General features: G+C 37.8%; 2 protein-coding genes and 1 long non-coding RNA gene across 3 annotated transcripts; 2 read left to right on the top strand and 1 right to left on the bottom strand.

The window, feature by feature from the left end:
• Positions 1-31437: 31437 nt before the first annotated feature.
• On the bottom strand, positions 31438-39868 carry TDRD15 (tudor domain containing 15). The gene is made up of 2 exons (XM_039721685.1): positions 39821-39868; positions 31438-37868 (listed from the first exon to the last, which is right to left on the bottom strand). Exon 2 carries the CDS (start codon positions 37861-37863, stop codon positions 32104-32106), a length of 5760 nt encoding a protein of 1919 aa, XP_039577619.1. The 5' UTR covers positions 37864-37868; positions 39821-39868; the 3' UTR covers positions 31438-32103.
• Positions 39869-41038: 1170 nt separating this feature from the next.
• Positions 41039-43849, top strand: LOC120508266. Its single transcript, XR_005628962.1, has 3 exons — positions 41039-41610; positions 42360-42460; positions 43340-43849. It is a non-coding gene; the product is annotated as an uncharacterized LOC120508266 (long non-coding RNA).
• A 34728-nt stretch (positions 43850-78577) lies between these two features.
• On the top strand, positions 78578-114804 carry APOB (apolipoprotein B). The gene is given in 30 exon segments (XM_039721595.1): positions 78578-78731; positions 80056-80094; positions 82720-82835; positions 83661-83806; positions 84826-84979; positions 85163-85318; positions 86243-86367; positions 86568-86653; positions 87382-87601; positions 88385-88612; positions 88782-88899; positions 89107-89253; positions 90686-90897; positions 91236-91473; positions 92015-92191; positions 92482-92673; positions 93428-93595; positions 94776-94987; positions 95359-95541; positions 95759-95880; positions 96445-96655; positions 97893-98068; positions 98193-98380; positions 98648-98793; positions 100585-100961; positions 101703-109283; positions 109735-109849; positions 110706-110889; positions 111944-113554; positions 113556-114804. Coding segments are annotated over 30 exon segments (13896 nt in total). The 5' UTR covers positions 78578-78673; the 3' UTR covers positions 113766-114804.
• The last annotated feature ends 29375 nt before the right edge of the window (positions 114805-144179 follow it).

Genomic DNA, 144179 nt, shown 5'->3' with positions numbered 1-144179 from the left:
GCACTGACACTTCTTATCATACCTCTAAGAAATGGTATAACTGTGTCTCTTAAACACATTTCTTAACACCAGGATGCTTGAAATTTATACTTTGGATAACAACAATGTACTACAGTGAATGCATAAATCAATATGCACTGATCCTCACTTGAAAATTTAGGCTCTAATTCAGGAAGAAAATTTGCGTCATATTCTTCTGTTTAAGAAAGCATTTAAATATTGTCTTCTATGAGGATGGAATTCCTAATGCACTTATAATGTTAGAGTGTGCCACTGCATCCCATCCTTATGGGTTTTTTCTTTCTTTGTCCCTTTTCCTTGCCATCTGCCTTTCAGTGTTAATTACATTTATCTGTCTAAAATTTTGCCACATGCTGCATTTTTTATTGAGCCAAATGATACAGTGCACATGCATTTTACTGGCGAATTTATGGCTAGAGGGCCCTCTCTCTTTTTTTTTTTTTTCTCCTTTATGGAGAGGAACAGTTCTAGCTTTAATGCTTTGGCACATGAGCTTTAATAGCATCCATGCATCTGCTCCTGAGCTCCTCACTGAAGCTCCCTGTGTACAGTCCAAGATGGAAGCTATAACACAAAGAGAACATTTCTCACCACTCCATTTTCACACTTGCTTCTCAATCCTCTTCCTGACTGCTGATCACATAGTTCTAAAACCTGACAGTTAAGTGAAGATGCACAAAAGGCTTCTCCATCAACAAAAAGGCTCAAGCTTTCAAACAGTGAGATGAAGCTCAGATACCCGACACTGTCCCACCCAAAATTCATGTCTGCATTAGGAGGCTTTGCCTTTCCTGCTGTTGAGTTTCTGGGCTCTGCATGTGTGAAATTATTTCTTCATGCTACTCTACTTCCAACCTTTAAATGCCAACATTATAAATATGGAGGGAAAATAGGAACAGGCTTAGTCAAACAATTATGGGCAAATAATTTTCTTTTTCCATTAAAATCTGAATTACATTATTCGAAGGTTTATTTGGGGGTTTATTATTTTTGTGATTGTTGCTTAATTTGTAGCTGGTAGATCCAAAATGCTTTGCCAAATTGGATGCAATTTGTGCACTAGATAAAAAGGGAGTGTACAGTTTTAAGAATATTCCTTAAATGTATAGACCAATCCAATAATAAGCTTTAAGGACTAAAGCCATTAAGATTTTGTAATGTCAACCTTTTTTTTTTTTTTTTTTTAAAGCCATTAAGATTTTGTAATTTCAACCTTTTTTTTTTTTTTTTTTGCAAACTATTATATACTTCTGTTTGAATTTAATCACTTGCTAAGCAGCTAAATAATTATTTCAAGCTAATGAGAATTAGTTTTGAAGTTGTTAGTATTAATAAGAAATCACCATATCCGTATTAGTGCTGCATAGTACTAAATATTTGATACCTCAGTTCACATTACTGCTTGGAGGATACTAACAGCAAACAAAATTATTAGTTTCATTTTGTCAGATAAAGCACAAGTTTTTATGGTTTTTAAAAGCAAGTATTTTCAAACGAAAATAAAACTGTACATCATTATGACAACAAAAAATACCCAAACCAAACCATTCTCCAGATTTGGAAACACAATGCTGTATACTTGTTTTAAGCCCTTAAGAGAAGGAAGGACAAAATCATAAGAATTCAGTGGCAATCTGGAGCACTCAACACTTCCTAGGTGATTTTCAGCTCTGTTTAGGCACAAGCCCTAGAGAAATTGCTTCTTTCTTCCACACAAGATCTGCCCTATTCTCTTCCAAGCAAAGGAATGCATTTTTGCACCTTTCAGGATTGAGCTCATGGTTCCTGTTCATTGGAATTTTAAATCACATTCTATTTTGTTGTTTTTGCGAAGTATTTGGTGTGGTCAAACAGCTTTTCCATTAAGCTAACAAGAGGGATTAGATGGCACTTTCAGGCTGCCAACAATTCCACAAACCCTAGCATCTAAAAATTCTGGGAAATACGAGCATGAATGTTTCTGGTCCAAACAGTGTTACAAGGACAGCACAGAAACAAACAGTGAGCTAAGTTCTCCTCTGTTTATAAATCACCAAAATTCTCACTGCAAAAGAAATCTGCTGATTTACACCAGGTGAGAATATCTGTAGAATGAATTTAATTACCTTTTGATAACATAATAATTTTTCTTTTAATGTTCTATGACAATGATAAACATGGCCTCATCTCTTTCTATGCAATCTGCAGAAGTTTATCCCTCAACATCAATGACTCTCAATATACAGCCTAATGATATTAATAACTTTTTTCCTTGTGATCCAGACAACATGCCTGGGAGTAGTAATCTTGCAGTTTTGGTAACTTTCTGAGGTTCAGCTTATTCACCTCTGTGTTTCTCACGTTATGAATGTACCATGCTAACTGTCTGGCAGTCCTAGACAAGCTTCTCAGTGCAGAATTTTCCAGGCAGTGTAGTTTTTACTTCTTTTTCAGTTTAGTTGTGGTTGCAGGCTCACTCTGGCCAGCAGCTGAGCACCCACAGCCACATGCTCGTTCCCCCGCAGCGGGATGTGGGAGAGAATCACAAGGGTAAAAGTGAGAAAACTTGTGGGTTGAGATAAACACAGTTCAATGGGAAAAGTTAAAAATAAAGGCAAAAAGAAGCAAAGAAAAACAAAATCCAGGAAAAAAAAAGCTGTGCTAAAACCCCAATCTCCCTCCTCCAGCAGACCAATGCCAGCCAGTCCCCATGTTATAGCAGCCCTGACAAAATTCCCCCACTCTGCTTTTACTGCTGAGCATGATGTCATATGGTGTTTGGTCAGCTGGGGTCAGTTTTCCTGTGTCTCCTCCCATCTTATTGTGCACCCTCAGTTTCCTCACTGGGGGAGCAGAATCAGAAGCAGAAAATGCCTTGATGCTGTTCACTAATAACTAAAACTGTGTTATCAGCACTGCTTTCCTCAGAAATCAAAAACACAGCACCATACAAGCTATGATGAGGAAAATTAACTCAATCATCTAAAAACAGTAGTGAGCATGGTTTTCTCTACTTTCCCTGAAGAACTATTTCATGGTCTATTCAAACTCTTTGTAACGATGTTTTCCTTTGTTGTACTCTTCCACCTGTAATTCTATTGCCTTTTGAAAAAAAAAAATTATTTAAATTCTGAATGTCTTTCCAACATTCAGTCTACCACCCCTACTCCCACATAACCTAAATTTTATGTAGTTGGCACTTTTATCTGCAGTCACACTTCCTGTGGCCCTACAACTATTTTGTTTCTTTTGACAGAAACATTTTCTACTTTGATATTCTTGGTGAATATGAACTTGTCATTACACCTCACCTGGTCATGTTTTCTACAGCACTCTCAGCTACCCAGTCATTTTACACCTCCATGTTTCTACGGGTAGGCACTGTGTGATTTATCTAAGAGAAACTCTGTCTCCTGCCTTTCTAGCATAGGACACTATGGCTCTGCAATATTTATGAACTAACCCATGAGAATCCTCTCCATGCCCACACTAAAAACGCTCCCTTGCTCTCCAACATATTTAAACTGCCAGCAAGGAATGCTGCATGGCACAAGTTCACTCCTAGACCATGGCTAGGAGTTGCCTGGAAGAGCACTGGTTAGCTCAGGCCAGAGGCATGCAAGAATCCTTGTCCCATAAATCAGCACAACCAGCCAAATTACAATACCTGGTCCCCTGACTTTGATTTGTTCAAGCACTTGGACGTATCACTGGCCGGGGGCTGTGTACAAATCACAAACGGGACAGGACTCCTAGGAACACGTCTTGAGCTGTTTATTTTCCAGGATCAGTCTCATTACATTGTTATGACAATGGGAAGATGCCATCAGCTCACATCCCAGGCAGCAGACCAAGAACTTAATGTTACAACTTACTTTAAAAGTTTTTTGACCAATCACACAAAGCAAAAGCATATTGACAGTAGTTCCATCCAATCACTATAAGCACACGTACCTTCAGTTAAAACAATGCTTGCTTATTTTGAATACAATACCTGCTTGTAAGCCTTAAAACACAATGCACAGAGCTCCATTATTAAGCTTACTTATAAACTTCCTAATATCTTGCTAGATATCCTTTTCTGCAGCTTAGGGAGTTATTCTAGACAATACACAGATTATTGTTCTATTTGTCCTTACTCTTCTACTTCATACATAATTTTTCTGCTGACCAATCTTATGGCTACTGCTTAGCTCTAATCACAGTTCTGCTGTCTCTGAGGCCTGCCTTTTGCAGCTTTCCCCAAACCCTCTGAGTTTAAGGATTCCCAGTGGACAGATTAACCATAAATCCCAGAGTTCAAAATTATTTCTTCAGACACCTTCAGAAAAGGTGTCTCCTCATTTCTGCTTTCAGAGGTCTCAAAAATTACAGGCTTTCACAAAGGAAAAAAGTGTATCAGGAAATGTTTATTCACACAAGATGTACCTGAACAAGGAATAGTGCTCATGGAAATCAGAGTTAGCAGGCATTGGTTTTCTTCACACAAAATTAGAGATCATATTTAGAATCACATTACCAGACTAAGGACTGGAAAGAAGATTTTTTTAGAAAACTTTTGCAATACACATGACACTAAACTCCCCAAATTCTGTTTAAAAGAAAACAATTTAAATCACCTGTGTTCCTCAGACCATGGTGAACTCAAGTCTATACTTAAAAAATGTCTCTCAAAATCACCCAGTTATGATCAAAAGAGTTACTATATTAGATTAAGACAATGGTCTCTGCGGTTCAATAAACAGATGCCAGCAAAGACTAGCTTAAAAAATATACAAGAATACACAAAACAAAGCAATCTTGATATACTTTCTCTTTTGAAATAGTGTAACCTCCTTGGGCTATGCTTGGAAATGCATCTTCTGATCACTTCAATCACTGGTATAAGAATGCTCTCATCCATTTCCCTGACCTGTCTGTGTCTGAAGCAAAATTTTAGGAGTTTTCTAAAACTAAATAAAGAAAATTAAATGTTTAAGGAAAAAAAAAAATTTTAAAAAACAACAACAACAACAACAACAAAAAAAAACAACAAACAAACAAAAAAAACCCAGAAAACACATCCCAGTGAAAAATATTTCTCTAGAAACATATTTGAGTACATTTACATTTTTTAGTTATTTAAAAGTATTGCTTTTTAATCAGAAATAAAACATTTTCTTTTATTTTGAATAGTAGTATTTCATTCTGTCCTTACTATAATTTCTAGAGTTTTATTTCTCATTCATTGTTTTAAAAGGAAAACACAGATATTAACAAAATAATATCTTTGGGGGAAAAAAAAACTTATTTATTTCTATTTGATAAAAGGAATGGAAAGTTGTCTATTCCTATCTCTTAGTGCTTTTCCTGTATCATTAGGTTTCTTTACAATTATCTGAGACGTGTCCTGCTTGGTAAATTTTTAGAGACTTTGTGCATTATGGGCTCACTGTGGGGTTTTTTATGGGAATGGACTGCTATTTAGGGAAAATAAATGTTTAAGAGAGCAGGGAATCTTTGCAGAAGAAGAACTATTAAAGGGAACTAAAATTTCAGTACAGTTCTGAGAAAAGTTTTGCCTGAATAAAGATTTAATGTTTCAACCAATTTTAAACAGGAACATGGGACTGGAAGGGATCACCCGAGCTATTGAGCGCAGCTGATGAAATGGAGTGTTGCTATCAATGCCCTACAGCACTATTGTTATTTAGCATTTATTAAATAAAGATTTACCGTGACTCAGGTTCAACCTTCTCTGTCTACCTGCCCTCAGATTAACTCATTTTGTGTAAACTCAGACAAAGCACATGAACTGAGAAAGCCAAGCACATCCCACAGTGGGGAAGAGTGGGTTAAAATTAGTATCTGCCAGCCTGAGCTGTTGCAGTCTCTTGAATATGCAAAGGCTCCAGAAAAACTGGAGGTGGATATTTCTGGTTTTGCACAACAATCAGGGGAAGGCAACTCTCCCCACACAAACCTCACTAGTCATCTCTGGATCAGCAGGGAAAAATCCACCCACTTCCTGCAAGCAGCCTCCCTATCAGAAAGAGGTCATTGATATAAAAAGTGATCAAGATATAGTCTCGTGTCAGAGGCATGAAACGTCCAAGGACTTGTTCACCTACAGCAACCTTAAACTCCCTTATTTTAATATGCAATCCCCCTCCAAACATCAGCTTAAATCTTAGCTTACCAGACACCATGTTAAAACAATTTTGATTCCTTCTCCAGCTGGCTCTTTGGAATATCATCCCAGTAATTCACCCTTTTTCTTTTTTTTTTTTTTACCCTACACTTCATGAAGACCAACCTTAATTTTTTTTAATTTCAGAACCTTTTTTCTGTTTGATATTTGTTCTCCAAAAGTATCTGTAGAAAGTTATCCCCTCTGAAACTCAGTTGGTAAGGTTAAAAAGTCAAACTCTTTTATTCTGTCAACTAAGTTTAAATAACGTTTTTAGAATGGAAAACACCTGAAGCCAAGTAAATTCCTCGGCAGCTCATAGTCATCTTCCATCTAATGAATGATCTTTTTTCTTTTCCAATTTAGAAATCCTCTATATATATAAAAAAAAAATACTGTTGAGTATTTTGGGTGCCAAGTATTGTAATTTGAAACTCTCAAGTTTCATCTCATGCTTTTCATTTCAGCAGCCCGAGTCATCTGACACATCCTGCCTTCTTTTAATGGATGATTCCCTCCCCAGCCCGCTGTTTCAGCCCTACATCCAGCTTTATGATCAATTCTGAATTTCAGAATCCCATATTTAATTCTCTATATTTAATCAATAAATCAATTAAACAGGATCTGTCACAGACTGATCACTTCAGGACACTAACAGTGGCCTTCTTTGTCCCAGTATCCCCTTCTGCACATTCTCCCCTTCTAACAGCTTTTCAATCCACCCTACATTTGCTTAATTGCCATCATCTCCACCTGCAGAACCAAATAAACTGATCACACCAAAAAACCCTTTGTTAACAGGTGATGCTATATAAAGCCTATATTTTCCTTAAAAATACCTTTTAATACTTTGACTAGTAGCAGGATTGATTTCAAGCATAGTCTCGGGAGGCAGCTGCCAAGGCAGCTTTGGTGCCTGCTTTCTTGTCCCTGCTTTCTCTTGCTTCTGCTTCCCTGACACCTTTTCTGACTGGGAGCAGGAGCTGAGAGAAGGGAGAAGAAAACTGTGTCACTTCCAGCTCTTTCCTTCACTGTCTGACCAGCTGCTGCTCTCAATCCCAGTTGATGGCTCGAGGTAGAGGAAAGAACACAGGAGAATGAGAAGATTGGGACCAGGGTGAAACCTGAGAGGGTTCCAGTGTGGACACTGGTGCAGATCCTTCTCCTGACATGATGAAAAGAACAAGAAGGTGATTTTAGAGGTGGTGAAAGGAGGACTGTTGTTTGCTGTTATAGACTGAAGAATGAGGAACTGAGCCAGAAGAAAAACATCCTATGAAGGAAGGAAGGAAGGAAGGAAGGAAGGGCCTTTCTATGGAGTGAAGGCTCTCTGGCTCTCTGGAAGACACCAGAGATTTGGCTGGCAGGGTAGGGACAGGGGAAAAGCTCCTCAGACCAGTCTCTCCCATTTGCCATTACTTCACCAGAACTTTTTAAAGCTCCTTCAAGCCTGTTATTGCTCACTCTTTCCTCCCAAAATCCTTCTTTGCTCCATGACAAAACTGAAATGTCACCCCAGAAGAATAAGAAATAAATAAATGTCTCTGATTCTCACCCATGCAGTGGCAAAATTTCATCTAAGAAGCCCTGAGTTGGCCCTGAGAAGAAGCAACAGAGGTTGGGGGGGAGGAGATATTTTTTAAAAATTGTTACTGTTTTTCATACTGTCTAATACTGTCTAATAATACAATCCTTAAAGTCCATTAAAAAACCTTGCTGCTGGACTTGGCATTTCCTGTACTAGAATTCTTCAGTCTAGAAAGCAGATTATCTGGATTTTTTCACACTCAGCAATCTAATCTTCATTTCATAGAGCTCTGTTGTGCTCCTTCTGCTTTGCTTAGAGCTACTGAGTGCAGAGCAGTTACAATGACTGATTTATATCAGAGACCATGTACAATGTGCAAAACAAAGGGTTAACATCCTAATCTTCTTGCATTCACACAGAAATACCCCAGTGGAGCCAGACACTGAGATAATGAAATTATAGCTCAACAGGAAGATCCTGAGAAAGGATTGTAATGGTTTTAATAAACAAGAATTGCCAAAGTTGGGGAGAGAGGCTTTCTGGAGGCTTAATTAATCAAAACAGCTGGGGAACACCTAAGCAACCATGATAAATAGTGCAAATAATTGTTCTTTATGTGAGCACTTTACCAAGCCAGGATGCAACTTCCTAATTTAGCTGTGGAATGATATAGAGAGTGCAGAATGTAGAAAATGTCCATAGGTTCATAAAATCACAGGCATGTTTTAAATATTTTTTTAATTATTACTCTGTTGGTTGGCTAGGAAATGTGGTTAGGAAAGCAGAGCCCATAATCTGAACGGAGATGTCTGTTGTACCATTTTCCTGTGAGGGACTGTACAGTAAGAAATTGTATCTGGAGGTTGCACCAAGGCACTTCATAAAAGCTGGGACAGAATCTCAGATGGCATCTTTTCTTTCAAGTTTAATAATTTTTGATTGTTCTATCCTGCAGGAGGAAAGAGTCACTCAGACAAATACCTGGTTCAGAGCAGCATTTCTCACGTGTACCCATGTGCTCTCCATGAGAAATGCATCACTCTAACCACACTTTTTATGACATCCTGGCATCAGCAGAACCAGCTGTCGAGGCTAATGGAAGTACACAATCTTCCTGATGATTTCTGGAATAATCCAAAGGAGAAGATGATGACAATTACCTTTGAGACACCTGCCTCTAAAATAGCACATGCTCATTTTAAACAGCCTGTAATCTCACCTTGACTGACTGCCAGGCTTCATTTGGATCCTTCATGTTTAATATATTATTTAGATTGCATGGGTTTAGTCCTGAAAGGAAGCAATTTAGATTAAAATTAGCAATAGAGTGTGGAATTATACTGACAGTCAGTGGAAATTAAGACAGTTGTTTCAGAAATATCACTCTGTGCTCTACATGTGCCTCTATGCTACTAAAAATGTTTAGGCAATGTTAAGACATGACAGTTAAATGCCAAAAATTACAATTCTTAAGTTAAGGTGTCAGGCTGATGTTTTGCTCCTTTCTTTGTTTCCCAGTGCATGACCAACACCAGAATGTCACACCCACACCTCTGGCTGTTGATCAAATGGAGAAATGCAGAGAAGGCTGATCAAGGAAAGGAGAACAGATTTCATGAGAGGTAAGTTGTTTAGGCAATGTTAAGACATGACAGTTAAATGCCAAAAATTACAATTCTTAAGTTAAGGTGTCAGGCTGATGTTTTGCTCCTTTCTTTGTTTCCCAGTGCATGACCAACACCAGAATGTCACACCCACACCTCTGGCTGTTGATCAAACGGAGAAATGCAGAGAAGGCTGATCAAGAACAGATTTCATGAGAGGTAAGAAAAGGAGGGCTGGTTGGTTTGTTCGGTCAAATGAAATATGAGTAGAAGCTGATTAGAAATATATCCAAGATGATACAACAAAAAGAAAGAAATAACTATTTATATCTGAAGAATAATCTTGGTATGAGATCATCATAGTAGAAATCTATCACAATAATTTGATGCTGAAACACTGCAAAACACCGACTGGCTTCTCATTTTAAATCACATGCAATGCAGCCCTATGTCCTTTAAGTCTTGAAAGGGGAGGAGTTGTGATGATTATCTCCTTTTTATCTTTTTCCTGCAGAAAAATTGTTGAGGGAACTTTCAGCCAAACTGGCAAAAGTTTCTGAAAGTAGAAGGTAATCAGGTGCACTTTGACACCCAGATATAAATCTGCTAATGGTGTTCACTATGTGTCATGATATATGGAATTGCCATTCATCTTAAACAGCAGGCAGTTATTCAGGGGAAGTACAATTTGCAGACACTGACAAGCCCTCATGCATGAGTTCCAGCTTCATTTCTTTCACTTGCTGGGGACCACATACCAAAACCAGACTCTTATAAATCAGTCACGTTAGTCTAATCTTGAGGTGACACTGCCATGGACATGCGTGGTGAGACTTGGATAGAAAAGCAGCAGGCAGACTTGCCAGCACTGGGATTAGTTGCTGTTCCTACTCCAATAATATTGTTTTATCAAAATGTAGTCAAATAGCAATCATTACTTAACTATCCATCTATGCTCCTCAGAATGGTTCTTACATTATTATCTATGAACTAATGTTAGTTATATCTCCCATATGCAGCTTTATATTGCATAGTTAAGTTCCACAGAAACTGGAGGGAAAAAAAAATCACTTACCAACATTTTACAATATTTTTCTACTTTTTTTTTAAACATACAGCAGCTTCTACTGCCTTTTTATTTTAGACAACATATCTTTTCAATCCAGCCAGCCTTCAGTGGCAGTGTATATTTTTAGGGAGCTGTACAGCCATCTGGAAAGGTTTTATTTTTTGTTATGTTTATCCTTTGCACTTTTCAGATTTCTGTCAACGTCCATGGTAACAGCTGCTATAATACTTTCCATTCTTGTGTGGTTTGAGAGCTGCACAATCCAATGTGGTTTGCAGTCTAGACTTCAATCAACCACCAATTTGTAAGACCAATAGTGGGGGAGTGACTCTGGAGAGTATTATAAGCTGCCATAAGTGTCATTTCTGTGTCCTTTTGCTCATGGTCTGTTTCAGGGTGGTTGATCAGAAGACTATGTGTTAGTTTTTCATACCCATGTGTGCATATATATATTTATATATATAAAAAATCCTGAAAATTTTGACTTTTGAATTACAGGTTTTGTGTTTGGCTTGTGGTTTGGATTTTTCTTTGTTTGGTTTTGGTTTTATTTATTGGTTTCTTTTATTTATTTATTTTATTATCCTCTATACTCCTATCATCCACTCTGTAAATTATTTTCCTTGCTGGGAAAGCATAAACTCTAAAGTGTTCAGTTCATGTACAGTTCTATTTTATTTTTCATGAACAGCAGTAACTTGCATAGGTATAACATTGTTCAATTCACAGAAAAAAAAGGTGGTATCACCTACAGGTAAAGACATAATAACTATTTCAACAACAACAAAAAAACCCTGTAAAAGAACTGTAAAAGCAGTATATAAACAATTTTTCTAAAAAAAATTTGACATTTGTGAAGAAAACCCTGTAAAAGAACTGTAAAAGCAGTATATAAACAATTTTTCTAAAAAAAAGTAACTAAACCTGAGGGAAATATTTGTGAAGATGAAATCTAAACTGAAATCTGAGTTGTTCTGCGTGCTAAAAGTAAAAAGGAAAAAAAAACCCTAATGATTGCATAACATTTTGAAACAAGTTCCCCAAACATTTGTGGAAATTACTGGAAAGAAAAATATTTCAATAATTTCCTATCTTGAATTCAGGGACCTTATGGTATGTGATCTGCATTCAATTACTGGCCAGACGTTTAGGTGCTTACAGCCCAGGGAGCATCAGTGGCTGTGTCAGGGATGTGTGCTGAGCCCAGAGCTACCTGAACACCAACTGCAAGCACAGAGGTGGGACTAGTGCCTGAGCAGGTTATGTTTGGTTTTTTTTAGCCTTCTGGGGGCTTAGTTGTTTAGATTTAAATTAATCTTGTGCATCTTCAGAGGCATGCAAGGCAGTGCCTGTTCTAATCTGGAAGCTGATGCTCCATTTGTGGCCAGTGGAGAATATGCAGGGAGCAATTCATCCCACCCTAAGACCTGAACAACCATTCCAGCTAAAAAACTGTATATTTAGATCATAGAATTTTAAGGTTGGAAAAGCCCTTCAAGATCATTGAGTTCAACCATTAACACAGTACCACTGTGTTTGAACACTTCCAGGGATAGTGATTCCAACACTTCCCTGGACACCCTGTTGCAAGGGGAGTTAAAAAATGTAATTACTCTGTACTTGGAATTCAGTGTTTCATTTCAATCTCCTAAAATTCAACTTTTGCACAAAGGTCTATGGACTGGGACATTAGTCTCAGAACACTATCTGAGAAGTAAGGATACAAACATTTCTCTTTCTTTCATCTGGCAAGTTTAGGAGAAAAATATATTCCTGTGACTTATTCAGTTTTTGCAGCAATAGGCAACGTAGGTACCCAAGTGAGGTCTTTATATCAAAGGAAAACTGGGTGCCTCTAATTGGAATCTGCCTTACAGTTCATGAGTTCTTCAGTTTTCCAGGGAGGGCTTCACCCTTCCCTTTCACAACCTAAACAGAAAAGCCAAACTGTAGCCAGCAAATTTTCATGATCTTATTCTACCTCTGTATCACAAGGCCTCTGAAAAATCACATGGCTCTATGAAGCCAAATCCTCCTTAAAACATTTAACTTTATGCAAAATTTGACTGGTCTTAAGGAATAAGAGAGGGAGAAAAAAAGCCCTGTGAATTTATACCCAGTACAGTGTGTTGAACTGTAGGCCCAGCAACGTCAGCATATCAAGGAGAACAGCTCTCGGGAATTCTTAACATCATCGAGCAGAGAAAAGTTTGGTATATGATGTAAATATTGGACTGCCTGTCTTTCTATATTGTTATTGCTAAGTTCTTTACTGTTTAAGCTGTGTGGTACGGTACTTGTCAGTCTCTGTTGTACCTGAAAGTTCCTATAAACAAGCAGCATTATGATAAATCTCTTGAGTTTCCCTGAGGCATTTTTGCTGCTGCTGGAAACCTGAGGTCAGTGTGCAGTCAGTCCTGCAAACATCCCCCCTGACTATCAACTAGGACAGCATGAGTCTGGATGCTGTGACACTGGAATGCTTTAATAAAAAACTCACAATACAGAGCTTTGGGAATCAGCATCTTTAGGAAGTGTAAAAAATCTTTTTGTTTCTTCTAAGGATCAGGAAAAAAAAATCATGTCTGTCAAACTGTCAAATGTGCAGAAGAAATTGTCCCTGAGCATACTCTGTAAGTGCACAGACAGATCTGGCAGTGAGAGCCCTGTTACTTTATCGTGATCCACTGACAATTCACACTAAGGTTGCTGCCTCCTTCAAGGCTCAAGCTACAAGGAAACTAATTTCAGTTTGAATTAAATAGATAAATGAACAAAACTGGATATCATTTTTTCACTTTAGAGGCTGAAGGTCAGACTCAAACAAACTAAAGCAAGCTAACACCCAAAAATGACACCCCAAGATTTTGTGTTATGGTTCAGAAAATCTGAGTTAGTCATCTTGGGCTCTTAATGTAGAGCTGCTTCCAAGGGAGCCCTCGTAGCGTGAACTCCCTCTGTGGAGCCCTCTGGAGCAGGGCAGCAACTGAATAATGGTCCTGCCCAGCTCAGGGCTGTATGCTAGAGACAGGATACAATCACCCTAACTTTAGGCATCTGGGAAGGTTTTCTGTCTCTAAACTACCTCTGTGGTCCACACACAAAAAAAACAAAACAAAAAAAAAAAAAAAAAAAAAAAAAAAAAAAAAAAACAAAAAAAAAAAAAACAAAAAAAAAAAAAGACAGTTAAAGCGCCTCCCAGGACACCTATTTCATGAGATGAAGTACTTCCCTAGATGTGTTTATTTGTCTCCACTTTCTGAGAAGATAACTTTTGAATGAGCCTGTTTCAGGGAGGTGAAAGTCATCATAGCCAGCTTAGCCCATTTCCCATTTTCATATATCAAGCTACATAAGTTAATACAGAAACACAGTACTGTAAGAAAGATGACACTTACTTGCACTGACTGGATCATTATGGGTATTACTAAAGTTCCTATTTACCTATTAATTTATCTGTGCCTGCTTATTTATTTTTTTAATGTGAACCACAAGAAACAACCCGTGGTTTTCTCAGTTGTCAATTAAGTTATTCTGTATTTTCCAAAGTATGTCACCCTAAGAGAAATGCTGGAATTCCTGAGATTACAACTCATGAGAGTTTTCTGACATGGACAGGCAACAAGTAAGAATTTTCCTACATGAATCACATGACTTTATTGCAGTGGCCAGTTTCAATCAACACCTGAATGGCTATGCTGTGCTTCTGTTCCCTTTGTACCCTCTACCACACCCAAATCAAGATCTCTACTGGAAGTCAGAACACTCTCTTGCAGCTTAGTTTTCAAAATTATCTTGTCAGAATGACTCACCTCACATGTGTATGACAATACTATACCATACGTCATTACATGTATGAAATCATGAATATGTTCTATTACAAATCCTAACCATGGAAAATGAAACTAACATTACCCCAGTTTTCATTTTGAGATGAGCAACTGAGAAACTTTATTCCATGTGGACTACTTGGATGTGTGTGTAAAGAAAATACTATTGTTTTACTTGCAGAAAAACCCTGAAAAGCTTCCAAGGACTTTAAAAACAGTCTTGCTTTCAGTTACATTCGATCCTATAGGAAGAAAAAAAGAGAAGACTTTTCTTGTGCCATTGTGAGTACATCAGCAAGATCAGTGCAAAACTGTTCCCATTTCTCTAGATGACTTAGAAGAGCTGGAAGATTAATTTGATAACCCAGGAAGACTCATTCAGTCCATGTTTGCAGGCTAGCCTGGCATAGAATGAAATACAGAATCTCCTCTGAAACTCCTAAGTCTCCCAGAGTAAATCTGTGAGGATTTGTAACACTCCATTGCCCATCCACCTCTGTGTCCTTGCCCCCGTCAGCAGGGCCTCCTCAGGCAACTACCTGGGAAGCAATGTTGGAGCCTATATAGACAGTTATACAGCCAATATTTTTATTATATCTGCTGGCAGAACTTGCCACAGACCCAAGCTCTCCTCCATGACCATTCACTGCAGACCATGTCAGCCAAGGGTGGTGCAGTCAAGCACCTCTCTCCAGGTTTTACAACCACTGAGGAAGAAGAGGCTCATAAACAATACACCCTCTGCATATATAAATGCTGGGGTTTGTGTCTCCTGCCTATTAACAGGTGTATCTTGTTCTTCATGATCCAAGAAGAAAAAAATCAAGCACACAAATAAAGACTATACACGTATCTTTTTTAAAATATAAATCAGAATATCCTTTTCTGCATGAATCAGGTTTTGTCCTGTAACACAGGGAACAAGAGTTTTTTTTAGAAAATGGTGTCATGCAGAATTCTAATACTTATTATCCTGGCTGAGATGATGAAGCTACTTTTGTTCTCCATACAAAAGTGGGTGCAGTGAAAATTGTGTGTGACTTGCCAGCACATTTGTGTTTTGAAGGGTTATTGATGTGAATAGCAGGTGAAGTGTAAAGAAAAGGCTCCAGCTGTTTCTTGTTTTGAATTCTTCCTTGGTACAAGCACCAAGAGTAAATACTGGAATGGGAAAAGTTAAACTCATAAGTGTCTCTGTTACACTCAAAAAGAAAAGAATTAAAACCCTTTTTCTGTTGGTGTGCTATGCGGTTCTGCAACATTGATTTTATTCACACATAGTGCACAGCTGTTTATTGAGTCTGACCCTTGAGGGGAAGCTGAAGAAACACTGGAAATGAAACCACTCAGAAAAAGACAGTTTTCCTTTCCTGTTTACTTGATAGATGTTTTATATCTTAAAAAAAAAAGCAGAAAAAAAAGGAAACTTTTTATATAGCAGTGACATGCAAAACATTGTTTTGAATATTAGCATAATTATTTCAATACTTCTGATGTTTTTCCCATCTTATTCTCCAGAACATTTGCTTTCACTAAAAATGAAAATAGTGGAGAAGGTATTGTTGTTATTGTTCAGGAGACTATAAAAAAAATAAGCAATGCTGTTCTTTATTAGAATAATTTAGTAGCCAGACCATCTCCCTTTTTTTATACTGCCTTAAATGCTACTATAAACAGCCTTAAATATGTCATTCCCATTCTGTTTGATTGTTTTGTCAGATTGAGAAATATAAAATACATAATGGGTTCAAACAAAGATTGAAATGAGGTAACACATTCAAATCCCTGAAGATCCAATTTTAAGGGTAAGCAGGATGACTGGAAAGTTGCCACCTGAGTACATTTTGCTAGACTCCTGCAGAACTTTCCTTACTTAATACAATAATTCTTGAATCAAGCAGTACCATTATTTCAATATAAGAATTTACATAAAAGCCATCCTTTTGGAACTGGAATTTTTCTTTAAATTAACAACACTGAAGACAATAAATGTTCAAAAAAAATGATGCCTTCAATCCCCCCTTTCTTCTTAGGTGCGTCTAACCTTCCAGTGGCAAGATCTGCCCAGCTGAAAGTGATTTCCAGAACCATCAATTCTGTATTCAGCACTGGACAATTCATCACAACCCGATAAAGCTAAATTCTATCAACTTGAAATGGCATATGTCTATGCTTTGAGACTTTTAGAGAAATTCAGATTTAAGAATTCCTTTAGTTTACTTTATATTGACTCAGCTCTAGTATATATGTCAAAAACTGAAATTCTCAATGTTCTTCTCCTGAAGGACAGCGTGATAAAATCATAAACTGCTGTGAGGATGTTACCAGAAAATGAGTGTTTGAACCTCAGGGAGGTTTAAAAAGCCAGGTCAAGGGGACTTGACAGAACACAGGATCCAAGATACAACCAGAGACAGAGCTGTCAAGTGCTCTGAAGACAGTTCAAACTCAGTGCTGCTTACAGACAGATCCAGTGGAAGATCTGAACAATGAAACAACTGATATACCAGAAAAACAGATTTCTAGATATTTTGATGAGGGATGCTGAATAAATGCAGAACGTTATTACTTCCAACAGGGTGGTAGGCTGGCTATCACAGGGTTGGAATGAGAAATGCAGATTTTAATTTTAAAAAAAAAATTTCACATCTAGTTCAGAGTTAGGGAGAAACATTTCCCGGTGTGTTAACTTTCAGATTACTGCACCAGGACAAATGGGTACAAGTTTTTCTTCCTCATTTTTAAGCCATCTAAGCTGGAGGTCAAATGTTTGGATAAAAGTAAGCCCGTGCAAATTTTCCTTTTGTTGTATGTAGACTATCTTTTCCTATTATATTACTTCTGAGTTTTATGTTAAAGTTATAATGCTCTTAATCTTCTCCTCTGTGATATCTACAGGAACAAGGACAATAGTGAAAACCTTCAGCCTGAATAGTTCAGCAGCTTAGGCCAGCACATGAATTGATCAAATGCAAATAATGTCCGTGACAGTCTATATTAGTCTGATTTATTTCAACAAATCTCAAAGCTGTATTAAAAAAAAAAAAATCTCAATAAGGGGCTTAATATTTTGCTGCAATTAATGCTATTCTTTGGCTCATGCATAATGGACAATCACTAAATAAGCTCTAGCAACCTCACTGCCCTTTAAAGAACCAGCTGAAAGTCTTTTGCTCTGTAATAAATAGAAGAAAATAGTATAAATTCAAAAAGAAAGTAAAATATTAAGGGACACATTTAAACCTGCAGGTTATATAACAGTCCTCTTTTACAAATCAGATCTCAGTAATATAATCAAAATTTCACCCTGAAGAACTATGGACTGCACCATCATAGAAGATCTAATGAGGATGAACCTTACAGATGTGAACACAAGCTTTCCCTCACTTAGTATTTCATAGTAACAGTGGCACCCAAAGAACTGCCTTTCACAAATGAGGCACATCAGGCAGTTTCCAGATCTTGATTGCCATGTTCTAACACTTCTAACGACATGGAAATATGAGTCCATATGAAACAAATGGTCCACTCCAGGAGAACCTGCCCTCAGAGTGCCACACATCCCTCATGCACAAACAGCACTAAACTACAGTTTTATCATTAATTATGGGGCTCCTTTTTTCAGTCTTTGTGAATCATTCTTCTAATGATTCATAATGAACTACCTAAAAAGCCAAACAGCAGCACCAAATACCAGCAATGTCTGGAATATAAAAAAAAGTAAATTCATAATAAAACTAAAGACCCACATTTCTAATGACAAATGGTAAATTATCTATGATTAATGAATTTATGTGATGACTTCAAATTAAGATGAAACACCTTTCCAAAATTTGTTCACTATCTCAAAAAAACCCAGAAGATAGATGTGGATAATAGGGGGGGCAAAACTGAAAACTGAAAGCCCATGCAGACCAGCTCGCCTAAGGCACCCTGAATCTTTTCCACAGCACACAAGTGATGAGTGTGGCCTAGAAGCACATTTAGGTGAAGCAGTAACCCCAGCAGAACTCACTGGGTATCCTCACAGCTCTGTAAGTACCTGCAGGCTTCATACCAAACTAAAATCTGCAAAAAATTCCTCATCTGTCCAACTCCCATGCACTACTTGATCCTAAAATTCCTTTGAGATCTTTAAAACTGTTTTTAAAGTATTTATTTAAATATAATTTTCCTTTTTTTTTAACCAGTAACCATTTTTCTACAAGAGCATCTCTTTTCATTCCACAACTCCCTCTCACTGCTACAGACAAATACTGTGTTTATCCCCAGGCCCAAAGCAGATGCCACCAGCCCTGGCTTAGGCTTTAATTCCACTTGTTCTTTTTCAAATGAACATTTTTCAGCTATATCTGCTGATGGAATATGCCAAAAGCAGCATCAGGACTGGCATCCCTTTTTTTTTTTTTGCCCAAAGGTCTTCCAGATAAAAACCAGGGAACAAATTAAGCACAATAAAGTGCAGAATAGCAGAATAGTGCTGGAATCCCTGAGACCCCTCTACTTGCCACCAGCCTCATTCCTCACCTGACTGCAGCTTTCATTGCTCTGTCACTCAATACTGTCACGTGCACCCTTTTAAACCACATCTATATGGATGTTTTTTTACCTATCCAAGATCAACTCATCCTCTTTTTTTTATACACACCTGCACAAAATAATCTGATTCATGATATCAGCCTTTTATTTATTTCCTTTATTTACTTGTGTCTCAGCCCCCAGATTTACTCACATATCTCCCTTTCCAACCAGTCTACAGCTGAAAAATGTTATTATTGCTGATCAGAAAGGAAAAATGCTTTATTTTCCTGCCCCATTACTGAAACTCTGCAGATAGATTAGTTACAGGGCAACGGGTCCTCACCTCTTTCTGAAGCCTCTTCATTGTATAAAAATGTAAAGAAATATGGTGGAGCTTCATTTAATATTGCTCTCCTCCATATTAATAAATAGCTAGCCTGGAAAACCAATTTCCTCCATAAATTTGCAGATTGTTATAGATGACACTGTCTATTAGTATTTGCATTTAGGGACTTCCACTTACAGAAAAGCATGCAATTATGTCTTTGCTATTAACTATGCTACACAAAGATAAATGTTATTTAAACCTGCTGCAAATTCTAAAGGCCAAAGAGTTTTTATAACTAGGTCATTTTTAATGACAATAATTCGAGACTGGTCAATTCCCTGCCACTTAAAAAGAAGAATCAAGCAGATAGAACATATTTAACTTCAGCAAATTCCATTATTTCATGAAACAATTCAGCAATATATTGCTAGATCTTATACTCTATGCTTCTCTCTTTTTTCCAAAGAATTAAGGCTTAGCCTCCTCAGATTAGCTTGGGAAACTTTTCATTGCAAGAATTATCTACATGAAGACCTGGAAAATAAATGGGATTATTTTATTTTTGTGCAAATGGCTTCTTAGGCTGATATCTTCTTTTGCAGCTTTGGTTTAGGAAAAGTTAAAGCAAAGTCTCCACCTGGTGGCCAGATGTATCCTAATGAAATCAAAACATTTTGCTGCCTGGTAAACATAATATTTTGATCTCTTTCCTACTCATTCAAGACATTGCTTCAAATTTGATTACCTTTAAACAGCAGGCAAAAACTTTGGGTTGTAGAAACAATATCCCTAATATAGTGAGTATACAATGCTATTCATCTACCTCCCAGATCTGTGATTTTGCACACATTAACACCTCATTTTTGCCAGTGTCTTGTTATGATCACAGTTTTAATATACACAATCCCAAAGTAGCCCAAGCGCGTAAATAAAAATGTGAAGAAAGGTTTAACAGAGTAGTGAGCAATTTAAACTGAAAAACTCTGCAAATATCTTCTGTCAGAAACAAAAAAATGTCAGACCACATTTCAATATAAGGAATTGGACATCCTCTCAGCTAAAAGAAAATTTTTTAAAAAACAGCAATTAGAAGAAAAGAGAGTTATTCAAATAAAGCTCAGTGTGGTGGGTTGACTCTGGTGTGGTGCCATGTTCCAACCAAAGCCCCTCTGTCACTGCCCCCCTCCACTGGGCAGGGGAGAGAAATTATGACAGACTCATGGGCTGGGACAAGGGCAGGGAGAGATCCCTCAGCAGTGACCATCATGGGCAAAACAGACTTGGGGAAATGTATTGCATTTATTACAAATCAAATCAGAGGAGGATAATCAGAAATGAAACCAAGCTTTTAAACACCTTCCCTCTACTCCACCCTCAACTTCTTTCACAGGAGGATGGGGAATGGGGCTGTGATCAATTCATCACACGTTGTCGCTGCTGCTCCTTCTCCTCGGGGGAGAACTCCTCAGTCTTCCCCTGGTCCAGTGTGGGGTCCCTCCCACAGGAGAGTCCTCTAGGGACCTCTCCAACACGAACCCTTCCCATGGACTACAGTTCTGCACAAACTGTTCCAGCATAGGATGCAGTCCTTTAGGGACAGGCTGTTCCAGCACGGCTCCCCCTCAGGTCCTGCACAGGGTCACAGCCTCCTCTGGGCATCCCTTGCTCTGTTGTGGGATGCTCCACGGCTGCAGGTGGATCTCTGCTCCCCCGTGGGCCTGCATGGGCCGCAGGGCACAGCTGCACCATGGCCTCACCAGGGGCTGCAGGGGAATCTCAGTTCAGGGATTGGAGCATCTCCTGCCCCTCCTCCTGCACTGACCTTGGGGTCTTCAGGGGTGTTGCTCTCACATATTCTCACTCCTCTCTCCTGGCTCCTGTGCAATAACCCTTTCCCTCTTAACTCTGTCAGAGGTTCTGCCATAATCCCTGACGGGCCCAGCCTTGGCCAGCAGCGAGTCCTTTTTGGAGCTGGCTGACATCGGCTCTGCTGGACACGGGGGAATTTCTGGAAGTTTCTCATAGAAGCCACCCTTGTATTCCACCCACTACCAAAACCTTGCCATGCAAACCCAGTATAATCAGAAAGTTCATCTAGCAGTACTACTGGAAGTGATGAGATTAATCACAATTTTAAGGAAACCTGTTTGTGCATGTGCCATGCATGATGATTGCAGTGGATGACAATATAGTCCCTTGGTGATGAAGATATTTTTGTATTACAGGAATGGAACTTATATATAACTATTGGCCAAAGAAAATAATTCCAAGAAAATCAAATAACAATACATGAATTGTTTAGATGTGCTATAAACTACAAGTGTTTTTCTTTATGAAAGTATTGTGATTATATTGTAACATTAATGAAAATTCTACATTAATATATTTCAAACTAAAACTTAATTTCCCCTTGAAACATTCTGTGCATAGTCCAGCTTTTCATCATTAATCTTATGTTTTGAGCATCTCTGGTCAGCTAAGCCAATCACTAGTACAACTGCTCATTGGTTTTGACAGGGACAAAAATAATAGCGTGCCATAACCACCAGGACAGCTTTGGATCTAATGATCCAAAATTAAATGAATGTCTACACTCCCTTTGGCATCAGCTATCAAATCATAACTTGTTGGAACAAATACTGTGCATTCACACTGTAAAACTGTAAATTTATAGGCCATTGGTTCTTTAGTTATTTTGAGTTTCTGCCCTGATTGAGTACTTGCAAAAAAATCAAATACAGTGCTATAAAGACCAGCAAATTCTTTTGCTTAGCACAAAATCTTTCCTAAAGCCACTGTAGAAGAAACTTTCTCCTTCTATGTAAGTAAAAAATACAAATAATGAAAGTTCAGATCATATATGACTTATGAGTTTACAATGGAGACTAAGTTAGAAATTTTTTAAAAATGTTGCAGTTTTCATGTATACATAGGAAAATGGACAGAGAATGTCTTTGAAACTCTACAGTCCTGCTCTTGCTCAAACAGCAGGTGAGAAAACCAGAGAGCCACTCAGCAATGCCGATGCATTCTTCCACATCCTTTCACTCTGGGGTTATTCCACTTAGTATGGAATGTCCATACAGCCACTGACACAGAGAATGACCAAACAGATCTGGGGTTCTGCACAGCAGCTCCACAGTGACCTCCCCAACGTACCCCTGGGAACTGTGGCTCAGCCCTGGCCTCGGCCTGAGGTCACCCCCAGAGCACAAAACACACACTGGGCTCACCAGGGGCTGCATCCCTGTGAGCAGGAGAAAGCATCACAATCACAACAACTTTCAGACCACTCATGGTTATAAAGACAACCACCTCAACCACATTAAGAGCAAATTTGTAACTCTAAAAGAAAAATTAAGGAAGTATCCACACACTTCTACTTTGGCGAGTTATTCCTGATCTTGTATTTTAAGAAATTATTGTTTTTACTCACAGTCAGTGTGATACATATCAGTACAAAGACATATAAACTGTTACAACAGGAAAAAAAAAAGTTAATTTTTAAAATCACACAGAAGTATTATAGAAAGAGGAGTACCTACAGAACATTCCCACATACCAAGACCACACAACAGAATAAAATATTTCAGAAGGAAAAAATACCTCCGAGGTAATCTCCTTCAGCCTTACAGGAAACAGCTCAAGCTTGCTCCCTTCAGGCATTTCATCTAATCTAGTTTTAAATAAGCCATATAATGAGCCTTCTACAGCTTCCCCTGGGAACTTATTCTACAGTCTAATAGAACTCGTTTTCAGGAAGTTTAAATTATTTTTAATTTCCTCCCATTACTTCTAGTTATATATATCATATTATTCTTCATACAGTAAAACCTTTTTGAAATACAGTAAACAGTAATTTTTCTTTGTAAAAATCTAACCCTTACCATCATTAGTAAGCTTACTAACTTCAACAAGGTTTTCTTTTTCAAACTAATTTAATTCTCTTGAAAGGTTACAAAGTGAAAACTGATTAAAAAGATTTCATTGTTTATAGATATATAGATATATATAAAGTATAATAATGTTGAAAGGTATCCTATAAACATGACCCACTCAAAAATTAGGGTTATTAGTATCAAGAAGATACATTAGGTGAGTGTCCATTCCCTTAAATTGAAAACCTCCTGGTTGAAAAATACTTGGAGTGTAAGAATAGCAGAGAAGGGGAAAAATCTGAGTGCAAATTCTTACTGTCTAGGTGAAACAGTCATTGTCAAAATAAGCTACTTGTTTATTAATAAACACTTCTAGCTCAGCGTTATTTACTCTCTTAATCATATAGATCTATCGAAGGCACGTGCTGGGAAAAAGCCATTACACCAGAAGATGTGTAAATTTGAAAGAAATAAGCTAGGAAAAAGGCTTTTTGGTACTATGGTATATTGTCTGACATTGTTCAAGCGCATAATGATGGTTCCTTGTTATTGATAGTTCTGGTAAAGGATGTCTATACCTGGAGAGTGGCATGGAAAGTAACTGGGTATATCTGTACTACCTGTGTGCTGTATCACCATGTGAAGCAGCTGGCCTGAATACAATACAAAATCTGGTACTAAGCACCAACCCAGTTGCCCAAAAGGGACCAAGATTAGTTACCACAGAGAAACTATCTGTTCCCAAAATGAATCACCTAAAAGTAGTTGAGGTCTGTGTACAAGACACTGTCTAATCCAAGAAAATAGTAGTTATCAAGGAGTAACCAAGCCTGGACTGGACCTCTAAAGGCCATTTGGTGTGACTCCTGCTCAAAGAGGAGCTAACCTGTGACAGCAACCTGTGCTCAAAGCAGGGGCAGCTCCAAAGCCAGGACAGGCTGTCCAGGGCCACGTTCAGTCAAGGGTTTGTATCTCCAATAAATGGAAAAGCTACAGCCTCTCCAGGCAGACTGTGTCAGTGCTTATCAGCTTTCACTGGGAATAATTATTTTTCTTGCATCTGTCTGAAATTTTCCTTCCTCCAATTGTGCCCATTGTTCTTCCACTGCACACCCCTGAGAAGAGTCTGGTTGTTTCCTCTGTACCTTCAGTTCAGGCAGATGAAGACTAATTAAACCCAGCCCAATCTGTGCGTAGATGTCCTCACCACACAGGCACGATGCTCACACACATTCATCCTATCATCCATCAGAAGCACAAGCATCTGACTTTGTACACACCTCCCTTTTTGCTGCAAAGCTGCATTGCAGCCAGCCAGCTCCCAGCTTGGACTGATGTATGGGGTTGTTATGAAGCCAAAAGGATTTTTAATTTTTAGACACTCTAAGTGTGCCTCCCCTGGCCCTATGTGTGTCCACATTGCTCAAAAGTGGTCCCTAGTTCAATCTTCCTAATCCATCCTCAGATATGAGAAAGTATCAATTGAAAAAATCCCACCACCAGTCAGTTTTATTTTAAAAATATACTAAAATATTTTTGAAGAAAACTAACTGCATTAAATAGGTTGCATGAACTAAATGTAAGGAAATCTTATAGCAAGCATTAAGCAGAATTGTATTGTCCATTTTCAAACTTATTTAAAACAACTTGTTCAACAGCTGCTGTACCTTCAGGCACCTGCAACTACAAGCTGCCTCCCTATCTGATTTTCCAGTTTCCCAGGCACCAAGAACTATATTCCCAAGCATGCCCTGAACTACTTCAGTCTCACCAGCTCAGTGCTCCCACATACACCCAGCTGGAATCCAAGCACAGGCTTTTTTCACCTGACATCCTTTAGGGGACAGGCACCAAAAAGCAGCTGTTCTTTCTGCCCCTCAGGGCTCCCTGGTTATGAAAAGTCTTCTCTAAGAGACCACTTTGCATAAAACATGGGCTAGACCTCCTAACCTATTTTTTTAAGAGTTGACAGAGAAGAGGGTAGCAAACACTAATCAGCAGTTTACCAGTTAAATCATTCACCTAGAAAACAATGGATGTTTTCAGCATGACAGTGTCCAAAAACATATCTTCCATCACCAAGCCATAAAGGCATAAGCAACCTTTTCATTCACTCCTCTTGAAACTGCTCTACTGTAGAAGTAATGAATGGGTCGGAGAAGCAAGCATTTAGAGCACAAACCTTAATCTCTCTAATTCTGTACCCTAGCAGCTAGGCTACCAAGTCATACCCTTTCCTCTTTTGTACAAGGAATTCCAAATGCCTTGCTGCACAGCTTCAGAAAGAAGGGAAACTGTTTTTCTCAACATGTCAGTCTGTAGGGGCTTTCTCTGGGTTGTGGCTATGAGTTTAGTAGGAACATTTTACTGGAACTCACAACAGCTGAGGAAGTGATGTAAACAGCACACACTGTATGAAAAATGAGCATTATCTTCTTAACTGGTGGATGTGCTTTATGAACAACTGTTAACTATGTTACATGAGCTATTTTCAGATGTACAGGTTAGGGAAAGACTGCATAGACAGATGTCACTACTTAACACCCCACACAAAGCACCTTGCTCTGGAAGGGTACAAAACTTAAAATACATTCTCATCCTCATGTTTTTCTACGACAAATATGTAGACTGTTTTAAATCCCACACTGAGAGATCAGACTTTCCCCCATACAGACTACAGGAAGCTTTCATATTCCCAAAATGCTTCTGTGCCTGGGACACAAAATCCCAATGTTAGATACTGTACAAGCCCTTTGCTGATCTAGTGCCATAAAATTTTTAAAAGCATTACATCTCATTAGGCACAAAACAAGGTCTACTAAGTTTCACTTAACTTTTCCATCTGGCTATCAGAGCAGATTCCACAGCCCATGGCACAGGGCAGATGTTTTGGGATATGCTCTTAATGACTCATGAGTCCAAAGGGAGAAATGCTTAAATCAGCCAAACAGAAACACTGCCTAGAGGCACCTGAGAGGCCACCCTTCTTTAGCCAACTTATGCTGCAGGGAGGTTCTTCCATCCACTCATTCACAGCCCTGTAGATCCATAAAACTTAAGTGCAATTTGCCTCATACTCTACTATGCTTTATCCTTTAAAACAGAAAATGAGGATACATTCTACCAAGAAGTAGGCTGGTACAGTCAATTCAAATGAAGAAAATGCAAATTCTCCATTTCAGACCAAAGTTGGTCTTTCCCTTTTCTTACTTTTGTTTTTAGTTTCTTTCAGGTGTGTGGTTTAATCCAAGAGCTATCAGCCATTTCCTCTCTCTTGCTCAAGGTGTCCCGCTTTGTTGAAAAGGATCCAAGATTAATTAGGGGAAATAAAGGATGCAAAATGTGGTGAACATGATAGAATTATGAAACTCCTAATATCTGCTCCCACAGTTGTTTCATCAATGAGTTTTTCATATAAAAATGCTTAAGAATTCCTTTGAGGAAAAAGTGGAGCATAGGTTTTCCCCTGCTTAAGAAATTGTCTAGTTACTAGGCTTGACTCCTGTGGCTAGAGAGACATATCACAGCTCTTTAACACTTTTTAGTACAGTAAAAGGGGGTACAGCTTTAGTACAGCTTCAAGGGGGTGAGTACCAAGAAGCTTTTAGCTCGAAGGTAGGAAATGAGAGATGAAGGCTTGAACCCTTGGAGGCAGAAGGGGAAATACTGGCTTAATGCAAAAGTAAGTGAAATTCCATGTTATATGGAATGTCAGATTAGAGATCAATGGCTCCATGGCTTAAAAGAAAATGAACATAATTAAAGGGCTTGATCATATACTATGCGTTAAGTTCAAACTCCTATGAAATCAAGGTGATTAAACACTAAAGAATTAATCAGAATCAAAGTCTGTCAAATAGTGTTTTCCCCCTTAACACCTTGGTATTCCTTTAAAGTACAAAAATAAAAAGAATATTAAACCCATTTAAACCCCACTTTTATTCCATTTCTTCATATTTGCAGGAAAATAATTTAACAGAACTAGGCCTAATTATACTTCAGGGTCGCCCAGTAGGATTCCTAATGTTTAGTGCTCACTAAAAATTATGCTGCAATCACCATTTTAATTCCTTCATTATGCAGATCTAGACACAGTAGCCCTAGAAACTTTCTTATTAAAACTGCAGGAATCAAGATAGCTGTCCCTAAAGTCAGTTCAGAGCTGACTAGATATTTCCATGATTTTGTTTCACAAAATCATGGAAATATCTAGTTTATTATGATGGAAAATTTGATTCTTTAATAGAAATTAAAAAAAAAAAAAAAGATAAGGTTTTAAACTGTGTGTAAACAGCTGAGAAATAGAAATTTAGAGAGCATTAATGAAAATGTGCATTTTTAGGTGCTTTTGCATAACCAGCCTATAAATCAGCATCTATTTCTCTGCAGATAACAGGAATTCGCCACCAAACAGCTTCTTATATCAGGTGTCCCTTAAAAAAGCATCTCCAACCTTTTTCTCCTACTCTGCCTAATCATCAAGAGAACTTTAAGGCTCATCTAGTCCGATCCCCCTGCAGGAACGTCTCCAACTAGATTAGGTTGCTCAGAGCCATGGCCAAACTGCTCCTATATGTCCTGGGGTGGCACACCTACCAGCTCTCTGAGCAAACTGTGCCAGTGTTTCACCACTCCCTTTGCAATAAACTTTTCCTTGTATGGACTCAAAGTCTACCTTCTTTTAGTTTAGAACTTTCTCTATTGCAACAGGTCCTGATAAAATGTTTCTCCCCAGACTGAAAATTTTTATGCTTCAGGTACTGGAAGGCTGCTCTAAAGTTCCCATTTAGCCTCTCCTTATCCAAACTGAACCCCAGCTCGCTCAGCCTGTCGCCACAGGAGAGGTGCTACAGCTATCTGAGCTGGATCCAGCCTTAATCTGAGCCTTGGTCAGTGGTTTATGTCTAAAGGTTTGCATGTGCACAATCAACCCTTTATCACACTCTAAAGTTCCCATTTAGCCTCTCCTTATCCAAACTGAACCCCAGCTCGCTCAGCCTGTCGCCACAGGAGAGGTGCTACAGCTATCTGAGCTGGATCCAGCCTTAATCTCAGCCTTGGTCAGTGATTTATGTCTAAAGATTTGAGTGTGCACAATCAACCCTTTGTATCACCTAGCTAAGATTCCAAAGTTTAACATGCTGTTATTCACTTAGTGAGAAGCTGCTGCAGGAAGCAATCTCTCAGCCTCAAGGAGTAACCACGAGAGATGTCCCTACTCAAGAGGAGATCCTGGCACACAGCCTCAACAGGCTTTCCACTACTCTCCGCTTATGTGGAGTGAGATAATTAACTCATAGTCTTATCTCCATAGCAATGACAGCAGTTAGTTGTTTCCAAACCCAGTTTGAGCCCAGCCTTGATCAGCACTATGGCTCAGATTAGTCCTTGGCAATTGTGTTGTCTGTGTACCCAAGTCCACTATTTCAGATGCAGCCATCATGGCCAGATTCATCCACTACATTTGGGACAGGCTGTTTATTTGGGAGGAATGCGGGCAAAGATAAGGCACAGGGGTAGCAAAGAAGCAAAGGCAGAAGTGCAGATGTCCACGGAAGAGTGAAATGTGTCCCCAGACCTCAGTCTGCAGCTAACACAACACCCTCGAGCACGCACACACAGTCCTATGCAGACATCACAGGTAATTAAAAGCACTGTCAAAGGCTCTTTTCCATCCTTGAATTTGCCTTTATGAAACTGATGATAATTTGTTTGTTTCTAGGAGCTCTTCCTCAAACACTACACTCCCACTTAATTTCCTAACTTTTTACTGAAAACTAATCTTAACACACTAGTTTAGCACTGAAGCCTCAATTTCTGCCTGAAAACTTACACTTCTATGCTGCCTGACCCATACAAACATTCTGTACCTTTTCAGTCCTTTCAAAGCACCTGAACCACCCATCTCCTACTCCCAGTGAAGCCTTTTCCTTCTTTGCCTCTTTTCCTCTATGAATCCTCCAGGATCTTGTCTCCAGCTCTCACACCCACAATTTCTGATGGCTCAAGTCTGAGCACATTTTCTCTAGAGGTAATGCAAAGTTACTCCTAAATAAGCCAAAAATGTTCAGCAAAACCAGCAAGAGGTATTTCCCCTTAGAAGTCCCATGCAGCACATACTTATGCAGCTTCAGATACTTTCCAACGCATTCACCAACAGCAAAGGTCCCAGAAAACTTCAGAATGTCTTAGGCAGGACAAGTTACACAGAGGAATAAGCATTTTATTTATTATTTTTAGTATTCATTTTATTTATGACAAAAAGGCAGTATACACATGAATGTTTTGAATTCCAAACAAATGAAACTGGTTCTCTATCACTTTTGTGGATTAAAAATAATCACAGTCATCAATGATACAGTATAAATAAATACAAAAATATATAAAAAAATATAAACATTACTTTCAAATTAAATTTCAGCAAAAAAATTACTACTACAGAAAGTACTGCATTTGTTCAGCATTATGCACATTCTAGAACAAACAGGAAAACATACCTAAACTTCTACATCCTAAATAACTGACAACTTCTTCCAACTAGGTTCTGAGTATAGATTCTCCTTCTTACAAGAAAAATGTTTTAACAGCAGTTACACAGCAGAGAAAAAAGACTGGGCATAAAATACACAGCCAGACCTCCCAGCAACTTAATCTAATGATCATAACACATCCTTGTAATGCACTTCTGAGAATCTGCATCAACAGTGGCAACAAGACATTCTTTATATTTACAGACACAGTATAATCCTGAAATACTTTCAATTATCTGAATTTTACTTGAAGCATTTTGAGTATCAGACCTTCAGTAAAAGAATTACTATCACGAGCTAGTCTCATTACAAGTTGAAAACAAAATACACGTTCTTGCAAATAAATCTAACATATGCAATTTGCGAAACATAAAAATAGTACACACAGCTGTTTATTTTTTTCTTATTCATACATCATTTCTAGGCTCCATTTTGTAACATTAGAGAAGCAATATTCTACAACTACATACAAGTTAAAGCACAATATACATAAGCAAAAAAAATCTACTTAAAATATGCAAGTTGTGTATTACTGTACACAACATGTTTGCATTTAAGGTATCCAAATGATTTTTTAAAAGAACAGATGCCCAATATCCTACTTTTCCAACTGAAAGACAGCCAGAAGTTAGAATCAGTGTTAATTAATATGTAAGTGTCAGTGTCTCTTTGTGGCACTACAATGAACCAGCACAGCAAGTGTGAAGTCATCACTCAACATGAGTAATGTTGCACAATACAACCTTTGTGTTTTACACTAACATAGACCAGCAGTATGTCTAACTATTGACAAAGAATGTGCCAGGTAAGCTTACAATTTAGTAGGAAAACCTCGAAATTCTGAAATATAAAGAAACAATGCAATATAAAGAAAACAATCACAAATGGTTACAACCCCCACCACTTTTTTTTAATCACTATATTAACATTACTGATATTTTAAATAGTATTTACTTAAGGAATTTTATCTCACACGTTTTCTGATTTGTTAGTAATGGGCATTTTTCACTTATACAATGAAAATAATATAAGTTTCAAGAATAATTCACCAGCAAAGTGAACGTTGTAAAGATCAGCTGGCATTGTCTCACCTCTTGACTTTCCCAGACATGTCTCTCTTACTGAAAAAAAAACCCCAAAAAACTGTTTTCCAGATAAAGCTTTCAGGTTTTCACATAAATTAAATACATTGTGATATGGAGGCGGTGGGAGGGGGGGACAGGGAGCAAACAGCATGTGTGTTGTTAAATCTTGTTTACTTCTAGAGATGCGTAAGATATGTTGTCAACCATCAGGGTTGTATTCATTTTCTCACTGAAATTCAAACAATCACAGAGCATACAAAGGAAACCCCTCATTGCTTCAGGACTTTTCATACTTTGTCCAAACAACAGAGGAAGGAGGTGAGAGCAAAAAATAAAAATAAAAAAAAAATCAGAAAAACAGCTGACAAATTCTTAACATTTCAGACTAGATATTGAAAAAAACCTACCCTTCTAAGATACACAGTATTGCCATCACTTTTCAGTTTTGAAATTTGCTCCTCCCACAAAGGAGAAAAAAAATAAAAGGTTCTGAATGCTTCCCTTTAAGATGTAAACAATATTTTGACTTTACCGTATATTGACTAAACACCCAGAGAAAATTCCCTCTCTTCATTCTGATGGGGAGGAAGATAAAGGAGAAGTATCAGTGGAACACAAACCCCTAGCAGAGTGAAAAATCCCAAAATTATGCAACTCAGATACTAAGAGAACCTTCAGAAAGGGCAATAGCATCTCTACACCAAGAACTAAATGAAAACAACCTAATGCATGTCTTTTCCATACATGGGGATCCAGATTTTAGGCTTAATCGTAGTAAACATTTAAACTTTTCTCACATGGAAACTGAATTCAGAACTTAAGAAAATAATATGTCTGGCATCTTTGTTTTCTGAACATCCAAAGTACGGGGATCCAGATGTTAGGCTTCATCGTAGTAAACATTTAAACTTTTCTCACATGGAAACTCTGAATTCAGAACCTAAGAAAGTATGTCTGGCATCTTTGTTTTCTGAACAACCAAAGTATGGAGACATCACCCTGTAAACCAGATGTTACTGCAAATAAATATCAGATATATATGTACGAAAACTTCAAGAGCATTCCAACAAAAAGGCTGTTTGGTTTATATTGTTTGAAGTAGTACTTTTCTAACTGCAACCTACTGATCATTCAAATAATTCTCTGACAAGCAGCTTCAGACACTGTCTTTCCAGACTGCAGAACATCAGAATCACAAGCCTCAACCAGTGTTTCTGGTAGCAGATTTACTTTGTGTTATGACAACTTTCCTCTTCTTGTCATCCTAATGCTGAGAAAATCCCATCCTCACAGTACTGTCCGTCTTTCGCAGGTTTTCCTTCCTTTCAGTGTTGTAAACTCAGATCCTTTGTTAATGGTATTCCAGCAGCCACTTTACCACACTCTCTTCTTTGAAACTTTTTTATAGCTAATGCTGTGCTTCAAAAGATTTTTTTTGTTTCTCTTCTTTGCCTGACTTCTGTCAGCGAAATCAGAATTGTTATCATAATTATATTCCGGTTCACAAAGGGAAGCATAGTAACTAGAATCTGGCCACTTCACTTGCAATTCTTTTTTCTGATTAGAGTCTGTCAACTGCAATGGGACAGCACTTACTGTGAGAGCAGACTGCGTGGCCTGCAGCAATTAACGTATCAGACAGATTTCTATCTTCACACAAAACATCCACCTCTAACTTCATTTCAGAGCCATAGTGGATAAAATGAAATATCAGACCTGGTTTATGAAGAAGCTGCTGAAACAGAAGTATGGCTTCCTCACTCCAGTGTTCCCCCTTACCAGGAACTGTATCATGCAAGGAGCAAGAGTGTGCCAAGCGTGGCAAGTATGACAGACTTTCTGGAACAACTTTAAGTTTATGGATATCAGAATAAGGTATGGTCCTCAGAAAGCCATAATCAATAAATGTAAGAACAACAGACTGATCTGTTACTTCATTAATTTCTGCCCTGTACCACTCTGCTTCCTGCCCAAACTCGATCAAGCAGCTAGCACCAGGTATCACAAGTTCTTCTGGCAGAGCTGGCAAGTTGTCAGGAAGGTCAGAGAGCAGCAGGGACAAGTTTCGCATGCAATCAAAGAAGATTTCAAACTGGATGCTGAAGTTTGAAGGATCAGTAACTGCAGTTGCACACCCAGGATATGTTCTGCCACTACGCAAGAGCATCCACATGACTGAATTTATGTTGAATGACACATCAAACTCCTTACAGTTTGTATTACTACACTTTTCTGGTCCAGCAATTGTCCAGCAATGACTTAAGAGCTGGTTCAAATACTCCTGAAGTGTAACTTCTCCCACTAAAATATCTACCTCCCAGATATCAGATGATTTCAAGTATCTCAGAAACAAGATCCTTATTTCACAATCTAGAAGCGCATTTACTACATGGTCTAAGTGAATTTTCTTCAGGTTTTTAAAACAAATCCACCTACAATAAACAGCTTGTTTAGGAATACTCTTAATCTCATCACTGAGCATCTTCGCATTGTTTAAGGACACAATCTCACACGTGCCATAATCCATGAAAAAAACTAGCATTAACTTTTCCCTGACAAATTTCTTTATCACTTTTGATCGATTCCATTTTAAGTTCCTTTCAGATAGTGTAATGCATTCCAGACCCTGTTCAATGTCATCCACTCTAAGCAAATCACTTCTTTGTGCTTCTTTGTCAAGCATTACATTTAACTCATGTAGTATTTGCAGATTTTTAAGTAACTGTACATAAAATTCACCACTCTTTGAAATATTAACTACTTCTGCAGCTTCTACTTGTCCAGAATTTAACACCTGATGAAGCAGATGTAAGGGTTGCACAGAAATATTTTTCATCCCAGGAGCCTTGGTTTTATTTTGGCCACCTAAACTATTCTTAGACTTTCGAGAATTACCATGTTGTTTAGGCCTATTTTCCAAAGAAAATACCCACGTGCTATTCCACTTTATGCTGTCTATTTTATGCAAAAGGCTGTTAGACAAAGACTCTCCATCACAAATTACATCTATCTCCCATTTTTCTCCATGTTGCTGTAAGAACTTGCAAGCTACTGGCTTGTCACTTACTGTTCTTGCAAAATATGCAGCACTTTCTTTAGTCCAGCTTTCCTCAGGAACACTTTTTGCACTAAGGAAACAATGAACACTAAACCTTGGCAGAGTTAAGAACTTTTCTGGAATCCTGCAGATTTTTGACGAACTTACAACTGCAGTATTACCATAGTCAATAAATTCTACCTCATAGGAGTTTCCTGATTTCAGAGTTTTAATAACTGCTCTATAGTAAAAACAATCAGCGTCATGCTCTGCAACAATGAGATCCCCTACCATGAGCTCATTTAAGCAATCTTCCCAAACTCTATTCTCCAAGCTTTCATTCAAATCGTCTGCTAGTTTTATTATTAAGTTTTCATCCTCTGCAAAATGAACGTAGAAACTTGATGGACTATTTATATGAGAAATATAACCTGCTACTTCGGTATTCACCTGGATATCACGTTGAGGAAGGCTGATTAATGTAGGTATATTTTTATTACTGCTTTCCTGTTGACCTGTACTATTTGGTCTTTCATTCTGAGAGTCAGAGAGAGCATTTACAGTTATTTCCTTTAAATGTAAAGCAGAGTAAGACAGGGAGTGAGAAGCAGGTTGTCCAATCCAAGGTTCCTCTCCGTTCTCCAGAAGAGCACTGAAAGTATTTCTAAAAACTCGCTCTTTGCTGTCCTGTAAAGTTTGCTGTTTTGAGAATCCACTACACAACTTTGGTATGCTACATGCAGTTTGCTCTTCATCTCCAAATTTCTCACCAGTATCTGCCTGGTAATGCTCATCATAGGCTTGGCTTTCCTGGGCCAACTCTTCCAATACCTTTTCTCTAATTTTCTGACTTACTGTGACCTGTCCATCATACAACTCCACAACAATCATTCCATCTGGTTCTCTGGCTAAAATTACAGCCTTCAGCAATTTACCAAGGAATGTTTTCACAAACCATGTAGTAATTCTTGCTGGAAATTCTGCCCCCCTAACATCTGACAGACAGGATTTAATAGCTTGCATGGGTGTGAATAGTAGGTCAGTGGCAGAATGTGGAATAGGCATCAACTGATCTCTCTCCACCATACTCCTATTTCCAAAATCCACATAGTCAACCAACAGAAAGGACGTTGATTCCACAGGAAAAGCCAAAGCTCTGTAAAAGAGACCATCTTCCACATACTTGGCTATACACAGTCGTGTAGTGCCATGATAATTTGCATTACTTGACATTTTACTTACGTCACTAACCCTCTTCATCAATGCCTCAAGAGTTTCAGAGTTGCGGTTAAGGTGACAATAGAATTCTGAAGGACTATTTATGTGAGTTATATAAACCTCCTCCTCACTTCCAATTTTTATATTGAAAGATGAATAGCAAAAACTATACAAAGAACCCAAAGATGAAAGGTTTCTCAGTCCAACACATTCAGGCTGGGTGAGACCACGTTCTCTGAGGAATTCCTCTACACTAGCAAGTGGAGTCTGCAAGTCAACTACATTGCATAAACAGTTGGGGCTCACAAGAACAAGAGCATAAATCGTGCAAGTCAGTGGTCCTCTAGGAGAAGAAATGAAATCTACAAACTGTCTATGCACTTCTTCAGACCAATTAATTGAGTCAGTCTGTAAGATTACATTTTTAAGTCCACATCGAAATGCTTGACTCTCTAGAGTTAGAAAATCTGGAAGAATACCCTGTACATCTTTAAGTGAAACTCTTTCCTGATAACCATAGTCTACAAAAACCACATCAACTTCATTTGTGGATACCTCCTGCACAACAGTGGCTCTGTACCACTTCCCATCTTTGGGATACTTAACAACACAGGCAACCTGTCCAGTTTTGTAGGGATTGGTATGATCTTTATAGTATGTCTGAATTTGTCCCATTAAGTTATTTAGCTCTGGCAGTCTGCTTTGCAGTTGACATGAAAAATCTGCTGGGGAAAAGATGCAAGAACACACCACTTCATGAGCAGCTCCTGGTTTAAACACAAGCTCCTTATAAACTAATTTTTGCTCACATACTGATTTATGCATTTTGGAGACAGCAACATCTCCTGAACACGATGGCACCACAGATTCTCTAGGCACTGGCAGCACATTTAATGATTTTTCCTTCTGAAGCATGTCCCCATTTCCAGACATCTTATTTTTGCAAATATTACTGGTGTTCTCTGCATTGATTTTTTCTTTTTTACATTTGAGGTGATTCCCACTGTGCCGCTTTTTTGCTGCCCTCACAACAGAATCTGGAGGCTTTAGCTGATATTCAGCATAACCAGCTTGAACCATACACGTGGCAACATTTCCTTGCAGGAAACCAGTATGACACTGCACATTAACAAGGTACTTGTTGTTTTGCCTTCCAACGACCTGAAGTAGCAGTGGTTTGTTCAACACCATGTTTTTAAAGAAATCAGTTTCTTTTTTAACCCACACACCATCAACAGGAAATGTGCAAGCAAGGGAACAACACATAGCTAAAGCTGGTAAATCAGAAAACTCAGGAAGCAATGTTTTCACAAAGTGACAGGGTATAGTATCTGTATTTCCAAAATCTAAAAAGTAAACCATAATGCTAACACGAAACACTTTTGTGACAACACCCCGGTAGTAACACCCATCCCTGCTATACCGGGCACAGCACAGCAACCCAGGCTCTGGCTTTTTAAGGACCATCTCATCATCTTTATATTGACTGTAGGTGGAGGCAATGTTTTTCATCAAGACATGAAACTCCTTCTGGTATCTACACGTTTGAATCCAAAAGTCAGATGGATTTACAACGTATACTACAAAAGCTCCATAAAAAGAGTTCATTTCCATCTCTACACTCTTGCAGTGGCTGGAGAAAGAAATGTCCTGTTCAGGTAAGCAGGCTTTTTTATCTTTGTTTCCAGAGTAAATCTTAGACAAATTGTTTCTCTCAGGACTTGGTTTGTGGTTTAGTGCAATACTTCTGGTTTTTGTTTCCAAAAGCGAGACACATGGGGCAGCAGCTGTCTCATTCTGGTCTTCTGGATGCTCAGCATTAATTCCAAGATTTTGTTTCTGCAGCGTTATATAATACAAGCGTTCAGTGTTATTGTATAGATCAACTTGGACACACACAGAGGTTTGTCCTATTAAGGCTTGTGTAAGTTCTTTGAACTGTAATTTTATTATTGTTTCATCCTGACTACCAAAACAAGACAGTGTACATGGAAATGAAACCATTGGTAACGTCATGAACTCAGCTTTCAGTTTCCGAATAAAACTAGGTGGCACAGCTTCAATAATGCCAAAATCCATAAACCAGACCTCCACATGGTCAGAGAGGAGTTGTTTTATCACTCCTCTATGCCACTGTCCATTCTGCCTCTTTGCAGCACAGAGCAGCCCGAAACTATCACAACATGTGGTATTTTCTCCAACAAGAGCTTCATAGTACAAATGCATGGCTCCTGTCAAACATTCCAGATCTTTCTGCCACTTCTGTATCTGACAATAAAATTTATTTGGGCTTACTGCTCCAGTTATTTTTACATTTTCTTTACTGCCAACAGGTAGACATGGAAAGAGTTGATCTGGAACATGCCAAAAATCTGTTGGTTTCTCAGAATTATTTAAGGTAAGTAACTCCCTGAACGGATACTGCTGTGTCAACAGTTGTGGCATTCTCTTACAAAGCATTCCTTGGGGCAATGCTCTTAAAGTTCCTACAACAAGACAAAATGAATCTCCATCAATAAATTTACCTAGCTGCAGTTCAAGAACATCAGTAATAATCTTAGGCACTTCTAGAATAAACAGCTGATATGGTGTAACAGCCTTCACATGACCAGTGATCTGTAATCCTACCAGAGATGAAAAATAGTTAACAGCTTTCGGACCCCATTTTTCTCCAAGAGGAAGTATGCTTGCAAAAATACCCAAAACCACCTTTGGAGGCAGCTGAAACAATTTATCACTAGCAGCAGCAAGATGTGTTTCCTCAACAGCTAACACATGTCCAGTGTCTATAAGAAAAGTCTCACAGATATTCCCTTTTTTTCTCAGAACTCTTCCTCTATGCCATTCTCCTTCTGTGTCTTCCACCAAGCAAGATCCACCAACAGAGACATCATCTTTTACTTTGAACACACGCTGTATTTCATTTTGTAGTATGAAATAGTCAAGCTCACATCCTACGTTGTACTGAGCCTGGAATACTATAACCAAGCACTCAGGATGGCATTCTACATGAGTTATCTTCAATTTCTTATCTACTGAGTCTGGTGAAGGAGTCAGAGATTCCATCCTGTCTGCAAAGAAAAAGAGTATGATCATTTTGATAATTTTCTGTATTTTTTCTTTGCAGCTAATTCATTACATAACGTTTGTTTTCAAAACGGTTTAACAGCACATTATTAAAATTCTGGCTGAAATATATACTAAACATTTAGCATGCCATGTCTTAAGCAACTGGGATATACTCCGCACAATTCTCTTCGTAAAGACATGCTCAGATAACACCAAAAAAAGTACCTCTGGATTCACCCACATGGCAACAGATTGGTTTTATCACTTGAGATTAATTTTTAACCAAAATGTTGCTCCCACAATAACACCAAGGTATTCCAGTCTGTTTCTCCTTCCTTTTCATGTGTAAAAGACCAAGGACTGATCCCCTACTCACCCTGCATTTTCTGTCTAAATCACTTCTTCAAATCACTGACAATTTACAGCTCCATGCTCTACTGTTTACTCTAGCTGTCTGTACCAATTGTAGCAATAGCATATTTCAGGTTCTCATAATTGCAAGGACATACTGAGTTATCATCTATGTGCAACATTTCTGCACTGCTTATCAAGTAACAACTGTGCCAGCTGTGTTTTGTATGGTCTCAACACTCCAATTCCGACAGTTTTAGTATCTTAAAACATTCAGATACTTTTGTGATCTATAATCCAGTCTTAAACTTCCAGTTTAATTCACATATCAATGATTCAGTGAATCTCTGACTTCACATTACTTAAAAAGGCTGTGTATGACAAAAATTTAATCAAGCAATTCCATTAAATGAACTGCTGTTTTAACAAAGTAATTTAAGGTAGACAACATCAAATGCAAAGACAGTGGATAAATGCTCAAGGGTACTCTGGACAAAGATAACCTTGATTTATGAATTTTTATGTAAAGCTGGAACTTAAACTTTCAGTTTCAACTACAAGGTTTTAGGGCAAGATCCCCTTCAGCCTGCAAAAAAATCTTCAGTGAAACTGTCATGACAGTTTTCATCACAACCAAACATGAAGTAGCAAGTGAATACACAACTGTCTTCAGAAAAAATATTGATCCCTATCATTCTAGTTTACAAAAAAATTTAACCTCCTTCCCCTCAAAAAAACCACACACCAAAAAAAAAATCCTCTAATAAATAAATGAGCACCCCTACTGTAATGCAGTAGGGCAGAAGGATGGAGGATGAATAACTTCTAAAACCAACCACAAAAACAAACCCAAAAAAATCAAAACCACTGGACACCAAAAAATATTGATCCCTATCATTCTAGTTCACAAAAAAAAATTTAACCCCCTCCCCCCCAAAAAACCACACACCAAAAAAAACCCCCTCTAATAAATAAATGAGCACCCCTACTGTAATGCAGTAGGGCAGAAGGATGGAGGATGAATAACTTCTAAAACCAACCGAAAAACAAACCCAAAAAAATCAAAATCACTGGACACCAAAAAAAGAAAAAACTCCTCCCAGTAAAAGCAGCATCAAACCCAGATCTGACAAATTCCTGCTTCAACAAGGCCCTTTTCATCCACCTTCCATTGTAACAGATAGTAAAAATTTGGGTGCTTTTAATGAAAGCAAACAGTGTTAAGGAACTGGTACTGTCTGCCTGGAAGAAACATTTGATCACTACAAAGATTTAGACTTTAGAAGGGGCCTGACTGAAACTCTGCTGCCTTTTTTTTGTCCCCCTTCATATGAAAGCAAACAGCCTTAAGGAATTGGTGCTGTCTGCCTGGAAGAAACATTTGATCACTAAGAAGATTTAGATTTTAGAAGGGGCCTGACTGAAACTCTGCTCCCTTTCCCCCCCCTCTTCACTGAAACTATGCCCTATTTGCACTAATACATAACAAAATAAAACTATTTGTGCATTAATGCTTGTCTGTTATCACAGCCTGAATAACAGCATCACACTGACACGGCCACATTTCTACAGTTGACAAAATGACTTTTTGCTGTTTACTCACCTTTCCACCTTCATTAGTAACACATCTTCCAAAGCAAACACGGCCCAGCAGTAGACAAGTACGTATCTCTCTATGAGGAAGAAGGGTAGAAAAATCATTAGAAAACTACAAAGTACAAAAAATATAAATTTTTGTACTACTTCTCTTACTGAGAGCACCCCTGAGGATAAAGTCTTTGGGGTGTTTGTTGACAAGAAGCTCAACATGAGCCAGCACTGCCCACTCACAGCCCAGGAAATCAAACACAACCTCGGCTGCATCAAAGGCAGGTCCAGGGAGGTGACTCTGCTCCTCTGCCCTGCCCTACAGGGACCCCTGCAGTGCTGCATCCACCTCTGGGGTCCCCAGCACAGCAAGAACATGGACCTGCTGGAGCAAGCTCAGAAGAGGCCACAAAAATGATGAGAGGGAGGAGCATCTCTCCTATGGAGACAGGCTAAAGGAGCTGGGTTGTTCAGCCTGAAAAAGGGACAGTTCCATAGAAAGCTTACAATTCCTAAAAGGGATAGAAAGGGACCTTTTACAGGGGCATGAGATAATAGAAAAGGCGGGAATGTCTTTTAACTGAAAGGGAGAAGATTTAGAATAGATATTACAAAGAAATATTTTATTGTCAAGGTGGTGAAGCACTGGAACAAGTTGTGCAGAGAAGCTGTGGCTGCCCCATCCCTGAACAAGCCCAGGACAGATGGTTCTCTGAAGAACCTGGTCCAACAGAAGGTGTCCCTTCTATTGGGCCCACGGCAAGGGCACTGAAACTGAATGAATTTTAAAGTTCCTTCCAACACGAACAATTCCACGTATTTCTAAATCCCCATCCTGCCTAATAAACACACCCTGGAAAAATTCCTCATACTTAGCTGAACTACAAACTCAAGATCACAAAAAACAAAATTACAAAACTGAAAAAAGTGAATCCACCCTCCTAAAATCACGGTCTGGCTACACTTCCAGCACTGAAGCTCAAAAACCCAAACCAGTCAGAGAACACCGCACAGGCAGCCACCACCTACTTTCTAAGCAGGAGTGGTCACACATTTGTATTCGCTTGCAACTGTTAAGCCACTAAAATGCATCCTTCTATCCCGCACCACTAACTTAAAGACAATTCATGCCATAACAAAGGGACTTTTAAATGCAACCAAATGCAAGACACAAGGTACAGACTGAGCCGCCTGTACTCCAAAGCAGGCGCTCTGACGCGGCACTCACCTAAGAGGAACCGGGCACGGGCGGAGGCTGCGGCCACCCAGGGGGCTCGAGGGGTCGGGGACGGGAGCGGAGCGGAGCCCGGCGCCCTCCCGCAGCCGCCTCACCGCACACGGGCGGCAGCGCCGAGCGGGACCCGGCGGCGCCGCACGCCCAAAATGGCGGCGCGAAGCGCGGCCGGAACGTGCTGCCCGGGAACGCGCGTGCGCAGCGGCACCGCCCGGCACTTTCTCTCCTCGGACGTGCGGCTCAGGAGAGTCCAGGGTGAGCGCTGGGGCCGCCGGTTCGAGTCCCGGTGCCGCCTTCCTGCGGGCGCTGCGGCCTGGCCCGCTTTCCCTGTCGAGTTGAGCTTTACTTGTTTGTTCCCGTGCTTGCTTCTTGTTGTTTTAACTTTGCGTTTGCACGTGTCGTGTTTTTGGGATGTCACGTGAGAAAAGTGCCCGAGGGTCACAGAAGTTACTGGAGCTGCCTGAAGAGGATTCAAGAGCTCTTACTCTTTCCCATTAGCAAAAACAAATTCTCTAGGCTGAGAAAGGTACATCTTAACAGAGGGCAAGGTGCTGACCCACTTGTTTTTGCATGTACATCAGATTTTATTTTTCTTTTTTTCTAAGGGGCTCGGAGGCAGTGTTGTTTTTTTGATTGTATTTGGGGTTATTTTACAAAGAGGCTTTTACAAAGCTTATTTTTATAAGCTGAGGTGGTCTCAACAAGAGAACTTGATGTGAAGTATACTCCTGTAAATATCAACATGATGCTATGTCTGTAACTGCACTCTAGAAAGGGTTCATGTGTATGCAATAATTTGTAAGGGTTATCTTCAGTTTTTGCACTTTCAAAATGTTTTTTGAAAATTTTTTCTCAAAATGTCAGCATTGCTGCTACGCTTTGCAAAGTTGAGAGAGCACTCTAGAAAGGGTTCATGTGTATGCAATAATTTGTAAGGGTTATCTTCAGTTTTTGCACTTTGTTTTCTCAAAATGTCAGCATTGCTGCTGCACTTTGCAAAGTTGAGAGGGAAAAGCTGGGTTTGCAATACTTGAGGATGTAATCCCCGATGCTATAAGTAGCTGTGAGATTATTGGTTTTCTCTGTTATGTCTTAACTTTTGCAAATTATTATTAATCTCAATAATTTTGATGTAATGCAGTTTATAATTACTTTTAACTGTTTTTGATATAGTGTAATTTGTCAGTTTTTGTGGCCAGTCCTCTGGCTGTGTCCCAATGACAGCAATTATATTAAAATCTGTACAATATATGTTTAAAGTGGTATGTACCTACTTGCATTAGCCCTGACATTTACAGGAGCTCTTAATTTGATTTTGTAGGTGAGCCATCATGTTTATCAGGGTCAAGACTTTGTAAGAGCTACTCAGAACAAAGGTTATAGAAGTCTATCACTGATGGAACTTCAATTTCATGTTTCTGGGTAAAATGTCTTAGTTTATCTATGTAGTTTTGCTTGGTGTCAGATGGTCAGACTTTACATGCATAGCCTAATTAGTCAGAGTTATGTAAGAATGGGCTTCATTTGTACCATATTAAGTGAGGGGAAATAAAACCAGATCTTTTGAAGAAATTGGATTCTTGCAAGATCGGAATATCAGACTGAAATCTGGAACCCGAGATTCTATATTGTGTTAGCATTCTTTACATTTTGAAGGGAAAGTTTGCCTAAGACTGGGCAATTCAGAGGCCTCAGGTACTGCAAAAGGACCAGTCCAGAACTTCTAACTGCAATATACTACAACAGGCTGTGGGGTATGGTTATGTTTTTCATGGTAGTTGAGGCTAAAGTCAGTCCTAAAGGCTACCACTGATTTTTTAAAGGCAGAGACACCTCTATTTTTTCCTACTAAAATTACAGTGGTGATGGCAGCTGTAATACAGTCACCTCCTGGTTAGAGCACTCAGAAATGCAATCTTGCAGCTTGAGCTGGTTTTAAAAATGTGCACCATTTCACTTCACTTCGTGCCTTAACCATGAGTAGGTACTCATGGTGGAGCAGGTGTATCCTGCTTGCCTGAGGTTGTGCTGGGATGTAGGATGGGGATGTGGGGGGGAAGGAAAAACAGAAGTCATAACCAGACCATCTGACAGGTACGATAAGATGCTGGAGCTTTCTTGCTTTTTCTGAAAGGAAAAAAGAACTTTTTTGCTAGTTATGAGTTTGTTCCAAAATTTATTTGAAATTTACATAATTACATACAATGAAAGAACATGTCTTTTCTGACACTGGAGTGGGGGTGGTGGTACTTGATGCTCTTTGCTCAGGAGTTGTATGATTTTTATTTTTTTTTCCCCCAGGCTTGATATCTACATTGGAAAATGTCAAGTAGGCATAAAACTGTCAGATCTCAGAAGTGAGGTCCTTCAATAACATTCAAGCCATGAAGAGTCACTATAGGTCGTTGGAAGCAATCAGGAAGCATGTAACAGCCCAAAGCAGAAATCAGTGTTGCAATATCCCAGAACATCCTAATCAAATACTTCAGCAAACTTGCAAAACCTACTCAGTGTTTACATTTGAATTGCAGATGTTTTAAAATGCTGCTGCAACTACACAATCCACATTGATTAATACTAGATCTCGGGGGGTTTTCCCAGTGTTGTGTACTATGAAAATAATGTGGCTAACTCTGAGTTGTCCTCTTTTTCACTTTCTTGAACTTTGAAAATTCTGTGGTGTTTTCCTTCCTTGTCATTATTGCGAGGAACTCATTAAGTAGTTTTGCTGTTTTATCTCATATGGAAGGTTAACAAACTTTAGTAAGTAATTTTTATATTTCATTGATAAAAATAAAATACAATTGAAACCTAATTTTGTCACATGAGGCTTTACTCTCTTAACAAATCTTGACTAGGATAAAACCCCAAAAGTGAACCTCAGGTTGTTCTTTGTCTATATCAAACTACTGAACAGGATGTGTTCCAAAATATATCTGTGTCCACTCAGAAATGGTTTCTTACCAGGAAAATTCTGCTGTGACTCTGTATATGCTTTAAAATAGCTAATGAAAACCTAAAGTTATAAAAGCCTTCTGTTCTTATGGGAGGATGAAGTGTAGTGTTAACAAAGTAAAAATTTTCTTCAGAATATCATAAATGAAGCTCTGCTGCCAGCTGCCTGCCAGGACATAGAACATAGTACTGTGTGAGTGATCACCTTGAGCTCACATAATATCTGATCACCATGCTAGCTAACATCCAACATCTAGGAAAACTGGTTTTGAGAGCATGGAACATAAGGCAAAGTTATTATTTGTTATAAAAACTGAGGAGTATACTGAAAAATAGTACTCAAAGGATGAGTTTTGTATAATGTGGACATTCATCACCCGGTCTAAACACCAAAAGTAGTCTGCAGACTTCTTAAATTGTTCTTGGTAGGTGGCAAATATGTGTTTGCTTTGATTTGAGCTGTAGAAACATGGCAGATAAAGGTTGCAATCTGTAGGATACCATATAAAAAGGAGGAGAGGAATTATCAGCATCTTCTCTTCTGTTAGAATTTTGTTTTAAAAGTGAGTCTTACTGAATTTCATGTGGGGGAAAAAAAAACCAAAAAAAAAAAAACAAACAAAATTAGGTAACCACCTGTTTCCAAGGAAGGCAGGAGGTGCAAACTACAAGAGGATGACAGTATCTCCCCAGTGTAGAAATAGGAAAGGGTTTGGGTCTTAATCTTCTCCTTAATGATTCCTTCTGGGGTGACTAAATAGCTGAACATTCGTGGAACTGGTTCTGTGTGTTGACTGGAATGAATCACATTTGCAGCACCTGACCTTCACAAATAATTATGTAGTGATCGTAACTGCTTTCATTCCCCACAGGGAGAGAAGAATTAAGCAACACCAATATCCTACTTATAAAAACCAACAGCTATTCTGGGATCTGTCCTTAGTTTTGCTAAGATTGTTTCTGAATACTAATATCAAAATAGTTTCTAAAATAGATAACTTTAAACTTCCTTATTTTTAGGAAGGACCGTGTGTCGTAACAAAGTACTTTGAAACTGTCTCCTGTGGGATTGGGTTACTTCATGACATGCTGAAGTGTATGAAAAGAGGAAACACTCCATACCTCAGTTCCACTCCTCTCAGCTTAATTCTTGTGCAAACCTACAAATACATCAGTGATTCTTGATTGCCAGAAACATTTTTTATTGTATATAACCATTTGCTTTTCTAAAAGGCACTGCAGCATTCTTTGTCATAGCACTTATGCTTGTCTTTTAAATAAATAGCTTAGAAAGGGAAGATGTAGGTAAAGAGTTCTGAGTGACTGGTGACAGCAGAAATTCTTGACATTTCGCTGTTCTGAAAACGAAGAGTGAAGGCATCTCTGCCTAAGATAAATCTCACAATAAATGGGTTGTTTTATCCAGATCACCCCAGCTTAATTTTTTAAACAATATCATTTATAGTTAGAAATTAGGGATATAAAAATAATCATATTGTTCTATTATGTTTTCCTGGGAAAATCAGTGTCTCTTCTGACACATGTAACAAGACCCATATTTTTTTCCTGAAGTCAGTCTGAAAGTTTTGCTGTCTCTTTGTAGTAGTCAACAAACTTGAAAAGTTCAACAAACTTGAAAAAACCAAGGGACTCAAAACAGTCATCTCAAAAGTCTGCGCCCATTTTCCTAAGTTGTCTTTGAAAATGTGTCCTTGGTGTGTTCTTAGTTTGTGTTTCTGTTAAGCTCAGCAGTTGCCACGAGGTGGCAGGAACAGCCGCAAGTTCAGCGGGATGCTTGGAAATGCACTTGTGTTCCGTCTGTAGAAGGAAGGAGCACAGGAATGATAATTCAGGGTAACCCACAATGAGATATGAGGGTGCATGTGCTGGAGAGTTTCACCAGAGGGGTCATTACATTTATCACACGGCCAGTATTGATACATTTAAAGTGTTTTCAGGTATCCTAAAGTAACTCTTGAAATATTTTCAATCTATTTACAGCGCCTATTTACTCAATACACAGTCAAAATTTCATTTCAGATAGTTTACTAAATCACAGGACAGTTTTACCACCTCCTCTTCTATTAAAGTATGTTAATATCATCACTTATACGAAATTGGTCTGTAATTCAGCAGCTTACGTACCAGAAAGCAGAGGGTAGAAATTTTACAAAATATTTTCAGTAGCAGATGGCTGAATCACAGAATAGTTTGGGTTGGAAGGAAACTTGGAGTTTATCAAGTTTCACCTTCCTGTCATGGGCAGGGACACCTTCGAGTACTTATTGTTGCTTAAAATAGACATTGCACATTTCAGTGACAGTAAGTGTCAGAGCAGAGAGGTTTGCCCTTTACGTCAGAAGATGTGTCCATTTCACAGATTAAAGAACAAAGTGAGAGTTGTCAAATAGTGGGACAAAGTAAAAGGTAGAAATTCTGTTAGTAGGGGCCTTCCAAAATAGATGAGTTTTGCCATACAGATTATGCCCCACCAGTACTGCTGTGCAGATGCAGACCCACATTAGCAGTGAGATTGAGTTTCTCTGCTGTGCAGTTTGTATGGATGGGGCTGTGGGGTAAATTCACGTTACTCTGTCATCTAAAACATCATTTCAGCCCATAGAGCAGAGTGGTGCTTAAGAAAACCCTGCAGTTCAGTTTTGCCCTGGTACCTGTGTCTGCTGTGCAGGAGCGACTCCTCCACATCAACATCCTGGCACAATCTGCACAGAGCACATCTGTGAAGTTAAATGAGTGGTGCTGCTGAGCCAATATCCAAGTCAACGGGTTTGAAGGGAGGGAGGATTATTGAGGACTAGCTCTAGTGTAGTCACATGGCCTGCATGTCTGCTAGCATTTGAGATAGTTTCATTCCAAAGAATTTGTGTGCTGCAGTGCTGACCAAAGCAGGCTAAGTGGGAATGGTAGGGAGATTCATCTCCTGTCCTAAACTAAAACTAACGCAAAAGAACCTCAGAGGGAAGCTTAGACTTGAGCACTCCATGGGTAAATTCCCCTTCCTTCAGCATGGCAGTGCAGGAGTAGGGCTAATAGAGCAATAGAATGACCATACAGGGAAAAAGTAGTAACCATCTTCAGAATAGAACTGTAGTAATTTCAATTATTCAAGTTCAAATAGTTCTGTTTTGTATTGCAAATACTTTATTTGTGAAGATCTGTAGATCAAAATTTTTGATTGTTTAGTAGGAGCTGAGATATGGAAACAAAACCTGCTAAATCATCTAGTTGCCTCTGAAGAGACAAACTGAACAATCTTACAGGTTTTTAATATTATTAGTTTCTATGGTTCATATCAGTTAATTAACTTCTTGTCCCAAACCTTCAGGCTATTATGTGAAGAAAAAGCCATAGGCTCTTGCAGACTTTAATGTCTGTGCAGGTACACATTTTGGATGCAGATCTGACAGCACGTGAGTGGTCCTAATTCATACTCCCTTAGAATCTCACTATATCTATTTATGAATTTTAGACATTCAAGGAAAATCAAACTTACCACCCTCTCAAGAAAATAATAATTTTTACTCAGGACACTGTCCATGCATCTGTGTGCTGGACACATGATGTTTAAGGAATGTAATCTTACCTGGAATCTCCATGCACAGTTTTCATTTAAATGTAAAAGCATAAGTCAGAAGAGAAGAAGGCTCTGGTATGGTTACATTTTTCCATCTCACAGTGCAGGTCTATAATCTGTAAAAGGCCCTTCTGTTTAGGAATGTTGAACATCTCCATTTCCTACTGTAGCAGGGGTCAAAATCTTTTCCATTTGGAGCCATGGTTTATGCTAGTCCAGTATTAGCTTTTTCTCAAAAGCCTTACAGTGTTAGACTGCAGTGTTAATCATTATATCCAGCTTGTTAAATATTTTACGTCTTGTCTCTGTTTACAAACAGAATGAGTTCTCTAAAACTCCCTTCTGATATTTATCATTGACCATTTGTATGAAATCTGAAATCATAGTGCAGACAATAAGATCATGGAATGGTTTGTGTTAGAAGGGACCTTTAAAGCTCAACTAGTCTAGCCTCCCTGTAATGAACAAGGACATCTTGAGCTAGATCAGGTTGCTCAGAGCCCTGTCCATTATGACCTTGATTGTTTACAGGGGTAGGGCATCCACAGCTTATCTGGGCAACCTGTTCCAGTGCCTCACCACCCTCAGTAATGAGTTTCTTCCCTTATATCTAATCTAAACCTTCTGTCTTTCAGTTCAAAGCTGTTAACCCTTGTTCTGTCACGGCAAGCCGTGCTGAAGGGTTGGTCATCCTCATTCTCATGGGCCCTGTTCAAGTATACAATAAGGAAGGCCACAATAAGGTTTCCCCAGTGCTTTCTCTTCTCCAGACTGAATAACCTCAACTCTCCCAGCCTGTCTCCATAGCAGTGGTGCTCCACCCCTGTGATCATCTTTGTGGCCTCCTCTATACTTACTGCAACAGTTCCACATCCTTCTTATGTTGAGGGCCTCAAAACTGAATGCAGGACTCCAGGTGGAGTCTCATGAGAGTGGGAAAAAGTCTGCTCTCCTGAAATCCAGGGTACTGAGTTTGCTGAGCATGCTCTTCATTGCCCTAAGAGGCTCGAATTCCACCTTTTCTTGGTCACTGCAGCCCAGCTGCCCTGGAGCTTCACATTTCTCACCTCCCAGGACCCATCCCACCACGTCTCCATGATGCCAGTGAGGTTACAGGCCTGCAGTTGTGTGTACATCTCTAACTCCTCCTATTTATTTACTCCTCCTGTCCTATGTGCCTTTCATAGAGGCCTTTAGAATGAGACCCTAGTGAAGCAGATTTACTGGTTGCAGTGGCAGGAATTCCTTTGTGCTGCTCTTCAGCTGCTCTTCTGCTGACCTGTGATTTCTCTCCGCCTCTTGGCATCTCTTGTTGGCACTGGAATTGACTGATAAAAATGGAATAGATTGAGGTTCCCCTTTCCCAGCAAATCTCAGCAGTGTTCTTGACAACATACACTTGCTTTGCATGCTTCCAGCACAACCTTCTTTCATATTAGCATTCGAGATTTTCATGTATGTGTGTGTGTGTGTGGACTTTAGCACTGGTTCTCTTTTTAATGAAGGATCAAATCCTACCTTCAGAGAGGCAGAGGAAGTATGCTGCAGGCAGAGATACCTGCATACGTATTTTCATCCATTTAGAGATTCCTTTAGAAGTAGATTTTAAGTTAAAATTTCTTAAAACTCTTTGGGTTTGAGTATTTTTTCTGCTAAATTTTAGTTATTTATAGTACATAAAGTAAAAAATATTTCTTCACTATGGTCTTTCAGACAATATACTGGGTAAGTATGATATACTACAGCAGTTTTAATTACTGCAGTGTGCTGATCCATCCTTGGAATGGAAGTACAGGATTTTGTCATCACATGTATTAAAGAGAAAAAAACTGGCTGAAAATCACACCAGCCCTGGGAGAAATTTTTGTCCGTATTGAAGTCTGTGGCAAAACTCCCACTGAATTCACTGGGGCAAGGATTTCACTCCATGTATTTAAACAGCAAGAAAAGTATTACATGTGTTACTAATACTGCATGGATAGTAAAAAGCAGACATTTTCAGTGTCTGTCTGTCTCTTCATTGTTTTTGCTGCAGAGTGGTTTTGATTCTCGAGTCCCCAGAGCAACAGAGTTTTCACTTTGGGTGCCTGCTTGCAGAGGCAGACTTACACGAGGGCATCCATGTGCCTGTCAGCATCTCATTGAAATTTTCAGCTGTGAATTTGTTTGTAGGATCAACACTCCAAAGATGAGAGTGCCAGAGTTGAAAGACAGAATGTATTCAGTAGCATAATTTTTCTTTGGAAGCTCACTCCCTCTTGACTCAGGGCTTGGCCACTTTCACAAGATCATGTAAGCTGCACCTCCCAATCCAGGTTTTCTGCTAAGCTCTTTTCCCGGCATTCAGTCTGCTCTTAAGTTTTCCCTTCTCTGTCATGTAAAATGGTATTTCTGGTCAGGTGGAGATTTCTCTTTCAAATACTTTATTTTTACTTGCAGTCTAAGCCATGCAAAACATTCAGACCTTGTACACAGTAAGTTTCTGGTACCAGCTCAACTGCCTCAGTCCCCTTATGCTCTACATAGATGTGCTGTGAGGGTTACCTAAAAAAGGCTGAATAAATGTGGTTCCAAATAGTACCCCACAGATTTCCATATTAATTCTTATAACAGTACTTTTTTTTCTGTATATATTTCTTTAAACAGTAACAGGGAATGTTCTAAACTAAGAAGTCCTAAGGAATTACTGGCTGTTGTTAACAAAGTGTTTCACTTGTAGGTTAAGAACAGATTCCAAGTACTGAGGCAGCCGCTCGTCTTCAAAATGAGTGCAATTCCAAGGTGCAGTTATCCACAGCACATGTACAACCCTGTGTGCACAAAATTAAACCATTCTCTAATTCCCACATGCTGCTGAACATACCAGTTGGAAATCCTTCATGTGCTGAGGCATTTAAGATAGCCAGTGTGGTCTGAAGTGGTAAATGATGATGATCTGCTAAGATTACCATTGCTGTATTCACGGCATATGGAGGTAAATATGAGTTCAATACAAAAAACAAACTAATCTACAAACTGCATTTATACTCTACTGAGGTTTTTTTCAGTCTTCAGGTATGAAGAAAATATAATGCTGATATGAATGCTTCTGAAAATAAGGACATGGCATGGAAAGGAGCCTTCTGATCTATCCAATCTAGTCCCTTGCTTTTACCAGCTGTCTTACACACGACTCAGTTCTTACTTGACAGGCTTCATATGAAATTTATTTGGTTTGAAGGGCTTTTTTTTCTTCTGCTGTTTTTCTTGAAATGTTCAGATACAAATGTTTTTTTCGTGTGATATAAAAAAATCTTTACCCTACTTGATATTTGCATTTATGGAACAATGAAATTCAATTTTGTTCAAAACACAGCAAATTCATTTCAATTACTTATCAATTAAAGGAAGTTCACACTGTTATAGCACCATTACAAAACCTACCTCCACCAGAGAGAAAATATAATGATATTTATAATTTTAATATACCTTTTCTGTCTGGATTTTAGGTGAGATTTGTGAAAAGTTTTCCTTTCCTGTGTTTGACTGCAATATATTTTCTGCTGTATTAAGAACTTCCAGTTGATAGAAGCTATTGTTCTCTTAGTCAATGCATTAGTAAATTAGCAACAAATTAATGATACTTAATCTGTGTAGGAAAAGCAGGTCTGTGTTTATTACAAGTGAACATTTTCAGGTCTCACCACATCAAATTATTGTTGTTACCTGCTGTGTCACTTTCTGGTTTTGAGAATGAATGGAATACTGTAATGCTGTTATAGATACTATAAAACCACAGATTACAAATACTTTAATGAGAATCTTATTCATATGTCTTAATCAGCACAATACATCTTGTGTATATATATAGTACTATAAAACCACAGATTACAAATACTTTATTTAATGAGAATCTTATTCATATGTCTTAATCAGCACAATATATCTTGTGTATATATATATATAGATATATATATATATATATATATATATATATAATGTATCTTAAGTGTATCTCAATCAGCACAACAATCCTGAATATCTTATTTCTCAAATAATGCTATTGTGAAACTCCAAGAATCTCCCTTCATTTTGTCTGGAAATGTCACAGAATGTTTTTTTCTAGATATTTCATTGGACAAAATAGATTGTCACTCACCTAATGTAAAAGGAGGGTTATTGAAAATGGAAATGACTCATTCTCCTCGCAATTTTCTTTGTTCCATGGGACAATGGAACTGGAAAAAGTAGGAGGAGCTTGAGAGTCACATTCATTCAAATGGTCATAGCAGTTCATGGAAGTGAATAATTTTCTTTCATGTGCTCTGTGTCAGGGTGATCTTTCAGATGAACAGGTCAGTGTGGTCTGAAATTGAGCATTATCTGTTGATTTGAGTCCTGAAGTGTTTGCTTTGCCTAATTCTTATCATTCTCCATGTCTGTCCATCTCCACCCTCCTCCACTTCAAGAATTGCACAATGTGCAATACCTCCAAAAGCTCTTATCAGGAATCTTTTGTAGCAAGAATAGTCAAGTCCTAAAAGGCAGAAAAATAAGTAATTGACAAAATATAGTATTATCAAATAGCGATGTTCCTCTGGGAGCACATATCCAGCAAAATAGAAATCAGAATTTAAATATGTATTGAATATAAGCAAGTTTATAAGCTCAGTAGCTTTGAACTGGCTACCATGGGTAAACAGGAAAGAGGTGATTGCACAGACTTCACCATGGATTGTGCAACTGCATGGGGGACCTGAGGCACATGCTTTGGTTCCTCTCCTACTCTGACATCATCTTCAAATAGTGCATTTCGTGCTTCCTTGGACCATTCTCCCCTGTAGTCACACATTCAGCTGCAGTGTCAACAGACACAGAGAAAAGCTGCTGTGAATTCTCAATAAGAGCAAGACTGAAAGTCAAGCTATGTACCAGGTCCTTTTAGTCAAAAAATGTGTGAAGAAAAAAAAAAGTAAGAAGAAAGTTGGAACCAGATTGTTTCAGTAAGAAATATTGTTTTGAAGATTTATGTTCTTCTCAACAGTCTTAGCATTTTGGGGACTTCCACCTCCCCCCCCCCCAAAGAAAAAAAAACCAAGGAAAAAACCACATTAATTGGAGCAATTTGGGAGCAATTAATTTATTAAATTAATTCATTTATTAAAGCTGAAAATCAGACACAAGTATAAACATAATTTTTCTTTAAAATCTAGAATTTCCTAGGCACTTCAACAGATTGGGATATTTTCTGCTAAATAAAATAAAAATATCATTTTTAGGAATTTTTTTTCCAACTTTAAATTTTCAGTGGATTGTAATTAATAGCTCTGAATTTCTGACACTTTTCCAGAACCCTGTCCTGCTCTACCTTTCAGCCTGGCTTTGATGCTTAGAGTGAGACACAGAAATTTTTGGTCCAAAATTATGATAATGTACGTAATACACTGACACGGGTTTTGAAGTTACATAAAACTTCGCAACTTAATGGGCTTTGAGGTTGCACAGACTTTCCATATTTCTCCCTTAAGCAAGTAAATCCCGCCTATTTTGCACCTTAAATGCCCACTTGTCTTTATGATATCTTTTTTCATTTTTTATTAGGCAGACTAATGTTTGATTTGTTTAACAGTGTCACATCAAACTTAACATTTATCACATTATTTGCTAAGAATGTTCTTAAAATAAGAACATTCACATAGATGCCATTGAAATCACAGAGCTGTAGACAGCCTAGTTCTGATAAATTTATTTTAATTTACAGTTCTAATACATAGCCAAGAACTCAAATTATACTTGGAGTTGAATTGGAAATCTGACTTGCTAAATAAGGCGTAGGGCAGCACTGTGATACCTATGGTTCTCTTAAGAGAACTTCATCTCACAAGGCTTCCACCTTCATGAGCTGAGTAGAAATTGTATCTCAAAACCTTTATTTCACCCAAAATATAAAAAATTCCTATAGAACTAAAAGCAAGTGATACTTAGCACCATGTAAACTGGCACCTGTCATTTTCCATAAAAATAAAAGCAATTTTGGGGTGGGCGGATCAATTTTTTATGTCTTTGTTTCCAGTTTCTTCAGAATTGAGGAGGACTTCATAATGGGCATCTCTTAAGTGTTCCTGCTCTAGGAAAATCCTATGGTATAAGAAATTCATAGCTGCTTGTGATGTACATACATATTTATTTGATTATTTTATTCTTCCCTCATAGGAGATGGTGCTGATCTATGTTACTCAGTCTGTTTGCCCAGATGGACTGAGGCCACATTTCAAGAGTATTCTGAAAACTAATAAAACAGTGGCTTGAGAAAAGGATCCTTGCAAACAAATGAATGGTACAGATGTATTGGTAATTTTCAAGGGAAGAAACCCAAAAATTTTACAGACAAACTTCACCAACAGGAATACAGAAAACAGGCTAAAGAGAAATTATGCTAATACATGTGATTTCTCATATAACCTCTCCTTGGAATCAATAAGTCACAGCCGTGGTAATTTTAGGAAGTAAATCACTGAATATAGACAATATAATTGATCCAATGGTAAAGCAGAACAAATGAAGATAGCTCAGTGTGCACAACAGCACCTTAAAACTTGGGAGACTTTCCCTCAAGTCATAAACACACTGTAACTCTTTGCTAAATCACACTAGAAATTTCACATATCTAGAAATCTGAAATCCTGAATTTATCTTGGAGATTGCTAATAATTGTGCATTTTTACCACACAATGCTGTTAATTGCATTCATTACCTTCCGGGGCCTTTTTAACCACTAACTTATTCTGGGTCAGACATGTAGGAATCATCTCTTATCTTACTTTAATTTGATGATATTTTTTTCTCTTTGCTTACACAGAGCACTGATCCGTATCTACTAAAGAATTTCTGTTAATTGCAATACAATAATTCTAGTTTGTCACAATTAGAAATTATGGAGCTAAAACATAATTGTTGCCCTAAAAACTTTGCACATAGATATCATGACCCTGACACTGTATATGTGGGCACTCTTTTTACATGCAATTTATTCCACAAATACTAGATTTCTTGGCCTATATTTATTCCAGAAGTCAGACTAATGAAAAAAGCTGCATTTAATCACAATATCAGGTCTAGGGGAGTTATTATTCCTTTTCATGGAGTATTCTTAAAACTACATCTGAGATACAGTGTCCTGAGGCTCTGAAGTAGAAGAGAGGAACTGGCAAACTGAAGAGAGTCTGGAGGAAAGCTGGTAACAGGGTTGGGACTGTGGAGCATGCGATGTGTGATGTGGGACAGCTGGTTTTGTCCAGCCTTAGGTGAAGAGAACTACATCGTGGTCTTGTTGCTGCCTCTGACTTCCTTATGGATAGATCTTTGAGGAAGTGGAGCTGCACACTTCCCAGGGGTGAACAGTGAAAGACTGAGGGAGATGAAGTGCAGCAAGGGAAATTCCAGAAAAAAATGTTCAGCATGATCAAATGGTAGCCCAGGTTTCCCAGAGAGATTCTGAAATTTCCAGCCTTAGAGATTATTCAGAAGTCATCTGGATGTGGCCCTAAGGAGCCTGATCAGACTTTGAATTCAGCTGTGTTTTGAGAAATGGTTGGACCAGATAGCAACCTGATTTCTCTGCCAGCCTAATTTCCTATGCAGTCCTATGATCAAACCAGTAAACTTTTCAATGCTTACCCCCCCATAATTTCTGAACTTTCCTGTAGAAAGTTTGGATTATAGCATTGTTACTACCACAAATCAAGACAAAATATACATAATATATCCCTAATTGTTAAACTAATTTACTTTCTGTGTAAGAAAATAAGAAAACTAAAATTTGACTACATAAATAGCGCTGAATCCCTTAAAAATATAAAGGAAAAGTAAAGTTTATGGTGCAAATTTACATAACTTTTCATCTAAGTTGATATCAAATATAGAGAAGAAAGGTATTTTGGCTGGTCCAGATTCAAAAGATGCAGCTTTTGAAACCATTCTTTGGCTGTCTTAATTGGATGCTTTTCAATCCCTGTAATGTCACAGAAATATCTCTGTATTCTGAAACCATTTTTAAAACATTTCAGAATACAGGGGTATGAGTTGGAAATACCTTCTAACCTTAAATAGCAGTAACTCCAATATTACTAACAGTATTGTCATTCGTGTCAGTGCTTTTTAACCAAAATATCCAGTGTAGTGTATTTATAGTGTACCTATTTAAATCCTAAATCCTTCAGGGATTAAATAGTCTTAACTGCCAGTTCCATGTAGTCATGAGTAATAGGAATCCATGCCTGCCATAGGAATGGATTCTGGAAGATTAGATAATTTGCTTTTGGCCCTTTCCAGTTGGAAAGGCTCCCTTTTGGGAGCCAAGGGGTAGTTACTCTCTTTTTTCTGTTTATTTCCTTTCCACCTGAGATGAAGGGAATGAACACGCACTGAACCTGCTCATGTTTAATGCTAAGAAACTAGCACTGGGGAAGAAACAAAACTGAAATCCAGTTAGGTCTGTCATGGTTTTATACATTAGCACATATCTGAGCCATGGAACTGTACTGGGCGGAGCCACCACTATGTCACCAGCTGTCCCAAGAAATTAAAGGAAACCTATTCTTTGGAAGTAGAAAGATTTCAGTACCAGTTATTTATAGAGTATGATAGTCTTGCAGTTAATTAGCAACCTTTACAGTGGCAGCTCTGACACCTAAAAAATAGGCATGATAATAATGAGATTTTGATAAATTTGTACTGGTTCCTGGTAACACTAAGACCATTACCTGGGAGTGGAACATGATTTCTGTACTTAGTCAGGAGTGCATTTAAACTCCTGTTGATGAGTGCATACTTGCTCACTTGTTTATCTCCCTTTTCTGGCTAGAGTTTATAATTCCCTCTGTGATTTTTTTCCCCCCTCTTGTTAGTTTTATCATCCAGTGGAGAATGAGCTGAGTACTTGTGATGTCTAGTTCATGATAGACAGCAGAATTACCCTAGATACAATGGTTCAGATTCATTTTTATTGAAAACATTCCCAGCACATCTCCTGGTACTTCCTCTCAGTTGTATGGATGCGGAGGTGCCCAGGCAGAGTCTATGCTGTAGATGCAAGTGCAGTGTAGTAGGTTTTTAGCTGAAGATAACTTTGACAAATAGCCTAGTGGTTTTTCTCAACTGCAAGGCCTGTGAAGTATTTGTACAGGGAGCAGGAGCCTTATCAGCAGTGCTGACTCCAGTGCCATTTATCAGGATTGCGCATGTAGGTTAAAACTGGTGTCCGTGAGTGAACGAGCCTGAAACCAGCGACTGCCTGCACCTCCTGTTTACCCCAGCCCTTATCAGAGGGGTTATAAAGAAGCTGTTCTACCTGAACTCATTCGGATTATAAAGAAGCAGCAAGAAATACCACTTAGCTTTAATAATTGCTAAGGTGCCAGATACCTGAACTTTGCACATAGCAAATCTCTGTTGGCTGCAACCTTTGCACGGCACAATAAATATGTCTGCTGCGTGGCACTGAGCTCACGGAGTTAGTAAGAGAAAAACAAAGAAATTCCTTGAAGTTAGTCATGTAAAATTACACTTAAATGCAGAAGGAAGCACTGCTCTACAGAAAATGTATGGTCTAATTTGTTGAATAAAGAAATTAATAGAGGAAAAAAGTCTTTGTCTTTCAGTACTGTTAATTAATAGCAGCTTTATAGCAATGTTTGAATTTTACTCAGACATGAGTCAGATGTAAATAAACAAAAAAAAAGGACCTTTTGCCTAGAAAAAGTACTTAATATGTGCCAATTCTAATGCTGGACTGATATGCTTTTTGAAAAACTAAAACCAGATAAATAATTCAAATTGTATTTTATTTGTTTTCACCTGAATTTTTTTCCCCCCCAGGAAGAGCAAAGAAAATTCACATGATATTTCAATAAATGTTACCTTTTCATTTTTCAGTCAAGGAAACAGACCTAATTTTATAGTTTTAAGAGTTGGAATTTTAAAGAGAGCTGCCCTGGGAAGACAATTCTTTAAGGCATCCAGGCAGCATAGTATAAGTGACGTAAGTGGGATTGCTTGAAGTAGTGGCATAATTGGGAAACATAGGCTGGTGTTTCCATTAGGTACCTTTATGTATCACAAGATTCTTAAATGCTTTTGTAATCTGTCTGTAGCCATTGCTCTCTTTTCTTTGGGTTTCATTGGTTTAGGTTAGAAAAACAGTGCAAGCTATTAGCATACCATTATTCTTTAAACAAAAAAAAACCCAAAAAACCCAGGTGTAAATTTCAGAAATATTCACATTGTTAATTCCCAGTGTTCAAACTTATCCGGTTATTTTTAACATTCATGTTTTACAGGGAGATCATGTAGAATACTGTTTATGGAAGTGCATTGGATTAGCCCAAAGCCTGAATTCCATCCATTTGCTCTGAAAGGGCAAGGAAAAAAACACCTTTGAGTACATTATATTGACTGCAGTTAAAATTTTAAGCAACCAAGCTCATTAGAGTCTATATAAATCTTATTTGGGCACCTACAGTTTTGTGAATACTTACTATGTTAGTGAAAACTTAATTTGGTGCCAAAATGCTTTATGTTCCCTGAAGCATCACTGTCCTGGCTTCTCCATTCAGGCTGTTTATGATTTGCAAACAAGGCATTTCAACCTCAGCTTCTCTGGGAGGTCAGTTCAACCAGTGGTCTCCCGGCACCTCTAACACACATGGACAGCATTTATTTCAATACAAAGTACAGCAGTCACAGACAGTTTCATCCAAGAGTACAGCTGGAGGAAGCATCAGACTTGTGTATAACAGTCTAGAGAGTTAAACCAACTGTCCAGGAAATGGGAGTTAGGATTTCCAGACTCTCCTCAGTCCATACATGTTCTATCTGACTTTTCTCAGCTTCCAGGTGACTGCTCAGCCCTTTAGCTGTTAGGCAAACATAATAGGCAAACCAGTCACCACTCCTCTTACTCAATAATTTAGAAAATTAATCTGAAGAAGATTTTATTTTTATTTTTATTCAGATATTAGGTCTCTGTAGTATAGCCCAGCATTGCATGCAGGGTCAAAATTCTTACCTAGATAAGTTGGGCAAGCAAAGAATACCAGGCTAAGCTTTGTTTCTTACAAAGTTAGGTAGCACTGACAAAAGAAGGCTAACACCATCTTTTCAGTTTCTAAAGAAGTGGTAATAATAGTGATAGCATACTGATTCTTTGAATTAACCTGAGCTTAAAATACCACTTCATACTTAATCTTACTTGTTCTTTAGTGGAGAAAACACTGTAGCCCTTTTACTTTCCTAAGTGCACAAAATAAAAGGAAAGAAATTAAAAAGAAGCAACCAAGATAAATAGGAAAAACTAACCAAACAAAACAAACAAAAAACAAGCAAATAAACAAAAACACAAAAGAAAATAAAAGGAAACAAAATAGCCAAACCATGAATAGCTAAACTTCCTCAGTGACAGCTGTTTCAGGTGTAAAAGGACAAGACACCTATTTTGACTATTATTCTGGCTATCTCTAGTATGAGGAAGACACAGGGGAATGAGAAGTGGGTTGTCATGCAGGTAGGTACTCTAAGAAGTAATGAATCACTTCAGATTATCTGGAGATACAGCTACATTCACTTCTTAATCTGGAGCAGCATGTGCTCCTAAAGGAAACCTCCCCCTTACTCTGCTTTGATTCACATTGGGGCTGTCTTGGAGTGCACAAACTGGATTCCTTTGAAATGAGATTAAAGCAGGAGTGCACCTTAACATCTCCAGTCCTTGCATTGTCTGTGGGACCAGATCAAAACTGGTCTGAAGTCTGCACAACGTGTCTGCTATGGCTGCTGAGTCCTCAGCATGGGCAGCTCTGGTCTGCGTGGTCACTGCTTTGGGTGTGCAGTACTCTGCATATCACTTGCAGGTGGAGGAGTAGAATGATAAATACCCAGGAAGAAAGTGCATCTTTCTAATGTCTATAATAAATCTCAACAGATTTGCCAGATCTGTGTCCAAGAAGAGGAGCCTGAATAGGATCAGTTAAATTCAGGATTTTTTTCTACTTTTGTGTTAGGCACCACATAAGCCCTGCCACTCCTTATTGTCAATGTGTAGCAAAGCTAAGCTTCAGTACCAAAAGAGTAAGAGTAACATTTTGCAAGATTAATATAAAGTTCTTTCTTTCCTTAGTATTTGTTGTGCCCTCACATATTTTTTTTTTCCTGGTAGGAATATGTTGACCATTTTTTTACCACTTACACCACTTTCAGGAGTAGTAGATGTAAAGTGCAGATAGAGCTTATGCTCTATTTTAATCAAATTGTGGTCCACCTAAGAAATCCCTGACCAAAATACTGTATTTATTAAAATAAAAATATTAAATATTAGTGTTCAGCTTTTAGCTCTGATAAAGACTCAATATATTCTGGCTTCAGAAGTTATTTCATGTCAGCTAAGATGATCTTTCTGTTGACATACATATGCTTAACCCTATGGAAATGTGAGCTTAACTTGACATTGAGTTGAATTTTCTGCAAGCTGGGAGTGAGCTGGGAGAATTACTCTGGTAACTTGGCTTTTCATCTAAACCTTCATTCTATTCCTGGTGGATAAGCATTCAGTCATGTGAAAAAACCCCTACAGCCACGTATGTTGCATATTATTTCTAAGATAATAGGGATTTATATGCTTTATGATTTACTATAGAGCAGTGGGAATGGTTCATGACCTAAACTATATTAAGATGCAAACCCCAATATTTTGAATCATGAAAACTAGTTCTGCAATTTATGTTTAACAGACAATACTTCCTTTACACCTCTTTGTAGATAGAATAGTGTGGTACTCACTGGCACTCATAGAAACAAATGGTTAATGGTGAGGATAGCAAAATAAGCTTTGTAGAAACAGTGGTCACCAAATGAATGTTTAACTAAAATAAATTTGCCCTAGATTTCTTTGGCAAAGTAACCAGGATGCTGAAAAACACACAGAAGTTTTCCCAGCGCCTTTCATTCCCTTTTCATGGAAAACAATAGTTTAAAATTCAAGAAAAAGAGCTCCAGTCTCAAAACACTTTGCTTTCTACTAGTATGTTTTCATGAGAAATTCTTCTTAAATCTGTAGAGAGTTTTCTAGGAAAAGTTTTCTGTCTTTAGAAAGTATTTAAAAACTCATCAAAAACATGGTTAATTTCAGTTTAAAATATATGAGTTCAGTGTTTTGCTTTGGGGTTTTGGGCGGGTTTTTTATTTTGGATTTATTTTGTGGTTTTGCTCTTTTTTTTTGTGATGCATCTTTAAATATTTGTGGCTTCTGCATGGTGTTGTAAGGGAGCAGAAATGCAAACCTACCACTGCGAGGGCCCATGGCAACATGGCACGTAACTGCTTTTAGCCAGCTGTAATCCAAATAGACCCTGAGTGTAACTTTGGGCCAAAAACTGTATTTCAGTAGCCTTTACCTGCTGTCACCTATTTGGTTTGAGTCTCAATCTGAGCATGTTCTGTGCCAACCCTTGTCCAAGCCAGAGATCTATGAGTGTGCTGATAATACAAAAATGGAGAAACTGGGATTTTTCTGGCTTAATCTCTTCCCTTAGCAGATTTTTTAATGGATAAGTAATGAAATCTTACAGGCCTGAAAGTTTCTTGCAGGCCCTTCCTAAGGCGAGCGGTATTGCTCTCTGTGAACAAAAACTCAAAGGATGAAATCCTGGCTCTCTTGTAGTTGATGGCAAAACTCCCATTGACTTCAATGGGGATAGGATTTCTTCCAAAGTGCACTGAGTATTCCCAAGTCCAAATGTAAGCACAGCGGCTTATTAATAAATGCACAATAACACAGCAAGCCAAAGGCAGTATAAATACTTACATGGAGTGTGATTCAGTTTAAATGCCAATAGCAGACTTACTTTTGGAATCTGTGAAGGATCCAGATGCCACAGCTAAGATCTCTCACGTTCAAACATCTGGATTCACTGATTGTTATTCAAAAGGAAATAATTAATAAAGAAAAAGTGGCAGAGTGGTGCTATATATCTAATGGCACAGGACTTTATAGTGATTATGAGCTATTTTCTAATGTTTAAGTAAGTGAGAACTGGATTCCTTTTCTACAGTCCTTACTCTACCTTTTTTCCAAGAGAACGTGAAAAATAACAACTGGAATTAACAGAGTGCATATGAAAATGTCAAAAATTTTTAAAATTGCAATTGAAAAATACAAGAGAACATGAGTATTTTAATTAATATATTTTTCCATAGAATATGTTTGAGTTAGAGATGAGTATCCCACTATTAACTGCTTTATACAAAAAAACCCAAACCATACATGGTCTGGGAACATCTTTCCTATATGGAGCTAACTGAGGCTGAGGGCAGTGGTCTGTTCATTTTCTCTCTGCTTCAAAGGAGCACATCTGCTAAATAATTTGATGCAAGTAAGAAAATTGTCTTATACAATAGTTGAAGTTGCATGTTAATTTTCAATGTCTCTTATCAAAGAGAAGACTTGAAGTTGTTCTTCTTGCCTGTAAGTGCCACAGAAAAGATATTTCATGCCTTAGAGAGAGGGAGAGAGGGAGAAGTCTTTTACATAAGCTGTTTTTTCTGTTTTTTCAATCCTATCTTTGGAGCCTGGTGACCCTAACCAGGGGCTGCAGCAACAACCTTTAACAGTGGTCTGATAAGCCTGTGCAGTAATCACCTTTTGTCTAATCATTTCCACTGCCCTCCTGTAATGAAAGCATTTGCAAAGCAGGCAGCTACTCAGTAAAAAAAAATTTCTTTGCACTCATTGCTACATGATTTTTAGTTTTAGGAAAACTATTTTTGCCAGCTTGTATAATCATATGAAATGTATCATAATAGGACAACATAAGCAAATCCTGACTTCCTCTCAGCTGTAAGTTATGTTGAGTGGGGGATGTCACACATGAACTCTGTAGTTTTTTTAATGTGACTTTTATATTTACTGTCTTCTATTTTAATGCCTTTGTTATCTGTTAGGTTAACAAGTTTATTCTGTATTTACTTTGGTCTTTCTTCATTTTATCCCATGCACTTTGCTCCTTGAGCCCTTCCTCAGACTGAGGAATCAGCCTGGCATGTATCTGAGTGGCAAGGGCTGCAGAGCAGGGAGGTGATGCTGACCTCTGTGGTCGTGGTTCTGTTCTCAGGCAGAGCCAGCCCAGGCAGAGCTCAGAGCACCTTTGCTGCCAGTCAATCACCCAACTTCTGAGGTGGGCTTTGCTGCTTTGTTGTCATGACTGACAGCAATCTAAGATTGCCCTCCCTCCATTTTACTGTTAAAAGCCAGAATTGATACTTGGATGGTAGCAAGACACTAGGAAATTAAAATCTTAGCAGATTTACTGATGCTGCAATAATTGATGTTGTGTATTTCTTTAATGTCTGTAACTGCATAAAAATGTTGAACTAAATTGAATGCAGGTTCAAAGACAAAGCATTTTTGATGACACTTCTTGCTTTCTCAGAGATATTCCATGGAAGCAGCTGCTGCTCTGGCCAAGAAGCAATTGTTCTAAGCCTGTGCCTCTCTCCAGGGTTTCACATGAATTCCCAGTCTACACAGGACACACATTTAACGTGCAGTGAAATGGTATGTCAGGAGTTGGAGTTACTACCTTTAAGCAATTTCATATACTTGAGGAAATTTTACCATTGTGGCTAAGAACTCTGAAAACTAATTTATTCCACATTTTTTAAAGTACATTAGTGAACAAAAAACATCTCACTAGTGCCTTTTAAAATGCACACCAAAAAAAGAATGAAAGGTATCACCAAACATCCATAAATTATTAAACTTTTGGCCAAAGAAGGCCAAAAGTATTTTAAAAGGTTATTTTTTAAAAAAAATAATTATTTTTAAAAATTTAAGCTCCTAAGTCTGTAATAAGTGTTGAAAACTGATTTTCATGCAATCAACTTTGTAATCAACTTTTTAAAATTTAATGGAGGCTTGATTGTGAAAAAAATCTCTGTGGTGCTTATTCCAGTTGGTTTACTATGCACTCATATTTAGTGCAGTTAGAAGCCTCATTTTAATTACTACAATTTTTCAAAATCCTTTCATCATTGTGTATGTCTATATCGGATAAATTACTTAAGAATGTCTGTCTTTTAATTGTGTTCATAAGTTTTTCATGGTTTAATTTATGCCTGTGCTAATGAAGAGCAATGTACATGTTTTCCCCCCACATCACCTGAATATCATTTCTTGGTTGACATAAGCAGCCAGCTTATATGCCAATGGAAAATAAATCTTTACAATATTATTAATAATCAGCATGAGTAATGGCAGCATGGTAGAGTAATACACACACACACACAACCCTGCAAATGTGAGAGTAGTCACTACTTTCCACCAGTAAAATATCAACATTCATTTGCAACATTTAGTACTTTATTAAGCTCTTTGCATTGCCATCACATTTCCCAAATTTTAACCAGAAAGATAAATTCAAGTTTTGTGAGAGTTTTGTGAATTCTGCTGTCATTGAACAGTTCATTGAAATGCCTTCTAGTCCTTATAATTCTTTTCTTGCCACAAAATGGTATGGATTGTCAAGTGTATTCTAGTAGGCAATGATCCAGAAAGTTGTTTTTCTTAATAAAATTTCTTACAAATAAAAATTGCCACTGAAGAGAAGAACAAATTATGAGCTTTTTGGAAGAAAAGACAGCAAAGGGCAAAATAGGATCTGGCAAGGTGTGGCTGTCAGTAGAGGTGGCTGCTGAAGGGAGCCGGGATAATCCATGGGAATGAATCTCTTTAAATCCTGTCCACCACTTGCTTCAGACCTTATTAAATAGTTCAAAGAAAATTATTTTAAACATTATTCCTCTACATTAATTAATAATGTGAAATGTTTAATAAACACAGTGTTTCATGCAGGCGGAGTTCTTGGGAGCAGGCTGCCTGTCTTTGTTTATTAGATAGTTTTGAAGAATAACATTGTCACATTAAACTAGATACCTTATTGAACAAACCTGCTGTTTTCTACCAGTTTCAGTCATAGCAGAAGAACAGGTCTATTTTAATATTGTTTTGCATTATGGAAGCATTTCTTTTTGTTGGAAGTGTGATGATACCAATTTCTTTCGTAAAAGCAAAATTTGATTTTAAGGGAAAAGAAAAAACATATCCAATTGTAGAACCGTTGGTCTGACAGAAATCCTAGATTCATTGCTATGATTGTGTACATTTTTTGTATATAACTGGTAGCCCTATGTACATCACTAATTGCAGAAATTATTGAATCAATATGTAAAGGTATAATAACTCTTAGGCACCTGATTTCCATTGATAAGCAGTTTTTGGTGCCTTTGAAAATATTTCTGTCTTCTGTGGTTGTGCATTGCCTGATATAATCATGCATCTAATAATGAAACATAAAAAGTGTGATACTGGACCTGAGTATTTCAATGTCATAAGACTTTATTAATGTGTGTTTTTCTCCATAGTTGTCAGCCATAGACATCCACAGTTTTTATTTTAGAAGCATTCCTGAAATCTTTGGTGTAGGTTGTTAGTAGGATTTTTTTTTTTTGCCTTTTCCTTTTTCTAAAAACCCATCTGTTCAAGGAAAAATACCATCTGATGTTGCAATGAGTGGCTTCACCTTTCAGGGTAATGTTTAACCATAGGTGTAAATGCACGCAAACAGAAAAGCTTTTCTGTAAGAACTCTGTAGTTTTACTCTAAGAAGCAGAGAATGTGTATTTTCATCATTCTCTTAATTATTTCTGCTTAGCTAAGTTCTGCAGCATTTCTGAAGAAAAAAAAATGAAAAGGTCTATCAAAATCCTTAGGATCATAGTACTACTTCCTGTCACAAGCAACTGTGTTTTCTTATGCTGGTCATAAATGTATTAAATAGGCTATAAAACTGTTTGGGTTTGGTTCCTTAAATGCCACTGTTTTTCTACAAAGGCTCATAGACTAATGCATAATTTCCAATCCTCAGTCTTGATGTACCATTGTCTGCTTTATTTTGTGCCTGTAACAATACCATCGTTAAGCTTATATGGCTCTTCTGTCTTTCTGTGAATTTACAGGGATCAGTAATCACCCTCTTAGACTTTTCCAGGATAGACATGTCAGGCTGCTTTCTCTCTTCTTGGAAAAATATTTTTTGAGTCCATGTTGACTTGCATAGTCCTTCCATTCCCATCTAGTTTGAAATCATGTTTCCTGAATATAAATAACAAGTGCTTAGAGTGTTCTACATGAAATCCCAGAAGTACCAAGGAAAACAAACAGTAATTATGGTTACATTGTAGTGTGTAATAGTACCATCAGTACAATACTTTGAGTTCCTCCTATCTGCTCCTAAATGAATGATCTTTCCCTTTTTACTACAGAAACTGATTCCTAATATTTGAATTCTTAGAGTAAATTTAGTTCCTTCCTGGGCCACTTTCTGATCTCTTCTATGTTGACTATAGCCTAGATCCACAGAGAGATGTGATAGGATTCAGTCTCAGTTTTAGGTTTGCTCTTTGTGCTGGGTTGCTCCCCATCTCTGATGGCAATGTCCTTGTGAAGAACCTCTATTGCTAGAAAACATCACAGCAGTTCTGCCACTGTGTGTGCCCCAAGCTTTGATAGAGAATTGAGTTTGATGCCAATTTAATTTTTAGACCAAGCTTAACAGTAGCTTTCTGTCAACTGCTTTCTCCCTGTCCTGCTTTCTGGTTTTTTTTCTTGCAGTATTCATACATTCCCTCTGAAGTTTTGACACAACTCCCTCAACCTTCCAAGACAGAAATTTTTTGTTCTTCTTTTCTTAGTCAAGTCATTGTTAATATTCTCTTTATTTTAACAGTATTTTCTGACATTTATTATATGATTTATTCAGTTAGGCTGGGAGTTCTTAATTTCAGATTTAATCCTCTTGTTTAATATGGAAATTCAGGAGTAATATTGCTCTAAAGAAATTGCATTCTACTTCCATGTGCTGCAGATCAGTCTCTTAATCTGAATTTTTTCCTCTAAAAATATTCTCTTTTCATAAATGCTCATCATTGGCTGACCGTTTCTCTGATTCCTAGAAATTAATATTCTACCTATCTTCCTTCCTTTTTTTTTTCATTCATTTGAAATTAAAATCTCTGCAATTGCACTAGAAGAATCACTGGAAATAACACTTTCGTGACTGTTTTCCCTAAACTAATCTAAATAGACCTGCTTTAGTATGAAACCAGCAGAATCATTGCTTTCCACTTACCTAAAAATTAATAGAAAGTTTTCCAGGTTTCCTCAGATTCGTATCTCATATCCTTACTTTTCTCTAGCATTCCATACTTTTGTTCATTGCCTACACTTTGATGACAAAATATGATAGTTTGATGGCTCATTGACTAATTCTAGGTAAGGTGCTCCCCAGGTTTTTAGATCCAACCTCTCCTAGATTTGAGAGGAATTCCAGCATGTCTTCTCCCCTGCTTTTCTTTGGTCCTTAGGTCATGGCATTCCATTGCAGTTCCCAGTATATTATCTTCATGTCTCCTTGGACTCTACTCTCCCAGGCTACACCTGCACTAGGAAACTAAACAAAACAATGGCAGCTGACCCGTACTTTTTCTCACATCTAAATATCAGAGTCAATAGCAGGGTTTAGTGCCCAGGCACTATTTCAGACTTCTCTCCTGTCAGGAATCATTCCCAGTAGACATTTTGCATTTGAGCATCTCATGTCTATGAAGAGGATTTAACTTGATGGACATGGACTGTGCTGTGACCCTTCGACTCTGACCCAGAAAATTATCCTTGACCCATTTTATGTGTGAGCTCATTTTTTAAGTACAAACAAACTCAACTGTCCTCATCACCCCTTTCCCCTGTAACTAGTTTAATTTCTGTTTTTTGCCAGATGCTTTCTGGCAAAAAACAGAAAAAATTCATTTGTGTCTTTCATATTCTCCACTACCAAAATCTGTTTGTCAAAGCAATCTTTCTGTAGCAAGGGGTGTCTGAATTTCTCTTCATGCAAGTTATTATCTGCATTTCTGGGCATCTTTAGGTGTGTGAATATTTGAGCATCACAGTCACCTCCTACATTCTGTGTTCCATCCCTACTCAAACACCATCTTTCCACTCCTCTGACATTTTTCCTCTTATATTCTACTTTTTCAAATATGTAGTTTCATCCAAGTAGTCATCCAGAGATTATACAACTTCTGGCTTTCTGGACCGACTCTTTCCTAACCATCATCACCTTCTCTCTATGGATGCAAACTTTAAAGAAATAGGGGGAAAATCCCATCCAAAGTTACCTGTTTGTAGACTATTTGACTGCTAACCATTTGGTGTTTCAATCTAATCCTACTTCTGTGCTTTGGCTGAGTTGGATGTCCATCAGCAGTGATGAAGGGCTGAAAATTGCCAGCACTGGTTGACCTAAGAGCTGGTAAGCCCATGTGTAAATTCACCTCAGAATAATATTTTTACCAAAGTATAAAGTCATGGGAAAATTTAAAGCACTTTCCCAACATAAATCTCAGGTAACTGAAATTCAACACTAGTCTTGATATTAATCCCATGAAACTGAATAATAAAAATACTAACTAAGAATTTTAAGCACAACTTCCATTTCAAAGACTTGGAGTTTTACATTCTCATATTTACCTCCTTTAAACTCTACTATCCATCAACAAGTAACTTTTTTCTACCCTCCATGTTCTCCCTTAATCTACATTCTACACTTTTGAGTGCATCAGGAATTATTCCACTTAAGTACAGACAAACAAATGTCTACCTATGTGAGCCTGTGAAGAGAAAATTCTGTGTGAGGACGTAGCTGAATCTTTAAAAATTATTTTCCAGCCCCACTAGAATCAGGCCTTATGAATTACTATTTAGACTGAAAGATGGATTTTTATAGAATATAAAGTAGACTTACAGAAACAGCTATATCCTTTCCCCAGCAATGAAAGGTGATTCAGAGAGGTATGCTGGAAATTATCAGAAGGAGCTACAGAATTACCTTGCTCTGAAGGGAAATTCTTAGTTCATATGCTTAAGCATGACAGTTTGGACCATTTCAAAACTGTTATCTGTCATGTAGGTGTGTGCAGGTAATAGAAATATTTACATTTGCATTATACTCTGTGGAAATCTAAATGCTTAATCAGATGAGTACCTAATACTATCTGAGTTTCCTTGTGTTTCTCAAAAATGGCAGCTATTTTATCAACAAGTGGTTCTTAAACTTTTGATGTGGTAGCTGGAAACCAGACAAGATCCTCTAGGATATAAATTTATTTAAGGTGTTCAAGTTTGCAAATACATAAATTACAACCTTCCTGTATTCTTGCATTGTTCTATCTGCCTGCTTCAGTATCTTTAGGTTGTATTCAGATCACCAGCTCAGTCAAGAGAAGTCTTCTTTTATGTCTTTGTAAAACACAACTTCACAGTCCAACCAGAATAGGACTTCCAGGAGGTAAACAAAACCAGGAGGTACGTTGATAAATATATTTAAACCTGAGATCTCAAAAGCTATCTGTGGGTCATACTTATTCTTTGGTTTTGTTCCGTTAGATTAGGTTTTACATTCAGATGTATTGCCAACTTTCAAGTTCATTGAATGCAAGATTAAAGGCTTGTGCATCTAGTATACTTTCATCTATGATGGATTGTCTTGTTAAGCTTCAGTTGCTAGCTGAGATGGCTGCAAATCTCCTGTAAAATCCATATATTGTTTCCAGCCACCATACAATTGTCCTTGATAGCCAAGGAGCTGAAAATACATTTGGCTGGCACTACATCAGGGATGGATTTCACACACAGGCACCTTCCAAATGTCTTCAGTACTGCAAGAAGAGTAGACCCTCAGTGCTTCTAATTGGTTTGTGTGCCTTTATCTTAGTTCTTCTTATCTCCTCTTCAAAGCACACAATTAGAGCCTCTTCAGTCTTTCAGATAAGAGATGGTGTGGCTCTGACCTGTGTTTCTCTGATGGTTCTTAGATTCCACTACATGTTCATTGAACTGGAACCACTGGAACTGAATCTGTTTGCTGTTTCATTTCCATTATTTTTATTTTTGCTGTTGAGAGCATATCATTGCTTGCATCAATACAGTACTGATATAATATTTTAACATTGTTCTCCATTCTCTTCCTTCATTATGTTACTTTTCTTTTTTGCTCACCTCTACACATTGACCACAATCCTGAATTGCTCACAACTATATGCATGTTCTCTGCCCACCAAATCCTTACTGTTACGGTGGAATTCATCTTACCTGAATTTAACATCTGAATATTGAAGGCCTGAAGTCTACTCTATACTAGGAAACAAGGCACAAATGTTGCATCATGAGCTTAGGAAATGGGCAGAGGGATATTTCAGGAAGCCCCACAGTAAAGCACTCCAAGGTTATGCATGGTTTAATGCCACAAAAGTGAGCACTTTAAGGAGCTGAAGTGGTGTATGATAAGAATCTGCTAGGTTGTCCTAGCAGAGGAATTCCGGAGAGGATGATGGATTACAAGGGCTTAGTGAACAGGGAAATGAGGAGATTTCAGCAGTATAGCACTAAAGCAAGACTTAGCAAAATTCTAGCTATTAGGAAGAAGTAAAGATAGCAATGAGATAGTGTGTGGTATGGGTAATGTGCTGAAACTGAAAATAGGAAGAAGAAATGAAAGAACAACATTAGCAAATATAGTTCTTAGGTGCAATTGTGGCTAACAAAAATTAAATAGAGGTCCTGGATACAAGGGGAAAAATGTTGAAAGGTCAAGGAATAGAAAGCAAAATGTGGGGCAGTCAACAGAGAAATAGCTGCTGAGCACATCAGATGACAGCAAAGAGGCAACTTCAGAATAGAGCCCAGTCCTCCTGTCAGATAGATTAACATAACTCCATCATGGTCAACCATGATGCAAATAAAGTGACTCTTAGTGTTACATGTCTCTTCCTTTTTCATTAAAATATGCCATAATTGGCATGCCAATATGTTGGAAGTATATGCCAAAAAGTCTAAATAAGAAATCTTCACTCTTGCCATCCAAATAAATAGTTAGATATTTTATTTACCTTGACTAAGCATGTTTGCAAAGAACTTTAAAAAAAATTAACTTCTAAAAGCTTTCTCTCTGTTACTAAATAACATCTGAACTGAATACTATTTGAACAACAAGATGTTCCAAATTTTTTTTTTTCTAAGCTCCAGCTGCTGTTGAAAGATAAACCTTAACCTATCTTCGCAGTTTATACCTTATCTTAGTGTTAAATGAGTTTGGTTTCATTTGAATGATCAGCATAATGAATCACTACACTGTTGATAGCAGACACAATTGGACAGTCATGGACTAACATAAGACAAAATGCTCCATCTTCACTGAAATGTTTGAATAAAGGAGTTTTAGCTTAAGTGGCAACTGTCTGCAACTCACTATTCTCCTGAGAAGCATGGAAAATCACAGATGATTTTCAAACCTGCAGACCCCAAAACAGAAGCTCCATACAGGATCCTGTTACAATGTCAGTCTAGCCCCTGGGACATCATCAAATGTTTAGGCAGGGCCAGCGAAGGGTAGCATGCTTATTTCCAGCACCATTCTGTCTGGAGTTAAAATATAACAGATTTTCTGAAAAAAATGTAGTAATATTGGAAATAATTTTAAACCAAATCTTTAGATTTGGAACCCCCTTGATTTAGTCAGAAGTCTATATTAATCAATGTATGGAAGTGTGTATCTGTAGACAAGTGAGGGAACAATCATTCCACATGTAAGATGTTTGCAGTGGAACTTCTATTTGCTGTGTGAAAATAGAGACAAGTTACTATACTGAATAATATACTATTATATTATATATTATAATAATACTATACTGAATAAATACATCTCTCATGGTAATTTATATTCCATCAAGGTTATAATTCATCAAAACTGAACTTCCTTTGCAAACATATAACTCTTACTAATATGACTTTTAGGAGACACATTTCCTTCTTCAGAAATACAATAACAAAAAAAAGTCTCATCCTAGTTAGAAGACTGATAATTTTTTTTAAAATCCAGACTGGTAATAATTGAATCATAGAAACACAGAATAAAATAAAATAAAATAAAATAAAATAAAATAAAATAAAATAAAATAAAATAAAATAAAATAAATAATTTTAAAAAAAAAATGAAGTGCAGCAAATGCTTTACTTACAAAAATACATTAAAGTATATCGCAAAAGTTTTCGATTTGACAGCTTATTTTAGATGTCTTGTTCCTGTGATAGGGAAATATCTAGTATTTTTATGCACCACAATATTGTCCCATACAAGTAAGGGTACAATTATTAATGCAATAATATTACCTTGGTATTAAAATATATTTAAAATATTGTTTTCATTCCTGTTAGTTGTATGCGAATCTAGGCTGGTATATTGAGTTTAGAAAGGAACTCAGAAGGCAAAAAGTCCTTTCTTCTCAGATGCCTTCTAAAAATGAAAAATTTTGGATATCATCAGTAGTTTGTGCTGTTTAATCAGTAAAATATTCAGGTGTATGGGTAAATAGAAGATATTTCAGTGATGCAATCTATGTTTAGAGATAAAAGGCGGGGATTTTTTTTAAATCTCGGTGACTCTTGGCCTGTCCTAGAATCTAAAATCACAACCACTACCATAACGTTTCTAATTTTGAAAACATTTATACCCAGGCAAGTAAGCTGAACCCAGTGTTTATTAAGGTTATATTATCAAAGGTGACCAGAAAGTAAAAAACCTTTGATGTCACTACCAATCAGATGCAGAACATGTCCCCCTTCTTTCTAACTTTTCAGAGCCTGCAGCCCAACAGGTGCAGTTCATCATCCAGGAATGAGAATTATAACCTGGTCAAAATGGAGATTAAAGTTCAGTCCCCACCTGACAGCCATATCTGCTGTCGTCACCCTTGCGGCTTCACGTGTTTTGTTTTCATTTCTGGTCTCATGCAAAAGCACTGACTCATTTTTTTTTCCTTCCTTGTATTTCATCTGCCCCTTAGTAGAGGGAAAAATTATGTTATAGATACCTCTTTCTCCTCCTCAGATGAGACACTGGGTGTCACACCTATTTTCTTAGCAGTCATATGTGAGTCCACAGAGACTTCCTTGTGGCCTTCAAGCACCTGGTGTGTCACAGGGGGCATCTTCTGCAGTATCCATTATCTAACATTAGCAGAAAGCTGATAGTGAGGGCTTCCTGTGCTCTGTAAGGCAAGTTATAGTCTGCTTGTGGTTTTATTCCCTATCACTAACATGGAGATGGATTTTTTTTTTGCCTTCTCCAAGGAGAAGTGTCCTAAAAAGACTCAGGAATTATCTAGTAAGATTCCATATAATATTGTGTAGAAAGCTGTGTTGCACAATATCAATCAACTGAAAATGATGGATCAAATTGATGGATCAGCTCAGAGAGACTGAAAGCAACCTGTCAGTCTTTGGCTTTGAATGATTACTGAACAGCCCTCAAAAGCAGAAAGAAAAATTAACTGCTCAGAGTAATGGAAAAAATGAACTCCCAAAACAACTGGAAAATATTTAAACATTGCTCCTCAGTGTATTTACTGAGCAGTAGAAGCCAGCAAAAGGAAAAACAGCAAGGCACAATTACCATGAATGACAATTCTTACATTCAAAGCTTCCATTTAATTGAAGTGCAGAAGGCTATTTTGCTATAGTGTGATTATTTGAGGAACATGGTATTCTGTAGAAAATTGACATGTGAGAGATAAATATTTGAAAAGAAATAACAATAATCGTTTTTTAAAACCCCAAAATGTAAATAAACTGTTTCTGTTTTGATGAATTCAGCTTGTAAGTCTGGAAAAAAAATTCAGACTCTAAGAAGTGGCCAGATGCAGAGATGAGGAAAAGCATCATAGAAAGCACAGTGTGGTGTGAATTAATTTTGGGAAAGCAGTTGGAATTTTTCAGGCAAGGATGGCATCCTGTGTACATAAAAGCCTGTGGACACAGCATGAGCTCCAGCAGTATGAAAGTGATGGAGAGCTGAAACCATGGGAGAGATGAAGCAAAAAGGTGCACAGAGTTTCAAGTTGGAGCTCTCAAAAGCCATGGCTCACTGAACCACTTATGTCATGAATACAGTGTTTTGGCAGGGCAGGCAATACTGAAACATTGCAACCTGGACAGAAAGGATGACAAAATGCCACTGGTTCAATGGAAGTTACTAGAACAGCAGCATGTAATTTTACTACAGGAAATCCCCAGATTATCGTTCTTAGAGTAAATGGATTATTTAGTCTTACCTTTTTTGCAGATGCACTGAACATCTGTACCAGAAACAGTATTATTAATACTAAAAGAGACAGTTAAAAAAAAAGGCATTTGAATAGAAAGAATGGACAAATAAGAAAGAAATGGGAAAAAAATACCAGTTTAGAAATACATCAGGAACTTAATGATGCCACCTTGTTGATGAGAAAGAATAAATCAGATGTTTGCAACATCTTTGTAAGAATGTCTTGGGAAAATTCAAAACTGAATTTAGAGATCCAACCTACCACAGTTTTGAAAAGCAAATTTATTTGCCTAATAACAAAACAAAATTAAAGAACTGAGGAGGTATAATACTTTGAGAGGAGAGTAGGAATAAAAAGTTCAAAGGATTCAGTACATCTTCTTGTTAGTGCTAAAAGAAGTCAGACCCTTTGCCCAAGAATATACTCAAAAGAACTAAATAAATATGTAAAAAGGAAACATTTTCCACTACCTACAAGGAGAGAAATTCTGGAGGAGATGGCTTATGCCAAATATTTTTCAACTCTTGATGCCTCAGCAGGTTTCTGGCAGCATTTCTTAGACAAACAGAGGGTTTGTTTGTGCACCTCCAACACCTCCTTTGGGAGACACAGTTTCCCCCAATTGCCACTGGGTTATAGTTAGCACCAGAGGTGTTTCACCAGAAAACACAACCATTTTTCTCTGATGAGGAACATGCTAAGACCTGAACAGATGACACTGTGAACTGGGAAACATGGTAGAAGGCTAAGACCAATGTTTCCCAAATAGCAGAAATGCTGGGCCTTGACCTGAGCGAGATAAAAATAAATGTGAACACCACATCTCTTTCTTAGAAGAGAAAAAAAGAAAGAAGGAAGAAAATGGACAGACAAGAAGGAAGGAGAGAAAAAAGAAAAAGAGAAGAGAGAAGGACAGAAGGAAAGACAAAATAATTCTTTGGAATATAACTAGGAAGGAATATAAGGCATATAATAACTTAGTACTAACCATCACTGCTCCTATAAACTATTTTGTTTTCTTGCAAAAGTTATTGAATGAAAATTAGATATAAAACTTAATAAAGTGCTTCAATGAGTTAATTAAAGAAGTCTTATCCTAAGACTGCAAAAACCTCTCCAAAAAGTACTGTCAAAACATCTGAGCAGTCTCCAGAGAGACAAAGAAACTCTCAGAATCACCAAGCAGACAAAACGACTACATTTATAATATATCATGCCACATATATGCACATACATAATAGATACAAATTATTTTTTGCATATACACTATCGAATTTATAATTAAAGGTTAGTGGAATTACTTTAATTATATCAGCATTAAGAAAATACTGTTGTATTGCCAAAAAAGGCACAACAAAAGTAGCTCCTCACTAGAAGACACAAGTGTAGGATGGAGTGAATTCAGATGAGTGATTTGATGCAGATTTCTCCTTGCAGTTGTGGAAAGAGGTGAAGTCTGAAGACAGAGTTTCATAAAATAAATTTTTCTTTTAAGGAACAAATCTAGATTCTGAAAGTCAGAAGAATTACAACTAAGAGCTTTTAAAAAATAAAGTGCTAATGCACAACATGGTTTAGAATCAAAATTTAAACCCAAATCAGTTTAATAGGCTCAGTTAAAGTTTGAATGCTAAATGGTTTTTTGTTCAATTCTATGCATTTAACAATTCCACAATTGCTAAGGCTTTCACAGCATGTAAGAGATTTTGTATATCCATCATATACACCCACAAATTATCTCTCTGTATAAAATTAATTCATCATATCAGAAGTATTGTCCTACTTCCTACATTTCCTAAGACCATTGATTCAGTCCATAGGCAGTATGTCTAAGGAATGCACAAACAATGGGCTTTGTGACCCAGAAGTATTGTAAAGAATAGGAGAGAAATAAAGCCCAATGGATACAAGTGATGCCCAGTACAATTTCTCCCCACACAATGAACAATGCCCAGCCCATCCCTGAGTAGCTCCCAGCCAATCCCCCCAGTTTATGCTCCAGGCACAAACTTGGTATGGAATTCCTTGGTATGGAATACCCCTTTGGCCAGTTTGGGACAGCTGTCCTGGCCACACTCCCTCACAGGCTCTTGTGAACCTCCTCACTGGCAGAGCAAGGGAAAATAAAAAGATCTTGACTTTGGTTAACACTACTTAGCAAGAAGCAAACCTTCAGTGAGTTGTTAACATTATTCTCATGCTAAATCCAAACTAGGGCACTGCAGCAGCTACTAAAGAAGAAAATTAACTCTATCCCAGCCAAAACCAGGACACTAGGTAATATAGCAGTATACAACTGTCAAGATTGGTGCATTCATTACCTGCATGCTTGTGGGCTGAGTCATAACGTCTGTAACCTTTTTATAGCCATGCAACATGATATGATTGCAGTCAGGTTCAACTTCAGCCCAAATAACCACATGAAGGCAGTGAAGAGACAGAGGCAAAATAGGGAAATATCTAACTCTGAATGATGGGCACTCCAGAGCTCTGTTTATCTGCAGTGCTACAGTGAACAAGTAAATAGATTTTAGGAAATAGTCAAAGCCATTATATTTGCATGAAAAAATGTATCAAATGCTATGAACAAAATGCTATTTTTGTGCAGTCTCTTTGGTACAATCTTACTATAAGAAAAAGTTATTTTTACACATCACAGCACATATTAGGGCAGCTGTGGACACAAAAGTAAACAAAAAATATTACTCTTTGGAAGTAAAAAATTAAAATCTGTATTGATTTATTGTATCTGTGATTGATATAAGCCAAGGACAGAAACCGGAATGGTGAAATCAAAGAAATGCTTTCTTTCTGGTGTCTCCAACAGCAATGAATTCACAAAAGGAATTTTTGCAGGAAATGTCTATGAAATGGCATACTTTTGTTAATGTCATCAGACAAAATTCTGATTACAAGAAAGATGCCTTCCTTATTGGAAAATGCAGGCCATCATACATCAGTGGTTACCATTTGGCTGAGCTGATGTTAGGAGTTACATGATCTCAGTGCACCCTGGGAAATGCAATCCAGCTATTAGGTCCAAGAGAGAAAGGGTATGAAGAAATATGAGACTTTAAAGATAACTGCCATGATGTATGGTGAAATTGTAACATTGCAGTGTTATAGAAATTACTGCTTAGCTAAGCCAAAATTTGATTTTTGATTCAACAAGCTAAGGAAAAATATTTAAATATGTGAATGTCAAAACATTTCCATTTGATCAGATATATGAAAAATTAAATTTACTGAACAAAATGTTCTTAAATATTTCCATAGTCAATTTTTTTTGCTGCAGTTAGGTTTGATAAATATGAATACAGAAAGAATTCAAACTACTAGAATTTCTCATTACATAAACCCTGTCTTTTTTGCCAATACACATAACCCTAAAAAGGGGGATTTCTTTGCATTTAATCAAGTCTATTTTGTTCATAGTTTTATCTTCTTCATTAAGATAAAATTTATCATCTAGTTTTCATTTTTTGCTGTTATTAGCAAACAAGAATTTGATCTAAAAATAAGGAAACAAAAGAATTATGCAGAGCTTACTTTCAAAATAGGCACGACCTGTTTTACCTGAATATGCTAAGTCAAAGTAAAATATTTTCTAAAAGGCATATGACAAATTCTGTTCCAAAGCAAAAAAACCCCAACTTTCAGTCTCCTGCCAGTAGTTGCACAATATTCTGATTTTGTCAAGTACTTATATTCTTGAGATTCTCAACATCTGTATTAAAACACGATGCAATGATAATTTCTTCCATCTCTAATTTATGCATTGTAATCACTTATGTAGATGTGGTACATTTATTTGAACACATTGTTAGAGTCTCTAGCTGGGGGATTTGGCTCTTAAAACTCTGCTTAAGGGAAAGACCAGTGAACTGGAAGTGATTATCTCCAGCTCAGTCTTGTGCCTTCAGATAAGCCTGGGGGCAGCATGCCAGTGTTTGAGGGACCGTGCCCTTGATGTGCCGCCTCAGCAGAGGCCGGGCGTGGGGACCCGCTTGTGTGGCAGCAAAGACACAGGAGTTGATGTGCTCCAAACAGTGGATGCACCTGAGAATCATCACATAGGAATCAGAGCTTCTCCCCTCAAAATGTAGCAGGACCAGAACACAACTCTAGTGCACCAACACCAACGCACATATGGAGCAGCAGGAGCTGGAAGCCGTTGTGCAGCAGGGATTCTGTAGTGGCCGTCATGGGAAGCAGCGTGGATATGGAGCAGCAGGAGCTGGAAGCCGTTGTGCAGCAGGGATTCTGTGATGTAGTGGCCGTCGTGGGAACATGGTGGGATGACTTGAATTACTGGGCAGCCATAGTGGAGGGCTCTAAACTCTTCAGAAGGGGCAGGCAAGGTAGAAGAGGCACTTGGATAGCCCTGTATTTTAAGAGTGTTGGGATTCGTCATGAAATCAGAGTTCACAAAACGATAGTTTTGGATTCTCAGAGGAGGAAGGATGGGGAGCTAGCAGGAGTGCTCTGTGATTGACCATTGTCAATCATTTATGAACAGTCCTGACTAACTGGAGAATCCCGAGTTTACTGGAGGTTAGCTCAATGATCTTGGAGGTTTTTTCCAACCTAAATGTTTCTGTGACTATCAGTAACCAAAGCAGGGCATGGTGTGGAGCGCAGTGAGGATCTGGGACTCTCACCTTTGGACCTTTGGCAATTTGCTCTGAGCTTTCTAAACTGTTTGACTCAGCTGCTTGCTACAGAGTATATAAATGGAGATCCAAGTCAGAAGGCTCACTCTCCCTGAGGCAGCAGGGAAGACTTGAAGAGGGAAGAAAAAATAGATAAAGAAAGAGCAGCAAGAGGGACCGGGGCTCACCATGGGCCCTGTGCAGCTCTTGCTGCTCTCCCTGCTGCTCAGCAGTGGTGTTCTCACACGTAAGTATTCTCTTTTATGTCAGTGCTCTTTACTGCTTTATTTATGAGCCCATTAAAACAACAATATTGAAAAACATCAAAAGGACCAAGGCTTTTAGAATTAAAAAGGTTTAGTGTGGCAAATATGTAATTTCTTCCCTTCATGGGAATGGGCAGTCATAGGAAGATCCCAGTGTAGAAAAGTCATGAATGTTGCCTGATGGCTTTTGAACAGATTTAAAGTATTTTGCAACTTGTAAGGCATTCACTGTTTTTCTCCAGCATTGTCTTTTTAAACCCTCATGGAGCTACTATAGCTTGGAGATATCATGCAGACTTGGCCCAGCTGTTGCTAACCTATTTTGCAGCAAATGTGAAGAGAGAGCAGTAAAGCAAATTGTATTTGGCAGGCAATTTAAATGCAATTTTGTTCTGAAGGGACACAGTCATCAGTAAAATAAGTAGGCCAGTAGAGGGGTCTTTTCCTAAGATCAGAAAAGACAACTGAGATCAATATGATGCTATGGATTGTGAGATATCCTTGCTTCCCAAGAAGTGGCTTTTTAGAATACAGCTCTGTAGTGTTACCTAAGGCTTCAAGGAGCTTAAGGAGAAAAGTGAGTCTAGAGGTAATTATGCAGGTCTGGTTTTATATGAAGATCTAATTAATCATATGGACATCTTTGTTGAATTAATATTCTGTTCCTGACTGACGTTACACAAATGTATTGCTATTACTTGTTTCTAATTGCTATTAATGATATTATTAATTATTAATAGTAGTATTTCTGATGCTATTGTTACTGTGACTAATGTTACAGTCTATTTCTATGGGGTGGTTTACTTAGAATTTCCAGAATGAAAACGTGGAAAGTGTGCAGAGAACACTGTGAAAAGTGCTGACCTTCATGTGTGATATCCTAGAGAATGACATAGCACCCAATAAATGCAAGAAATTTAGTAGATTATGTTTAATTTAATTTAATTTTATTTTATTTAAATAGAATCATGTGGAACATATCTAAGACTGATTGGAGCAAATATTTCTTCTTAACTTGAATAGGCTTACAACCAGTGTTCTTTTTGTCCAAAGAATAAACTCTCAATATTCAGAAAAGATTTATTGGCAGGGAATTTTTGTATTAACCTTCAAAGTTGTCCTATTTTAAACATACAAAAACCAGAGTATAGCCATTAATCCATTTTGAAGTATTTTTGTGTGGTCAAATAGACTATAATTTTAAAGTAAAATGTGTTATATGTACATTTCATCTGTCTTGTTTTACAAACCTTTTTGTAAACAGCTTTTCCAATTTTTAATGTTGTTTGTTTGGGTTTTTTACAGAAGAAGAATCACCTGAAAGTGCAAATCCAGGATGTTCAAGTAAGTGATTTTTTGCATTTCCTTTTGTTATCTTATGTCACTATTTTAACTGAAAACATCTTTCAAAGACTGAGTTTTCCTAATATTTTCTTATGAAATAATTAAAATGAAAGTGATGGCAATATTCTTAAGTACTTCTTGCCATTTATTTTAAGTATTCAATTATCCATTAGGTCTGGTTCAAATAATTTAAAAACTTTCCTAAGATTGGACAAGCTGAGGTTAATTTTCTGAACTTTCTTAAAGTTCTCATTAAGAAACTATTTTCCATTTTCCAAACATTTCCAAACTATTTCCATTTTGATTGGGTTTTTTTATCTATTTCTTAATTGTCAGATGCAAAATCCTTAATCTAGAAATCCCTGGTTACTAAATGTGAAGCTATAACATTGAGGTTAAGTACACTACACCTCAGTGTGGACTGAATCTCACATTTTATTTACCCTTCACAGCTGCTGCTAAGCCCACATAATTACACTTAGATTTCTAACTAAATACCTGTAGAATAAATCATCAACTCTGTCAGCAAGGACAGCAATTTCTTTAAACAAGCCAAGAGTCAGGAAATGCTGACTTTATGCACTATCTTTGTCATGAACTCTGACTGGTGCTGACTGCTCGGTTAGATACATAATGTTCCACCACAGGGTCAAAGTACTGAATGAGTTAGTTTGTTCTTAGTCTTCAGGGGCTTTTTTTTTTACCCTTTGTTGGGTGCTTTAGCACCACCTCCAGGCAATTTGGTTTACTTCAGGTGGCTGAACCACCTCAGAGACTGCTGGGCTGCATTGCCAATTTCTTGTTTATTTTTGATACAGTTACTTATTTATTGTGTGTATTTCTAAGCTTATCATTTCTCTATTCCTTTTTCATTGGTTTCTGTTTAAAAGCAGGATATGAAGCAATAATTTCCACTCTAGAAATGCAGATACTGGTGTTGCAAATTTTTCTGAGTACAGTCAGAGACGAGGATAGCCAAAAGTGACTGGATTAGTGATGAATCTTTTAATAGTAGCAAATTCTAGGGTTAAATAGATAATTTAATTAAGTTTCAAATGTTTTTAAGATGCTGATTACCATATGATTGTTAGTTATTATTGCAATAATTCTGTTTAGCAATTACATGAAAATAATCTCAGCTAAAGTATGTAAAGCTTATAAAAGTGATAGTGCAGTAAGGGAATGAGATTTATGGTACTAATTTGTTGTCCTCCCTGTGTATGAAATGGTGTGGCATAAAGGGCAATGTTAGCATTACCATTGGCTTCTGATGTGACAAAAATTTGATAAAAGAAGATTAAGCTATATTCCTGCAGGCCCAGGCAGGCAAAGTCATGCAGATTTGATGGTGGGTATTTGGGTTTACGCCAGCATTACCTATCTTTGGTTTTTCTATAAAAGTAGATCAGGACTGCACATGGTCAGGCAGTCACAAATAACCACAGAGGAGCAATTTAGGAAATTGCCTTTCATTCAGGATCACAACAGAATCAGTTCCAGTGAGTTGCTCAGTCTAAACCAGAGGAACGGTAATTTCTGCTTCAGATTGATCTAGACTGCTCAAATACAGACACTTCAAGTGCCTAATTATCATCTTTAGTTTCAAACAATGCCTGCAGTTTTAGTGGGAGTGAATTATGAATGAGGATATTGTTTTGGTTCTATTATTCAATCCAGACACCAAAGGAATATCTTATATTTCTGTATTTGACATAGAGACTATTTTTTTCTTTATATTTCTATTAGCACTTTCATTCATGTTTGCAGGGTTTAAAATTACAGAGAATTGGGTTTGAGGGCAACAGGTAGAGTTTAAATACAGGTGGAATCTATTCTTTTGAGAAAGCCTCTTAGGTTTTTGATAGAAAGAGAAACACCTCTGGAGATACTCCCTCCTGCGATAGTTCTAATCATAATTTAGTGCTTTTCCCTTGTTCTGGATGTTCTCCAGCTAACTGAAGCTTATGTCCATTAAAAATAATCTACCCTAGTAAAATGTTCTGATCTAATAAGTGAATTAGAGTAAATAATATTTCAGAGAGTCTGAGGCAGAAAGATCATCCATAAATTCAGGTGAAATTGTATTGAGGAATGGTAGTTTTGGTGTGTTGCCTATTTCTACGGTTTTTTGCTTTCAGTCTCAGTCATGTGACTGGTAAAGCACCTTGTATTTGCATTATGATGGAAAAATCTGAGCTGAAAGGAATCTTTTTATTACCAATTTGAAAATTACAATTTGATTGGTTCAATTTAGAATCCATAGGGTAGGTTTAAATCAGTTTCACACTTCAAGTTTTCTCCTGTCTTTCTCATTTGCTTTTTGGGCATGATTTGAAGGACAGGTGGGGTCACAGTGTCAAATCCCATCGGAGCAGTGGACCCCAAAACATATGCTGCTCCCAGAAGTTTTGTCCTATGCTTCAGAAAGTATCCAACTGACATGAAGTCATCACTTCTCTGTCTGAAAGATATTCTGTAAAAGGAAATAGTGGAAGCGTGAGTCTTCAGTCTTCTTTTTTCTGACGTTCATTTTATTTACACAACACTAAGCACACGCTGTACGGAACACATATGCATACATATTCTAGTCAGGTCATAAAACCACTCTCATTTTCCCAATTGCAGAGGATGCAACCAGATTTAAACCCCTCAGAAAATATGTTTACTCATATGAAGCAGAGACATCAAGTGGGATCACAGGAACAACAGAGTCTCGAAGCGGTTCAAAGATCACTTGCAAGGTAGGCAAAGAGGAGTAAATACACTCAGCTGGGGACTGTGTACTTAACAGTATGGGAACTGGCAGCTGGGGAGCATCCTTCAGTGATTTTCCAAACAAGATCATCGTTTTGAAGGGCACATATTGAAGATCATGAAGACTAAGCCCCCCACCTGTTCTGGACAGAGGTACTGAGGATGGCAGAAGTCCTTCACACCTCTGTGCTTGTGCATTTCAATACCTGGCTGTACTTTTACATGAGAAAGGGGCAAGACCTGGTACTTCAGTTTTCCTTAGCTCCAAAGCTTGGTCTACCAATGCCCATGAAACACTCTAGAAATTGAATTAAAATAACTCATTAATACCATGAAGATCACATGAGAACCTGCTGATGGAAAGAGTCCCATAGGCCATTTAACTACCCGATGTCACCTTATCTTGACCAAAACTTTCTCAACATCATGTTGGTTTTGAGGTTTGTTTTTTTTTTTCCTAAAATGGAGTAACTCTGAAAAATATTTTTATTTAGCACATACTGTTCTGATAGAGTTTAAACACATTGATCAGGGTAATGACTCAAGTTTTCATACAGTTCTAATACTCAAAATTCTGAGAAACTAAGTTGCTTACTTAGTATGATCCCTACTATTAGCCAAGCAAATACTTGCCCTCTTATCTCCTCCATGGAGTTACCTAAAGCTCTTTAGAGCACTTTGGAGTCTTTCCAGCTGGTAGCAGGCTGATCCTGAAAATGTGATAATGCTAAAAAGAATAATAAGCAGTAGCAGGGTGATCCTGGAAATGTGATAATGCTAAAAAAAATAATGTATAATATTTGTTTTTTCAGGTTGAGCTGGAGGTACCCCAGCTATGCCGATTCATCCTGAGGACAATGCATTGCTCCCTGAGGGAGACATTTGGTGTAGACACCGAAGGAAAGGCTATTCTGAAAAAGTCCAAGAACTCTGAGGACTTTGCAAGTGCCATGTCAAAGTAAGCAATGTCAATTGTCATCAATACTTGGGACCTTAGCATGGAACAGGCTGCAGTGTAAACAGTCCACCCTTATTATGTTTTTCTAGTCATGGAACACATTTCATGATAACATGGTAGATTTGTAAGCTGGTTCCACAGCATAACTATGCCTGATACACTTAAGAGTTAACACAGTTCTCAATTGCCAGTAGGGAAGGGAGTTTTACATACAACATTTTCACCTGGAATGGTTTCTTCATTTCTGTCATCCACAGAAGTTGTTGGGTAGTGCCCCAAAAGATTATTGCAAGTGTAATTATTATTCCTTCTTGTAAACACATTCTCAAATGGCTGCACTCAGCTGGTTTAAGATAATTTTCCTTTGCTAACAGACTGTGCAATAGAAAGGCATTTGAGACTGAAGTCCAGATTTCCAGTCCCAATCTCTAACAGCCTGTTTAGCTAGTCTTTTCTCTACATATTTGTTTTTGTAAGTAATTTCTTCTACTCCCTCTACCCATCTATACTCTAGTGCTTGTCAGTGCATATTTTAGTTATTCACCTTTGTGCTTCTTTCAGTGCCTCAGTAGTCATCTCTTCTCGCTAGCTCTAGATCTCAAACCAATTAGAGACAGTGTTAAAATATATTTTACAGAAAACAGTCAAGGTTTTCTTTAAAGACTCAGACTAGTAGTGAATCCTTCCCATCATTTTGTAGTTTATTGCAGTAGTTAATAATTGTCTCATTCTAAAAATTTATCTCCTCTCTGAGTTTATGCAATTCCAACTTTCAGCCATTGCTCTTGGTATTTGCTTGCCCTTAGATGACGTAATCTGGTGAAATCAAAATGTCCTTGGTTAGAATTTTGCTGCTTTAATAGTAGTACTTTCTGTTAGTAACAGCAGTGAATAGTAAATAATGATAGACCAAGATAAACATGATGCTTTATCTCTAGCCCAGTAGGTTATTGATAACATGTTCTTCACTGTGTGGCTTTAATATGACTTCATACTAATATTGTTTTTCTGGGGGGCAGGAATGAGCTAAAATTCAGCATTCAGGATGGAACAAAAGTCAAGCTGTATCCAGAGGAGGATGAGCCTGTGAATGTACTGAATCTCAAGAGAGGTATCATCTCAGCTCTCCTTGTGCCAACAGAAACGGTGGAAAACATAAAAACAATTCCAATGGTAGGTATTTTGAAAGTATTAACTTTATTGTTTTAGCCAATGGAAAAAAGCTCACCTAGACAGTTATTCCTTAACATCATTTGCAAAAGGCTTGGACATACAGATCAGAAAGGGTGCCTTTCAGGTAGATCAGAAAATGTCTGACAGCATGAGCAAAGGCACTGACTTCTTTCTTCTTTCCAGGATACTGTGTATGGAAAATGTGACAGTGAAGTTGAATTCAAATCCAGAAAAGGGAATGTTGCAGAAGATATTTCAATTACCAGGTACCTGAAAGGTTGTGACAACTTCAGTCCCATCAGAGATCATGTCAGCCCCATTGCCATTGTAAAAGGACTAGTAAGTATGCCATTAAAAATTATATAAGTAACATTTTTCACAGCTGCACTTAAAATGATAAATATCACTACCATGACTACTTTTATATTTATTTTTTGAAAACATATTTTTACTGCACCCTTCCATTAGATCAGACTGGCAGTATTGTTGGCTGTCAATAGAGAAAAACAAAGAGTGTAATTACCTTCTTTCATGTTGATCTCTCTTTTAAGGAGAGCTTTTCATATCTGGAGTTAGTACTATTGATTATTTAATAATCTATCAGAGCATAGCCAAATTGGGTCATGATTTTCAAAATTCTAATTTTATCTAAAACATGTAGACCTCCAAAACTCTAAAGTGTCTATAAGGTCCAGGAGGATACGGCTCTAGATGCCCTGAAGTAAGTGGTTTGACAAAATGTTCAGTCTACCCGTTAGTCCACAATGATCAGATGCAGTTGCTTGCATGAATATTGTCAGATTGCTTTCTGATTTCATGGCATCTTTGTTTTTGGGTGTTTTAACTAAAAAAAAAAAGGTTGCATATAATGTGGAAAACACATTTCTACAGTTTTTTTGTAGAAATCTTTAACAGTTGTGTCATGAGACTGAACATCAGAGTTGTTACAAGGGGACTGAACTATTCCAAAAATTACAAATTGTTTTCATGAAGGAGCCTTTGTAGGCAGCAGGGGATCAATCATGAACTACTAACCCAAGCACCTCAATAAGGCCTGAGGGAACATTTCAGTGGGATTTCTGGACTTAAGTCCAAAGATTGTTACTGGCACAATTTTGTCTTTGTGTAAGAATGATTCCAGTTGTGCACCTCCATTTCCAACATGTAACTGTTAATCTTACAGTAAAACTGTGTCAGCCTTTAAAACTATGATTGTTTCCTATTCTACTCAGTAAGCTGACTGCCAAACTATTTCTTTTACAGAACACCCCGTTATCTGCCCTCCTGAAGAGCACTCAGTTCTGTCATTACAATATTGATGCAAAGAAAAGGCACATAAGAGATGTTGTCTGCAGTGAAAAACACCTGTTTCTGCCTTCCTCATACAAGTAGGTTGCTCACTATTTATTATTCGCCTATATTTATAAATCTCCATTTTAAATGGTGATGTATCACATTCTGCCCTGACTACATCCCTAAATGGACATTTTGTTTTTAAGAAGACAGGAGACCTGTCAAGACCTTGTAAAAGCACTTGGACTTAACTAAAGCACTTAAATAAAGACAAAAATTTGTCTTTCTTTCCTAGAAAACGCTATGGTGTCATGACAGAGGTCAACCAGACTCTGAAGCTTGAAGATACCCCAAAGATCACTAACAAAAATTTTGATGGAGGTATGGCTGCAGTTCTCAATATTATAAATACAGAGACAAAATACAAATACATGGACAATTTTTTTCATTAAAGTAATTAAGGATGAGGGGACCAAATAAACTCATCATTTTAAATGAAATTTTATCAACTTAGTAAGGAAAAGTTTAAGTATAAAATGGAAGAACCCAAGAAGTTTAAAAAAACCCCTAATTTTAAATAATCTTTGTGTTTTCATTTTAAAATTCTTCTCTAAAAATTAAAAATGTATCATTTGCTTGAAAAGTAATATTAATCTTATTGGAAATTAGTTTAATGAACCCTTTTCAGCTACCCATAATTTCTTAAGCATCTTTTAGCTTCAGTTGCAAATGTAAACAATCCATTATTACTATATATTTTGTTCTGAAACATACATTTCTGACCTGCAGCTATTAATCCCAGTCATAAAATATTTCTTATAACATATATTTATTAATAGTTAAAAAAGCAAAATATGCTAATATGAGAAGTGTTAAGGAATACTCTTCACAAAAATATAAAAGAATGTGTACAAATATTCAACTTTTTGGACAATAATATTAAATTCCACAGCATTATTTTTATAAACTGCTCAGCTGTTGAATGTTAACAGTTATCATATTAAATAATGTACAGACTTTGTATTTATCCTGAATGTATGATAGAAGATAAAAATTAACACAGCTCCCTTATAAAGACATAAAGAATGCATTTTTTTTCCAATTTCTAGATGCACTGGAAGAGAAGGGACTTGCACTGGAAAGTACAGATGCCAAACTGCCCAGGCAGGGTGATGCTGTTCTGAAAACCCTGCAGGAAATGCAGAAACTTGCAGCCTCCCAGGAGAACCAGCAGAGAGCAAGACTCTTTTACAGATTTGTTTCTGGGCTGAGGAGTTTACACAACAGCACTCTTGGCTCTTTTGTACCAAAGATGATGGAAACCTCAAGGTGTGTTTCAGCAGTTCACAGTGCAAGAACACCACACATCAACGCCTGGCAAAACCATGCTATGGTTGATGATTTTCTGCAAATAGTTTTAAATTAGAAGCGTACTGAATGTAATGAGTGTCTTTCAGAAAGATAAGTGCTCTGAGAGCTATACAGAGAGGGAAATAAGGAAGGGAGCATCAAGACAACTATGTGTGCCTGACACAATCCTTTGGATGCGTTTTTATAGCCAAATATCTTTCATGCAGCTTTGCTCAAGGACAATGGCTGTAATTCCAAATCCCCAAGTGTGACTTATAGCAAAGAACACAGTTTTGAGTGTGAGACTTTGGCAGACATGGAAGAGTGCTAGTTTGGTCTGACCCTGCCCTCCACTCCACACCCTTACTCTTTTGTCCGAGCTGGACTTGAGCCAGGTTACATATCCTTTATGTCCTCCACCTGTAAAGGAACTATAGCCTCAGTCTGGGTCAATATGTTAGATGATAATACTTAAAGTTGTGTAAAAGTCTGTTGTGAAGGAAAAAAAAAAGATACGTCCATGTAATGATCATATTATTAATACATGTTCTAATTTAATTGGGTCATTAGTATAACGTGTAAAACCAAGAAGTTTATTTTTGGTAAGAATTTGCATAATTTGCTTCTAGACAAACATAAGATTACATCACTTATATTAAAACACCGTAATAAACCTGCCATACATTTGTTTCAAACAGTCAACATGCAGTGATAACTGCAAACAGGGAATTAATTAATAAAAGTCATCTCTTCTCCTTTCAGCTCCATCACTGTCCAAGCCCTGGCCCAGTGTGGGACTCCAGAGTGCTACAGTGCAATCCTTCAGATCCTGAGAACTGGAAATGTGAATCCACTTGTGGCAGACCTGGTCACATACACCCTGGGACTGTTGCCTTCTCCAACTCCACAAAGAATACAGGAAATTCTTAACATGGCCCAGTATCAGCCAAGCAGAGCTTCCTTTTATGGCTTGAGTCATTCTGTTACTAAGTAAGTAATGATAGCATGTAATTGTACAAAATTACAGTGCTTTGAGTAAACCCTAAGAGTGTTCACTTTGGAGGATATTTTTATTTTTACGTATTTGCTCTTTAGGAATAAAATATAGACATTTCCCAATTTCCTCTTGTGTTTCTGATGCATTTATCTATTTCTTTAGGTTCTACAATGAGAAGAAGATTGTGACAGAAGAAATAGCAGATGTTGCAGACTTCATGGTATCACTGCTTGGCACTGATTGCTCTGGGGAAGATGAACTCACATACCTCACACTTCGGGTATTTTTATCTCCTTATTTCCTTATGCAGGCTATTATAATAATGCTAATATTATATTATATTGTATTATATGGTATTATATTATATTATATTATATTATATTATATTATATTATATTATATTATATTATATTATCACATATATTATTCTACTTCTCTTAGTGCAGAGGAAGTTTTTATCATCTTTCTGTGTTTTCCTCACTGCCAGGCTATTGGAAACATGGGTGCAGTAATGGAGAAAGCTAAACCCAGTGTGAAATCTTCTCTGAAGACATGTATCAGAAATGAAGCTGCATCACTTTCAGTTCAGAAAGCAGCCATCCAGGCATTCAGGAAAATGACAATTACTGAAGAGGTAAATTGGTGCAAGATCCAGGATAAACTGTTCTCAGTTCACCTTGACTGTTCACAGGAGTTACTGAATATGCAAAGCTATTCCCATTGTTTCAGTTCTGCTATCTCCCTTTTAGCTGGCTCCAGCTTTTCAGAACCCCTTTAGTAAGTTTTCATACACCTAGCTGGGAAACCTCCTGACTTAGTGGGTGTTGTTCTTTTGAGATGCAGTTTCTTTGTACAGTTAGTCTCGGTTTAAATGGGAAGATCAAGTCTATTCCTTTTAGTGTCTTCAGTGGAGTTCTGCTTGTTTAAAGGTGGTGTTAACTAATTAATTACCCCAGACATAAATATATTTAGCTAAGAAAAAAGTCATGTCCCTGTTTTATATTGGTGGTTTTTTGTCATTGTTAACAGTACTGGGTAGATGTGTGTTTACAACGCAGTGACATTACAGCATCCCTGACAGAATAGATATCATTATACAGAGCATTTCTGCTCAGCATGGTGAGATGGTTTCAGATATGCTCCTTTTTCCAGACAAGGCTTAAAAGGTCTGGGAGACTGGAAACACCTGAAACTCATATACTCATATTCAGTTTAATACATTTAATTTTTTAATTATTACTCCATTTTAAACAATGTTTTTAATTTTCCTGTAGCAGTAGATTTTGAGCATCTTCTTTTCCTAAATTGAATTATCTTTTTTTTCCAAATTTTGACAATTTGTCTGCACATATGATTGCCAATGATCAAAAATTGGAATTCTTAAGTAAAAGTGTAACCTGTATGTACAAGATAAAAAATAAATAAAAGATTTTAAAAAAAGGCAAACAAAAAATAGAGGGGAAAAATAAATTTAAAATATGAGAAAATAAAGGATAAGAGAGACTATTTACAAGACCATTTATTGACAAGACAAGAGGGAATGGGTTCAAATTAAAAGAGAGTAGTTTTAGATTAGATATTAGAAATAAATTCTTTACTGTGGGGGTGGTGAGTCACTGGCTCAGAGCACCTGTGGATGCCCCATCTCTGGAAGTGTCCAAGGCCAGGCTGGATCAGGCTTTGAGCAGCCTGGTCCAGTGAAAGGGTTCCCTGCCCATGGCAGAGGAACTGGAACTAGATGGTTTTCAAAGGTGCCTTCCAATAGAAATGATTCTGTGATCCTCTGATTCTATGAAAATCACTTTTAATAAAGCCATAACTTCTATAATATTTTCTAGCAAAAGAAAGTTTAACAAAATAGCTTCAAAGAAACTGTGGTGATAGGCTGTAGAAATAAAGTACAAAAATAGGTATGCAGTCACTAAAGACTTGGACTCAGTGATCCTTATGAGTCCCTTCCAATTAAGAATATTCTGTGATTATTTCACCCTATATATTCCCAAAAGGCTTTAGCAATATCATCCATGAGCCAGTTCATAGATGCAAATCTTTCTCTATCTGTGTAGGACCGTTCAGCCCTTCTCAAAGCTTTCCAAGAACTGGATGCACCCACAGAGAAACGTCTGGCATCCTATCTCCTAGTGATGAAAAATCCCTCTCCAAGTGATCTTGCAAAGATTTTGAGAGTCCTCACAAAGGAGAAGAGTGAGCAGGTGAAAAGCTTTGTTGCCTCACACATTGCCAACATCCTGGACTCTGAAGAACTGGGCATTGAAGAGTAAGTGAAATTTAGGTGCATATTGGTCTCATTGGGAGAAAAAAAGTTTTTACCATAGTTGCAGTAGTAGTTCACTAGCAGTGGAGTTTTTGACTGGTTTTTCTGTTTATTTGTACAAGCACATCAGCTGAGTAAATTGGCTTTGTGAGGACAGTGCCATATTATAGTCTTTTCATTAAGTCTTATGTTTACTGTTAAATATGTGCAGAGACCTATCCATTAGCAATCAGCACAGCTGTATGAATGTCTGCAAAACCATAAAAAAATCCCTTAATTAAGACTAAATGAGTGTTTGGAATATGTACTAATCATATTTTAATTGCTATCTTCTTCCCTAGTCTGAAAAGCCGAGTTGAAGAAGCTCTGAAAGGAAATCAGCTCCCAACAGCCAAAGATTTCAGAAAATTCTCACAAAATTATCAGATCTCAAAAAGAGTTTCTGTACCTGGAATTGACCCCATCTCTGCCAAAGTAGAAGGAAACGTGATATTTGATCCAAACAGCTATGTTCCTAAGGAGACCATGCTAAAAACCACCCTGCATGCCTATGGATTTGACCCAAGTGATGTCTTTGAGGTACAATTATCAAAAACATTTGCTAGTGTTCAGCTGCTTTCTTTCTCATTTCTGTTTTCTTATAACAACCTTCCGTGAATAATGTATATTTTACAAACCTTGGGAGCAATCTAAAGATCACTGTGACTACAAGGGGACTTTGATTTGGCCTCAATGGGCTTTAGAACAAGCCATTCATTATGTGATGTCACTTGCCACTGACTGGATAGACGACCCTGCTGAAGTTATTAAAGGGCACAGGGTAAAATGAACCCATCCATATCAAATTGACTTTGTGCTAATGAATCATTACTGGCACACTGAAGTACTCACAGTAGATTTTTAGTGAGATACAACCTATGCATAGGTTTTTTGTTGAACTTCACCATACAAATAAAATGAATTATAAGACATAGTGTTCCATATCTTCCACTAAGGGTCATGGGCTTCTAGGATACACTTTAAGTGCATTTTTTCTCCCAAGAAAGTCTGTTTGTTGTAAAGTTCCAAAGAAAAGGAGGCAACTGTCTCAGTTATGTATTGTCCTTTCTGTTCATTTCAGCTTGGCTTGGATGGAAAGGGATTTGAACCAACACTGGAAGCATTGTTTGGAGAGAATGGATTTTTCCCAGACACTGCAACCAAGGCCCTGTACTGGGTTGATGGCAAAGTGCCAGAGAAGGTTTCCAAGGCACTTTTTGACTATTTTGGTTACTCACAGGATGGCAAGCAGGATCAGGTACAGCTTGAAAACATTCTCTGTACAGCACAGCATTCCTATTTGTACACAGTAATTACAGCACTTAGTGCTTTACTCTGTATGTTCCTTCCCCTCTATGGTGAGATAAACAGAAATCCTTAATGTTATTTAACAATCTGTTTTCTTAATTGTATTTGAGGGATGTTTGTGTGATGAGAAATCTGTAAGTGTATGTGCAGAGTAGCTGACGTTCACAAAGTACCTGTTCTAGATATATGACCTCACATACTTCTTATAAATGTTGTATTTCTTTCTGACTGAATTTTCAGGATATTGTGAAAGGAATAATACTTAACCTTGAAAAACTGATAAAAGAATTGGGCAGCAAAGAAGCTCCGGAAGGAAGAGCATATCTAAGGATCCTGGGAGAAGAGCTTGGGTACATGAAACTCAATGATTTTAAACTGCTGGGAAGCTTGATTTTAAAGAGTGTTAAAACTCTTCAGACTGTTCCTGAAATGGTATGTTTCTGGTGCAGCAATGTGCATTATCGACTTTCTTTTTTTCCAAACAGATTTTTTTAAGATTTAGATTGTATTATGTAAAAATATTTGATACCAGCATGAAAATAAAATTATTTAAAATAAAACATCCAGGCTTATGTTGAAGGACTGAGAAATCTGTGAAGACTCCTCAATAACCAAGGAGAGTCCTCCTAGAGGATTGGTGAGGGGAAGGAAAAAGGGAAAGTTCAGCTCATATTGTATTATTGAGATATCAACTGGAACAATTCCCAAAAACTTTGGTACTTTGGTATTAAGTTACATGATTAAATTTTTAATTATGTAAATATGTTTTAATATGAAAAATGTCATCCTTGTATCATCTTAAAAAAGATGGAGTACATTTTAGGAATATTTGGTAATATCCTTCTTTCACAGAAGTAAAATAATCTTTTGCCATTGACTTTGGGGAAACCAGAATATTACATGGTATCTAAACCAATTTGCCTTTTTACGTGTATGTTAAGGTAGATAAAATGTGTGTGTCAAGGCTGGTAAAAAATCCGGTATTCATTTAAAATTCAGATTTTGCTGACAGTCTTTAGTATATGTTCAGAAGCAGTGAATCTGTGGAAATTAGATTTTTACTCCATATGAAATTTTCTTTTGGATTATAGAGTTGCAATCATTCCCTGATCAGTTTGAAAACTACAAAATGTGCATATTCCAAAGTGTGGATTTGTTAGTGTTCATTTCCTTGTTTGATTCCCAGATTGCACAAGCCATCTCAAAAGGTGTTGACAGGGATCTATTTATCCACTACATATTCATGGACAATGAGTTTGAACTTCCAACTGGAGCAGGTTTGCAACTGAAGTTTGCCTTGTCTGGGATAACAACACCTGGGGCAAAAGTAGCTGCAAAGCTTCAACAAAAAAGCGTAAGTCCCAATAGTTGTCTATATTTTTTCTCCTCCTAATAATCTACATTTTAGTTTGTGGATTGAACTGTAACACTACAAACATTTTAAAGATTGGAAAATGTTCTCAATATTAAAAAATCCTAACTCATTAGAGGTCTTTGGTTAATTTGTGGATAACATTTAAATTAGATTAAGAAGCAATGTGTATAATAAATTACAAATTAGTCATAAAATTTATTAATTTAAAATATTTCAACCACTCTTTCAAAAATAAAACTTTTTAATCGGTTTCTATCTCTCCCCCTGCACTCAAAATACAACAGTATGAAAGCTACAGTACGTGAATTTGCTGTTCAAGCCTAAAAGTTAACAAAACATTTTGTTGTGGCCAATTCAAAGAGAAAAATTTTGATTAGCATTTAAAAGAAATATTGAAATTTGAGTCAAGTAAAGTATTTTTTCACCTGAGAGGAAGCAGCTTAAAATTATAACAAGGAAAAAGCATGTAACACAAAATTAATTATCCACTTAAAATTAAAAGAAAATAAATGCTTCTATTCCTTTTTACAGTTCTAATAACTACCTTGCTCTAACATAGTCAATGTTTTGTAAGAACTTCTTGTTAGTTTCAGTTAATCTAAACTTTTTAATTTTCTGCCATATACCAAGATCTAAATAAAAATAAGAAATAAATACTCAAATTTAGTACTTATGGCCTTTCAGTTAGCTCTGGAATCTTTTCCAGAATTTTTCATGGTGTCCCTTCTTTCTTAATGGCCAAAGAAAAAGCTTGGAATAAGCCAGTGTGTGTTTAGAGAAATTAAAATCTTGGATCGATTTCTTTTTTGTAAAATAGTTTGCTCATTGTCCTTGAAAACTGCTATTTTTTTCCTTACAATGGAGAACTGGCTCTTGTCTTCAGATTTAAAAATACATGCAAGTAGCTCTATATACAAAAATCTTTCTGAAGCATGAGTATTTTTACATTAAAATAGGTAGGGATCCTTGATGTTATCATCTTGCTGGTTACAGTTACCACTTATATGGGCCATTTGATTATGTGATTTGGGAATCAGGTTTTTTGAATAACAGAATCAATTCTCTAAAACTTAACCTCTGTATTAACATGGGGTTTTTTGTATAACAAGCAAGAAGTGTATTGGGCAAATAAATACCCTGTTTTGTTTTTATTAAATAGATGCAAGCAGATCTCATTGCTAAACCTTCAGTAGGAGTTGAGTTTGTGACACACCTGGGAATAAACATGCCTGAATTTGCTGGAAGTGGTGTGGAGATGAATTCTAATATATTCCATGAATCTGGAATAGAAGCACATGTTAGTGTAAAAGCTGGACAATTGAAATTCAGCATTCCTGCTCCAAAGAGTCCAGTAAAACTCCTCAGTGTCAGGTAATGAGAACTGAATGAGAGCTTTCAAGGCTATGTTCTTCCTTCTCTCCTTGGTTTTTATTGTGCTGGAATTTTATTTTGTTTTCTTTCACATAAAATTACTATAATAGCAATACATATTTTAAATTGAATTTAAATTAACTACTTACATCAATTTTAGAAAAAAATGGCTTAGTATACTATATATATATAATTTAGTATATAATATATACTAAATTATAATTATCACTAATAATACATACATCATTTAAAGCCAGATGTTATTTCAGTTAGCCTCTACATTAATAAGAGAGTTTTATTCAGAAGTGACTGTGTTAATAGGACATCTGAGCACTTGTCCTGGGAATAAATTACTAACTTTTCTGTTCCAGCAATACACTGCATTTGGTGTCTCCAGCCAAAACTGAAGAGATTCCAACTCTGATAGAGAACCAAGAAACCTCAACTTCTTGTAAGCCTTTCATTCCTGGTCTAAATTTCTGCACCAAAGTATTGTACCCTAACTCCACTGATGCAGAGGCAGTTCCATACTTTCCCTTGACTGGAGAATCCAGGTAAGTCATGTCAACTTAAACTGTGTTTATTTTGTGCTAACTACCTTCCCGCTTAGTCTCCAGGAATCTCTCACATCAAGCTTACCTTTAAAAATCTTTCAAAACTTACTGGCAGCAGCAGCTCAGAAAGAGAGCTGTTCAGAACTGTATGATTTCTTCTGTTTGTGGTCATGGACAAAAAAGTTACTCATAACACATTTCTTTACTCCTTCTGTAGATTTGAGGTTGAATTAGTGCCCACAGGCGAAGTAAAGGAATACTCTGCAATTGCAAACTATGAACTGCAGAGAGAGGGAAATGACCAGATAGACACCTTAAAGTTTGCTGTCCAGGCAGAAGGTAAGAGTCAAAAAAACCTGTGTGGTTTTTCTCAGTTTTGAACTGTCATTTTACAGAAAAGGAACTTTTATTAATAATCTTAATATTATTCTTAACCATGTAAAATAGAATACCATTTTCACGCCCAAGCAGCCCACAATTTAACTACATTTCCTTTCATGTAATCCCAGTGCAGGATTTTCGTGATGAGAGGCTGATTATGTACTTTGCATGATTTTAATAAAAGTGTGATGTTGGTGAATGGAAGCAAGGAAGAGGAGATGTTCAGGGGGTCTATATAAGCAATAGAAAAATATGTTTCTTATGAAATATGGAGTGAAAGCATACAAAAATCTATGGGGTCATTTAAATAACAAAAGTGTTGATGAGTTGGTGGGTCAGCCCATGGTATGTTTAGAAGATGAGAAGAAAAAAGATGACCTAGTTGCTAATCAGACTTATTAAAAGTTGTGTTAGATCTTTAGTGGGATATAACTGTCAGCTGATTCTTTTTTGTTCTCCTTTTAAGAAAAGTCCAAACAGATTCCATAGTTGGGAATAACCAAAGTAAATTATATTTTCTAGGTGTAAACCAGCATGAGGCCACATTGACCTTCAGGTACAACAGAGGAAAAAAGATTTTGACCAGTGATGTCCAGATTCCAGATGTTGGTGTTGACTTTGGTACAAACTTCAGAATTACTGATGAATCCATTTCTGGGAAGAAAGCATACACCTTTGTCCTAGATGTCAACAACAATAAGATTACAGAAGTAACTCTTACTGGCCAGATAAGGTAAATCAGGAAAACATTTAGAATTTAAAAGCTACCTTTGAAAAGGTTTCACTGGATGTAAAAATGTAGCAAATTTTTATCTCATTTTGGAGAAATTTCTTAAATACAGAGACAGATAAACTTGCCATTGAAACCCCATTATAAAAAACTTCAAAGCATTTTATTTGTAATAGTAATCAAATGCATACATATAACACATTGACTGATCTTTCCTACTATATGTATAGATATAATTTGAATTACAAGTTCCTTGAGGTAGTTCTTCCATGTTTGCACACACATGACTACAAGAATGCATTGTACTACTGTTATTGCAGGTGTGATAATCCAAGGATATAAACAAGGCAAGGTTTGTTCAGAGAGGTATTATCTTTTACTGGATATGCTTGGCTCTAAAAAAAGTTATTACATCTCCCCATGAAGAAATCTAATGGCACTCAGTAAGAAACAAAACCAAAAATAACTGAGAGCTTCCTGTAAAAATTCCCACGCTTCTCGATGAGAATATTTCCGGGAACATCTACAGGGGAGCTAACAAAAATGTTCAGCCTGCCAGGGTTTCTAAAATTGTCTGCCTCACAAGCCCATAGTGAAATGGGCTGATCACATTCTTTAATAAACCTCAATCTTCCATGGAATTCTGTGATCTTGATGGTGCCCCAGGGAGTCTTTGTCTTTGCTGTTCATGTAGAATTGCCTCTGATATCAGTGGGAGCTTTGGACAGATGTCAGAGACCTCAATTCCCTTTCATTTGCACTAACATAACATTAGAAGTTTGCTCGAGTCAACAAAGTTAGAGATATAAAATAAATGTGAATAAAGGAAAATTAAGCCCACTGGCATAATATATTTTGCCAAGTGTTTTGTTTCTATGTGATTCATGGCCACAGTCTGTATCCTGAGTAGAGAATTCAGCTTGAGTAAGGCATTTAGAATTTGGTTCAGTTACAGCTTTAGCAGGACAGGTACATACTTCCATCCTTTTCACTCCTTTGAAATTAACACAGACCCATTACTGTGTGTATCTGCACAGCAGCATTATAATAGTCTACTACAGGTTTCTCAAAGTAACTAGCAGAAGCTGAAAATATTGAGTTATAACAATGTTTACAAGTTTGATTCAATCTAATTTTTTTATAACACCTATTATGCCTTTGCTATAGATTTAAATGCTGAAAATGCTCCTGAAAAAATACAATTAAATATTTTTGTTCACATATATTTTTTCTTTCACAGATATGCTGGAGTGGAAGAGGCAATGTTAAGAGGCACCATTTCTTTTCCTCGCCTGGAAACCGAACTTAGAAGTGAAGCATTGGTTAATTATTCACCAAACAAAGCATATCTTCAAATCAGCTCAGCTGCAACAATTCATGGAAACTCAATATCAAAAAGAGTTCTTCTCAGATATGGTAGGGCCAAAAACATGATACACATACACAACCTTTAAATTTTAGCATCTTTTTACATTAGTTCATAGTATCTCTCAAGAAAAGAATATTACTGATTTTACCCTTTTCTTTTTAAAATTTTTAGATGCTGAGAAAGTTGAGCTAGAGTGGAATTCAGGTGCCAGTGCTGCTGTGAAAAAACTGTCTTCTGCCTTCCCAGTTGACTTTTCAGACTACCCAAAAACTCTAGAGAAGCATACCAACGAACTTCTGGATCGGAAAGTGGCTCATACAGACATGACACTGCGACATATCGTGTCACAATTTATTGTGGTAGGCTTTCAACCTGCAGTAGATATTACAGCTTCAGTACATAGCCCTGAGGAATTCTTGCCTCCCCCATGAAAGCTAAAATAAGAACTACGTGTAAAGCCACTCATCATAGTGAATAAGCTATGTATTTCCAGCTTTGATAGAATGAGTCACTTTAGTAGATAGCTTGACCCCAGTATTTGGGTAGTTCAAATAACTTTCAAATACCTTTACTGGGAAGTCCTAAAACTTTTTATTTACTTTGAAAAACTTTTCTCCTTGTTGCAGGCAACCAACACCTGGCTGCAAAAGACATCAAAAGATGTCCCTTATGCCCAGACTCTGCAAGACAAACTGAGTGCACTGCAGGAACTGAACATTCAGAAACTTAACCTGCCTGTTATCACCATTCCTGAAGAACTTTTCCTGAAAAGGTAGGGAATGAAATCAGGATAGTGAAACAGGAAACTGAAAATAGATATTTGTTCACATTTTAGTGTTACTTTATTGTGCTTTGGTTTTATAAAACAGCATGGAATTGCTGTAAACATTAGCATAAGATTGGAATCATAACAAAGAACTTTACAGTCAGAGAAATGAAAGGAGGAATTGATGCACATATTTAATACAGATTTGACTTCAGGTAGTATATTAATAGAACCCGAAGTGTTGTATTGTTACAAAAGGTGTACTGAATAAAAATACAGCATTCAACAGTCTTTAAGCCACAGAAATACTGACGACACGTTTCTCATAGATTTGTATCCTACATCCCTGCTGACACGTCAGCCATAACCCTCATAGCTCTGCATTTTCCTATGCAGTCCTGTTGGACAGTTCTTCCCATTTCCCTACACATACTGGTTAACGCCCACCAGTAGAGCAACCTGACCTCCTCCCATGCCTGACGTGCTCAGAGGGAAGTTGCACACATATGGACTGGGTGCTTGCACTAATTTGGTCCCATCTCTTCTACTTAATAGAATTTCACAGGACTTGTATGAATGTCATTACCCTTGTGTTAAATTTTATAGAAATTAAATGCTGAAATAAGTGCAAAGGACAACAGAGGCTAGTGTAAGATTGGGTGTCAAAAACAAACGGAGAAGAGTCTTCACTTTTGTATCTCTTAGATCTGTTTTTCCATGTATTATCTTTCATTGTGCTAATATGATATGGTGTGTTAATGATACACATCTCTATTGCTGCCATTGTGCTCCTGAGCTAAGTATAAGCAAGGAAGAAACTGTTTTTTTCTCCTAGGTTGTTGTCATCTGTGCTAATAATAATAACAATAATAATAACAATAATATTAGGGGTTTTTACTGCTCCTTTATGTAGCTTTTTAAAGAAACAAATTTCCTTTTGTAAATTTGTAATCTTTTTGTAAAGGAACAAATTTCAAAAGTTTTTGTTTCATTTTCATCTTAGGATGTAGCTCTAAGTGTAAAAATTCAAGATTTTGCAATATGAAAGACCAGTTAGGGAAACAAGAAAAGTATCTTTGCCAGCTTATTGTTCATTCAGAAATTAAGGCTAAGTTTTCTTCTGTGTTGCCTTTTCCTAATTAAGTTTTTTCAGCCAACAATCCATTTTCCAGTCCTAGTTCCTGGTCACATGCTTAGATTTTTATTTCCATTTATTCAGAATAAAAAAAAAATGTTGAATATTTAGATGAACCTTCAGCCAACAATCCATTTTCCAGTCCTAGTTCCTGGTCACATGCTTAGATTTTTATTTCCTTTTATTCAGAATAAAAAAAAAAAAAGTTGAATATTTAGATGAACATTTGAAATGCTTGTAATGGGAAAGATAGATAAATTCTTAACACTAATATGATTTCACGCATTTCTCTAAGAATACATCACTTCTAAAAAAAACATAATTGCATTTTGCTGGTACTCAGCATCCCACAAGTGTGCCAGTGATTCTGGAGGATTTTTTTTTTTTATTTTACCTACAAGTCCCTTTGTTTATGAAATAAGAGGAAAAAACATTGAAACAATTTCCTGGTACCAAAAATACTTTTGATAAATTCTGGTGAATGAGTGCTTGAAAATGTTGACATTAATGTTTGATCATTACATTTCTCTCTAAAACTAAAGTCAGGACATTGACATAAGCATGTAAGTAGGCTCAGTATCTTGGGCATAGGAGGAAATAATGAAAACTGCTGTATATGCTTTATGAACTTAGTTTCTAACAGAGTTATCTTTATTTTCCAGTGAAGGCCGGGTCAGATACAACTTCAATAAAAACAGTTTTGTAATGGACATTCCACTGCCATTTGCGGGAAAATCATCTGATGAGATGTGGATTCCGAAGACTGTTAAAACACCTCCTCTGGTAGTGGAGTCCATGGGAATAAGTGTGCCATCTCAGGAATACAGAATCCCAACATTTACTGTTCCAAAATCCTACCCTTTCCGTGTGCCTTTGCTGGGCAAGTTAGAGGTCTCTGCTAATGTGTACAGCAACTATTACAACTGGACAGCCGTGTACACCGTGACTAACAGCACCACAGAGAGAGCAACCAGCGTTAAAGCTACCTATAACACAAATGCTGATTCAGTTCTTGAGCTGCTTTCCTACAGTGTGAAAGGTAAGCGTGTTTGCTATACTGCAATGTTTGCAAACCTACTTTAATTATTTTATATCCCTTATATCAAGTACAGTACACTCGTTTGCCTGCACTTATTTAAAGACAGGTGTTGCACGATCTTGAATCACTTTCCCTTTGATTTTAAAGATGTTTGGTGTGTCTGTTTATTCAGGCACTGAAATTGAAGTCAGTTTAATTCAGTTAAGACTTTTACAGTCCGTATTTTCCTGGGTGTTCCTTACAGAAGAAAATGTCCTTCAAAACTGAAGGCATTGTACAAACACTTGTGCAGCTGGTAAATCAACTCTTTTCAAAATCAGGTGTGGAAGTGTATGTGTAGGTATGCCCACAATTTATTTCTCAGTTTATTAATATGTGTATATATGTATATAAAATTGTCTTATTTTTTTTTGTCCATATATTGCCATAATATGGTATTTTTAAGTTAATTACCTTAGAATTGCAGTTTGGGTTCTTAAACAGCAAACGGACAACCTGTCTTCAGGTTCATTTTCTTCTAAACTCCTCAGGATAACTGAGGCATGACAAAGAAAACACTAAAATCTAGGAATGTTAGATATGGGCTATTCTTGAGTCCATCTTCTTAATTTAAGTTTAAATAATGACATAATTTTATGTCATTTTACATTATTATATTTAGTAGTGTAGTGTAGAAACTTAATTTATTTGTAGTTCAAAACTTTAGCTTCAAATATCAAAATCTCTTTTTTCCTCTTTAAGGTTCTGGAGAAGCATCATATAACAGAAACGGATTCATCTATGCTTATGAAAATCACCTGAAGCACAGAGTCTTAACATCAGATTTTAAGCTGTCCGGCAGAAAGAATTATGAACCTATTCCAGTTGCAAACTACACCTTATCACTTACAGCATCAAGTACTCTGGGTCCTCGGCTTTCATTTTCCAGTGACATTGTTTCTGAAAAGATAAATAACCTGAATACCAATAATGTCAATATGGAAGGGCAGCTGGAAGTGGCTTCAGTGTTTGCAAAAAGCATTTACACTCTGTCCACCACATACAATGAAAAGAGACGGGTTTTAGAAGGAAAATCAGATCTGAAGTTGGAGTCTTCTTACCTTCAGGCTACCAATCAGATATCTGGCAGATACAGTGATGGTTCATTTTCCATTACTTCAATTTCTGATGTACAAAATGGGCTATTAAAGAACACAGCTTCACTGAGGTATGAAAACAGCCAGCTGAAAATGTCATCTGAAACCAACGGGAGGTATCAACATACTGCAGCTGTCAATAAGCTTGAAATAATTTTGTCAAAGAAGATGGCAGCACTTCGATCCGAATGCCAAGCCACTTACAAGCAAATCCAGTATTTTGCCGTGTTTGCAGGTTCTCTCAATTCCCAGGACCTTGTTTTCAACACTGATATCTCCCTGACTGATCAGAAGAATCGAGCTGCACATAAGTCATCACTCAATGTCAATCGGTATGGTCTAGCCAGCACTGCAACCACCAACATGCAGTTTAGTCCCTTGGCAATGCAGAGTGAAATGAATGCCAAGCTCGACACTGCTGGAGGCTCCATGTCACTGTCCTCTTCCGGGCGCTATGGGAAAAACAATGCAAAATTCAATATAGGTGGAAGAGTGAGCCTAGCAGAAATAACGCTGGGAAGTGAATATCAGAGTACAGTTCTGGGTATGGACAACAAACATGTTTTAAATTTCAGAGTTAATAGAGAAGGACTCAAGTTTTCAAATAATTTGCAGGGATCATTCAAAGAGATTAAGTTGGAATACACAAATGATTTGAATATTCCAGGCTTATCCTTAACATTTGTTTCAAAATTAGACAACAGCTTCAGCTTTGACAAGTTCCACAAACATGTTTTTGACCTTCAACTGGAGCCTAGCTCACTGACAGCTAAACTGAGCAATAATCTTAAATACACTAAAACAGAAGTTTCCAACAAAGCAGAACTCCTTCTCGAGCCTCTGAATATGAACTTGGATGGCAATGTCCGAGGAGTCCATGAAGCAGATGAAATAAGGCACACCTACACCCTTACATGTGCTGGTCTAACTGCAGACTTGAAAACAGACACCGTGGCAAACATTCAAGGCGCAGCAGTGAGTCACAGAGCTCATCTGAATGTGGCAGGACTTTCTTCCTCAGTTACCATGAACACAAACTGTGATTCCAAACCTCTCCGTTTCAGCAATGCTGTGCGTTCCACTATGGCCCCATTTGTCATCACGGCTGACGTACACACCAATGCTAATGGAAAGCTGGTTGCTGTGGGTGAACACACAGGAGACTTGTACAGCAAATTGCTGTTTAAAGCAGAGCCTCTTGCTTTTACTTTCTCCCATGATTACAGAGGCTCTACCAGCCATAGCTTGAAGTCTAGAGGAAGGTACACTACCCTGCTTGACAACAAAGTTAATATGCTTTTTACTCCATCAGAGCAGTCAAGTGCTTGGAAACTGAAAAGTCAGCTAAACAATAATGTATATTCACAAGATTTCAGCGCTTACAATAATGCAGAAAAGATCGGTGTGGAACTTAATGGAAGAGCTTTAGCAGATCTATCTGTAATGGACACATCAGTCACACTACCATTAACATCTGAAGAAGTTAATTTAATTGATCTCTTGGGTCTCAGGAACAGCATATCGGAGCCTCAAGAATTCAGCATCTCTGGCTTTTTGAAGTATGACAAAAATAAAGATATGCATGTTATTAGCCTACCCTTCTTGGAAAATTTGCCAGTTTACTTTGAAAAACTCAGAGGCACCATTCTATCCACACTGCAGGCCATACAAAGGTATCTGAAGAGCATAGATATAGAACAGCACATGAAAAAATACAAGGCAACTTTGAACAAACTGCCACAGGACATTAACGATTACATGGACAAATTAGATATCAAAGGCAAAGTTAGCAGCATGAAAAATAGTTTTGTTGCTTTCACAAAGGACTACAGAATAACATCGGATGATCTCCAAATTATTCTGGAAAAAGCCATGGACAATCTTCAAGAAATACTGTCTCTGCTGCAGATCTATCTGATAGAAGTTGAGCAATACATCAAAGACTGTTATGAGCAGTACGACATTAAAGGACTTATTGCACAGCTTCTTGATCAAATAGTTGAAACAATGACAGCTCTAGATAACAAATACCAGGTAAGAACAACTGTAATCAACATCATTGAAAAATTGCGGGTTTTCTTCCAACAATATGATCTTAACAAAATCAGAAGCAGCACTTTGGCTTGGATTAAAAATGTTGATGATGAGTACGGGATTACAGCAAAAATACAGGAAAACCTAGAATTACTCAAGAATCAGATTCAGAATATTGATCTCAGAAGCATTGCAGAAAATTTGAAACAACAGATTAAAGCATTTGATGCTAAAGAATGTTTAGAAAAATTTAAGCGATCTTTGCCAATCAAAAAAATTAATGAAATTCTTGAACAAATCAAAGACTTCATTCTAAATTGGATAGAGGAATATGAATTATCTGAGAAGATCAGCGCTTTCCGTGGTCATATGCACAAATTGATTATAAAATATGAAATTGATAAGCAGATATATTTTTTAATTGACAGAATAATAGAACTGCTTAAAACATACAGAATAAAAGAAACTCTCCAGAAACTGACCATCTACCTGCAAAATGCTGATGTGAAGTCATGCTTTGATAAAGTTGTTGCTTTTGTTGATGATGCTGTCAAGAAAGTGCAAACCTTTGATTATGAAAAGATGATAAAGCAAGTCAACAAGTTCCTTGACATGGTTATTAAAAAGCTCAAGGCTTTTGATTATGACCAGTTTGTAGATGACACAAATAACAAAATTCGAGAAGTGACTCAGAAAATAAATGAAGAACTCAGAAATCTAGAACTTCCACAAAAAGCAGAGGCACTGAAACAGTATATAAGAGATTTTAGATCTGTGATTTCAAAATACATGGAACAACTAAAGGACACGAAGCTTGCTGCAGTAATTAACTGGCTCAGGGAGCTCATAGACTCAACAACATTTGCTAATCTCAAAGCCAAGGTAAATGAACATCTGGAAGACCTGCGAGAGAGGATTTCTGAAATGGATATATCTCAGGAATTCCAGTGGTGTCTTCAGAAGATAAGCCAATTCTACAACTCTGTTGTCATATACATCTCTGACCAATGGAGCACAGCTTCCAAAAAAATGACTGCGTTGGCTGAAGAGTATGATCTAAAAAATTGGGCTGAAAGTGTAAAACAGTTTGTTGAAACTGGATTTAAAGTCCCTGAAATCAGGGCAGTTATAGTCACTATACCTGCCTTTGAGGTTAGTCTCCGAAGTCTTCGGGAAGCAACATTTCGAACACCAGAATTCATTGTCCCACTGACTGATCTCCGTATCCCCTCCTATGAGATCAATATTAAGAAACTAAAGGACTTGAAAATCCCAATGAAATTTACTACCCCAGAATTTAAAATTCTAAATGCCTTTCAAATTCCTTCCTTCACAATTGACTTGATTGAAGTTAAGCTTCTGATTGTGAGAACAATAGACAAAATCATGTCTGCGGAATTTCAGTTCCCATCTATCGATGTCTATTTGAAAGACCTGAAGATGAGAGATATGCCCTTTTCCGACATTTCTTTCCCAGAAATGCAAATGCCTCAATTTCAAATACCAGAATTATTGATTCCAAAGCTAAATCTGAATGAGCTCCAGATTCCTAACATGAAGATACCAGAGTTCCAGCTCCCACGTATCCCACATACTGTGACTGTCCCTACATTTGGCAAGTTGTCTGGTGCTTTCAGAGTCACCTCGCCATTCTTCACACTGTCTACACAAGCTGAGATTCGTAATACCACAACATCTGCAAACAGTCCAGAATTTGTTACCTCCATTTCAGCTCAAACAACATCCAAATTGGACTTCCTAGTTTTTAGTGTTATTGCAGATTCACGTCTGCTGGCCCCTGACATGAAACAGCTGAATCTTAAAAATGCTATGAAAGTCAACCATAGGTTCCTTAAAGTTGATCATACCAATGAAGTGGTATTTTTAGGGACTTCGGTAGAAGGTGAAGCTGAAACTAGAGCAAACTTAAATACAAAGAAAAATTCAGTAGAGCTACAGAATAACTTGATGGTCAAGCTGCAAAGAAAAATTTGGATGCAGAGTGGAATGGCATATTCTCACAGACTGAATATTCCACAAGCTGGTTTCTCCAGCCAGGCTGATCTGATCAATAACATGACAGCAGAGGTAGAAGCAGGATACATATCATTTACCTCTGCTGGTAGAGGAAACTGGAAATGGGTTTCACCCAATTTCTCCGACGAAGGCACTCATGATTCACATGCCACTTTCAAGATTGAGGGCCCCACTATTACATTTTCTGCCAACAACAGAATAAATGATAAGTATCTGAAAGTCAACCAAGCTATGAAATATGAATGTCATTCATTAATGTCTGCAGCACTTCAGATTCAGTCTGAAATTGAGTCACAGCGTGTGGGACGTAGCCTTCTGAATGTGCAAGGCACAGGAGAACTTCTAGGAATGAAAGTAGAATTAACAGGCTCTCACAATGCTCGGCTCCATGGACGGGTTACTGGAACTGTAAATAATGAACTTTCCTTCTTGGCAAACCCTTCTGAAATTCGTCTTTCAACAAACAATGATGGAAATGTGAAAATCAGCTTCCCAATGAAACTAACTGGCAAAATTGACTTCCTGAATAACTATGGGTTTGCCTTCAGTTCTTCTGTTCAGCAGGTCAACTGGCAAGCTACTGGCAGATTCAATCAATACAGATATTTCCATAATATGTCTGCTGGCAGCAATGAGGACAGAATTGAAGCTCATATCGAAATGAATGGAGATGCCAACCTGGACTTCTTAAACATTCCTCTAAGCATTCCTCAGATTCAGATTCCCTACACTGGAATCAAAACTCCTCAGCTGAAAGATTATTCACTGTGGGAACATGCAGGCCTGAAGGAATTATTGAAGACAACAAGACAATCCTTTGATTTAAATTTGAATGCTCAGTATGAGAAAAACAAAGACATGCATGCAATCCCACTTCCTTTAGCAAAAGTGCATGAAGTACTTAATAAGAACATCCTTTTATTCAACAAGCATTTTGAGAAAGGGAGAAATGCAGCTTTAGATTTTCTTACAAAGTCATATAATGAAGCCAAAACAAAACTGGACAAATACAAAATACAAACATCACTGAACAAAATACCACGGACTCTCACAATTCCAGGATACACCATTCCAGTTGTGAATATTGAAGTTTCTCCTTTCACTGCTGAGATGCCAGCCTTTGGTTTCACACTTCCAAAAGAAATAAGCACAAGAGGATTCACAGTCCCAATAATTGGCTTTTCAGTTCCATCTTACACACTAGTTGTACCTTCTTTTGAGCTTCCAGTCCTTCATATCCCCCAGGATCTACGCACTCTAAAACTTCCTAGATTCAGAATCAACAGCTCAGCAAACAACATCTTAGTTCCAGCCATGGGCAACATTACTTATGACTTCTCATTTAAATCCAGCGTAATGACTTTAACTGCAAATGCTGGGCTGTTCAATCAGTCAGATATTGTTGGACATCTCAGTGTCGCATCCTCTTCTGTCATTGAGGCTCTGCAATTTAAGCTGGATGGTTCAACAAGTTTGACAAGAAAAAGAGGGTTGAAGCTGGCCACAGCATTGTCCCTGAGTAATAACAAATATATAGGAGGAAACCATGATAGCACTGTCACTCTCTTAAAGAGGATCATGGAAGCTTCGGTGGCAACAAATATAGAAGTGGACACACCAGTTTTAAAAATTAATTTCAGCCAAGAACTTTCTGGAAATACAAAATCTAAACCCACTCTTTCCTCAGGGATAAAATTAATATATGATTTTAATACTCCCAAATATGGTACCAGTGCTAAGGGAGAAATTGCTCACAAATTTGCTTTGGAGAGCCTTACATATTACATATCAGTAGAATCTTCTACAACTGGGGATATTGATGGAGTATTTTATACTGGAAATGCATTTTCTGGGAGTTTAGACCATGAGGCAAATGCCTATTTAAATGCTAATGGAGCTCGGTCATCCCTCAGATTCGAGGCCCACTCTAAAGCAGATGGGCTCTGGCTGATTGAAATCAAAGAATTACTTGCAGTCGAAGCATCTCCCCGTCATATTTATGCAGTCTGGGAGCACAATGGGAAGAACTATGCACGATGTACATCTCGTTTCACAACAACGGGGACTCAGAGATGCAAAGCAACCTTAGAGCTGGCTCCTTGGGATGTATCAGCAGATCTTCAGATTCAAGCCATTCAGCCAAATCCCTTCCTGGGCATGGCATCAGTTAATGAGGCTGTTGTAGTGAAAATCAGTCCTGCAAACCAGAAAGCTGGCTGGAAGGGTGAAGGCCAAATTCACTCACTATCTCTCAGTCATGATATGCAGTTATCAAATGAAAACTCAGAGGCAAAATTTGTTGTTTCTGGATCTTTGGAAGGATACATGGACTTCCTCAAAGTCATCAAGTGTCCCATTTCTGAGAAGAGCTTATGGGATATTTTGAAGCTGGACGTCACTACCAGTGCTAACAGGAAACAGTACTTGAATGGCTCGGCATCCCTCGTGTACACCAAGAGTGAGGATGGTTACTTTTTCCCCATACCTGTGAATAAGCTGACTGATGGCTTCACTGTCACTATTCCTGGGTTACACCTAGAGGCTCCAAGCCCTGTCCTCAGCACTCCAGAGTTCAGCCTTCCTTTCACCACTCTCCAGGTCCCAGCATACACCGTTGACTTGCGCAACATAAAAATTCCACAGACACTAAGCACAATGCCATTTGATGTCCATTTACCCACACTGCCAAAGCTAAGATTCCCCAAAGTGGATGTAGGAGCAAATTATATTACATTAGAAGAATATAAAATGCCATTTTTTGAGGTGACAATACCTGAATACCAAATAGCTGTGTCTCAATTCACTTTACCAAAGAGTGTTTCATTTGGCAGTTTCTCTGTAGATCTAGATGAAGTAGCTAATAAAATTGCAGATTTTGAAATGCCTACAATTACCATTCCTGAACAGAAAATTGAGATCCCCCCTCTGAAAATATCCTTGCCTGCTGGAATTTACATCCCATCATTTGGTGCCTTGACTGGATCTTTCAAAGTTGTTTCCCCTTTGTACAACGTCACCTGGAGAACAGACTTCACAAATAAGAAGGATTCTTTTGAACATTCCATTGACTCTACCTGCAGCTCAACATTGCAATTCCTGGAATATGATCTGAATGGTAAGACTTTGAAATTCTATATGCCATGATTTTGAACGAAAAAATTATTGTAGACTAGGCTTTTCCAGATCTTTTTTCCCCAGGACTTTGCAATGAAGGTGTTTCTGTCTGTTTAGCATTGGTGTTAGATGACACTTCTTTTATCAGCAGTGGCATTTTTTCATAAATTACTATCGGAGTCTCAGTCAGTCACCTTGGAGGCTAATGACACACATATATACGTGTGTATATGTGTGTCATATCCATGTTGAGATATAATGTGAATTTTAAAATGCTCCAATCAAACAAATGTTTCCATGTCTTTTTATTTGGAACATTATGGCCACTCAGTTTCTTGAAGCATAATTTGACATATCAGTGAAATACCCCACAACTGGCCATCTAACATACAATTGGATATGTCTCATGTATTTCTTCTTGGTAATATACACCCTTGAAATCTTTTTCACAGTTGTTTCAAACTACGAATATAAAGAAGGCGTGTTTGTTGTGAAGACAGCTGGCAGCTTTTCACATCGTGACATGAGTGCAAACTACCAGGAAAATCTAACAATTTCAGGATTTAGGTAAAGATTTGCTCTGATAATGTAATTTATAATACGCATAATTACAAATGATGTGTTGTTGCTTTGATCTCTAATTCCCCTAGGTGCTTTGCAGTAATTAATAAGAATCTGTATGTATATCTACCTTGCCGTTATTGTTTGTGTCCTTTTCCCCCTCAAGGTAGCTTGAAAGCTGTTCCCTATCAGGGTTTTTAGAACAGCTTTTCTCTGTCAGAAAACCACTGAGTCATAAGCACAGTATTTTATAATAGGAGCAGTTCTAGATCTAGCCATAAACATAGTTGGATTTCTTCCCAGTGGATCCCTCTGTCACCCAAAGCCAGTACAGAGTAATTTTTATTCACAAGTGCCCAATATTAGACTTGGCTCTCTTACTGCCTGTTTTAATCTGCAAGTGTTGTGTTGATACATCCAAGGGACAGAATCAGTGAAGGCAAGTACAAATGCAGATAAACTGTAGTGCCTATACTTGTGTTGATGGAAAAATTGCAGTCAGTTTGTAGAAATCTGTAGAAAGCTGACAATGGTACAGCTACAGGTTTTGTTTACCTGCCCTAATTTAATGAAAATTCAGAAAAGAGCTCAATATAGTCTTATCTAAAACAGGAAAAGTAGAGTGACATAAAGTTTTGAATGCATCAGGCTAAATTCTGAGAAATGTGGATAATAAGCCTGACATTTTCTTTTCACCATTAAGGCATTGTTTACTTTTATATATATATACATATATATATATATATATATATATATATGTATATGAAATTATAGGTGGTACTATGTTCAGACATACAGCATTGGGCTTGTGCTTTCTGCATTGCTTCATAGCTGTGTATTTGTGCATTTACTGTGGTTGCAGAGCCATGGAGGACACTTTATCTCTAGACATCATCAGCCCAACTTTCACAGATGTTCATGTGCGTTACCAAGAGAATGAAAGGAAATCATTTGGCTCAATATCCTCACCCTCAGCCGGGACCCTTGCTTATGTCATAGAAGGGGACGATGAAACTTTCCTTGCTAGAGTGTACTACCAAACTCAGGTAAGCTTAATATGAGCAATAAAAAGCAAAAATGTTTGGTGTGGTCAGAGGAAAAGTTCCCTTTTAAATTTTGTCTGTGTTTACATTGAGATATAAATTAACCACCAAATAAAAACTATATTATCAGTAATTAAAGGTTGTATTTCCTACACTGGCATTTCCAGTACTAAAAATAATATCTGTGTTAAAGGGTGTTTTCAATCCCTTCACAGAGTTTTTTTTTCTGTCTCCTATGGTCAAGAAGGCACATCCCCTGAAAGTGAAGAATGTACAAAGTCAGTTTTAGATAAATTACCCATCACATTTAATAGATAGCCATCAGGCTACTTAGAATTACTACATAAGTGACCATTATAGGAATAAGGTGACTAGAAGAGGTCAGAACATCTGTGAAGTGTCTTTTGAAATTTGTTATTATTTTACAATACATGCTCTTATTATTGGCATACTACAATAATTTCCAGTTTAAAATCTTACCTTCCAAAATTTTATACTAATTTAAGGATCAGAAGCAACTCATAATTCACTATTTATTATTTATTATAAATGGAAGAATTATACATGTAAATATAGTCTTATTTGAGGATTTATTAGCTACTCTGAATAACTGCCTAAATCATCTCATTTATGTAAATGATTACACAATTAAATCCTCTAATATTTTCACATGAAAAAGATTTTTTTTAAATTTACTTTAATTGATTTCAGGAATGAGTAGAAGGCTCATTTTCCCAAGTAATTCTCCTGCCTTATGAGACATGATAGTCATTTAATAAAAAGGAAGGAAAAATCTTGTTTGCAGTCAGATATTGAAGACCAGACTCACTTATGTTCTAGTCTTGCACTTTGAATAAGCTTGAAGTAGCTTGGCACAAGATAATTTATTCCAAAATAACTTTTCAAGATGACAGCCAACAGACAGCAAACAGACAGTGGACAAAAAATTAGAGAGTGCTTGTCTTAATAAATTATAAAATTAAAGTTGCAATAATGAGAATGTTAAAATACACTCTTAATAATATTGGAGTTTTCTTACCCTGTTTTGTATTTTCAGTCTGCTCCCCAGAATGACATAGACATACTAAAAGGTGAGATATCCCTCAAAGAACCTGACCAGATACAAATGAAATTCAACTGGAACGAGGATGCTGCCAAAGACTTGCTGTTGGGTCTGAAAGAAAGAGTGCCTAAAATGACAAATGCAGTCTATAGGTATGTTAATCGGTACCATAAGGAGCATATGGGACTGGAAATTAGTGCTGCCACGTTAAAGATGAAGAGTATAATGCAGAATAATGCTGAAAAAGCATACACTTTTGCTGCAAATCAAATAGATGAAATAGATTCTCAGCTTCGCACAGCCGCCAATGAGGCCTCTGACAAATATCAGGAGCTGAAGTTCAAAGCTAAACGGCTTTATCGAAGAGCAGCAGATCAGGCTGAACAGTTTGACTATCAAAGAATAAAAGCAGAACTTCTGAATGTTTTAATTGACATAATAGAAGAGTACCACCAGAAAATAAAGCACGTAATTGACTCAGCCACTGAATTCCTGAAAACCACAAAATTTCAGGTCCCTGGGTTGTCTGAAAAGTACAGTGGTGCAGAAATATACCTCATGACTACAGAGAAGGTAGCAAAAACTGCTGATGTATGCCTTTCAAAACTTCAGGAGTACTTTGATGCCTTGATTGCAGCTATCAATGAGCTGGAAGTCAGACTTCCTGCTTCTGAAACAATTCTTAGAGGCCGTAATGTACTTGATCAAATTAAAGAAATGCTGAAAGATTTGCAGAACAAAATCAGGCAGACATTTGCTACTCTTCAGGAAGCTGACTTTGCAGGAAGGCTGAAGCAACTGAAACAAGCAGTGCAACAAGTTTTTCAGAAGGTAGAAGAAATGGTTAGAAGCTTGCAATCCAAAACTTTTGAAGACATCAAAGTCGAAGCACAACAGCTGTACAAAGATGCAATAACTTCAGACTTTGCCCAGAAGCTGAGATCCTTGACAAAAGATGTTAAAAAATACATTTCTCAGTTCAAAGACTTCAGCCAGAAGACATTCCGGGACCTTTCAAAAAAGGTGCATCAGCTGCTCCTCTATGTAAAGTCATTGCGGGAGGAATATTTTGACCCAACTGCACTTGGATTGTCAGTGAAATATTATGAGGTGGAAGAAAAAGTACTGGCATGGCTGAAGAATATCATAGATGTTCTCGTAGATTGGCACAACCAGTGGGTTGGAGATCTTGCTGGCATCGCCACACGCCTGACAGACCAAGTAAGAGAACTGGCGGAAATCTACAGTCAGGAATATTATGACCTTATAACTGATTTTGAAGGAAAAGGAAAACAGAAGATCGTGGAACTCTCATCTGCTGCTCAGGAAAAAATCCGATATTGGTCTGCAGCTGCTAAGAGGAAAATCGATGAACATAACAAGCAGCTCAAAGAAAAGCTCCGGGAGATATATGGGCAGCTTAGCCAGTCCCAAGAAAAGCTAATCAGTGAAGCCAAGAGGTTAATTGATGTAACTATAGAAAATTACTCTGCTTTCCTGCAATATCTCTCAGAGCTTCTTCGCTGGCTTGAGCAAATAACAGCTGAGAGCATAAAGCCGTATGTAGCTGTTCGTCAAGGAGAGCTCAGAATACAAGTGCCCATGTGACTGGCAGTCCATTTACCAAATGCCCCAAAAAAGCAGACCGGCACTCTGGAATAAAGTGGAAATGACACACATTCTGATTCAGCAAGGCATTGAGAAAGGCTCCAAGAAATGGAAAGAAATGCAACACTTCACTAATGAACAACTTGACACTGAGCAAGTGAGTCCTCAGGAGATTATGGAAAATATTCAGCAGCACATGAACACCTGAATGGGCATGTAGAAGAGGAAAAGTAACATGTTTCTACCAAAATGTATTTAAATATAACAGCAATCAGTATACTGGAGCTTCAGGTATATATGTTTGAATCTGAATTTGTAAATGAAAACTTGATAATCTACACTAGGTTATTTTAATAAGCTTAATAAGCCAATAAATGAGTTCTTTACTACATTTTTGTGTCATTCATTGCAACTACTTTTACTTGGAGCATAAGGCTTAATCCAACAATTTTCAAGGTCAATGGGAAGTTTTTTCTGTAATTTCACAATATGTTGGATCAAGTTAATGTGCAATGCATATTGTAAATAGTCACAAAAGCTATGGAATACATCAAATAAACAGGTTTTAAGATAAAGGTCACATTCATAAGCCAGTTGAAGGAAGACTTGGAAACACATCTAATTCCCAACACAGAGATACCTTCATAGATAAGTAAAGAAAAGAGCATGTATAAAAACATGAATTAAAAAAAATTATAAATTCTGAAAATGGCATCAAAAATTGAAAATTAACATAGAAATATGAACATATGTAGAAATCTGACTCCTGGAAAATTGCAGATAATAATACAAATGGTTTTTTTAATGAGAATTAGTTTATGCCTGTGTCAGTTTTCAGACAACTATACCAAGAATTTTATATGAGTTTTCTTTCTACTGGCTAATTTATATTTCAGAAATACAGGGTTTTCTCACCTGTTTCCCCATGATATTTCTGGTTTCACTTTAAATTGTCTATGTTTTGCTTACTATGAGTTTAGTCAAGTATCAAAGTATCATGGACATTACTGTGTATGTGGCAGTCAAAAAGTTTTCCCCTCTTAGGCAGAAACCTAGATCATTTAAATGAATTCTCAGTTTAAAAGATGAATTTAAGGTGTTGAAGAAGTCCCTCACAAAATAAGACTGTTTTTAAGTGGAAAATATGTTGAGCTGCAGTGGTGTACTATATAGACATTCCTAGAGAAATGCATGCGCGGGCTGAAATAATGTTGCCTCTTTGAGAATAAACTTTTTGAAAAACAACACTAGAAAGTTTGTGCGCATATCTGTTTTGACACAATCAGTTCACTCTGTAATATGGTTCTTTCTTGTTCATTAATGGGAAAATAGAAAATCTGTTTTCATTCCATGGTGTGATAGAGTACATACATGAAGCAATGGAGCACACAGACTTTGATATCCCTATTGATAGATAATATTATTACCTGAGTAACTTTACCAGTAATGATTTTTATCAGATAATTATTCTTATCAGATACTTATCAGATTCTTATCATTAACCCAGAAATCAGAATTTCACAAGCTTGTTATTATACACACACCTATCTAGCTGTCAGCAAGTGGTTGTCTCTTAGAAAGTAAGGTAAATATCTTCAGAACTTTCAGATATCACAATTACAGCAAACATTCTCAGAATAAGAGGCAGAATAGTCCCCTGTGAACTATAAAATATGTTTTGATTCTGAATAGAACTAATCTATATATGTTGCCCTGCCCAGGGGAACCAAAGGTATAAAAATCCCTGTTTACATGTTCTACTGAGCATCCCAGTAAAAAAGATGTTGGCTGCAGAGCCCTTTCACCTTCATTCACAAGGAAACCAAAGGCTATGGGTCACCTGATCTTTATTGGATGTCAGATTACACAACTCATTTCCCTGAATTTCACAAATCTTTAAGCACAACCAGATTTCTCGGACACTGACTGATTGTTGCTTCCCTTCGTCATGACAAACAACCCTGTGAAACAAAGGACAATAGAATAAATTATAATAGTTATGGGAGAAGAGTGATTTAAAGTTTTGTTTTCTTTTGTTTTACCCCTCATGTCTATTTATTTCTGTCCATCATCCATTGTTCTTGGAAGGATTTTAAATGCTAAAAAAGGATTTACTTATAAGGAATGGGTTAACTGAATAATAAATATGCCAAATAGTATAAATACTGGTTCTTACTGGCAAGAGTGAAGCTTCCCAAGAGCAAACACAATAGTTTGCACACTAAACTGTGGTTAGAGGTTAGAGGAGATTTCCAAGTCTCAGAGCAGCATTGCCGCCAACTGGATTAAAGCTCTCCATCCTGTAATGGATGTGCCATCTTGCAGTCATCCCACAGTTGGTCTGGGGAGGGCCTGGAAGCAGAACACTGCTCTCAAAATTGATCTTACTGGAACTTATCTGTTTTGTTCATCTCCACACCAGAGAAGTCATCTGAAGCACCCCTTTGAAACTCGGGCAATATTTGACACAGGAAGAGGTTGTTTATGTTTGCATGTGTGATCACATGTGACACAAGCACATACAACCAGGTGTCACTTTAATTTCCGTTCCTTTTCCTGTTGTTTGGTTGTTGTTGCTGTTTCCTTTCAGTTTCTAGAAAATTTTAGCCTTATTTCCCATGTAGTAAGCTACAGAAATATAGACAAAACCACAATTATTCAAATTGTGTTGCCACTTATGAAATGTTTGCAATATAATAATGTATAATATTATTAGTTCTATTTTGGCTTCTTTTCAGTCTAGTTTATATAACAGGAAATATTTTATTTCATGAAATCAAATTTTGTGGGAGATAACAGGGAATCAGCAACTATCTGGGGCTCAGTGACACTGCTTCTTTCTTTTCCTTTTCTCTATAGTCTTCATCATCTGAATTCTCATAAATGCCAGAGGGGTTTTTCTTTATAATTTACAGCAGGTATCAGACATAGAGCAGAACTGGTTGTAAAAGTTTAATTACGTGAAACATTTTAACAAGAAATTGAGAGAACAATATGCCCTGCTCTAACTAAGTGATTGTAGAAATAACATTGACAAGAAACGTGTGTGTTCCTAAATGAAAAACTTTTGCAGACGTAGGACAGCAAAAATGTTCCAGAATTTTAGATTATGCAACAAACTGAAGCTGTTTTTTTATTAAGTGATTTAAAAGTACATGCATAGTTTGCTGCATATCCAGAGATTCTACACACTTATCCACATCCACACACACCATCTTCCACCTCTGGCTCTAAATTGTGCTATTGATACTTTTAGAGCAACTGCCATTATGGCCTACTGATACCTTTCAAAATTTATATTAAAATATTTAGTTGTTCAGTAAGTGACACCAAAATTTGTACTACTCTTCTGCTGGCAGATTTATTGCCCAGGTGGGAAACCAGAATTTATTAAAGGCCATGCGGACATACAGAATTGCTCGTATTCCATTTCTACACAGCCAAATCCTGGCCCAAATGAAATCAATAGCAAAATGTCTGTTGGCCTCAGCAGGAGTAGGCTTTGGCCAGTTAGGTGTATAACTTGAGAAGCACTCTGGGATCCTGTAGGACAAAGCTATATTATTATCTATTAAAATCTACACAAAACTATCATTGAAAAAACATGCAGACAAGAAAATTAATCACTAACAAATTTGAGTCAGATCAGAATGAAGCTTGCCTGTACAACATTAACCAGAGCTTCTTTACAATTTTTTACCCCAGTATGACTTTGTATTACAGAGAAAGTCTGTCAGGGCCAAGAAGTCTAGGTTTTGGTCCCAAACCTTAGACATGGAAATATACACATACATCTCATCACCCTTTCCCTTGTTTCATTATCCATTTAAGGCATTAAGGGAATCTGGGACCTTACAGAATAAAAACTTGTGTTGATGTTTGCAAGACCCAACTGGGAAAATTCTGGAGTAACACTATCTGATTTAAAGCTTGCCTCTGTTGAGAGAAGTAGGTTGTAGAGACCTCCCAAAGTCCCCTACAACTTGAGTTACTTTGTGATTCTCTTGTGACTAAATTGATATGGCTTTAGGTTGCCATCTCTACCACTTCACCTACCCTTTGGTAAATGGTTTACGAGCAATTTGCTGCATTATTGTAATATATCATTATACATAGACAGAAATTTTCATGGTATCCCTGCATGTAAACACGTCCTAATTCTGATTGCAGCCATGAGGCATCCTAAAATTCCCTGAAGCTTCCTTGCAATTGAAGCCTTCTTAGCTGGTTCTGTATCTTTCCTCTTCTATGCTTTTCATGTGAATACCTCTGCCATACCAAACCATAGAGGTTTTCCCAATATGCAGGAATTGATGTTATGATTATTACCATTCATATTCTGACAGCATGACTCTGGTAGCTGTTAGAAGAATAAGATGTACATCTTCTCAGAGTGGCTGAGGGGTCCTCTGCTAAGCTGAGCATTGTCAGAGTGAGAGGATCAAGTACATGAGTAGCAGATCCACTACAAACTTGGGGAAGTAACAAAGGTCAAATGCCTATACCATGCATCTGTTGTTAAGAATCTGACAGGTATTTGCTGTAAGCAGAGACCCACCACAAGTTATAGCCTCATATTGATTTCCCAGCAAATGAATTCAAGGGGACATGTTTAAAACAATCTTGAATTTATGGATAAATCTATTAATCTATACCTCCTTTGGGACTCAAGGAGCAAGGTCTAGTCTCTGAACAAGTGATACGAACTAGCTCAAACATTATATAGAATATAGGAAATAAGACTTGGAACAACTCTCTGTTCAAGTGTCCAAGTTTCCTCTAAGTGTGAGCCAAAAGCCATATGCAGCATTGGTGTCTGGGGGACCTGGGACTTGGTCTGAAGCAAGGAGTGAACCAAATGCACAGCAGAGAGAGCATGAAGAACTAAAATATTCACTGCATCTACCAGACAAATGGCATGGTTAGATACTTAGAGGAGGCCACTGGGATGAGTAAACATGGTCTTAATTAAGGCCATGCATGGGGAAAGTATCAGACCTACAACTTTTTAAGTGTTGCCTGCCACTTCTATTACGCTACTGAGGAGGCTGGTGACTCCTGGGTTTCTGGGCAACTTGGTGATTCTTACAGGGATAATATTCTGCTCTGGTTTCTGTGCAGCTTTGACTAAGGGTGGAAAGGAAACACTTAGCCTCCACACTATACTTTCCTTTTCCCATGTTTCCCCTGCTGCTACTACCTCTGCCACAGTTAAGATGTATTCCAATGTTGGTGCCAATTAGAGGAAAATTGTTAACATACTTGCTAACTTGTTATTTTGCTGTAGTATTTTTAATGACTACAAAACTTTATTTCTAAAAAACTCGATACTGCTTTTATTCAGAACTGTTTTCTGTAGAAAGTATTTTATGGATGTGTTTGTATTCAGCTCTACCACTGCTCCAAAAGCAGTGGTAATTGCAGTTCTCTTGGCTGGTTTCACCTGTGGAAGGTTTTTGCACTGAAAACCTCAGAAATCTCTTTATCTGCTAACATGCTGTTTTGCCACCAGTCTCCTAAACAGCCCTGCACTGTGCCAACCAGTCATTCTGAAAGGTTATTTGTTTCTTTCCTTCTAATACCTGTAATACTCTTAAGTTTTAAATTAGTGTCTCTCCTGGCTGGAAGCGAAGATCCAAAGCCAGTTACAAGGTGCTATTAGGCCCCTACACTAAAGCCACCAAATCAAACCTCTGCATTTAGCCAGAAACTCCCCATTTTCCAGGTATATGCACGCTCCTTTACACTTCACAATCCCATTGAAACTGCATCATATTCTGCTAAAAAGGAAAAAAATGGAAAGGTGGTGTCACTGTCTCCAAAGTTCAGCATAGGTGTAAATTTAATTTATTTCAAGACTACTACCTTTGAATGCTCTCAAAGAGAAGCTGGATAAGAAAAAAGCTCTCACCTCTGTGTTGCATGACACTTTGCACAGACATTTCCCATTTTTAGCAGGCTGTTTGTCTCTCCATAATGCTCTTTCTCTGTTGTTACTATATTTGTTTATTTAATAAGCCTTTGTTTTTCTCTATGGAAATGACTGGCTTATAACTACTTGCAAACAATATGGACAGTTATGCAAAAGCATTTTATTTTAAAGCTGAAGAACAGAAAACCAGCCAAATCTGAAGGAACACACATCTCTCACACATAACCCATATTCCAGCAGTACAAACCAAAAAACGTCTCTCTCTCAGACACAGCTGTCTATATGTGCAAACGTCTATGCAAACACACACACACACACACGTACTATGTACATTACTGTCAAGTTAAAAGCCTAAAGTTAATCCTTAATCCTTAGGTCATCCCCTTCATTTCAGCACATCAAACCATCCAAGCCTTCCCATCAGCAGTGAGCTGATGTAGCTCTTCCCACTCAGGACCCATTAATCCAGAAGTTTCATCAGTGGTGTTCCACCAGGTTCATCTTCCAAAACTTCAATTTTTGTTTAAACCCAGAATCAGAAAGTTATAGCTTTGGGGTCCTGCAGGGAGGCAGCTTTCCTTTTTTTTTTTTTTTTTTTTTTTTTGCACTCCATTTCAGTCTTATAGCTTTGGGGTCCTGCAGGGAGGCAGCTTTCCTTTTTTTTTTGTTTTGCACTCCATTTCAGTTGAAATGTGCTGATGAAAACATTGCACAGTTTTGTAAAGTGATACATTTGATCTTATTCAACAATGGTCAGTTCCTCCTCCAAAAGATTTCAGCTTAAATTTTCCAATCCTTTTAGGAACACACTTTTTTAAAAGAAAAATTTTGTTGATATTTTGCTAGCCTGGTAATGAGATGCTAACTTCTTTGTGGCCATGTGTATGTGTGGCATCTGCACTCTGTGTCATCCCTCTTCAGGTTTCCACTGAACATCATTATTTTTTTGGTTTTTACAAATCTTCTGATGTATACCCCATTCCTGACTTCCTTTAAAATGTCTTACCCATTGAAGAGACAGGTTCAATTTTAATAACCCACTTTCTCTGTTTGGGTTCAGTTCCTAGGCAAGTTTTTTATCCACTGCATCATTCATCCATCTCATTTTCTCATATATTAGTTTCCCATGAGTAAAATGGGAATTATACTTCTCTGCTTTTCAGTGGAATTGTCAGAATGAAACTAACTCATGACCTGGAGATAATCTGGTAAATCTCATAGTGCTGAAGACCCTGAAGTAGATAGACACACTGTAATGGCAACAAGAAATCATTTTAATAACCCACTTTCTCTGTTTGGGTTCAGTTCCTAGGCAAGTTTTTTATCCACTGCATCATTCATCCATCTCATTTTCTCATATATTAGTTTCCCATGAGTAAAATGGGAATTATACTTCTCTGCTTTTCAGTGGAATTGTCAGAATGAAACTAACTCATGACCTGGAGATAATCTGGTAAATCTCATAGTGCTGAAGACCCTGAAGTAGATAGACACACTGTAATTGCAACAAGAAATCAAGATACAGATATTGACTTCTCTCTCCCATCATCATGTTTATTGTTTTAGAAACTTGGAGTTGATTTCATGTGCTAAATCACTCAGAAACACTCTAGTCCACCCCAAAACCACCATACATACCAGGCATCAAACATATAACACTCTCATACAGATAAATGATCCGAGGAATGGACTCAACGGCTGCTAGCAGTTAATTTATATCGTGGTTTCACCATAAACTTTTAACTTTGGAAATAATCTGCCGCCCATTTCAGTTTTTGGCTGCCACATAATGCACCTTTGTGAAGTCACTTTTCTGTCTAATAGAGATATTTCTTTTTACGGGTGAACATTTGTTTAAAAATAACAAATAGTAATCTCATTTACCGTGCACAAAGAGTGTGCTACTTAACTGTATGTAACCAAGTCCCATTTCGTCTGGTTTAATGTTTAGCAAGGCATGAAAACTAGTCGATATTACAAGGAGAAGATGATTTATTTAATAAAATTACATTACTTTTTTTTTTCCAATTAAAAAAACAAATAATTGTAACTAAAAAGAAGTGTTTAAAGTAGAGAAGCATAGCCTGCAAAGATTGATACTGAAAAGTCAGCACATATTAGAAAGTCTGATGCTAAGCTCAGCTGCTTCTTTACCCCCACTTCTGTTCTGAGTCTGGTTTGCAGCCAGTCTGTGTTTCTGAAGTCAAGTACTCCCATAGTGATTACTGATATCCACCATAATGTAGTTAGCAGATAGCCCATTTGTTCCGCTCTGGATAAGGTTGCAAGAGAACATTTTAAGCCCACTTTGTTCCTTTGGGGAGGATAAAATTTAGGATATATATAGATATAATATGCAATGTGCAATGTCTAATATATGCATTTACATGTTATATCTACCTGTCTGTACTATCCTTGTGACAAGAAGTTGAACAGGAGTCAGCAGTATGGTCTTTTGCCCAAGAAGGCCAACCACATACTGGGAAGTTGCAGCTAGCAGGTCTGTGAAGAGATCCTTCTCCTCTCTTTGGCATTTGCAAACCCACATCTGGATTACTGTGTCTGGTTTGGGGATCCCCAGAGCAAGAGAACCATGGACATACCAGAGTGAGTTCAGCAGTGGCCAGCAACCTACTCAGGGGGCTGGAGTGCACAGCATGCAAACAAGTGGTAGATGGATGGGTTTGCTGAGTCTTAAGAGGAAAAGACTGAGGAGAGACATTATTTCTGTTTTCCATGACCTGTTGCATGGTTATAGAGAAGACAGAGTCAAGCTCTTCTCAGAGCAGAAAGACAAAAAGCAATAAATAAAAACCATATGAAGGATAAAAAAAAAATTGCCCTGGGAATAATCAAACACTAGCACAGATCCAGGAGAGGTTGTGGAATGTTCTTCTTTGGACATGTTCAGAACTCAGATGGGAACATTCACAAACAACTTCATCTGACTTCAAAATTCTACATAAGTTCCAAGTTAGTCCTACATTGTGTAGAGGAATGGATCAGATGATCACAAGAGGTACTTTACACTCTGAGTTATTCTATTTCATGATAAGACCTAAACCCTTTTTGGGATTTGCCTCCCAAAACCACTGAAAGGCTGCAAATTCACACCCATTAAATGACAGAGATTTCTCAAAGAAAAGCTTAATTATGAATGTCCTACACCGGAAAATCTTCCAGTGGAACTCACATTCAACCATGCAACACAAATATGTATCAAACATGGCTTCAGCAATTCTTGTGCTCCCAAAGTTATTCAGTGTAATGTAAGTGAACTGTTTCCCACTAACATTTCAAGTCACAGAAAATGCCACAACATTTAGTAGTAATAGAATCCCTGCTCTGCTGCTGTTGTTTACCTTCAACACATGTAGAAATTGTTTTGGTGGAAAGATGGGCCAGTAAATGTGATCTTTTGTTTTGACGTAATACATTCCTCTTACTCATTAGATGCCTTTTGAGATTAATCTAAGAATGTTGCTCTTGCAGTCAACCAGATAACACTTCCTTTTTCTTTTGGGGAAGAGAGGGATGGGACTACTACAATTTTTTTGGCTAGACCAACTCTGACACTTTTTGCATTTGAGATTTTGTTCTTAAAATAAACACATAAACTTGGCTTAAAATAAGAAGTAATATAATTTGTTTGTTATTAGAATGCACTTGTGATTAGAAGAATCATTATCCAGCAGCTGTTCTTATGCTCTGTGTGAGACAACCACACTTTCCCTACATATTTTGGAGGGCAAGAATGGCATGTGCTATGATGGTAAGGACCTCACAAATGTCAAGGATGCCTTTTAAATTACATTTATTGCTCTGTGTTTCTCCAGCCAAAGAAGAACTGTAGGAAAACAAGGAGACACTAATCAAGACAAAAAGCCTATGCCCAATTATTTGTATCTCTGAGTTTGCCTTTTGCTATCAGGTTGTCGTGTAAAATTTTCTTGAGACGGTTTCCACTTGGAGAAATAACACAAAAAAAGACCATTCAGGCAGACATGCATATCTTCCTAAGAGTGTCTGTAGCACTGCTCTGTATACACCAGAGGTCATGAACCTTTTCCAGAGGACTGTAATTTCTTCAGTCTCTTCCATTTAAAGTTTTTTATGCCCTTTTCATGTCTGTTCACATATAGCCTCAGATGGTAGGAAGCCATGGTGGATTTCTCCATATTTTGCCCTTCATTGGCAAATGGGCTTGACCTTTAAGATCATTGGGTCCAACCATCAATCTGACACTGCCAAGTCCACCACTAAACATGTCCCTAAGTGCCACATCTAAATGTCTTTTAAATACCTCCAGGGATCCTGACTCAGCCACTTCCCTGGGCAGTCTCTTCCAGGGCTTGACAACCATTTCCATGAAGAAATCTTTTCCAAACAGCCAAACTAAATGTCTCCTGGTGTAACTTGAGGCCATTTCCTCTTGGCTATTGCTTGTTATTTGGGAGAACAGACTGACCCCTAACTGGCTACAACCTCCTTTCAGGGACTTGCAGAGAGCAATAAGGTCTCCCCTGAGCCTCCTTTTCTCCAGGCTAAACACTCCCAGCTTCCTCAGCAGCTCTTTATAAGACTTGTGCTTCAGATCCTTTGCCAGCTCCTGCACCTTTAGGATCTCCCTGTTTCAGAATATCCAATCTTCCTGCACTTCTTTGCCCTTCAGGCAGAGGCATAGTACCAGCTGGTACCATCATTGTAGTGCTACCAGCAGGGGATAGTTCCTCATAGCCATGCACCACCTTGCATCTCTGTGCCCTACCACAGTCCTCCTGGCAGCTGGAAGCTCTGTTTACAATAAACCTACCTGGAACAACTGAACAGACATCAAACTATTGTCTTTCTATATATTGTAATTATCTATAAAGCTAATTTGTCTCTAAAGGTAGGAGTGATTGCATATATGGAAAATATAATAGTTTTTGGGATGCAAAACTCTTGCACAAGGCAGGACAGGGGAAGGACATATTTTGGAAAAACAGAGAAAAACACAGATTCACGAAAAGCAGTGCAACCCATGAAAGCCAAATAGTGGCTCTAGGAGAGGGTCATTATCCAAAAGGTCACTCATGATTAAGGGCATCCTGCGCTGAGGAGTGAGGCAGCAACAGCACCAGTGAGAGCTCTGGCCTTATGTTGGGCTCTATAAATACATGGATTCAAGGCGTAGTGAAAGAATCTTAAACAGATCTTTTCCCCATATTCAGTACATGTACAGACCTCACATCGTGGCTTGACCTTCACTGGTCCTGAAACACTTGAAGTACATTACTTTTGGCAGCTCTACAGTGGGGTCAGCAGCCTCCAGCAAGAGCCAGTAACAAAGAGCTCAGGTGCAATAACATCTTAAATCACCACAGATGCTTGTTTGGTGTGCGTGAGTCACAGGTCCAAGTGGATGAGTATAAAAACCTAAAGGTTAAATCTATATTAGTAAACTAAATAGTGTCAGGGCCACTGAGCCATCTGGAACAATCTGACGCATCCATAATATTAAACTCTCTTAACCTCTAGCACAGGACAGCTGCCTGCATGTTGCCTGCTGGCAATAGTCCCTGGCCTGAACTAACTCACAAGCCATACCTAGGAATTTTTTGGGAGTTTGTTAGTTGATCTAGGCCAAAATCACACCAAGGACTGTTCTAACAATTGAATAGTGTGGATGAGTAAATCCCAGTGCCTGTGCCCATCCCTTGACACTGCTTAATTTACCAGAATATGTGTACCCATAGTTTTCTGAATGTGTCACTAATCCATCTGCTGTCTCTAAGTACTTTGGTCTTTGAATTTATATATTTGAAACATATGCAGCCTGACAGTACCTCTTTACTCAACACACTCTTAATTGGTGTGTTGGCATACAGCACCCAAAATTCCCTCCATAAGTATACATTTTTTGATGACTGCAAATGAATACATCTCTACTTGGAATAAAACCCTCCATGTTTGGGCAAGCCAAGCATACGTTCAGAACTGGCACAGCCTGGACTGCACATCTGGAATGTGTGATGGCGTTAAGAGATCCTAAATACCAGAGGAGAAACAAGTTGGGCTTCTGAACACAGCACTTATATTTATTGCACTGGCTTTGATGTTCTCTGGTTGTCAAGCCTCTATGGACACCCCTGTGGTGTAAAGAGCCTTGGTGCTTTTTAACCCATCAAATTTTGGTAAAATTCAGCAAGGTCTCTGGTTCTGGTGGCACAAATACGTGGAAAGGTAGACTTTTTGTGCAACACTACTTCTGGAATTGCCTGAAGAGTTTTCCATTTACTACCAAGGGCACCACTGGTTTCAGCACACTTCTCTTTCTACCGCTCCCTGTCCTTTCCCATGGACAAAGGCATGGGGGATTATAACAGGGATAGTAAGTGCAGAAACCTGAAAATCTGCAAAACAAGCTCAAAACATAACTCTCCTCCTTTAAATCATTGGCTTCTCTTTGCTTTAATCTGCTTTCCTTCCAAATAAAACATTATTTTTTTTGAACACTACCATGTGACATGCTTTGTTATCATTCAGTTAGTCCATTCTTATTACCAATCCTTGAGTAAATGTCAGTTCTTTAGATATGAAAAAAAATCACCTTTCACAGAAAAGCCATGGGCCATGGATTTCTCCCCACCTTTCTGCAAGAAGGATTCGGGAGCAGGAAGTTTCTACCTTTTAATTTTTTTCTCCCAGTTGTTTTGACAATGACTACTTTTAATGTGGTGTCAATAAATCCATTCAAATCCGGAGTAATGTTGGCTTGAATAAACAAGAAAAATTTTAAAAATAACCTTTCTCCTGTATATGTTCCAATAAACGGAGTCATGTTATACTCAATAGTAATTACGAGGTGACCCTATAAATTATTGTACAGTGATTCATGTTATTCTATAGACTTTAGGTCATACACTTCATTTCAAGCTGAAAGTGCTGCAAAGGATATATTAGGCTCTAGAGGAAACAGGGAAAGAATATAGTGTACACTTCGTATTGGTATCACGGGAGACCTGGCTGTGAGAAAGCACTTTCCAGCAAAATATACTGAAATTACTGCAATGAACCTGAGCTGAAGAAGCAACTGCATGTTTCCCTACTGACTTGAGAGAGGGAAGACCTCAGCTTGTCAGCAGAAGCAGTGATTGGAATTAAATATCTGTAAATTTTTTGTCTGTTCAGCACTAGACAGAAGTTTAAACATAATAACATTAGCATGGTTTCGTTTCAGGACATGATTTATGGTGATGTGACACTGTATAAGAATTGACATACTTCATTCTCTCCTAAAATTTTCTTCAGTCTACCCGAGAACACTTTTTGTAGGAGGCAACTAGACCTAAATTTCAGAGATGGGAAACAAGCATGAGCAACTGAAAGTGAACCAAGTGTCCCACAACCACTTAGAATCTGGGAGTATGCTGGCCAAGGCACATATTCCATTCTTCTGATTTTCTCAGTCATTTTTGCTGCACCTAACCTGTGTCTCCTAGAGGAATAAGTGCATACCTGTCAGGTCTGCAGCAGCTAAACAACCTCTTTCTGTTCAACTGAATGACAAAAACTTTGAGAATCAATCAAAGCTGGCAGAAGGAGTAAGGAAGCTGCCACTAAACTAGGAAATCTAGTTTGCCTGTGTCAGTTCCTTTGATTTTGGAGTCTACTGATTCTGTGTTTTGCCTTTGATTTTAATTATCAACAGGGGGAATTGTCTTGTTCCACTTTTCTTTCTCCATCACTGAAGATGAGCAAGTGACTCCATTTTCTTTCCACAAACACTGAGAACAACCAACCTTCCCTTTGTCTCCCAAATTCACAACATTGAAAACAAGACTTTTTTCCACATCAGTTGTGTCTGGCTGATTCTGTCTGTAGGCCGCCCAGACATTGCTGGGAGTAACTGGCTGCAAATCAGGTCAAGGACTCCAATAGAGCACTCCAATTTACCCCAGCTGGTGCCTTCCCGGTTTTCTCACACCTCTAATCACATCACCAGAATTCTGGTGTTGAATATATGGCAGGGAAGTGGCTGCCCCAAGGATGGCACTTGAAATGGGCTGTCCCACACAGGGCAGTTTGTCCAGCCTAACTTTTGCTTTCCACTCCACAGTGTGCAGAACTCAGGAGGAGTGAGCTGCATGACCTTCCCTGCAACAGCAGGCAGTCCTGAAGGGCAAAGAAGTGCAGGAAGACTGGATATTCTGAAACAGGGAGATCCTAAAGGTGCAGGAGCTGGCAAAGGATCTGAAGCACAAGTCTTATAAAGAGCTGCTGAGGAAGCTGGGGTGTATAGCCTGGAGAAAAGGAGGCTCAGGGGAGACCTTATTGCTCTCTGCAAGTCCCTGAAAGGAGGTTGTAGCCAGTTAGGGGTCAGTCTGTTCTCCCAAATAACAAGCAATAGCCAAGAGGAAATGGCCTCAAGTTACACCAGGAGACATTTAGTTTGGCTGTTTGGAAAAGATTTCTTCATGGAAATGGTTGTCAAGCCCTGGAAGAGACTGCCCAGGGAAGTGGCTGAGTCAGGATCCCTGGCGGTATTTAAAAGACATTTAGATGTGGCACTTAGGGACATGTTTAGTGGTGGACTTGGCAGTGTCAGATTGATGGTTGGACCCAATGATCTTAAAGGTCTTTTCCAACCTCAATGATTCTATGATTCATCGCTTCCAGACAGGTTTACTTTTTCCTCTTCACAAGGTCAATCAGTTCAAGGCAGGTGTGAGAGCTGCTGCACAAAGCAGCCAAAGGGTTGTATAGTGCACCTTTCAGTGTGTGGTCCCGCCAAATATTTTTACATGGACTTTCAAGTTGGCCCTAAAATGGTTTCCAAAACAAGGTCAAGGGAATGCATTGGAAACTACTGCTGCCATCATTCAAAGAACAAACAGCATCAAAACATTAAAACTGTGGAGTAAAATGTACCATATGTTCCTGCTGTAATGACAGCCAGCCTTACCTCTAGGGCTTTATTAGCCTGACAGTTTCAGGCAGCACGCTGAACACTTCAGCTGAAATGCACTGGTCAGTCAGACGATGGCACTACAGACCCAGGCCCACCAGCTGCACTCATTAAAACTTCTGCTTGGCCGTTCATTATTCTGGTTTCATTCTCCATCCCAGTTTTCCCCTGGTTACCTGGTTGGAAACTGTACCCCCTGATAATTCATATGCTGGTGCAGACAGCCCATGGCAAACGTTGCTAAGAGAGGGACTGCCACCTGTTAGGAATCCATGGTTTGGGGACGCACTGAAGTGTGCTCCTTTCCCACACTAGTATTTTAAAAGGTTATAGATCATGTGTGCATAATAGGCAGAACATTAGGTCACTTGTCTCACTTACAACAATAATCCGTTTTGATATGGGTCAGGTTGACACAAAGGGTCCACCCATACCAGATCTATTGATGAAACTGATCCCTTTCCCCCAAACTAATGAAATTTTCAACTAATGGGTACTTAAGTTAATAAAGTGTGCCACACATCTGCTAGAAGCCATTTGTAAAATAAAGCACTGGAGTTCAATTTTGAGAACATTGACATAATGTTTGAGTGGCATCCCACAGGGACCCAGCATGGCACCAAATTAAGGCGAGTAACACAATAAACGTGTGAGAAATAACGTTAGTATATAAACAGTAAGTAGGAGCTTCTCTTTCTTTAAAGGAAGCGTAATACTACTTGGGGTTCATACCATCACTAATGAATTGAACAGGACAAATCCTGATCTCCCCTCACAGCCAATGAGCACTTGGACAATGACTTCAATAGCACCAGGATTTAACCTGGGGCATTATTTTGACGGAAATTGGCAACAAGCTGGTTCTTATAGCTGAAAAGTATCTTTTCACTCAACTTGTGCATAGCTCAAACTCTCCACTCCATTTTGTGAAGGAAATTGGAGGAAAAAAGCATTTCAGTGGAGCCTGAGGGTTTTATTTTTTAGATCTTGAAGTTACCTCTCTTGATACAATCCAAGCTAAATGTTTCTTAGCAGCATCAAAGCTCTCTTTTTCTGCAGCCCTTAATATAAGACACAGGAATCATTTTAGACCATCAGCTGGATTTTAATAGTCTCTTTCCTATGCCACACTGCAAAACAAGAGGCAGCAAGGAATATCAGTGACTGACTGATCATCATGAATGACATTGCTCTTTTTAAAAGAGGTACTGTTCAAACATTGCATGGTTATAGTTGGCCAACATTTTTGCATTAAAAATATTTTTGATTTTACAATTGCATTGAAAAATTTTTAAAAAGCAGGTTTTGACAGTACCACTCATAATCAATTTCCTTTTAAAGAAATTAAAACATATGAAAGAACTCAACAGATTATATTACTTTTTGTAGTACTTCTGTCCTGTTATGAAGAGGAAAAATTGCTACATTAATAAAGCTAAAATTTTTATTCAAAAACTGAGAAGGATTTACAGCTCTGTTTACTAGTTACTCTTTTTTTCAGAGTTTGTGTGGGGGAGAGATATGTTGATCTTATAAAGAAGACCTTTAAATCTCCTTGTTAGCATATTCCTCAGGCAGTTTTCAGTTAAATGGGCAGTTGCCAAGTGATGTGAAAAGGTTATACTGAAGAATTAGCAGAGTTTATGCCTTGACTTTGATACACATTTGTTGTCCCATGACAGGATGAAACCTGGACACAGACAGGAGCTCCAGTCTTGCTTTCAGTTTGCAGATCCCCCATTTCAAAATGCTGTTAAACTGTGATTGCATTTATAGCAAACATTGGTCAGTATTCAGTTTATGTTTTTCACTAATAAAGCCCCTCCATTTTTAACCTTATTCATTAATATCCCACATAGATTAACATTGTAAATGTGCTGAGTTCCTTTTTTTTCCTCTGTTGTCCTCCATTTCAGCTCTTAGTTTGGGCAAACAGGAATAAAATGTTCATCAGGTTCATGGGCTGAGTTTAAATGTGGTTGGAGCCCCCTTAACCACTCTACACTGGAGCACAGTCATTGTCATCCCTCAATGCATACATATGTCGTTCCAAGAATAATGTTTCTCACAATATTCCTAAGCTTTCAACACTGAGTTCAGTTTTATTTTACAGTACATATATGGTGGGGAGGGAATAGATGAGGATGTGCAGAGGAAGATCCCACTCCAATATCACTGCTGTGAGGCTGTTTTTTCCAAGCTGGTTCACTCCAGGATACCTTCATGCAATAATGCTGCTTCCCAAAGCAAACCATGTCTTATTCCTCATCCTATAGCTCGCAAATACATGGGAGCCTTCTCAGCAGTTCTCAAACCCCTACAGTGGGGTTTGAACTGCATCCTGCCTGCTCAATAAAGCCAACCCAAGTGGGCTGAGGGGTCTGTGTGGCAGCTGAGGGGGTGAGTGCACTGAGTGAAGTTTAACTTCAGCCAGGGCCACACCTACTCTCACTTGGGTCACTCAGCTGCCGATCTCACCTGTTTTACCCAGTGCTCAAATATCACCCTGTGGGTCTGTCCCTCCAGGAGTGAGTGCTTGTCATTGCAAAGTGCTGGATATGTGTTTTACTGAATCCCTTAGCATCTGAATTTAGCAACGTTGAGTCATCTGGTTCTTATTATGGGCTTTTGGGGAGGGTCAAAACTAGAAGCCCAGCTCCCACTTTCTACCATTTCTGAATCAGGCCTCCATTGCTTTTAGCTCATTTACACCATTATAAATGAGAGAAGAAGCCACCCTACAGGTTACTCTTCTGCTCTCTACCAAGGTATGACTTCGCCTGGTGTCTTTGGAAATTAAACTGCTGTAACTAAGGACATGGTGGGACAATCTATTACCTATTTGGACTGACCCTGACAATTGAGGGAGTAGAAGGCAATCTTCCATCCCAGTGTGCAGAGTCAGCAGTTTAAGTTTTAACAAACTCTTCCTGAAATTGCCAAGTAGAGCTCCTAAAAAAAAAAAAACCCTTCTCTATTTCAAATGTTTTCATTTTGAAGTATTTATCTTTTCCATTTTCTTGATTCTTCCCCATATTTATAATTCAAAAAGCATTATGGGAACAGCCACCAACATTTTTCATTTATCAAATACAGGGATTTTGACACATGATATATTTTAACGTAAATTTCCTTATGCTTCCTATAAAAAATGTATTTAAGTAATACTGAGGAGATCACAATTATTTCCTGGTCAAAACTCATGCCAAAAAGTCTGCTTGCCTGTGGTATCATTTGGAGGAAATAAATTGCCATAGTATCTATTATCGACTTTTCTTTTTTAGGGAAACACCTGCATAATCTGCACAGGGAAATCTGGCAGAACTCCACTTCAGCCTCCTCATGTGTCAGTGTTACTCTTACAGCCTGAGGTTAAATTCTGCTGGCAGCACACATTTATGTTCTGGAAGCAATTTTTTGTTAACACCTATGGTAGCTCTTAGCATCAAGTTACTTAACATGACAATTAATAGAAATCACTGCAGTGGTGCTGTCCTTTATGTCAAATTCCTACCACAAAACCAGAAAAAGAATAAGCCACATCAAACAAGGGGAAGAAACACCACCTAAGTATTGTTTGGAATGAGGGGGAAAAGGTGTCAGGCTCCATGAATGCAGTTAGAAATTTATTTGTGTGGGTGATTTTATGAGTAAGGCTTAGACATTGCAAATGCACCATATATGTCAGTGCAAGTTTTAAAACAGAACTAAAATCCCTCTTTAGTCCTTTCTTTCTCCAAGGTTAGTAAGTTTTTGCACATCTACAACTTTTACTAGGTCCCTATACCCATACATAGTTCTTCATCTGAAAGGTCACATTTTTCCAAACAAAGAATGTTTGCTATGAGCTTGCAAGGAAAAGGACCTTAGATGCCTCCTAACAGAAAATTATGGTTTCATGCTCAGCTCTCATGCCTATGGACAAATGAGGTATGAGCACTGCACACAAAAAAAAAAGTGACATTTTTCATGTGCACTTGAAAATTTGTCATCTGCACATAAACCAAGTGGAGTTTTGGAGCCATTTTTCATGTGCACTTGAAAATTTGTCATCTGCACATAAAACAAACAGTTTTGGAGTTGTAACTGTGCAGTATCAATAGCATGGAGTGCCTCCTCTGAAGTGTTTTCAATTGCCACACTTCCAACACAAGGAGAAACCCCTCTGAAAATCCATTCCATGTACCTAGCTTCTCACCTTTGTGTAAAAAACTGACTGGAACAACTGATCTTCAAATATGTGGTCATGATTTACCACTGCACAGATCAAGAGAGGAATCTGGATTAGAGAGAAGGAGAAGGCATGAGAAAATTAGAAATGGGAAAGATTATTTGTTTAAGGTGTTGGTAGCTGGATGCCTGTAAGGCAATCATGGCCTCATAGACATCTTGATGCCTAAATATCTTCACAAATTTTCAGCTCAGTATCAATATTAAAAGACAGAAACTATGCTGCAAATAATATTAATTAATACATTTCCTAATTGGATGTGCATATTTCTTTAAAAAATGACAAATTTCTTGGAGAAGAACAGCGGAGGGACAGACACATTCTGCTGCAGAGGGAACTGGAATCTGATTGTGCACGCAGCATCAGCAAACTCCATCTGTAATTGTCATCTTCCTGGTGGGCCACACCATCAAGCATCTCCAAGGTCTGTCATGGTCTCTTTGCTCTGTGGCAAGTAAGGATATTCATCACAAAGCTCCAGGTTCCCAGCTCTCACACATGGGTGGCTCCGCTTGGGAGTGAAAGGATACAACTGTATTGGAAAATAGCCACATTATAAATCCAGCAAAGGAAGGGATTTTGTAATAAACAGGGAATATCAGAGACAAATGAGAAATAAAAAAGTAAAGAGCCCCCTCCAGTGTCACCACATACGTGATTAATGAGACTTAAGGAATTCTCCAATAGACTCTCCAAGCAACTGAGTTCTATTTCAATGGTATGCAGTCAGGTTGAATTTGTATTCAGAAATCCCAGCTGTACTCAATACCCAGGACTATTCCATATATGTGAAAAGAATTACACGCAACTCAGCTAAGAAAAAAAGGAATTGCCATTCAAACACAGGATATTTTTAAGGCCACGATATTGCAGTGGGCATTTTTACTATTTGACTGTTTCTCCTCCACTTCTTTAAGTAGAGCACAGAGAAATTGGAAAGAGATGAAGTTATCAAAGAGTTATAATTTAACAGTGGTATTCAGATACTCTCCATTTGGATGGTACAAAACAAAATTAAAGTACTTTTTAAAAGAACAAAATACAAATACAGTGTGGTGAAAAATTAAGACAATGGTGTTCTGTCTGCTTGACTTTTTTCTTCATATCTAACTTGCATGCTTAGCTTCTCCCTGAACCTGATCTCACTGTCAGTGGAAAGAAGACACACTTTCCCTGGGTACTTTATTTTTCAGACTGTTGGCTACAGATCTGAAAAGTCCCCTGTGCATCTTGCACATTGGTCATCTTTCCATGTGTTGGAGGCCACACACTGGGTCTTTGAGATTGTGGCAGTGAGACTGAAGACTAATCGACTTCACATCTGTAAAAGACTTAAGGAGAGAAACCTGAATAAATATTTCAAGGGGTGGATAAAGTAGCATTTATACAATTCTGGTCCATTTCTAATACCCACTGAGATCCCAGGCTGTTTCATTGTGAAGCCAGAAGTGAACGAAAGCTGAGCTCCTTTCCCATTCATAGTTGTTCTCTTTCTATTTAAAACAATATTTTGAAACATTTAAACCATATGGTTTCTTTATAGATAGTTTACATTTTTCTGCAGTCAAAATGTATCGATAGCTCCTTTTTAACTGACAATATGATATGATCATAATATATTAATAGTTAAGAATTAATATGTAAACTAGAAATAATGCCTAGCCTAAAAATCAACAATCTACATCTTAGGACAATCCAGAAAGGGCTACAGTGGTTGTATGTGGTTTGGAAGGAATGTTCTACGAGGAAAAATTATGTTTAGTCTGGCAAAGATTCACTTGAAAAGTGGTTTAATGATAGTATACAAAACACAGACAATTGAAATCTGGACAAAAGACAGAGGTATTAGAGAACTTAATTTCTTCAAATTCTGTAAGATGATTAAAGTAAAAAAAACAACCAGATCTTATTCTAACAGACAACTGCTGGTCTTGTGTAGCCCTTTAGCCTTTTAAAAATAACCAGGAGAATTGCAGAACAATTAGTAGAACAAATATTTGTTCTTACACAAAGCATATTGAATAGATTTGGAACACAGGATGCAAGTAATTATTAGAATCAAAATAGGCTAATGTTCTCCGATGCTATTTGTAAAGCAATTTGAGTTTCATTATTAGAATGTGTATTTAACATATCATTTTGAATCTCATTACATGCTATTTGGACTAAACTTAATAGGATTATTATTTTTGGCATTCATGGTCATGCAATATCTATAAACAATGTTTCTGAACCCTTTAATACAAAAAACAGACATACGGTGTCAAGAAGCAAGCAGGCTTTTCAGCATTTTTAACAGCACACACTTATAACATGCTTTCAATTTCTGTATTTCCAGGAACATTTGTGAATGTGTCACTATTAAGGTATTACTTGTCCATCTCTCTGCTTATCTACTCTGTCTTGTACAGATGGGAATAAACATGGCTTGATTAAAAACCTTATTATATTATTTACTGCCCCATGTTAATTCTGAATTTTTTCTTCTAGCACAGTTTAGAGAATTACTTAATGTTTATGAGGTGATAGAGAAAAAACCTTAGCACTTATCTTGTTCTAAAAGTAAAAGAAAAGGAAACAGTAAAAATCTTATTTCCCAAATATGAGAAGTTAAATTGTCTCTCCCCACATCTAATATGGTTTCTAATGTGCACTGCAAAGCCCCCATCAGTGGCAGTGGCTCCCAATGAGACATTGTCCACAGACACCTTTGAGACACACCTCGAAAACCCAAAACCAGAAGAAGTTGAAAACTGCCTTGCCCTTCAGATAATAAACCATGCTTGTAGCAACAAAATTTAGTGCTCTTCCTATTGATTCACTGGGCATCATGTCCATCACACATCCATGTGATCTATGTCCATCACATGCTGATTTTGAGGTCACTGAGCCTCAAGATGAACATTTTTGCTGGATATGGATATGCTAACAGAATCACAGGATGCTCCTGGTTGGAAAGTACCTTAAAAGATCACTTATTCCAACCCTCCTGTCATGAGCAGGGACACTTTCCACTAGACCAGGTTGCTTAAAGTCCTATCCCACTTTACTTTGAATATTTTCAATAATGGGATATCCACAAGTTCTCTGGACAACCTGTTCCAGTATCTCTCCACCATCAAATCTAAAAAAAACCCAGCTTCCTTATGTCCAATGTAAACCTACCCTTTTCCATTTCCCCTTGTCCTGCCACCACAGGTCTTGGTAAACCATCTCCTCCATCTTTCTTGTAAGCCCCCTTTTTATATAATGGCAGGCCTCAATAAGGTCTCCCTCAAGCCTTCTCCAAAAATTTTGAAGCTTGATTTCTTCACACCCCACTAGTCTCTGCTTGCCCTCCATGGCCACCTCTTCTGAGAAAGGCTGAAAAATTACTTCTGTCACTTGCTTCTGCATCATGGCCAATCTAACTCAGCCAGCTGGGATCTGCCACGTTTCACTGGAAATGCCAAAGGAGGTCACAGAACTTGGACAGAATAAACCTTTTGTAACACATCAGCAAGAAATGTTTGGTGGTTTGATCCATGTGCATTCAGTCAAGATTGCCCTGATTATGTGTGCTGAAGGGAGGGAATGAATCTTCTGACAGGATGCTAGATGGAGCCCTCTTTGCAATAGGTTGAATTTTTGGTTTATTTATCCATATTATTGAATTCAATGTGTTGTCTGTGGTATGCATAAGTATCTGCCAATGGAGTCTGTGTGGGAGAAGGAAATTTTAAAAAATGGATATATATGCAAATATGGTGATTTTAATAATTAATATGGAGTCTGCAAGAAGTTTGTAAGAGGAATTGGAAACACCTCAGCAAACAATTGGTGCTGCCTGACATAGTGTATATCAACCCCATCCAAGTGATTGGCTTCTGAGTTTTTCCACTTTAATCTTGCTTTGACTGAGTCTTTGTGCTAAATTACAAACTCTTTGGGAGAGGGACTGTGTAAATGTTTAAGGAACACCTACTGCAAGAGGGTCACAATTATAACTTGGCAGCATGTAAGAAATAATGAAGAAAAGAATGAGAATTGGGCTCTTGAAATGGCATTGTTCAACCTTCAATATCCCACAAAGATACAATTGAAAGTAACTAAATAGTAGGCTTAGTCCCACAGGTCTGAAAGAATTCCTGAAAGAATTTTCAGCCTCTTCAAAACAACAAAGGAAGCTGCCAGTCTGGCATGTAAGGATAGATTGGTGCCTGGTGGAAGTAAATTCCTCGTCTGAGGCAAACATTTCAATTACATAGCAGGAAATCCTATAGCAAAGGAGTTTCTGCCACATTCAGGAATATTAGAAGGGCTTGACTCTACTCCTTGCACAGCAGAGAATGCTGAGAGAACATTTCTCTGGCTCCCCAGAGCAAGAAAAATGGTGATCCTGTTAATTCTGCCTCTCATCCTTAAACAGCTTCTGTGGTATGAGATTGGGTCCAGGTCTCAATGAAGTGTAGGTGGAACCATGTGAAATTAAACAGGAAGCAGGGGGGAGAGATGCCATCTCCTCCAAAGCTGCAGAGGAGCCAGCCTGCAATTAAGCAACCAGAAACAGGCCAAGGATGCAAAGTTTAGTAATTTGTTGTTTCCCAATTTGCTAATGCATCATCCAAGATCAAAACTTTGTGACAAATGTTGTTTTCATCAGAAAATTTTAATTGCTTGATACTAAAATTTCGGCTTTTGTAATTCAGTGCAATCTCTCAATTGTGTTTAAAAAATGTGTGTGATTTTAACTTATTGCTGTATTTCAGCACAGTGAAAAACAGTGAAGTATTCAGCATTACAACATAACTATGTTGTGCTCAGTTCAAGCTTTTGTTTTACATCTGAGACATCCATTTCGAAACTGAATGCTAACTCGTTCAGTAACTCTTTGGATTAAAGGGTTTCCTCATGTGATTTTGGGAAACACTTCTTTATTTGAAACATTGCTTTTCCAACACTGCTTTGGTATAAATTTGCTTAACTAAATATGATGGAAACCAAGGGAAAAATAGATCCTCAATTCATAAGATTTACAGACAAAAGGAGAACAGGGTGATGATCTGTCTCCTTGCAAATATGGGGCATTATGGGGAAAACAGGACAAAGATGCAAGATTTGAGCAAAATACAAGTGTTTCAAGGGCTTACTTCTCTTTTTTCATTCACACCAAATCTGGAGATAAGTCAGAAAAGGCATCCTATCATTCCTATAGAAAAGCTGTAATCAAACTTGTTGTTAAATATGCTTCTTCTTTTTCTTCTGAAGGAGAAAAGGATAGTACTATTCATCAGAGTTGTTTCTATATGAAGTGTTTTTCCATTAACAGTTTTATACCACTGAGTAAATCAACAGAAAATTACGACCAGCAGAATTGGTGCAGCCCCACAGTATAAAAGGAGATCTCTGGATGTGTGTCTAATGCTCTCTATGCTGCAGGGCATTTTAACTGGAGGTTTTTGTCTCTGTGTCTGTGTGCTCACCCAGCAGGTGCCATCATGGCTATTGGTCCACACACTCCTGTGTCCTGGCACTGCTACTCCCACTCAGAGCTGCACCACATGGTACAGTGTGGCTGGGAAAAGGGCTGCCACAACATCAGGGTGTCTGCCACCTCTGCCCTGTCTTCACCTGATTCCTCAAGGCACCTTATTCCAAGTGCAAATGGACAGATGATACTGAAGTGACCAGGTTTATTCTGTATCTCTGCAAGGTGAACTCTACAGATCTGCTCTCAATCAAACTCTTCTTTCAGCATTCAAGGTGTTGGTTTGGAGAAAGGCAGAGAAATGGAAATCTGGCAGAATGTATCCTGCTGTTAATATTCATTTAAATGATCCAAGGAGAAGAAATGTGGAATTAAGAAGAGCAGATAGAAAGGAAACATAAATGTTGATCAGAAGTAAAAAGGTTTTGGCATATGCATGAATATGATTTAAATGGCTTTTGTCACGTGCATAAATACTTATAATATTTGTGCTTAGAAACTTTAAAAGGGGGAAAAAGTCATTAAAATAGATTTTGAAACAACATTCACATCACACAAAGTGTATAGATTTTACCAACCTTCTTATATCCAACCTGTTTTGTCAAAGAAACAACTCAGAGGTAATGAAGTCTCCATGGCAAAGAAAATATCTCTGCATGAGAGAAAACTATCCCATGTACAAAAAACTGTTTGAGTGCACCAGTCTGCATTCTCTGCCTGGCCAAATGCAGGAGTGGACTTGAGAAGCAAGGAGGCATGCAAGAGTCCAGGGTGAAGGAGTTGGATGGCTCAGGATTGGTTCCCAGGAATAGATTGCAATAACAACACTGAACAGTCTCCTCTGGCAATGATCACAGCTGAGCCTCTTGGGTCTGCTCAGCAGACGGGTGATGCTGTACTGAGGGTAAACACAGTCTGAACCACTCGAGCTAACCCCCAGTAAAAACCAGCTAATATACCAGAAATCCAGGAGCCTGGGTTTTCTATATGTTGGTAATACAGGAGAAACCCAAACCATGAGGCTGCCAAAAGGCATAAAATAGAAATCACTTTGCTGAGCAGTATTTTCACACTCTCCCTTTTGCTACAGTAACCCATTCCTTAATATGTTTTGCTAAATTACAAAGCAGGGTTTTATCCACAAGGAACATTTTTCTTACAGCCTAAATCCTATTCTAGCTTGGACCACTGCACCTCAGCCATCCTGCTGAATTCATGGGACACTGGAATCAGTTCCACAGCCACATTTGGGCATGAAATTCATAGATTCATAGAATCATTAACCTTGGGAAATATGTCTAAGATCATGGGGTCCTGGCATCAAACACTGCAGATCCCCCACAATATCATGTCTCCAAGTGCCACATGTACATGTCTGAAAGACCTCCAGGGACAGTGACTCAAACACTTCCCTGGGCAGCCTTTTCAAATCCCTGACCACCCTTTCAGTGAAGAAATTTTTCCTGATATCCAACATAAACATACCCTCATGCAGCTTGAGGTCATTTTCTCTCATCCTGCCGCTTGTTACCCAGGTAAACATACCCTCATGCAGCTTGAGGCCATTTTCTCTCATCCTGCCACTTCTCCCAGGAGAAGACAGTGACCCCCACCTCCACACAACCTCTTTTCAGGTAGTTCTAGAGGGAGATCAATTCCCTCCTGAGCCTCCATTTCTCCAAATTAAACACACCTAATTCCCTCAGCGACTCCTCATCAGACTTGTTCTCCAGACTCTTCAGCAGCTTCATTACCCTCTTTAGACATGCTCCAGCACCTTTGGACTCACTAGAGCACCTGAATTATCATATCATCATCTGAATCAGAAGTAACTATAGGCAGAAATAAAGGTGTATTCCACCCAAAATGTTTTGCCAGCTTTTACCAAGTCCATCACTCGTCCTTACACAGGTTTATTTTCTAATGACTAATTGTACCCATACACTTAGCAAGTATATTTGTTCACCCTACTCCTCATTTCAATTTCACACACAAAGAGTGTGTTCCTAAAAGACTTCATAAATAATGCAGAAGATCAAAAAGTGAGTTCATTTTGAGATCTGCCTCATTCTTCCCATGAGTGGAAATGACCCCTTGCTGGCTGAGGAGGTTTAGAGTAAGTGAAATGTAACTTATATTCTGCTTGCCATGGATAAGGTCTTGGAAATCCTAGCATCCAGAGGGTCACCTCTTCTTGCTTGAAGGAGATACCCTGGAATGTGTGGCAAGTTGTGATTTTTCAACAAACTTGTGTTTTGTGGTCTTGTTGGTTTGTTTGGGGTTTTGGCTTCGGTTTGGGGGAGGGGCTGTTGTTTGGTTGATTGGTTGGTTGGTTTGGGTTTTTTCTTGTTTTTTCTTTTGTTAAACACAGATAATAGCATATTGGAAGCTGGAGCTGGCAAGCTTCATAAAGCACTGTTCTGTAGCTAAATATCTGGATAAGTTATTTATGTAAAATATTTATTTTGATGGAACATTTGCTCGTGTTTTCAAAAACGGAAATATGTTTGTTAATCCATAGAAAGGATTTGTATTCTTGGTTCCCAAAGAAGGCAGCTCCAGTTTGGTTATGCTGGTATGACTTGGGCAAAGAGCTGTTCTAGAGTCTGGTATCAAGTATCCTGAATTTCCATTTCACAAATTGATCATGGAAGAACAGGACCTGGAAAGGGGGTGTCACAAAGATAATTTTTTATAAGCAAGTAAAAAATTAACAAATTAATGACTCTGTAATAGTTTTTTTTTTAAGAGGAAGGGAACAAAAAGAAGTCAGGATAAAGTCTGTTTTTCTTTCATTAATTGTGCCTTCCTGCTTGTTTCCTCCTACTCAAATTCAGATTCAGTGACCTCCTGTCAAGCATTTAGCTCTAGCAACTAAGTCAGAGGACCCTATAAGATTTTATGTTCCTCTTGTGGCCAGTGGATTCAGAGAAGGTCCCTGAATGTGGTGCAGCTTCTGAATTGTCCCCTGGGAGAGTCTTTTTTCAATGACTGCTGGGGATGTAAAGTCTTCTAGATTTTAAAATGTCTCGAATACCCAAGATGGATCTAAGTTCCAGAACTCAGAGTAGCATTTGAAATGCCAACGTCATTTTAAAATTGCCAATACCTAAAATCAAAATAAACACAAATTTTTCTCAAGACTTCAAGCTCAAACAGACTTTGCTATAAAGAAAAGTGAGCTCAAGCCTGCAATCAGCAGCTGAACAATTTATGGTGTGACTCTCACATGTGTGGTTAATATAAGTCCACATCTCAACTAATGCACTTCTGGTAATGAGAATCCACACCATCAGGCACAAAAATGCAGACAATCTTACTGCTTTACATTACTTTTTATCAATCTTGCTCTACAGTTACATTCAGCCAGTACATAGCTTGCAAATAGAGATTAAAGCAACTGTTAAATATATATAATTCATAAAACTGTTTAAATAAACTGCAGCTGTGTTGCCAGGTGACAAGGGGGTGTCACAAAGATAATTTTTTATAAGCAAGTGAAAAATTAACAAATTAATGACTCTGTAATAGTTTTTTTTAAGAGGAAGGGAACAAAAAGAAGTCAGGATAAAGTCTGTTTTTCTTTCATTAATTGTGCCTTCCTGCTTGTTTCCTCCTACTCAAATTCAGATTCAGTGACCTCCTGTCAAGCATTTAGCTCTAGCAACTAAGTCAGAGGACCCTATAAGATTTTATGTTCCTCTTGTGGCCAGTGGATTCAGAGAAGGTCCCTGAATGTGGTGCAGCTTCTGAATTGTCCCCTGGGAGAGTCTTTTTTCAATGACTGCTGGGGATGTAAAGTCTTCTAGATTTTAAAATGTCTCGAATACCCAAGATGGATCTAAGTTCCAGAACTCAGAGTAGCATTTGAAATGCCAACGTCATTTTAAAATTGCCAATATCTAAAATCAAAATAAACACAAATTTTTCTTGTAAATTCTCAAAAACCTCTTAAGACTTCAAGCTCAAACAGACTTTGCTATAGAGAAAAGTGAGCTCAAGCCTGCAATCAGCAGCTGAACAATTCATCGTGTGACTCTCACATGTGTGGTTAATATAAGTCCACATCTCAACTAATGCACTTCTGGTAATGAGAATCCACACCATCAGGCACAAAAATGCAGACAATCTTACTGCTTTACATTACTTTTTATCAATCTTGCTCTACAGTTACATTCAGCCAGTACATAGCTTGCAAATAGAGATTAAAGCAACTGTTAAATATATATAATTCATAAAACTGTTTAAATAAACTGCAGCTGTGTTGCCAGGTAACAAATATGCACACAGAGATGCATACAAGCCTATATATAATAAAAAGAAAGTGATGCCAGTTTATTTTTAATCTCTCTGAATATTAATGACAACAAAAGTTTGTTTTGAGTGTACAGTTACTTGATAGTTCATCAGCATTCATGGATGGTAACTCTGCTATTGCTACTAGGGGCTTTTCTCTTTTTTCCTGGCATCTGATGGAATGAGTATCTTATTGACATTTATGAGGCAACTTTTCTTTTCCTCACCTAAAAGCTGCTCTTCCATGCAGGACTGACCATGCCAAAACACACACCTGATTTATGTGGTGGATTTGTTGCAGCACAATTGTCACTACACATAGTCATAAATGATTCAAGAAACACATTAATACCTCTAAATCAGCATTCAGAGCTGTTTATTTAGATGTAGCCAAAGTCATGACGTGTCTGGATAGATCCCAGCCTGGACAATGAGTTCAGCCTTAGCTCTGCCAAAGGCAAGCTACTTTTTTTTCTTCCAGGTGCTTGTCTACCACAGAAATTACTTTACACCTCAGCTGTCATTCAGTAACATTATGAAAATGTCTCAGTTTCTTTAGCCCTTGTCTGCAGACTGTGGATGGCACCAGCTTAGTCCATCAAAGCAGTGGGGTGAGACTTTCCACTGTGCTCATTTCACTGGACTGGTGTGTAATTGCATGCAGAGGAAAATAAATCTTTCTAGAATAATCATGAAGCTCAACAACCTTTAATCCAGCAGAGCACACTGGCATCACCTCCTTACATAATAAATACATGTCTAATAAATAAATGTCTGAAGGAGGCTTTATGGCAATAGAATCCCATTAACAGGGGTCAGGGTTTTACATCAAGGCCTGTTGGAGCCCTCTCCAAAGCAGTAGGCTGCTTTTCAGGTCTACTGTGGAGGTTTTGCTTTCTTATACAAGCGAATGTGGTTCACCTCAAGGGAAAAGAAAACAGATCATTTGATGGTTCACAGTAGGCCTGCACGCCACACTGCGAACCATGAAGGGCTCATGGAAATACTGCGGGTGGAAAGCACCACAGTCTGATCCAGCAGACCTCTCCCTGGAGCCAGCTCTGGGGACCAAGTCCATCAGAGAATAATAAAATGGTGATGGAAAATGCAAAAAAAAAATTAAAAAAAAAAAAGCAGCAAGATTAATTAAATAAAGGGCATCCTTCCAAAAAAACTGTAACAACCCTGTGAAATGTGTTTTCAACACCACAATACTCCTTCTCTGTTTTGTTTCACAGCAAAACCATTACAAGTAAGTGTTGCCTTTGAAACGCCAGGGAAAGACACTGATGAATGTTACACAGCAGACCAGAGGCTGCCAAAACTAACTGATTTCTGTTTAGAGACCCTAAGAGTGAAATCCCTGTGAAGTAGCAGAGCTTGAAGAGTAATTAGCTACAACCATAACAAAACAGTGAGCTACTCACCACTCAAATCTCTATGACTTCTCTGTTGTTGTAAGTGACACTGATCTTGCAGGTTGAGAATGGACTGGCTATGAAAAGAATTGCTTTGCAAGAAAACAACCAAATGAGTAAGATGCAGAAAGGTCATCTGTTATGATAAAAAAATTAATTGTCAATGTTAGTGAACACTGATTTACCTGTTCTCATATTTTAAAGACTTTAGGCAAAATTGATCTAAATATCATGATAAAAAAAAATGTATCTAATAGATCAATTTCACTACTCTGGTGGACACACACATCTGGTAACTGTGTCCCAGCAGCTGTCATTTCATCATTTC

Source organism: Passer montanus, unplaced genomic scaffold, assembly GCF_014805655.1.
Source record: "Passer montanus isolate IOZ18808 unplaced genomic scaffold, ASM1480565v1 scaffold46, whole genome shotgun sequence".
Classification (NCBI taxonomy): Eukaryota; Metazoa; Chordata; class Aves; order Passeriformes; family Passeridae; genus Passer; species Passer montanus.
This window is presented reverse-complemented; position numbering and strand designations above follow the sequence as displayed.

Excerpts from the sequence above, each read along its gene's own strand:
- TDRD15 (XM_039721685.1), bottom strand. The coding sequence starts at position 37,863 with ATGGAATCTCTGACTCCTTCACCAGACTCAGTAGATAAGAAATTGAAG.